The sequence below is a fragment of the Phyllobates terribilis genome, unplaced genomic scaffold (genome assembly GCF_046119375.1).
Source record: "Phyllobates terribilis strain yellow unplaced genomic scaffold, ASM4611937v1 Scaffold_1__5_contigs__length_1240528914, whole genome shotgun sequence".
Taxonomy (NCBI): Eukaryota; Metazoa; Chordata; class Amphibia; order Anura; family Dendrobatidae; genus Phyllobates; species Phyllobates terribilis.
In genome coordinates this window covers 235897031-236041209 of record NW_027362761.1, presented here as the reverse complement: position 1 = coordinate 236041209, position 144179 = coordinate 235897031, and the positions used below count along the sequence as shown (strand labels likewise).

Here is a 144179-nt window from a genome sequence, read left to right as displayed (position 1 = left end):
TCTCATCCTGGATTGTATGGGTTTTCTTCTCTTCCTCCACCTGCATTAGTGTCTTTCACTTGCAATAACAACTCTTCCATATTTTCTGATGAAAAATAGTACTTTTTGTCCTCTTCACTTCCCTGATCTGCACTCAGGTCACCTTCTTCAAGCTCTTCCATAGAAATATTCTCCTCTGAGTCTGAAGTATCCCTGACTGGATACTTCCTCTTTTTGGCAGGGGGAGGATCCTCAGCCCTCGCTTGCTGGAAGGACTGTGAGAAGGAAGCTAGTGAGGACTGTATTTCCTTCCGGACCATTCCCCTAACTTCTTCCATAAGGGACTGCTGTTCCTCTTTCACAATATTCTCCATACATCTCTGGCACAGGGGTTTCTTATGGTCTGAGGTAAGCTTTTTTCTACAAATGGCACATTTGCGTATTGTAGTACTTTCACCCACTTTCGGTGCAGGATCCTTGTCTCCCTAAAATTAAAAGGGGAGATGTATTTAAACTTTTCGGATCCTGCTCAAGAAAGTGGGGAATAACCTATCCTGGGAGTACTTACTGGGGCTGGGTTCACTCCAGGCTCTGCAGATGCAGGCTTTGAGACAACACCTTCCATAGATAGACATTTTCTGTCCTACCTTATCGGTGTCTTCTCATCTGGGCCTTTTATAGAAGGAACCGAGATCCAGCGCCGACTCCCACCAATCGGGTGGAAGTTTTCCTCCATTTTAGGGAAAAAAACGCAGTTTTCAAATTTCCCGCCGGGGCCCCATGCGTTCCACTGTGGAACGCAAACCGGAAGTGATGTCGCCAGCCTAACACCGCGTACTTCCGGTGCATCCTGTATGCGTGCCGGACGCTGCCATGGAGGACGGAGGATCAAGCTACAGGCTGGGGAGCTACAGGAGGCCCCCAGCCCACCACCCACTCAGCTTTACCCGAAGGCGCAGGAGAGTGAGGAGGTCCCGCTTCGAAGGGAACGGGAGCTAACAGGGGAGGAAGGCCAGAGGCGCTCGATCCCTGCAGCCCGGCTCAAGTATGTTAATAGGACACTGCTCGCTGGCCACAGCTACCCTAGGAACCTCTTCATCCCATAGGGACAGGAAAACACTGGGGATAGTATAGGGGAGGGGCTATTTAACCTCTTGTGTTTCCTGTCCCTACTTAGGATGGGGAGGCCACCTCCAGGTGGTGCTGTCGTGGAGGGGATTGGAGAAAAATTAACTTTTTGATGATATTCTAATTGTGTGAGATGCACCTGTATCTCATTCAGCTACATTGTTTAATCCATGGTACTTTAAGGTCATCACACTCACTTTAACAGTTTATGATCCATGTTGATCTGCTAGTCTGTTTTTGTTTCTGCAGTTTTATTGGCCCCTGCTGTCTTAACCTAGCTGATTGCTAACGAGTTAAATCTGTGTTAAGCACATACTTCCCTATACTGTATATTGAGACATAGCTAAGGAGCATTTATGCATATTTTATCGAAGTACCATATTTTTTCAAAGTGCCTCGGCAGTTAGATATGGCAGTTGGACAGAGCAGGAGACAGGTAAGACATGTAAGACGAAATAATGCATGCCCGGAAGAGAGGTAAAGGAAGTTCTACCACCTGTAGTGCTGGCAGAATGCTGATGAACAGTAAGACTCAAAAACAGTGGATGACAGGTTGCAGAGCATGAGTATTGGGACAGATTCTGGACATTAAAGCATTTTTAATTTATTGTAGGGGATGATGGCAACAATACAAGCTTTTACTTCGATTTTAAGTGAGTTTACAGGCATGCTTAAAGGGCAGCATGGTGGCTCAGTGGTTAGCACTGCAGCGCTGAGGTCCTGGGTGTTAATCCCACCAGGACAACATCTGCAAGGAGTTTGCATGTTCTCCCTGTATTTGAGAGGTTTTCCTCCCACACAACAACACAGACTTATAGGGAATTTAGATTGTGAGCCCCAATGTGGACAGTGATGATGTCTGTAAAGTGCTGTAGAAATTAATGGCGCTATATAAGTGAGTGAAGGATGACGCAGACATTCCCTGGTGCCTGCAGATCATGGTATCAGAGATTACATAATATAGATTGTGTCATATATGTAAATAGTTATAAAGATGCATCCAGTACAGTAGAGAGGATCCAAAAGTTGCCCTAGTCATATATTTTCCCTAAAACCATTGGAAGCGTTTGAAATTGTTTAATTGTTGAACCCATTGCTCACCCCATGTTCACACTTCTCCAACTATTGCCATGCCGGCGCCTCGGAATTACATAATGACACTTCTGGCTTCTTTCTAATCCAGGATCATCTCCGATCAGTATCCAGGACAAGCAGAGATTACCCCACACAAGTCTAAAAGAAGCAATTTTTTTTCTGGGCAGCGTCTCTCTTGGTGAAAAATGTCATCAGATTTATTTTTTTCCCCAATTACACACTTTGCTTAACATTAGCACATAACATAGTTCTAGAAGGTTGACTATCCTATATCAGGAAACCTACAGGAAAATATTACTGGAAAACAACTAATAATGTAACAATTCACCAAAACTTTTATATTGAAATGATAATTTGTTATTTTTTTATTCTGTTCCAAGGATGTCCATCATTACAATTCACAAACGTGTCTTTTTCTTCAACACTATCAGCATAAGGTTGGGCACATGCCAAGGCAACGTGTTCAGTGCATGTGACAGCTCTCTGCAGCATTGCCAGCCTTGCCATAACGGAAGCATCTAGCTGCACAATGTGGCTAGAAGAATCCTGTAATGCCCATACAGGTGGCCTACACCGGTGGCTTCTCTTCTGTCCATCCATCCTGGTTTGTGGTCAGTGATCAGATCTGCCAGGCAGACTCCAGGATTAGCCACTCCTTGCCTCATCTTTCAAAGACCTGACTGATGGGAATAGGCTACAGAAATGTGTTCTTCAGAAAGCCCTAGAGATCACTGATGACCCTGGCTGGTCATCACAACATGAAGATGGATCTTCTTACAGTTCTCCATTGTATTTCCATGATCTGCAGGTATATTTAACTCTCTCCATTCCTGACATGTCATTTTAATATTAGCATTTAACTACACAGTGACTAATACATTCCCTTCTGCAGCCACCATCCATTGCTAATAACATCACACTGGCATTTTCTAAGGCAGGTGCCGATCTCAATATATGCCAGTCTTACTATGCCAATGATATTACAGAACAGGTGTCAGCTACGCTGGGAAGACATGCTGCTGAAGATAACGGAAAAGTCAATTCTGTTCTTGGCTCCCTGGTCAGACAGGTAATGATAGAGATCCTCCACATAGTCCATCACCAGGAGCTGCTGGTAAACCTCCTATCTCCCAGGTTCTTGGCTCCCTGGTCAGACAGGTAATAATAGAGATCCTCCACATAGACCATCAGCAGGAGCTGCTGGTAACCCCTTCTCTCCCAGGTTCTTGGCTCCCTGGTCAGACAGGTAATGATATAGATCCTCCACATAGTCCATCACCAGGAGCTGCTGGTAACCCCTTCTCTCCCAGGTTCTTGGCTCCCTGGTCAGACAGGTAATGATAGAGATCCTCCACATAATCCATCACCAGGAGCTGCTGGTAACCTCCTATCTCCCAGGTTCTTGGCTCCCTGGTCAGACAGGTAATGATAGAGATCCTCCACATAGTCCATCACCAGGAGCTGCTGGTAACCCCTTTTCTCCCAGGTTCTTGGCTCTCTGGTCAGACAGGTAATGATAGTCTATGTGGAGGATCTCTATCACCAGGAGCTGCTGGTAATCCCTTCTCTCCCAGGTTCTTGGTCCCTGGCCAGACAGGTAATGATAGGGATCCTCCACATAGACTATCACTAGCAGCTACTGGTAACCTTATATCTCCCAGGGATGCAGACAATGTTGGCAGAAACTTCTCCAGTATTTTCAGACATCGGATCTGCTCTGAAATCCTGTTTAGCAGTATACAGCCCATCATTTCAGAATGACACCCCAGCGCCATGCTCTCATCATACTGATAAAGTGCCACCTACCTGTATTTCCCCTGGCTCTGACACCTGTCTGCAGTCCCTGTCTTCTGCCTGGGTCCTCTGTGTGGCAGATGCTCAGCTCCATCTGCTCGGTCCCTGCCCAATCCCTTTAAATATCTCCCAGTAGACACACACCATGGGCTGGGGAGACCCTCCCTCTCCTGACGGTAGATATGCAGATTAGGCAGTGACATCACGGGATTCCCTCTCCAGATCACGTGGTGCTGCTTCCCGCGCTCTTCAGTCAGTGAGGTGGCTGAGGGTGCAGCTGGTGTGGGGGCTGAGGGAGGTAGGCACGGTGAATGCCCATTCCACAATAAGTGCAGGATTGCACACTGGCTGTGAATAATGCAATAACCCACTTACACTTAACAAAATGCTGAAATGTCGCTAAGTATTTAACCCCTTCATGGTGTCATTTTTGCATTATTTTAGGGTTTGATGGATATCTCAGTTTTTAGAGAGTTTTTCTAATTTGCACCTGGAGTTTTTTTAGATCACCGATTCACAAAACAGACAAATTAGTGTGTACAAATAAACATGAAAGTTGTCCACTACTTTTTCATTGATGCCCTATACGTAGGATAGGATATCAATGTTTGATTGGCCGGGGTCCCGCACGTGGCACCCCCGCCGATCAGCTGCAATCAGTGCTGGCGGCCAGAAGTCCTGACCTGCGGTGCTTGGCCATCTAGCTGTAGTGGCCGCCGCAGTGTACCGCACATCCGCCTCCTATTCAGTTCAATGGGTGGTGGATGTGTAGTACCCCGCGGCGGCTACTACAGCTAGACGGCCAAGGTAAGAACTTCTGGCCGCCAGCACTGATAGCAGCTGATCGGCGGGGGTGCCACGTGCGGGACCCCGCCGATCAAACATTGATATCCTATCCTACGTATAGGGCATCAATGAAAAAGTAGTGGACAACTCCTTTAAATCCTAAAAATGATGTACCACGCTTTGGAAGAGTAAAAATATATTATTTTACTAGAACTATATAAAAAAAAATATTACATCACATTCAGATATATGTATGCCAGGAAAATACAAAGAATCTATAGGCAGAGAAATTTTTTACATATTGATAGATCGGGCAATTCTGAACGTGACAATACCAAATATGTGTATATTTGATTTTTTTGTTGTTTTATTTTTAATGGGGTGAATGGGGGGTAATTTGAACTTTTATATTTTTAATTTTTTTTTAAATTTTTTAAAAACATTTTTTTTTAAATTTTTACCTGCTTCAATAGTCTTTATGGGAGAATAGAAGCTGCAATTGTCCAATCGATCGCTTGTGCTACACACAGCAGGGCTTCAGCCATCGGCGGCGCTCATAGCATCCCGGCAATGACATCCACGGGGGCCTCCAGGTTGTCATGCCAATCCATTGGCGACCCTCGGTCATGTGACATAGGCGCCAATGGGCGGGACTAGTGACGCGCTTCAGAGATTGACAGCGGCATTTAAAATGTTAACAGCTGCAGGTGGATAGCGATTCCACCTGCGGATGTTAAGGGCACATGACAGCTGATCAGATCAGCTGTCATGTGCCCGGCAACATGCGGATTTATCGCCGGAGCCCCCATGGAGTGGAGGGATACCACCTTGGATGTACTCATAAGTCCAAGGTGGTAAAGGGGTTAAAAAATGTATATTTCCTTAACAGAAATGGACATGCAAGTGGTTCTAATTCAACCCCTCCCCCCCCCCCCAAAAAAAAAAAAATCCTGCGCAGATCATGCACCAAAAAACACCCCAAAACGCAGCATCTGGATGAGATAAAGTTAAAGGGGTTTTCCCACAAACGAAAGTTGATTTTATTCAATAGATCTTGGAATAATAATAATTTCCACAATTGGATGTGTTTAAATAAAATGTTCCTGTGCTGAGATAATCTTATAAATGTGCCCCTGCTGTGTACTGTGTAATGGCTGTGTCTGACCGTACAGGAACATGGTCTGATCATACCACATCTCCTGGGCAGGGGAGGAAGCAAAAGAGTATACAGACATTACAGAAGAGGATCACAGCTGATTCTTTTTGTCAGGTAAAACTTTTCCCTCCCTGTTTTTTAAACAATGTTTTAATTCAAAGAATGAATCCGCTGCGATCCCCTGCTGAAATGTCTGTATACTCTTTTGCTTCCTCCCTGCCCAGGAGCTGTGATATGATCAGTGTTCCGTACATGGTAAGACACAGCCATTGCACAGTACACAGCAGGGACACATTTATAAGATTATCTCAGCACAGGAACATTTTATTTAAACACATCCAATTGTCGAAATTATTATTATTCCAAGATCTATTCATTAAAATGAACCTTTGTTCTTGGGAAAACCCCTTTAAAACCCATCCTTTCAGCTGGTACTGTAAAAAATCCATGGTCTCCTCAGTCCTTTCACTTATCCAATACATCATCTAAGGCAGGGGTCTCAAACTCAGCTGGGCATATGGGCCACACACGGAAAAACATTTAATTTGGGGGGGCCGCATTATTTGCATGACAAAGTGACATTTTTAGTGATACCATTTTATTTTCTATACACCTTTTGAACTGGTTCCCCATATTGCAGACATGGTCTCCCCTCCAGGTCCCCCATATTGCAGACATGGTCTCCCATCCAGGTCCCCCATATTGCAAACATGGTCTCCCATCCAGGTCCCCCATATTGCAGACATGGTCTCCCATCCAGGTCCCCCATATTGCAGACATGGTCCCCCATCCAGGTCCCCCATATTGCAGACATGGTCCCCCCTCCAGGTCCCCCATATTGCAGACATGGTCTCCCCTGCTGGTCCCCCATATTGCAGACATGGTCTCCCCTGCTGGTCCCCCATATTGCAGACATGGTCTCCCCTCCAGGTCCCCCATATTGCGGAAATGGTCTCCCCTCCAGGTCCCCCATATTGCAGACATGGTCTCCCCTCCAGGTCCCCCAGATTGCAGACATGGTCTCCCATCCAGGTTCCCCATATTGCAGACATGGTCTCCCATCCAGGTCCCCCATATTGCAGACATGGTCTCCCATCCACGTCCCCCATATTGCAGACATTGTCCCCCATCCAGGTCCCCCATATTGCAGACATGGTCCCCCATATTGCAGACATGGTTCCTCATCCAGGTCCCCCATATTGCAGACAAGGTCCCCCATCCAGGTCCCCCATATTGCTGACATGGTGTCCCCTATATTGCAGACATGGTCTCCCCTGCAGGTCCCCCATATTGCAGACATGGTCTCCCCTGCAGGTCACCCATATTGCAGACATGGTCTCCCCTCCAGGTCCCCTATATTGCAGACATGGTCTCCCCTCCAGGTCCCCCATATTGCAGACATGGTCTCCCCTCCAGGTCCCCCATATTGCAGACATTGTCCCCTATCCAGGTCCCCCATATTGCAGACATGGTCCCCATATTGCAGACATGGTCCCCCATCCAGGTCCCCCATATTGCAGACATGGTCCACCATCCAGGTCCCCCATATTGCAGACATGGTCCCCCATCCAGGTCCCCCATATTGCAGACATGGTGTCCCCTCCAGGTCCCCCATATTGCAGACATGGTCTCCCCTCCAGGTCCCCCATATTGCAGACATGGTCTCCCCTGCAGGTCCCCCATATTGCAGACATGGTCTCCCCTCCTGGTCCCCCATATTGCAGACATGGTCTCCCCTGCAGGTCCCCCATATTGCAGACATGGTCTCCCCTCCAGGTCCCCCATATTGCAGACATGGTCTCCCATCCAGGTCCCCCATATTGCAGACATGGTCTCCCATCCAGGTCCCCCATATTGCAGACATGGTTTCCCATCCAGGTCCCCCATATTGCAGACATGGTCCCCCATCCAGGTCCCCCATATTGCAGACATGGTCCCCCATATTGCAGACGTGCTCTCCCCTGCAGGTCCCCCATATTGCAGACATGGTCTCCCATCCAGGTCCCCCATATTGCAGACATGGTCTCCCATCCAGGTCCACCATATTGCAGACATGGTCTCCCATCCAGGTCCCCCATATTGCAGACATTGTCCCCCATCCAGGTCCCCCATATTACAGACATAGTCCCAATATTGCAGACATGGTCCCCCATCCAGGTCCCCCATATTGCAGACATGGTCCCCCATCCAGGTCCCCCATATTGCAGACATGGTCCCCCATCCAGGTCCCCCATATTGCAGACATGGTCTCCCATCCAGGTCCCCCATATTGCAGACATGGTCTCCCCTCCAGGTCCCCCATATTGCAGACATGGTCTCCCCTGCAGGTCCCCCATATTGCAGACATGGTCTCCCCCGCAGGTCCCCCATATTGCAGACATGGTCTCCCCCGCAGGTCCCCCATATTGCAGACATGGTCTCCCCTCCAGGTCCCCCATATTGCAGACATGGTCTCCCCTCCAGGTCCCCCATATTGCAGACATGGTCTCCCCTCCAGGTCCCCCATATTGCAGACATGGTCTCCCATCCAGGTCCCCCATATTGCAAACATGGTCTCCCATCCAGGTCCCCCATATTGCAGACATGGTCTCCCATCCAGGTCCCCCATATTGCAGACATGGTCCCCCATCCAGGTCCCCCATATTGCAGACATGGTCCCCCCTCCAGGTCCCCCATATTGCAGACATGGTCTCCCCTGCTGGTCCCCCATATTGCAGACATGGTCTCCCCTGCTGGTCCCCCATATTGCAGACATGGTCTCCCCTCCAGGTCCCCCATATTGCGGAAATGGTCTCCCCTCCAGGTCCCCCATATTGCAGACATGGTCTCCCTTCCAGGTCCCCCATATTGCAGACATGGTCTCCCATCCAGGTTCCCCATATTGCAGACATGGTCTCCCATCCAGGTCCCCCATATTGCAGACATTGTCCCCCATCCAGGTCCCCCATATTGCAGACATGGTCCCCCATATTGCAGACATGGTTCCTCATCCAGGTCCCCCATATTGCAGACAAGGTCCCCCATCCAGGTCCCCCATATTGCAGACATGGTGTCCCCTCCAGGTCCCCCATATTGCAGACATGGTCTCCCCTGCAGGTCCCCCATATTGCAGACATGGTCTCCCCTGCAGGTCACCCATATTGCAGACATGGTCTCCCCTCCAGGTCCCCTATATTGCAGACATGGTCTCCCCTCCAGGTCCCCCATATTGCAGACATGGTCTCCCCTCCAGGTCCCCCATATTGCAGACATTGTCCCCTATCTAGGTCCCCCATATTGCAGACATGGTCCCCATATTGCAGACATGGTCCCCCATCCAGGTCCCCCATATTGCAGACATGGTCCACCATCCAGGTCCCCCATATTGCAGACATGGTCCCCCATCCAGGTCCCCCATATTGCAGACATGGTGTCCCCTCCAGGTCCCCCATATTGCAGACATGGTCTCCCCTCCAGGTCCCCCATATTGCAGACATGGTCTCCCCTGCAGGTCCCCCATATTGCAGACATGGTCTCCCCTGCAGGTCACCCATATTGCAGACATGGTCTCCCCTCCAGGTCCCCTATATTGCAGACATGGTCTCCCCTCCAGGTCCCCCATATTGCAGACATTGTCCCCTATCCAGGTCCCCCATATTGCAGACATGGTCCCCATATTGCAGACATGGTCCCCCATCCAGGTCCCCCATATTGCAGACATGGTCCACCATCCAGGTCCCCCATATTGCAGACATGGTCCCCCATCCAGGTCCCCCATATTGCAGACATGGTGTCCCCTCCAGGTCCCCCATATTGCAGACATGGTCTCCCCTCCAGGTCCCCCATATTGCAGACATGGTCTCCCCTCCAGGTCCCCCATATTGCAGACATGGTCTCCCCTCCTGGTCCCCCATATTGCAGACATGGTCTCCCCTGCAGGTCCCCCATATTGCAGACATGGTCTCCCCTCCAGGTCCCCCATATTGCAGACATGGTCTCCCATCCAGGTCCCCCATATTGCAGACATGGTCTCCCATCCAGGTCCCCCATATTGCAGACATGGTTTCCCATCCAGGTCCCCCATATTGCAGACATGGTCCCCCATCCAGGTCCCCCATATTGCAGACATGATCCCCCATATTGCAGACGTGCTCTCCCCTGCAGGTCCCCCATATTGCAGACATGGTCTCCCATCCAGGTCCCCCATATTGCAGACATGGTCTCCCACCCAGGTCCACCATATTGCAGACATGGTCTCCCATCCAGGTCCCCCATATTGCAGACATTGTCCCCCATCCAGGTCCCCCATATTACAGACATAGTCCCAATATTGCAGACATGGTCCCCCATCCAGGTCCCCCATATTGCAGACATGGTCCCCCATCCAGGTCCCCCATATTGCAGACATGGTCCCCCATCCAGGTCCCCCATATTGCAGACATGGTCTCCCATCCAGGTCCTCCATATTGCAGACATGGTCCCCCATCCAAGTCCCCAATATTGCAGACATGGTCCCCCATCCTGGTCCTTATTCTTGCAGACATGTTCCCCATCCTGGTCCCCCCCCCATACTGCGCACAAGGTCCCCATCCCCCCCCATACTGCGCACAGGGTCCCCGTCCCCCCCATACTGCGCACAGGGTCCCCGTCCCCCCCCATACTGCGCACCGGGTCCCCGTCCCCCCCCATACTGCGCACCGGGTCCCTGTCCCCCCCCATACTGTGCACCGGGTCCCCGTCCCCCCCCATACTGCGCACAGGGTCCCCCCCAATTCTGCGCACAGGGTCCCCGTCCCCCCCCAATACTGCGCACAGGGTCCCCCCCAATACTGCGCAAAGGGTCTCCCCCCCCAATACTGCGCACAGGGTCCCCCCCCCAATACTGCGCACAGGGTCCCCCCCCAATACTGCGCACAGGGTCCCCCGTCCCCCCCCATACTGCGCTCAGGGTACCCTCCCCATACTGCGCTCAGTGTCCCCATCCCCTCCATACTGTGCTCAGGGTCCCCGCCCCCCCCCCCCCCTTGTGGTGTATTTCACATGACAGAGAAGAAAAAAAAATAAAAAAAAATATATATTCTCACCTGTCCTCCGTTCCCTCGGCGTCCTTTCTGCAACTGTGGCCCGCAGGCACATAGACCCCGTAACGATCGCGGCTCTCTCCAGCAGCTGCCGACATCAGTGCTGTAGTGCAGTGTATTGGCGTGCAGAGACCGGCTCTCTGCACAGCAATACCAGTGCCAGCCGCCGGCCTATCAGAGGCCAGAGGCTGACATCTGCGTCCCAGCGCAGCGGGGTATGACGTCACTGCCATGCGCAGATGTCAGCTGCTGGCCTCTGATAGGCCGGCGGCTGACACTGGTATTGCTGCGCAGAGAGCCGGTCTCTGCGCAGCAATACACTGCATTACAGCGCTGATGTCAGGCGGCTGCTGGAGAGAGCCGCGATCATTACGGGGTCTGTGCCTGCGGGCCCCAAGAAGCAGCCGGAGGGGCCGCATGCGGCCCGCGTGTTTGAGGCCCCTGATCTAATGTGCGACCAGTGGTACCAGTGCAATCATTGATTCATGTACGTGTTTTATTCATGTTTTTCACAGATAGAACACGTACCCATTATAGTTTATGGGGCTGTTCACATGTCCATGTTTTTCTCACTGACTGTGTCCGCGAAAAAGTCACAGAGACATGTCGGATTACGATCCAAGTCACAGATCAAAAGCACTGATAGGCTAAGTTCACACGGCCGCAGAATTTATCAGATCAATAATGTCTGCAAATTGCAGATGTCCATATGCCCATCCGCACAGCGGACAGCTGCATAAGGTCTGTGTGAAAAGTAACTTGTGTGTACTAGCACGTACAGTTGAAACCAAAAGTTTACATGCACTATACAAAAAGACACATATGCATATTTTTCTCAATATCTGGCATGAAATCAGAATAAACCTTTCCCGTTTTAGGTCAATTAGGATTACCATAATTTTTAATATTTGCCAAATGCCAGAATAATGAGAGACAGAGAATATTTTAAGGCATTTTTATTACTTACTGCAAAGTCAAAAGTTTACATACACTAAGATTACTATGCCTTTAAACAATTCTGGACTGCCCATATGATGATGTCATGTGTTTGGAAGCTTCTGATAGGTTTTTGGCAACATCTGAGTTAATTAGAGACACACCTGTGGATGTATTTTAATACATACATGAAACACACTGCTTCTTTGTGTAGCATCAAGGGAAAGTTTAAAGAAATCAGCCAAGATATCAGGAAGAGAATTGTGGACTTGCACAAGTCTGGCTCATCCTTGGGTACAATTTCAAGATACCTGAAGGTACCACATGTCCTGTGATCTGATAAAACTAAAATTTAACTTTTTTGGGCATAATGACCACCATTACGTTTGAAAGAAAAAGGGAGAAGCTTGGAAGCCTAAGAACACCATCCCAACTGTGAAACATGGAGGTGGCAGCATCATGTTGTGGGGTTGTTTTGCTGCAGGACACAAAATAGATGGCATCATGACAAAAGAAAATTATGTGGCAATACTGAAGCAACATCTCAAGACATCAGCCAGGAAGTTAAAGCTTGGGCGGAAATGAGTCTTCCAAATGGACAATGACTTGAAGCATACTGCCAAAATGATAAAGTGGCTTAAGGATAACAAAGTCAATGTTTTGGAGTGGCCATCACAAAGCCCTGATCTCAATCCTATTGAAAATTTATGGGCAAAGCTGATAAGGCAGGTGCGAGCAAGGCGACCTACATACCTGGATCAGTTACACCAGTTTTGTCAGGAGGAATGGGCCCAAATTCCGACCAACTATTGTGAGAACCTTGTGGAAGGATATCCCAAACATTTGACCCAAGTCATTCAGTTTAAGGGCAATGGTACCAAATACTAATGAAATGTATGTAAACTTTTGACTTTGCAGTAAGTAATAAAAATGCCTTAAACATTCTCTCTCTCTCTCATTATTCTGGCATTTGGCAAATATTGAAAATTATGGGAATCCTAATTGACCAAAAACGGGAAAGGTTTATTCTGATTTCATGTCAGATATTGAGAAAAACATGCATATGTGTCTTTTTATATAGTGTATATAAACTAATGGTTTCAACTGTAAGCTGACATTGATTGGACTGCTGTTCATGTGAGGTTTACCTTATACTTGGATAGCAGACCTAAAATACATTTTTGTGAAAGTCACGGAGAGCACACTGATGCTATTCATGTGCAATCCTTGTGCAGTCAATTTTTAAAACTGTAATGGGCAATTGCAATTTATTGATTTTTCTTTGCATATGAGGAAATCACTGATAAAGCTCTGTGGGTAGGTGCACACAATGTTTTTTGCAGGCGGATTCCGTCTGAAAAAGCGCTACAAAACAAGCCAAAAAGTATGCAGATATGCACAACAATGTAAAAACGACATTGCTGTGCATATGTGCCATCTTTTGTCACTTCTTTAACCGCTTCAGGCTTCCAAAGCTGTGAAGTGTTTAACCCCTTTAAAGGCAAAGACGTATTAATACGTATCTGCGCCCTGGGCTTTAAGAGCCTGATACGTATTAGTACGTCTTTGCTATCGCACCCGCACACAGGCTGTGCGGGTGCGATCGCCGCCGGGTGTCAGCTGATTGTCACAGCTGACACCCGGTGCTATGTGCAGGGAGCGCTCCCGCACAGCTCCCAGCACATTAACGAAGTCGATCGCAGCATTGCGGTGGCAAGGGGAGGTGATCGCAATACTCACCTCCTCTTCCGGCCTCCAGCGCTGTCTGCCGCGGCTTCCCGAATGTTGCCATGACGACCCGATGTTGTCATCACAACATCCGGATCACCAGACAGCAGAAAGATATTTTGGTCATGCGCAGTGCATGACCAAACTAGCTTCTCCCTGTGCAGCGCTGACAGCCTGCATAGCACAGGAATGGTGCTCCATTCCTGAGCTATGCAGGCGATCAGAATAAAAAAAGTGAAAAACCGAAGCAAAAAATAATGCTTTATCATCATACCGCCAAACAAAAAATGGAATAACACGCGATCAAAAAGACAAATATAAATAAAAATGGTGCCGCTGAAAACGTCATCTCGTCCCACAAAAAAACAAACCACCATGCAGCTCCATCAGCCGAAAAATAAAAAAGTTATAGCTTTCAGAATAAAGTGATGCAAAAAAATATTTTTTTCTGTAAAATTGCTTTTATTATGTAAAAGCGCCAAAACATAGTAAAACGATATAAATGTGGTACCCCTGTAAACGTACTGACCCGAAGAATAAAGCTGCCTTATCAATTTTACCACCCGAGGAACAGAATAAAAAAATTTAAAGAAAAACAATTCCTGAATTGTTGTTTTTTTTGTTAATTCTGCCTCCCAAAAATCGGAATAGAAAGCGATCAAAAAATGTCACGTGCCTGAAAATGACACCAATAAAAACGTCAACTCATCCCGCAAAAAAAAAGCCATCACATAACTCTGTCGGCCAAAATATGGAAAAATTATAGCTCTCAAAATATGGCGATTCAAAAACTAGATTTTACAAAAAAATGCATCTTTTAGTGTGTGACAGCTGTCAATCATAAAAACCCGATATGATTCTGGTATCTCTGTAGTCGCACCAACCCGAAGAAGAAAGTCGTCTAATCACTTATACCGCACGAGGAACGGCGTAAAAAATAAACTCTCGGGTTAGGGTTAGGGTTGTAATAGGGTTGGGCTAGGGTTGTGCTAGGGTTAGGGTTGGGGTTAGGGTTGGGGTTGGGGTTAGGGTTGGGGTTGGGCTAGGGTTGAGGTTAGGGTTGAGGTTAGGGTTGTGATTTTTTTCAAAAGTAAAAAAAAAAAAAAAAAAAAAGATGACGATATAGCAACTAGTGTTGAGCGCAAGTGTTCGCTACTTGAGTTTGCATCGGGTGCTCGGGTATGTATTGAGTATCGCGGGTGATCAAGTCTCCGCCCCATATGCTTCGCGGCCAAAAAAAACTCGCGGGGATTGCCTGCCATGCACGAGAGATCCCCGCATGTTTTTTTTTGGGTGTCTAATAACCGTGAAACATGCGGGCGGGGACTCGAGCATGTCACTTGAGCACCTGTGATACATGGTGCATACCCGAGCACCCGATGCAAACTTAAGTAAGCGAGCACTTGCGCTCAAGACTAATGTCAACTTATTCAATATGATGACCTAATGTTATCAAATTCTGTGTCATACCTCTGGGTTCAAAATGTTCACTATACCCCTTGATAAAATCCTTGACGGGTGTAGTTTCCAAAATAAGGTCACTTGTGGGAGGTTTCCACTATTTAGGCACATCAGGGGCTCTCCAAACGCGACATGGCGTCCGCTCTCGATTCCAGCCAATTTTGCGTTCAAAAAGTCACACAGTGCTCCTTCCCTTCTGAACTCTGCCGTGCGCCCAATCACTATTTTCCCCACATATGGGGTATTGGCGTACTCAGGAGAAATTGCACAAAAGTTTTTAGGGTCCATTTTCTCCTCTTACCCTTGTTAAAATAAAAAAATTGGGGCTAAAACATCATTTTTGTGGAAAAAGTTAGATTTTTTTATTTTCAGAGCTCCATGTTATAAACTTCTGTAAAGGATTTGGGGGTTCAGGGTCCTCACCACACATCTAGATAAGTTCCCTGAGGGGTCTAGTTTCCAAAATGGTGTCACTTGTGGGGGGGGGGGGTCCACTGTTTAGGCACATCAGGGGCTCTCAAAACGCAACATGGCGTCCGCTAATTATTCAAGCAAATTTTACAATCAAAAAGTCAAATGGCGCTCCTTCCCTTTCGAACCCTGCCGTGCGCCCAAACAATGGTTTTCCCCCACATATGGGGTATCTGCTTACTCTGGAGAAATTGCACAACAAACTGCATGGTGCAATTTCTCCTGTTACCCTTATGAAAATGCAAAATTGGGGGCTGAAAAACATTTTTGTGGGAAAAATGTGAAAATTTTATTTTTACGACTCAATGTTATAAACTTCTGTGAAGCACCTGGGGGTTCAAGGTGCTCATCACACATCTAGATAAGTTCCCTGAGGGGTCTAGTTTCCAAAATGGTGTCAATTGTGGGGAGTTTCCACTGTTTAGGCACATCAGGGTTTGGGCACACATGGGCTCTCCAAACACAACATGGCGTCCGCTAATTATTCAAGCAAATTTTACATTCAAAATGTCAAATGGCGCTCCTTCCCTTCCGAGCCCTGCCGTGCGCCCTAACAGTGTTTTCTCCCCACATATGGGGTATCTGAGTGCTCAGGAGAAATTGCACAACAAATTTTGGGGTCCATTTTTTATGGTTACCGGTGCGGAAATAAAAAAAATTGGGTCTAAAGTAACAATTTTGTGAAAAAAGTTAAATGGTCATTTTTTTCTTCCACATTCCAAAAATTCCTGTGAAGCACCTGATGGGTTAATAAAGTTTTTGAATGTGGTTTTGAGCATCTTGAGGAATGCAGTTTTTAGAATGGTGTCACTTTTGGGTATTTTCTGTCAAAGTGACTTCAAATGTGATGTGGTCCCTAAAAAAATTGTTTTGTAAATTTCGTTGGAAAAATGAGAAATTGCTGGTCAACTTTTAACCCTTATAACTCCCTAATAAAAAAAAATGTTGGTTCCAAAATTGTGCTGATGTAAAGTAGACATGTGGGAAATGCTATTTATTAACTTTTTGTGTGACATATCTCTCTGATTTAAGGGCATAAAAATTAAAATTTTGAAAATTGCAAAATTTTCACCAAATTTCAATTTTCTCACAAATAAACGCAAGTGATATCGGAGAAATTTTACCACAATCATGAAGTACAATATGTCACGAAAAAACAATCTCAGAATCAGGGGGATCCGTTGAAGCGTTCCAGAGTAATTACCTCAAAGTGACAGTGGTCAGAATTGTAAAAATTGGCCTGGTCATTAACATGCAAACCACCTTGGGTTGTAAAGGGGTTAAAAGAAGTAACTTGACCATTCTTCAGGTGGCTTCTACTTGGAAATTGCTCACTATTAAAGGGAATCTTCCACCAGGTTTTTGCTATTCTGAGAGCAGCATAATGCACAGAGATCCTAATTCGACCAATGCGTCACTAACTGGGCTACTTGCTGCAGTTTTGATAAAATAATTTTTAAATCTGCTGCAGATATTCCAGTTCTTTGAATGCTGAGATCTGTATAACCCCAACTACGCCACTGATTGTCAGCTTTCTGTGTACACTGTGCATAGGCAGAAAGATGTCAATCAGTTTTGGGGGTGCTGGTTATACAGAGCTCATGAATATGGAGGACTAGGGCAGCAGGTTTACTAGTCCTCTAGTGATAAAATCTGTGTTTCATCAGCAGGAGATAATCAAAACAACAGAAAGTAGCCCAGTAAGTTTCACATTTCTGGAATCAGGATCTCTGTCTCTACATTATGCTTCTCTCAGATTAGTACAAATAATCCCGCAAACATAATGCTGGCTGACACATCGACACGTAAGTCTAATATTTACCGCCACTGGAAACCACTCCAAGAAACATGGGAGAAACAAAAGAAAGCCAGAGTTTTAAGGTTTATAAAGGTTGATAAAGCCAATACGCTCCACGCGAAACGCGCGTTGGGAAGCAGTACTACTCCTTTCTACCAGCTCTTGGTTCTGTCTGGGGTAAGCCACTTAGCAATGCCTCTCCAGGTCTTTTTATCAACGTTTTTTGAGTTAATTTCTAGTTCGGCATACTTTGCATGATTACTGCTGAATTATCACTTCACCACTTGATTTAGGAGGTAATTTTAGCCATTTACTGTACTTAATTCCTGGGCTTGCTCTTTATTTTTTTTTAACCAATTTTCACTACTTTCTATATTTGATCGGCTCCCTGGCTTGATTGCGCACTTGCTGCCATCTGACTTTCTGTCCCCTTGCAAGTTTGTTGTTTATATTCTGTATTTATTGCATTTATTGATGATTTAGTATGTATTTAATAAAGCTATATTATTTTAGGTATAAACCTTAAAACTCCGACTTTCTTTTGTTTCTCCCATGCTCTCAGATTAGGTAGCAAAAACTTGGTGATAGATTCCCTTTAAAAGAATAAAAAAAATGTAAACTCCGGTGCCAATGCCACCGCAAAAGATGTAAGGAAGACGTAAAAAAAGCTTCAAGAAAAACACCACCAGCGTTTTCCTAAAGCATCTTTCGCAGGAAAAACTCAGCGGGTATGGTAGTATCTAAAAGACGTCGTATGCACATACCCTAATGGTAAACCTGACTCACTGACCAAACACAAACACTGATGAAGCTCTGAACCTAAACACTGATGAAAACTGCTCCATTTTTTGCATATGAGAAAAATCACTGACATCTGAATGAGGCCTAATGCAGTGTGTGTCATATATTCAACTCCCTAGTGCAAGTTCTGCCATGGGTGCACCGACAATGGGTCTGTCTATTTCTTCTTGCACTCACCTTACACTCAGGTTGCAAAAGGATCATAATGATGATGATAACTGGTGGCCACTAAATATAAGAATGTGAAACATATAATGATGGTAACTCTGATCACATGTAAATTCAGAAGGTTTGGATTTCCTTTGACTGTCGTGTTGTGGCTGACTCAACTTGCAGTAGCAGCATAACCACAATCATAATCATCAGATGCAATGTAACATCCTGACGTTACAATAACATGTCACACAACCAGAAATCAGTGTAGTTCTTGTGGAAATCACAATACACATCAAAATACCCTCCGCTTATGGACTATAAGGCCTAACACCTCTGCTCTATAGCAGCCTAATGACTAAACATTATGAGAGAAAGGCTATAAGTCTTTTTCTGCAGTTTTGCGTGTTTCTCTGTCTCAAGCGTCTTTCCTCCCCTCTTCATAGACTTATATTGGCAGCAATTGTATTTTTATCCTTTAGTGAGCTGAATACCTGTCTTCCTTAAAGCGCACCTGTCAGCGGGATTGTGCTCAGTGAACTACATACACTGTCAGGTGGGCGACATTACACTGATTAAAATGATACCTTGGTTGATGAAATCCGTCCTGTGGTTCTTGTGTAATCTTTACTTTCAGTTTGGAGATAATGATATGCTCGTGCTCTGGGACTGCCTGTGGGGGGCGCTCTATCTGGTGCTCTGCTTACATATTCATCTTTATGCTCTTATGACAACTCACTGATCCTTCACTGACCTGCCTCCTATTTTACCTAGCCCCGCACTACTAGATGCATTATGTAAAATAGGAGGCAAGGCACCAGTTTGTAAAGGAACTGAAAAGTTGCTCAATAATAAACGGCATTTTGGGCAAATTACATGTACAAGCAATAATAGTGGCTATACTGCACTCCAAACAGGGTTTAGGTGCTCGAGCAAGGGTTCCACTCCGTACAATAGAAAATATAACAAGATACTCGGCACTCCAAAGTATGTATTTTATTTACGCAATCCAAAAAAAAGTCAGTGACGTTTCGTCCCTTAGACATGGGCCTTCATCAAACTGTGTGTGACATAAAAAAATACAGTATAAACCAAAAACATAGTAAACAATCATAATCAGAGTTTGATTGCATAAATAAAATACATATCACATACTTTGGAGTGTCAACAGATACAAGCAGTTGGAAAAACTGTCAAAGATACCTTACTTAAAACAGCACAGACTCCCACCGTACACGCATGGTGCTTCAGTGCAGAGCTCGCTGTCAGTCACAGTGTCAGGTCGTGCTTACAATGGCCGCTCACAGTATAGTAAGCGGAGACTGAAACCTCACCAGCAAGCCTGCATGACTAAAGGCAGTGGCTCCTGGGAGGAATATAGTTTATTTTCTCCTGGGTGCTGCACTTTCAGTACCACAGCTGGGCACCTTTATAGCGCTATAACCTGTAGTCTACTATTGTTATTAACCCTATATCTGCAGGTTAAAGGGAGTCAGTTATCCCAAAATGCATTTTAAATGGGCTATAGAGTGTTGTGGGGGACTTAGCCCCTATAACAACCATAGTAGCACTGTATCTGTTAATGGTAGAGTGCCTGAGAAAATAACTTTTAATTCATATGCAAATGAGAGGGCTAGGGTGCACCCTTGGCATGGTCAAGAGTTTGGTGCACTGTTATCCCTCCTCATTTACATGTTGGGGCCCTTCCTCTACTTCTGATTGATAGTGCTTGCTTCCCAGAACGAGCACTGTCTGAAATGACACTTCCATTAGAGATGACACATGGTGTAGGAGGGCCATGCTACAGAAGTTATTGTGGCTCATGAGCTGTGTACCGTATATATTGGTCTAGAAATAAACAACTAACCCCGAATGTAATCTTTGGGGTCGCTTCATTTAGACTGGCGTGGTCTCCGTCAGTATTAATGAAGGCTCTCTGGAGCATGATGCGCCAAATTCATGAAGATATGCACACCATTTAATGCATTTGGCGCATGTTCTCAGTGGTGTGCACCTCCATATGCCTCGCCAAAAGTGTTACTCTAGGCAGAGACTGGAATTGCAATTTTTTTTTGTAAGAAATGCCTTGCTTATTTTGCTAAATTTTACAAGTGAGTGTAGCCAGGCCCTATTCCAGCTTCTCCCGAGCTACACCCATTTTGGTGGAACTGCATTAAAACTGATGTGAAAACGTCAAAAGTCACACATGATTACGCTGCGTGTCCACAAAATTAATGGACATGCTGCGGATTTTTGAGCGCAGCATGGGCATTGACATTGCGGCTCGTCATTGGGGACCATGGGGGACGTATTACCAACCGTTTACGCTGCGTAAATTCCGCAGCATAAACGCTTGGAAAATGCTTCGTGGGCACGCAGCCTTAGTGTTGTCTTCCATAAGATGCTGATGTGCAGTAAGGTCTCATCCTCCTCCGCCAAAGAATTAAAAGCAGTCACTAAATCGCTTTCAGGGTCAAAGTGGAGCCTGTCTTATCTCTATAACAGCGATATCAGACTGGCACCAACTGACTTTTTTTTCCTATACTTAAATACAAATTCTGCGATCCTATTGGTTGAGGTTTGCGGCACCTGCCATGATGATTTATTCTCCAGTAAATTTAAAGGGAAAGTACGCTGAAATAGTGTCAGGTTGAATTTAAATCTGAGGTTCAATTAAAAACCTAAAGTCATCTTCATATTTTTAATCCTTCTTTCTATTGTCATTGGTTTGTGTCATGTTTTTGTATGTCAGTTCTTTGGCTAATGTTCAATGAGCATCTAGATAACACTTTCTTTATGCCAAATTTACCTAATTTGTCCCAGATTCTCAAAGTTAATATGTGGAAGAATGAAATGTGGCATGTATTCGTTCAGAAGACCTAGTCTGAAGTTTGGGGTTAGATTTGAGGTTTTAATATTCCCATCACCTTTATTTTGTACAAAACATATTTTGTTTAGGCATATTTGTTTTATGAAATACTTGTAGCTCCGCTACACACCTCAAGATTTAAAATTGGAAAACCAAGAAGGAAAAGTCATGGAATTATGTAAATCACAGGATGGATAGACATATTAATGATATGCAAATGATGAATATATGGAAACAAAATTTTCAAACTATCTTGATTCATTATCGAGTATGCGCTCTACATACAGAAAACCCTACAATTACATACCTCGACATGTTATCAATGAGGTTAAAAGAGGTGTAGAGGAGGGATGAGCTACATAGCCACTAGTGTGTAAAATGAACAAGTCCTACCTGGACTGAGAAGAGTTGCGATCCGGGTTGAGAAGTATCTTCTTTTACAGGCAGCACACGCTGAATTAACAGCAGCATCAGGAACAGCAGGTGGAGGATGAGAATCACCGATCCACGTAGTGCTGGAGCTATGGGTATGAGCGGCAGGTAAGTGGCGGGTGGATGCAGCGTGCAGGAGAATTCAGGAGATGCTGTCACATCCAAAACACCGGAGCCTCCGACAGTCAAGCACGTGCAGCAGATAAAGGAGAAAGCCTGAAGGTGCCGTATAGTAGAGATGATCGATGAATGAATCCATGAGGTGCCTGGTTGGTGTTCCGGCTTTATTTTTAAAAACTTTTTTTTTTTTTTTTTACACTTTTTGCTTGCTTCAATAGTCTCCATAGGAAACTAGAAGCAGCAGCTGTCCGATCGCCTCTGCTACCATAGAGGCGATGAGCAGATCGCCTCTATGTAGTAGAAATGCTCATGTGCTATGAGCGCCAACCACTAGGTGGTGCTATGAGCGCCGACCACTAGGTGGTGCTCATAGCAATCTTTACCTGACAACCATAGGGATCTGCTGCAGATCCCGGGTTGTCATGCCCACACATCGGTGACCTGCGATCACGTGACGGGGGTCACCGATGGGTGGGGCCTAGGACGCACTTCCCGGAAATGCTGCTGTCAGAGATTGACAGCGGCATTTAACTGGTTAACAGAGCCCACGCTGAACAGGGGGTGCCGACGTGGTGCGTACTATTACATACCACGTCGGAAAGGGGTTAAGATTTAAAAAGAGAAAACACAGTAGTTTGACAATAAATAGCTTCACCCAACCAATAACCATGAGTGGAGAAAGTTTTTTTGTTATCATTCATATTCTCTGAAACGGCCAAGAAAGCAAAAATTCTGCCGAGGTATGTAAACTTTTGAGCACAACTGTATATAATAGCTAGATAGCTAGATAGATAGATAGATAGATAGAACAGCACACTGCATATATTTGAGATGTTGGGTGCAAGGCCTCCCAACCAAAAATATCCAATTTTGCAAAGCATATAAAAAGAAAAAAGCAGCCAGCACTCGAATATTTACCAAAAATATAAAGTACTTTAATTAGTCCATGTAGTTTGGTGACCTTTTGGTTCAAATGAACCTTTCTCTTTAATTTTGGATAAATAGATTTATTTTGCCATGTTGGACGAATAAACATCATAATTTTTTGGAATTGGTGCTGCTATTCCCTTTTTTATATGTAGAGAGATATCCTGTCTATATATATAATCATCTTATCTCGTCTGTCTGTCTGTCTTTCTGTCTGTCCAGGAAATCCCGCATCGCTGATTGGTCCGGCCGCTGTCTGTCCAGGAAATCCTGCGTCGCTCATTGGTCCGGCCGCGGCCAATCAGCGATGCGGGATTTTCAGAAAAAGATGGCGGCCGTTAGCGGCTCATCTGTCAGACGGAGGTCAGCGGCAATGCAGCAGGGAGATGACCGGTGCTAGCCGCTCATCTCCCTGCTCCTGGCAGTACAAGTACCCCGACAGGCGGCGCCGCTCACCTCCATGCGGCTAATGTCGGGAGATCACCGGCTTGGCCCGCTGATCTCCGGAGGGCAAGTGTGAACGGAGGACCGGGGAGCGGCGCCGCCGGTCGGGATGCTTCTGCTGCGAGCAGCCGCTCATCTCCCGGCTTCTCGCAGCGGAAGTAGCCGCACAGGCAGCGCCGCTCCCCGGTCCTCACTAATACGACGCTGATTGGTCGCGGTGGCCGGTCGCGACCAATCAGCGATATGGGCGGAAAATTTAAACGCTGCTCTGCTGATTACCAATCACCATTATTGGCGCCAAATTTAAACCACGCTCTGCTGATTGGTCGCGGTGGCCAGCCGCGACCAATCAGCGAGATTGGCGCCAAATTTCAACAACGCTCTGCTGATTGGTCGCAGCCGGCGACCTCGACCAATCAGCGATTTTGGCGCCAAATTTAAACACCGCTCTGCTGATTGGTCGCAGCCGGCGACCTCGACCAATCAGCGAGATTGGTGCCAAATTTAAACACCGCTCTGCTGATTAGTCGCGGCTGGCCGGCAGGCACGACCAGTCAGCAGAGCGTTGTTTAAATTTGGCACCAATCTCGCTGATTGGTCGAGGTCGCCGGCTGCGACCAATCAGCGAGATTGGTGCCAAATTTAAACAACGCTCTGCTGATTGGTCGCGCCTGCCGGCCAGCCGCGAACAATCAGCGAGATTGGCGCCAAATTTCAACAACGCTCTGCTGATTGGTCGAGGCCACCGGCGCCAAATTTAAACACGCTCTCCAGTCCTCACTAACACGGTTCGCTGATTGGTCGCGGCCGCCGCCCGCGACCAATCAACGATATTGCCGCCAAATTTAAACACCGCTTTGCTGATTGCGCCCGGTAGGCCGCATACATATTCTAGAATACCCGACGCGTTAGAATCGGGCCACCATCTAGTAGATATATAATTTCACAAGCTCCCTACATATAATAAACTTGCACCCTTTAGTGCCTTTCATGTGGCTCTAAAGCAGAGGTCTCAAACACGCGGCCCCTGAGGCTGCTTTATGCGGCCCGCAGGCACAGACCCCTTGACGATCCCGACCTGGTCCAGGAGGAGCCGCCGACAGCAGCGCTGCATTGACGCGCAGAGAACGGCTCTCTACACAGCATTTCCAATGCCAGCTGCCGGCCAATCAGAAGCCAGCAACTGATATCTGCGTCCCAGCGCAGCGGCGTATGACGTCACTGCCATGCACAGATGTCAGCTGCTGGCCTCTGATTGGCCGACGGCTGGCAATGGAAATGCTGTGCAGACAGCAAGTCTCTGCGCGGCAATGCAGCGCTGCTGTCGGCGGTTCCTCCTGGACCTGGTCTGGATCATCAAGGGGTCTGTGCCTGCGGGCCGCATGTGCACAAAGGACGCCGAGGTAACGGAGGACAGGTGAGCGGAATCTTTTTTTTTTTTTTTTTCTTTTTTGTGTGTGAAGAACGGCACAGGGGACAATTCTACAAGATGGGGACCACCAGGATGGGGCATTACTACCGGATGGGGCACATTACTGCAAGATGAGGACCACCAGGATGGGGCACATTACTGCAAGATGGGGACCACCGGGATGGGGCACATTACTGCAAGATGGGGACCACCAGGATGGAGCACATTACTGCAAGATGGGGACCACCAGGATGGGGCATATTACTGCAAGATGGGGACCACCAGGATGGGGCTCATTACTAGATGTTTGCCAGAATTATTATTTGGTGCCAATTGTAAAACAATATTACTGTATGTGGCCAATTGGAGGAAACACAATTGTAAAAATAAAAAAAATAAAAAAATTAAATATAAAGCATGAAAAAATAATTTTGCCACTAAAAATGCTGTTTTATATATAAACTAAAGTAAAGACAAAAAAGTGCATGTTTATTATCGCCACATCCGTAACGACCCAAGCTATAAAAAAATAAAGTAAACACAGCAAAAATGTTCAGACTGTGTATAAAAAAAAAAAATGGTATCACTAAAAATGTCACTTTGACCTGCAAAGAATGCGGCCCCCCAAATTCAATTTTTTTCCATGTGAGGCCCATATACCCAACCGAGTTTGAGACCCCTGCTCTAAAGGGTGTTTAGCCTTGTTTAACCTAATAAATAAATTCGTTAAAAAACGAAGTGGGGTCCCCCCTATTTTTGGTAACCAGCAAAGGTAAAGCAGACAGCTGATATTATCAGACTGGGAAGGTCCCTGGTTATTGGGCCCTTCCCAGCCTAAAAATACCAGCCCTCGGCTACCTCAGAAGTGGCACATCACATGAGATGTGCCGATTCTGGCGCTTTGCCTTCACTATTACCGATTGCCCTGGTGCGTTAGTGACGCGCCCCCTGGGCCTGTGTGGTGCAGGGAATACCCGGAGCCGGATCGCTGGGGGTTGTAGTCTCCGTGGCGCTGACCCAGTCCGTGCCCAGGGTGGTCAATTCAGTGGCAGTCTTATTAGTGAGATAATAGTCCGACTACTCCACCCGTGGATTGCGGTCAGTGGGGACCGCCGCTGCAAGGCAGACCGCTGAGGCCAGTGTTGTGTGTGCAGCTAAGAACGGGATGACTCCCCACGGGAGGAGTATAGCCTCAGGGCAGTTAGTGTGGATGATGGGAGTGATGGTGCACGAGCGCAGGAGGAATAACTCAGAGTCCGTGCAGTGCAGTTCAGGGTCTTTACTGATGTTATAAAGCAGACCCTCCCGGGAGTACTGGCTAGCAGTAGAGGCCTGGTCAGTCTGAGAGCTAGCAGGATCTCCCCTGGCCAGGTGGAGTTGTAGGCCTCCCCGTCTATCTGTACTCTTTCCTGGCTACCTTGCTGTGTGCGGGTAGAAGTAGCCCACGTCCCTGAGTATACCGTGTGGTGCTCACCCGTACGGCTGGTGACTTGGGGCCTTCTGTTAGCTTCCTCTTCACGATGGCGGTGCTGGTCCCTTGCTTGTGACCGTGCCTCCGGGCTTCTCTGGCCAGAGGACATGGAATCCCCTGCCGGTTGGATTCTGCTGCTGGACCTGGATGTCCCCACAGCCTCGGACTCCGTGTCCGGTCTTAATGTCTTCAGCCAGGGCAAGCTATCTAGCTTCCAGCCCCTGGCACTCGCTCCTGCTCCTACAGAGCTCCTTGCTGACACTTTCCCTGTGTCTGGAACTGTCTCCAGGCTCTGACTCCCTAATCCCGCCCCAGACCCAGTTTATAAGGGCAGATTCCTCCCCTCCCAGGTCTGGGTGGGCAGTGTTGCATGCTTAGGGCTCCTGACCAGAGAAACCTCCAACTTGCTCTCAGACGTAATATTTCTATTACTGTGGTAACCAGACCCCTTGGGTGCTACATTCCCCCCTAGTAAAATTTAGTACTCCGGGACTAAACATATTTTTAAAGAAACATAAATGCAGGGTATAACAATAACAAGACAACATGAAAAAGTACATTTTGTGGTCACGGCGTTTCCGTAACCGGGTGTCCATATCACCCAAGGTGAAGTTTTAAGCAAGGTAGGGGACCTGTCCAAAGAAAACCCCTTGCGTTGGCCTTGGGCGTGGCTGCAAGGCTGAAGCTAGCTACTTTGGGCCGCAAGGAGGCCACGCCAGACAGATTTTCTCTTCCGCGGCCGTCTTCGCAAGAGGCACAATGTGCAACTATCTACAAGATGGTTCCGGTTATCCAGCGTCCATAACCTGTTAGTCCACAGAAATCTGCAGGGTAATTGAGAAACATAATTAATAACAGGCAACAACAAAAACCGTAAACATTTTCAAGAAACAGGTAAATTTACAGTGCATTACTTTATATTCTCCAGCGAGCGGGCATCTGACTTCTAGTGACTCTAGTGGACCTACGGAGCTCACTAACTGGTCCTGCACTACAGGGTGTAGGAGGTGTTATGGGTAAGCTGGGCAGCTGTCTGCGTACTCTTTGGCTCACTAGGGGCACAGCAGGCTCACCACTAGCAGAGGGTTGATCCTCCTGCGCTGCTGGTGTGGGCTCTTCTGCCTCCTGGGCCGGCTGCTCTTCCAGCTTTACCTGGTCTTCTGTAGGCACTTGAGGGGCTGGCTGGAGAAAGGTGAGGACGGGCACCACGATAGCGTTGTTTACTTGTGTCCAGGACTGGGAAAAGTCTCCGAGTACGGTGCTGATCATTTCCTCCTTTTCCTCTACGGGTTGAGGGTTTTCCTGATCTTCATCCGTGCTTTGCAACTTCTCGGGGCACTTTTCAGGTGGTCTCTGGAGACAGTGGCTGTGGTCTCTCCTCCATCCTTGCTGATGACGTACACCTTTGGATTATTGAGGCTTGAGGGCAGTATGGTGTACGGGTCCTTTTCCCACTGGTCGTCCAACTTATGGAGCCGCCTTTTTCTTTTCAAGACCTGCTCTCCAGGTACCAGGGGAACAGCGGGAGCATGTTGGTTATAAGTCCTCTCCTGCCTTTCTCTTGATTGACAGAGACTTCGCTCGACGCTCTCCTGTACTTTCCGGTACTGCTGCTGCCGTTCTGTATCCCAGTCTGCCTCTGGCGAGGTGTCCTCGGGTGTCAGGACTCCCATATCCAGGTCAACAGGCAGCTTACCAGGTCTTGCTTGCATTAGGTAAGCCGGGGTACAGTTGGTGGAACCTACCGGGGTGTGGTTATACAGGTCCACCAAATCGGGCAGTTTCTCAGGCCACAGACTGCGTTCTTCCAGGGGCAATGTTTTTAGCAGATCTATCACCACCTGGTTCATCTTCTCGCAGAGTCCATTGGTTTGGGGGTGATAGGGCGTTGTTCTTATCTTCTTGCAGCCATACAGGTTGCAGAACTCCTGGAAGACCTCCGCTTCGAAGGCTGGTCCTTGGTCCGTCAGCACTTGGTCCGGGTACCCGTGTGGGCGGCAGAAGTGCAGCTGGAAGGCTCTGGCTGCTGTCTGAGCCGTCAAGTCTTTGACAGGGACCACCACCAGGAACCGGGAGTAGTGATCCACAATGGTTAGGGCGTAGACATACCCGCTTCTGCTTGGAGCCAGTTTAACATGGTCCAGAGCGACCAGTTCCAGCGGCTGCCTGGTGAGGATGGGCTGCAGGGGAGTCCTCTGGCTGGCACGGTCCCTCCTTCTTAGATTGCACGGGCCACAGTCTCTACACCATCTCTCAATGGCTCCTCTCATGCCTATCCAGTAGAACCGTTCACGCAGCAGGAACTCCAGCTTCTTCCATCCGAAGTGCCCTGCCCCATTGTGGTAGGCCTCCAGCACCATAGCTGCGTCCCATCTCGGTACCACAACCTGCCAGATCAGTTCATGTGTCCGGGAATTGACCATTCTGCGACACAACTTCTCCTTGTAGAGAAACAGTCTGTTTTTTTCTGTCCACAGTTGCTTGGTCTCTTCCGAAGCGTCTGGGTCCAGGCGGGCGTCAGCCTGGGTCAGCATCTCCTTCACCAGACGGACTGCGGAGTCACTGTCTTGCGTCTCCGCCCAGTTGTAGTGGGGTAAGGGGTTGAACGTAGCGGATCGCTGGCCCCTCACACGGTGGGAATACTGGGTAATCCCATGACGGTGGAACGCAGGGAGTTCGACCTCTTCCAGTTCTTCTGGATCTTCCCCTCCGTCCGGTAGGTTTGGCATCCTGGACAGGGCGTCCGCGTTGGTATTGGAGCGTCCTGCCCGGTATTTGATCGTGAACTCATAATTGGACAGGCGGGCCATCCATCTCTGCTCCAGGGCACCCAGTCTTGCAGTGTCCAGGTGTGTCAACGGGTTGTTGTCCGTGTACACGGTGAACCTGGAAGAGGCAAGGTAATGCTTAAAACGTTCGGTTACCGCCCACACCACTGCCAGGAACTCTAGCTTGAACGAGCTGTAATTCTCAGGGTTTCTTTCCGTGGGTCGCAGTTTTCGGCTGGCGTAAGCAATTACCCGTTCTCTCCCCTGCTGGATCTGGGACAGTACGGCTCCTAGCCCGATGTTGCTTGCGTCCGTGTGGAGGATAAAGGGCTGGCTGTAATCAGGGTACGCCAGGATTTCATCCCCTGTGAGGGCCATCTTCAGCTGGCGGAATGACTCCTCTTCCAGCTTTTCCCATCTGAAGGGTGGCTTCTGGTTTTTGGCCTTCCTGGACTGGCCTATCAGGAGGTCCTGCATAGGAGCTGCCTTCTTGGTAAAACCGGGAATGAATCTTCGGTAGTAGCCTACCAACCCGAGGAACTGCCGCACTTCCTTTTTATGCTGGATGGTCTTGGCCAGTTCTTAATCACGGTGATCTTGTCAGGGTCGGGGGCCACTCCGTCAGCACTCACCACGTGTCCCAGGTACTGTACCTTTGGCTTTAGTAGATGACACTTTGAGGGTTTTACCTTTAGGCCATAGTTTGCCAGGGCTTCAAACACTTCTGCCAGGTGTTCCAGATGGTCCTCATAGGTCTTGGAATAGACGATGACATCGTCCAGGTATAATAGGACCGTCTCGAAGTTCCGGTGTCCCAGACAGCATTCCATCAACCGTTGGAAGGTTCCTGGTGCGTTGCAGAGACCGAACGGCATACAGTTAAATTCGCTGAGTCCCATCGGGGTGGTGAATGCGGTCTTCTCCCGGTCCGCCTCTGCTACAGGAACCTGCCAGTACCCGCTAGTGAGATCCAAAGTAGAGAAGAAGTTAGCAGATTTTAATGCAGCTAAGGACTCTTTTATCCTTGGTAGCGGGTACGCATCTTTGTGTGTGATACGGTTGACCTTCCTGTAGTCTACACACATTCTCATGGTGTTGTCTTTCTTTTTCACTAGGACTAGTGGAGCTGCCCAGGGGCTACAGCTGTCCCTAATTACCCCAGCCTCCTTCATGTCTTTTAGCATCCCCTTGACGTGTTGATAGTGTGCAGGGGGTACGGGTCGGTATCTCTCCTTTATGGGAGGATGGTCTCCCGTGGGGATGTGATGTTCTACCCCCTTTACTCGCCCGAAGTCCAGCGGGTGTTTACTACACACTCTCTCATACTCTTGAACCACCCGATAGACTCCCTGTTTTTGGTGTGAGGGAGTGGAGTCAGTACCCAAATGCAGTTGCTGACACCAGTCCTCCATTGGTTTCTTAGAGCCGTTACCTTCCTCTGGTTGAGATGGAGGCAAGGGTTCCACGGCCTGTACAGAGTTCTGGTTGACGGTGAACAATTTGGCTAGCGTGGCATACCGGGGCAGGTATACTTCTCTCTCCCCGATATTTATGATGCGGACGGGCACCCTGCCATGGCGTACATCGACCACCCCCCGTGCTGTCAAAATGGTGGGCCTACTGTCTGAGTAGACGGGTTCTACCATTGCTTGGTAGTCTCTACCTCTTAGACCAATAGCTGCCCGGCATCAAATCATCATCTCACTTTTCGGGGGCATGGCAATAGGGAACGGGTCACACATTCTCACGCTACCAATCTCACCACCAGATAGTTCCACCTGTTGCCGTTTCATCAGTGCCCGGATCTCTTTTTGGAGGACACGCTGCTGGCTGGAACTGGCGTTCTTGGCAACCTGTTGCAAAATAAGAATCACCTCTGCAAGACAGTTTTCGATTACGTTAGTACCTAGGGTTATTTTTGGGTGACTCTCGCCAATGTCCACAATGATCAGTCCTTGTGCCGGCAGTTCAACCTTACCGACCTTGATGGTCACATCTTTAAATCCTATCTGTGGCACGGGCTGACCATTGCTGGCGATAATGCTCAGGTCGTCATCTGGGTAGCGGGTTATGTCCGAGTCATTCCAGTACCGCTTCAAAAGCACGTACGGGATGGTAGTCACCTGTGACCCAGTGTCTAGTGGGGCACTCATAGGAATGCCATCCAGTACCACAGGCAAGACCAGACGTCCCCCTACGTATTTATCACGCCAGTTCGATGGGCCTGATGATCTTATGCCTGGGGGTTGGCCCTCTACCCCAGGTTGTGCCCGTTTAAATGACAGTGCCTTGCCATATGTCCGGGTTGATTGCAGCGGCGGCAGATGGGTTGTCCGTCCTGTTGTATCGGTCGCTGGGTCTTCCTCTGGCCGGTGGGGTCCTCCTCAGTCGGCGCCACGGGACGTCCTCCGGTCCGGATGCAAGCTGGATCTTTTCTGGAGAAGAGACCTGTAAAGACTGCACAGTTCTGGTTAGCGCGGCAACGCTCTTAGTCAGCTCTTGGACCTGATGGTGCAGGTCTGTAGCCGGGTTATTGTTCAAAGCCTGCGCATCAGCTCCCACAGACCCTGCAGACAAGGGCGCCGCGTCCTGGTGATAAGTGATAGCAGGGCGCCTGTGGGTCACAGCACCACCTGGTGCCGGTTCTCGGAGCACCCGGATGCTCTATCCTTGAACTGTGCAAAGTGCAGGTCAGGGTCCTGTAAGGCCATTGCCCGAAACTGAGTTCTGTGGGCATTGCACAGTAGACCCTCAATAAATTGTTCGGTCAACAGCTTGTCTTCATTCCCCACGCTGTCAGGGTCTGCCTGCTTAATGGCTCTCAGGGCCTCTTGTAGGTTTAGAGCATAGTCTCTTAAACTTTCATGTGCCCGTTGTTTGCACCCGTAAAATCTGAGCTTTATTTCGGCTGAGGTTCGGGTATCAAATGTGTCTTTCAGCCAGGCTAGTATTTCTCTGACAGTCTTCTTCCTAGGTGGCCAGGAATTTACCTCCCTTTGGGCTGCCCCGATTAACTGGGCCACCAGGATGCTCACTTTTTGCTCTTCCGTGAGGGGGTATACCTGGAAGAGGCTATCCAGTCTTTCCCTAAAGTCACTTAGGGTATGTGACTCCCCTGAGTACTGGGGTAGCCAGGTTGCCCCCGAGATATAGGGCATGGTGAATGGCATGACCGCAGCAGCGGTTGCGCTGGCGGCCGGTGTGGCGGTGGAGCTCCCCTCGGTATCCGACATCCTCCTTCCCCCCTAGTTGACCGTGGCCTACCTTGCGATGCTCTTCTTCCGTAGGCCGCGCCTCCGCAGTCGATCGTCGGGGTTGAGGACCTTGCCTCCTGTGACGTCAGCGTCGCTCCCTCTCCCTTCCAGGACCTAGCGCAGCGTCAGCGCGTGGGGCGGAGCTTCGGATCTCGCGCGCTTTCGGCGTCAACGCCCCTCTTCTTCCCGCGCGGCGTCCCGAAGATGGCGCCCGATGGCGGGAAGCGGCTGCGGATGGCGGGAAGACGGCAGAAGATGGCGGGAAACGACCCAAGATGGCGTCCGATGGCGGGAAACGACTCCGGACGGCGGGAAACTTCTCTCAGGTAAGTGAAAAAGTCTTTTTTTCAGGCAGGGCAAGTTGGTTTGAATCCTGCCGACTACGCCAAAGTTGACGCGCCCCCTGGGCCTGTGTGGTGCAGGGAATACCCGGAGCCGGATCGCTGGGGGTTGTAGTCTCCATGGCGCTGACCCGGACCGTGCCCAGGGTGGTCAATTCAGTGGCAGTCTTATTAGTGAGATAATAGTCCGACTACGCCACCCGTGGATTGCGGTCAGTGGAGACCGCCGCTGCAAGGCAGACCGCTGAGGCCGGTGTTGTGTGTGCAGCTAAGAATGGGAGGAGTATAGCCTCAGGGCAGTTAGTGTGGATGATGGGAGTGATGGTGCACGAGCGCAGCAGGAATAACTCAGAGTCCGTGCAGTGCAGTTCAGGGTCTTTACTGATGTTATAAAGCAGACCCTCCCGGGAGTACTGGCTAGCAGTAGAGGCCTGGTCAGTCTGAGAGCTAGCAGGATCTCCCCTGGCCAGGTGGAGTTGTAGGCCTCCCCGTCTATCTGTACTCTTTCCTGGCTACCTTGCTGTGTGCGGGTAGAAGTAGCCCACGTCCCTGAGCATACCGTGTGGTGCTCACCCGTACGGCTGGTGACTTGGGGCCTTCTGTTAGCCTCCGCTTCACGATGGCGGTGCTGGTCCCTTGCTTGTGACCGTGCCTCCGGGCTTCTCTCGCCAGAGGACATGGAATCCCCTGCCGGTTGGATTCTGCTGCTGGACCTGGATGTCCCCACAGCCTCGGACTCGTGTCCGGTCTTAATGTCTTCAGCCAGGGCAAGCTATCTAGCTTCCAGCCCCTGGCCCTCGCTCCTGCTCCTACAGAGTTCCTTGCTGACACTTTCCCTGTGTCTGGAACTGTCTCCAGGCTCTGACTCCCTAATCCCGCCCCAGACCCAGTTTATAAGGACAGATTCCTCCCCTCCCAGGTCTGGGCGGGCAGTGTTGCATGCTTAGGGCTCCTGACCAGAGAAACCTCCCACTTGCTCTCAGACGTAATATTTCTATTACTGTGGTAACCAGACCCCTGGGGTGCCACATTAGCAATTGGGGTAATGGGGCTTCGAGTTGATGTCAGCTGTGATTTGTCAAAAATCACAGCTGCCATGAAGCTCTTGGGGTTAGTAATGGAGAGGTGTCTATCAGACACCCCCATTAGTAACCCAGTGATAGAAACAAAGAAAAAAAACACACACAAAAATACTTTAAAAAAAAACAAAAAACAAACACTCCCCCACGCTTTTGCTGGTTCACCAATTTATAAAAAAAAACAACTCACACAGGTCCACCATAGTTCAGGGAATGCGACGTAGTCCACAAATGGAAACCTGAAAAACATAAAAAGAGAAAAAAAAAAGAGACACTGTCCCTCCTCCTGGCTGTGAATTTTTGTGGTTCATATTCCCTTTAAATATCGTTGAAGTTTCTTGCTTTGTGCACTGGGGCATATTCATGCTGTGACAGAAAAGGGCTTTCCCAAAACTGTTCTCTCAAAGATAAAATAACATCCTGATAAAAGCTAGGACCGAAGAATTCTCAGCAGATCATTGCCGAGACCATCACAATACTTTCCCTCAGCTTTCCTTCTTCCCTTGGTGCATCCCAATGTCATCTCTTCTCCCGGTAAGTGATGCCTGTATATGATGTAGATTTTTTTTTTATTAGAGTAAGAGACCTTTTTTCACTGCTCTATACTCCAGTTATCGGGCTCATGTGACCATGCAGACATTTTTTCAGAGATGGACAGAGTTTAGTATGGGCACTTGGGCTATGTAGCCACAAATGTAAGTAGTCGTGTTGTACCATATGTTCCTTCTCAAGCTGATCGAGCATCTTTGAATGTTCAGGGAGTCCCCACCTTGCAAGTTACAGGACTGAACATCTGTGCCAGATTAAAAAAAAAAAAAGAAGTTTTTTTTTAAAGGATTATTCCTATTCAGTATATTTATAGCATAGCCACATGATATGTCATAGATGTCAGATATTGACAGGTCTTGATGACAAAACCCAGTCACTTGTCATTGGGAGTGGAGTGGTGACACTGTATGCTTCCTCTATTACCGTTTGATTGGGAATTCGAAAAATTGGCAGTTTTGAAGAACCCGCTAGCTTAGACCCATAACCCCACCCACACACACAAAAGGCTATGCCACACAGCCTCGACAATCCTGTCAGCAACACTTGGAATACTAGCTTAGCAATTTAACAAGCGAGGCTTCTTCAGTTTGACATACATTTTCTTGTTCTTAACACCTTTCTGACATGTGCCGTACAATGTACGTGTCTCTCCCTTCAGTGTGGGCTCCAGCGATGAGCCCGCACCTTTCGAGGGGCATGACAACTGATCTGATCAGCTGTCATATGCCCCTAACAGCTGCGGGTGGAATCACGATCCACCCGCGGCTGTTAACATGTTAAATGCAGTTGTCAATCTCTGATTGCGGCATTTAACATGGCCGCCGTGGAAGGACATAATAAGTCCTGCCCATCTGTGCCCGTATCACATAAGCGCGGGCCTCTGATATGGGTTGGCATGACAACCCGGGGTCTGCAAGAGACCACTGCAATTGTCATTGCCAGGATGCTATAAGCGCCGCCCAGCAGACAGCGCTCATAGCAAGTGAGCAATTCTGCTACACACAGGCGATCAGAACATCGCAGCTTCTAGTCTCCCGTGGAGACTATTGAAGCATGTAAAAAGTAAAAAAAAATGTATTTAAAATATATAATTTTTTTAAAAAAATAAATAAAAAATTTAAATCACCCTCTTTCGCCCCATTCAAAATAAAACAATAAAAAAAAAATCAAAAAGATACATTTTTGTTATCGCCATTTTCAGAATCGCCCGATCTACCAATATACAAGAAGAATTAATCTGATCGGTAAATGTCGTAATGAGAAAGAAATCAAAATGCCAGAATTACGTTTTTTCGGTCGCCGCAACATTGCAATAACAGGCAATCAAAACATCGTATCTACCTCAAAATGGTATCAATAAAAACATCAGCTTGGAGCACAAAAAATAAGCCATCACTTGGCCCCAGATCTTGAAAAATGGAGATGCTATGGGTTTTGGAAAATGGCTTTTTAAAAAAAAAAATTCACCACATACAGTGGGAAAAAAAAGTATTTAGTCAGCCACCAATTGTGCAAGTTCTCCCACTTAAAAAGATGAGAGAGGCCTGTAATTGACATCATAGGTAGACCTCAACTATGAGAGACAAAATTAGAAAACAAATCCTGAAAATCACATTGTCTGATTTGGAAAGAATTTTTTTTTTCAAATTTTGGTGGAAAATAAGTATTTGGTCAATTACAAAAGTTCATCTAAGTACTTTGTTATACAACCCCTGGCAAAAATTATGGAATCACCGGGCTCGGAGGATGTTCATTCAGTTGTTTAATGTTGTTGAAAAAAAGCAGATCACAGAAATGGCACAAAACTAAAGTCATTTCAAATGGCAACTTTAGGGCTTTAAGAAACACAAAGAAATCAAGATTAAAAATGTGGTACTCAGTAAGTGTAATTTTTTTTCAGACCAAGCAGAGGGCAAAAATTATGGAATCACTCAATTCTGACGAAAAAATTATGGAATCATGAAAAACAAACACAAAAAAGAACACTCCAATACATTACTAGTATTTTGTTGCACCACCTCTGGCTTCAATAACAGCTTGCAGTCCCTGAGGCATGGACTTAATGAGTGACAAACAGTACTCTTCATCAATCTGGCTCCAACTTTCTCTGATTGCTGTTGCCAGATCAGTTTTGCAGGTTGGAGCCTTGTCATGGACCATTTTCTTCAACTTCCACCAAAGATTTTCAATGGGATTGAGATCCGGACTATTTGCAGGCCATGACATTGACCTTATGTGTCTTCTTTCAAGGAATGTTTTCACAGTTTTTGCTCTATGGCAGGATGCATTATCATCTTGAAAAATGAGGTCATCATCCCCAAACATCCTTTCAATTGATGGGATAAGAAAACTGTCCAAAATATCAATGTAAACTTGGGCATTTATTGAAGATGTAATGACAGCCATCTCTCCCCAGTGCCTTTACCTGACATGCAGCCCCATATCATCAATGACTGTGGAAATTTGCATGTTCTCTTCATGCAGTCATCTTTATAAATCTCATTGGAACGGCACCAAGCAAAAAGTTCCAGCATCATCACCTTGCCCAATGCAGATTCGCGATTCATCACTGAATATGACTTTCATTCAGTCATCCACAGTCCATGATTGCTTTTCCTTAGCCCATTGTAACCTTGTTTTTTCTGTTTAGGTGTTAATGATGGCTTATGTTTAGCTTTTCTGTATGTAAATCCCATTTCCTTTAGGCGGTTTCTTACAGTTCGGTCATAGACATTGACTCCAGTTTCCTCCCATTCGTTCCTCATTTGTTTTGTTGTGCATTTCCTGTTTTGGAGACATATTGCTTTAAGTTTCCGGTCTTGACTCTTTGATGTCTTCCTTGATCTACCAGTATGTTTGCCTTTAACAACCTTCCCATGTTGTTTGTATTTGGTCCAGATTTTAGACACAGCTGATTGAACAACCAACATCTTTTGTAACATTGCGTGATGATTTACCTTCTTTTAAGAGTTTGATAATCCTCTTCTTTGTTTCAATTTACATCTCTCCTGTTGGAGCCATGATTCATGTCAGTCCACTTGGTGCAACAGCTCTCCAAGGTGTGATCACTCCTTTTTAGATGCAGACTAACAAGCAGATCTAATTTGATGCAGGTGTTAGTTTTGGAAATAAAAATTTACAGGGTGATTCCATAATTTTTGTCATGCTGAAAGACCCAGCCACGTTTCATTTTCAATGCCATTGCTGATGGAAGGAGGTTTGCAATCAAAATCTGATGATACATGGCCCCATTCATTCTTTCATGTACACGGATCAGTCGTCCTGGTCCCTTGGCAGAGAAACCGCCCCAAAGCATGATGTTGCCACCCCCATGCTTCACAGTAGGTATGGTGTTCTTTGGATGCAACTCAGCATTCTTTCTCCTCCAAACATGACGAGTTGTGTTTCTACCAAACAACTTTGGTTTCATCTGATCGGATGACATTCTCCCAATACTCTTCTGGATCATCCAAATGATCTCTGGCAAACTTCAGACGGGCACGGACATGTAATGGCTTAAGCAGGGGGACACATCCGGCACTGCAGGATCTGAGTCCCTGGCGGCGTAGTGTTACTGATGGTAGCCTATGTAACGCTGGTCCCAGCTCTCTGCAGGTCATTCACTAGGTCCCCCTGTGTGTTTCTGGGATATTTGCTCACCGTTCTTGAGATCATTTTGACCCCACGGGGTGAGATCTTGTGTGGAGCCCCAGATCGAGGGAGATTATCAGTGGTCTCGTATGTCTTCCATTTTCTAATTATTGCTTCCACAGTTGATTTCTTCACACCAAGCTGCTTGCCTATTGCAAATTCAGTCTTCCCAGCCTGGTGCAGGGATGCAATTTTATTTCTGGTGTCCTTCAACAGCTCTTTTGTCTTTACCATAGTGGAGTTTGGAGTGTGACGGTTTCAGGTTGCGGACAAGTGTCTTTTATACTGATAAGTTCAAACAGGTGCCAGTACTACAGGTAATGAGTGGAGGACAGAGGAGCCTCTTAAAATAAGTTACAGGTCTGTGAGAGCCAAAAATCTTGCTCATTTGTAATTGACCAAATACTTATTTTCCACCAAAATTTGAAACAAATTTCTTTCCAAATCATACAATGTGATTTTCGGGATTTCTCATTTTGTCTCTCAGGCTAAGTGCCCACGTTGCGGAACTGAAGCATATTTTTTACGCTTCTCCCTGGCGGGAAAATCGCATGCGGATTTTAAATGCGGTTTTCCCGCCAGGTAGAAGCGTTTGTGAGGCGTCTTTGCATGCATTTCCGCATGCAGGTTATCAAGCACTTCTCCAAGTGATTTAAGCATCACTTGGAAAAGTGCTTGACAACTTGTTCACACTATATAAATCCATGCAACCGGCATGGATTTATATAGTGTGACCAAGTAATAGTTAAAAAAAAAAGAATCAGAATGGTAAAAAATAAAAAAATAAAGTTTATACTCACTTTCCGATGCATTCTCTGCCCCGTCCGGAGTCTTGAGCGGCTCACGCTGTTGTGTGCAGGACCTGCGGTGACGTCATTGAGTCATGTGATGGGTCACATGACTCAATGACGTGGCAGGTCCTTCACACAACAGCGTGACGGCGGGAAAACACCGGGAAGACATCAGAAGATTAGTATAAACTTTATTTTTTCTTTTTTTTACAGGTTCTTTGGTACCCAGGTCTGGATGAGAGTCTCCTCTCATCCAGACTTGGGTACCATCCGCACATTGATTCCGCTGCGCTTCCGCAAAATTAATGAACATGCTGCAGATTTTTGACCGCAGCATATACGCTGCGGAAAAATCCGCAGCATGGGCATTGACATTGCGGAATGCCATTGGGGACCATGGGGTGCGGATTACCATGCGTTTTACAAGCGTTTACGCTGCGGAAATTCTGCAGCATATACGCTTGTAATACGCAACGTGGGTACGCAGCCTCATAGTTGGGGTCTACCTATGATGTCAATTACAGGCCTCATCTTTTTAAGTGGGAGAACCTGCACAATTAGTGGCTGACTAAATACTTTTTTTCCCCACTGTAAAAAAGAACCTATACATGTTTGGTATTTACGAACCCACAATTGTGGAATTCCACTTTTTTTTACAATTTCACCGCACTTGGAATTTATTTCCAGTTTTCCAGTACACTACATGGTAAAACCAATGGTGTCGTTCAAAAGTACAACTTGTCACACGAAAAATAAGCCCTCACACAGCCAGATTGATGGAAAAATAAAAAAATTATGTCTCTGGGAAGAAGGGGATCAAAAAACGAAAGCACGGAAAATGGCCCAGGGGTGAAGGGGTTAAAGAGAATCGCAAAAAAATAAAACCTACTACATTTACCTATTACACCTATAGGTTTATATTCTCAAGCCATGGGGATAGAAATTAGATTATATGACTAATTGTCCAAAAATAGTAGATGATTATCATGGTAGCTGCACCTTTGACCACTAACTTACATGAGTCATTGAAATATGAGCTGTTCTTTTGTTTAGGAAATGGTACATTTACAAGTCTCATTCAGTGTTAACCTTAGTGTTCATTCACACGTCCATGATTCATGTACACGTTATAGCCATATTTTTCACAGAACAACCACCAGTTATAATCTATGGTGCTGTTCACCTGTCCGTGTCTTTTTGCATACCCAGCGTCTGCAAAAGAAAAATCATGACGACATATCTTTTTTTGATCCGAGTCATAGATTAAATTCACCCATACAAGTTTGAGTCTGTGAAAATCACTGAAAGCGCACATTGATATCCATTGTGCTGTCAGTTATTAAAATTGTGATTGGGAGGAGAAACTTTGCAATTTTTTTATTTGCATACAAGAAAAATCACTGATGAAAACACTTGGTAAAAACAGATACATTGACCCAACACCTGGATCCAAAACACTGATGAAAATCATCTGAATCTCAGTTCCAATGAAAAGAGGCATCTATTGGATGTGTGAAATCATGTCAGACATTTGTATGAATAACATGTGAAATTAAGAATAACCTCATGGGTTATATAGACTGTGGGCATCAGTACCTTACACTCATTTACTAAAGAACTGTATTTTATTTTTACTCACTTATAGAGCGCCATTAATGTCACAGCACTTTACATACATCATCATCATCATCACTGTCCCCATTGGGGCTCACAATCTACATTCCCTATCAGTAGGTCTTTGGAGTGTGGGAGGAAACCCACGCAAACATGGGGAGAACATACAAACTCCTTGCAGATGTTGTCCTTGGTGGGATTTGAACCCAGGACCCTATCCAACAACTAAAAGGAAAAAGAATGAAATTAGACAATTCGCAAAAACAAAAATGCCATGCTCCAATAGGCATGAAATCACAGCCAGGGAACCAAGCAGTGTGCAGGGGTAAAGGCTGGAAGGATGAGGATTCAACAATAGGAAATTGTGGAGCGACTTGTTTCCTGAACGGATGCCGTTTAATAACTTGTTTGACAGGCGATCCACATTTCCTATGCGCACAGAACGATGCGTAAAAGATCATTTGGTGCACAAAGACTGCAATGGTTCTCTGTAGCATTCGTGCTGTTTACACGGGGCAATGTGCAGCCAAGAATGATGATTTTTAAGCCACCTTAAACATTTTTCACCTAATGAATGAGCATTTTGCTTGTGTGTCGGGTGATTGGCAGCGTGTTTACAATGCATGATTATCAGAAAAATAATGATCACTCAATAATGAACACTCATTCAAAATAAACAGCCACTGTAAATCCAACTTTAGGCTATGTTCACACATTGCGTTTTTTTATGCAAATATAAAGCCGCTTTATACAGTACCAGCAAAAACCATGACATTTCAGAAATCTCATGCACACGCTTGTTTTTTTCTTCTTGACCGAATTGGAAAAATGCAGCATTTTTAAAATCTGCAGCATGTCAATTCTTTCTGATACTTTTGCAGCGTTTTTTCACCCATCGAAAGCAATGAGTAAGTAAAAAACGCTGCTATCAGTTTTTGCAGCATTTTTGGTGAAAAAAAAGCAGGTACAGCACATGTGAAACCCATTTATTTTTGTGATTTTCCCAAGTTTAAACCATAATGTCTTGGCGTATGCACATGAGCATGAATCTTAGTATTAGTACAGTTTAATTAAATTAATATGTGATAAATTAAACAAAACATGACCATCTCAATGGCCGACCAATGTGTGAAGGTCAAAAATGTCCTGCCAGTGTGTTAGGTAAACCATGCCTGACCAATTCAACTCCCCCCCCCGCTGTTTTTACATTTGCAATTGTGTATTTTTTCATGAACTTTTTCTTCAGAATAGTTACCATTTTTCAGACAAACTATTTCCACTAAATAATTTGATCAAATTGACTTTTTTCCCCAAAAATGTTCTATGGTTTCACATAAGTCTTGCATTGGTGGCCTAACACCAGCAATACAACGCAGCAAGAGAAAAAGCAAAAAAGCCTGCAAAACTTACTCTTCAGCTTTTTTACTGCCAAAAGATCAGGTCTTGGCTTCAGAAAATAAAGCAGCAAAAAAAGCAACGTGTGAACATAGCCAATGCCTCGGGCACATGGCAGATCTAAGAGGAGACTTTTGTGTAGTCCCCACCAGCTTCATGGACTTCATGTGCTGCAGTAAGCCACAGACATTCCATACTAGAAGCAAGACGTTAATAAAAAAATACATCCATAACAGATCCATTGAACTATTTTTTTTCCTTGTTTTGTATGGAATCTGACAAACTCTGTATAAAATCAGAGGCACATAGGCCTACAGTAAATTAGAGTGGATCAAGAACCAGATTTCACAATACAACTCCATAAATATACTCCATAACATTGAAATTGCAACACCAACAAGGAAAAGTCGCAAGATTGATAGAGGTTTTCACAATATGCAAATGGTGAAAAAAATTGAAATATTTTCAAAATATCTTGATTTATTCAGTATAGAGTATGAGAGCCATGTGCAGAAATACTTACACGCCTTGGCTGCCATCAGGGAGGTTATTAATGGTAGTCTGAGGAATGTTCTGCCACGCTGATGCACCAAGGACGTCCCAGATGTGCTTGATGTTACGCCAGGCTGCATGTTCCTCTCGTATCTGTCAGCAGCCTGAGTGACCTAAATGTGCTACCATGGTCTGCAGCGTCTCCACACTTGTCTCCCATCTAGCACATCTGGAAAGTCATTGGTCAGCTATTGCAAAGGGAGCTGCCAGCAGTGGATCTTGAGGATTTTTAGGACCATGTACATTCAGGCTGCGTGCCCACTATGCGTTTTTCAAGCGTTTTTGCCGCGGAATTTCCGCAGCAAAAACGCTTAATAAACGCTTGGTAATACGTGCCCCATGGTCCCCAATGATAATCCACATGTGCTGTGCACATGCTGCGGAAATTTCAGCGGCGGATTATCATTGCGGGAAAATACGCAGCATGTCCATTAATTTTGCGGACATGCAGCGTAATTGCCGCCATTGACTTGCATTGAAACGCTTAATATCCGCATGACTACATGTGCACACGCGGATATTAAGCGATTCAATGTGCAGATGGTGTGGACCCTCATACTTTATACTGAATAAATCAACGTTTTGAAAATTTTGTTTCCCTTTTTTTAGCCATTTGCATATAATTACCAAGTCTATCAATCCTGTGATTTCCATATTTCCACGTCATTTCCTAATTGGCGTTGCAATTTCAACATTAAGGAGTGTAGACCTCTTAGACCTGATTGCATGAATTCTCAAGGTTAGTCACAAGCCTCATATAATGTAGGCAGTTTGTATTGTAAAAAAATCTGAAGACAGGTCCGCATTTAGCGCCAAGCAGTAGAGACTAATGGAAAGCACATGATAAATGTATCACTGTACCCAGCTATAAAACTGGTATAAAAGCTTTGCCAGTTTAAGCTAAAAAGAGCTCCATATACCCTGTATAGACAGATTTAGATGACTGGTTCCATGGCAATGATACACGTGTCATGATTGTTGCACACTGCTTTGAATTACAATAATGCATGTGGAGTTAGTCTACTGGGTCACAGGACATCATGAATGAATTATCAATTCACACGTTTGTTTTTTCCACCATTTATCCCCAGCCTGAGAGCAAACCTTAGCAGTGAAGACATTTCTAATGATCCTTTTAATAAATCGGTTGCAGACACCACATAGTAGGAGCTCCCACACAGAACAGCAATTGTACCCGCGACCTTACCGATAAGTAGGGCTCAGAAGCTTTATTTCACAAAGAGCAAATTCCCAACAAATCCTTTAGAACTTTCAAGATTTATTATTATACAATCACAGAAAATAAATAATTTTAGCACAGCGTACAAACCCACACCGATCATTAACCCGTTCTCTGACAAAATAAACCTCATCCAAAACAGTGTGTCTCGTCATCACCAAGCGTGGCGTTGCATAGCTGCAGCAGAAATACCATCAGGCCAGGTTGACACGGTCATTTTTTTTTGTGATTGAATCTACAAATTGCAGAGTAAAAAGTCTTTATCTCTGCGCTGTATAATGAATTTGGGGTTAAAAACTGCAGCAAAAAGCCCTGTGTGAACCTGGCCATAATGTGTTACTCAGGTAAAATGTAGTACAAATCAGTTGTGGACCCCCTAAACATCCAGGGCACCGAATAAAAAGGATTCAGTGATTCAGTTATACTTTTCAATAATAAAATAAGAGATTCAAATTATTTTCACACAAAAGATTTTGGGAGAGAAATATTCACCTTTTTTGTAGAAAAGTCGACATAACATAGAAAACATTTTTCCCACTGATTGTCAAAACAGCAAAGACCTAGAAATGACTGACGAAGTGAAGATAGTCATTACAAATCTTATAGCACATCTTCAGTTTAGTGGCTAATCCTGAAAGGGAGCCAGCCCTCGACTACAGCACCAATCAGCATATGGCACTTACGAGTGGTGGAGGATTTCATTGCCCCAAAGATGAGAAAAGAATATTGTGCTTGACGTGCTCCATTAGTGGCCCCCCTGAAATTGTGCTTTACAACAAAGCTGGTTACCCCAATAACATACACTCATGCAAAATATCTCATTTGCCTACAATGTCTTTGAAAGCAGCACATATTACCTTTTTGCTCTACTTATTCCCTCTATTTCTAAATCTATCTATCTATCTATCTATCTATCTATCTATCTATCTATCTATCTATCTATCTATCTATCTATCTATCTTTCCTTCTGGTACTGTGCCACATCAGACAAAATGTGCAGCATTGACACGATTTCCATTTTAAACATAATGTGTTCTGGCATTTATTGCCTCAGTGACTTCACTAGTAAAACAAAAAAATAAAAAATATATATTAGGAAAACTTTCCTAAAAAAACCATTCCTTACCCAGTTTGTAGGAACTTTTTAAAGCCAGCATAAAAAGTGGTCTGGCGCTTTTACTGCTCAGTTGCCTGTCTAAAGCAGCTCTATATTAATGACAAAGCATCAGCATAAAGCAGAATTGCATAAAAAAAAAAAAATACTCATGAGTCATCAAAATTTATGTTAGATGCCATCAGGGTGTCAGAAATATAAGAAATGTTGCTATAGCTGATCAATGAACAGAGCAGGAAAGCTAGAGGCAGGTCTTCTAGTAAGCAAATTACTTTTATAGAGAAATTATACAAAAACCCCAATTTATTTTTCTTTTTAATAGGTATTTTCCTAGTACATGTCTCTTAATATCAGGTGGCTATGATAGCTGTCAGCCAAGACCTCCTGACCCCCACCATACACGCTCAGCGGACATTCATCTAATGTGTATGGCCACCTTTATTTTTCAGTTCTCTCAACATAAACATGATGGCTCACTTTACATGGTCTTAATTCCATGTTTAAACCATCTCTGTAGCGCCACCCATGTAGCAACTGTGTACAGCAACGTCAGACATATAGATGTTAGAGCTTGGAACATAACTTATTATTATAACTAGCCAAACAAGACAGCAATCAATAGACAGCATGTTTCAGGGCCTTTGCCCTCATCTGTACAGAACAGGATACTGGTTAACTAGATGAGACAGGCTTACAGCATAACTATCTATAGGTGGCACTAGGGTTTTTCTTTTTGCGATAACCCCTGAAACTCTTCTCTTTACAGGCAGGTAGCTGTTGACCACTCTGAGCTGGCAATAATCGTCACCAGGCAGATGGTTAGGTTTTCTTCCATTCTGCTGTTTACAGGGCATCTCTGCAGACGTAATGCTAACTGACAGCCAGCTCCATGCTGCCAATCAGCATGACGTCTGCAGTGACGACCCGTCAGCATAGCAGACCGGAAGAGGAAGAGCTGCTCTGTTAACAAGAAGTGCAAATGAAAGAGACTAATTGCAGGCTGAGATCGTCCCCAGGCAGGTGGATAGCAACTACCTGCTTGTTAATTCTTAGTCCCCATACAAATAAAATGCCTGTATTACCCCTTTAATTTGCATACTTTCCCCTACCTTGGGACTCCATGCAAGACTGTCTCCTCAGTGAGAACCAGTACCCCCTACACAAGCATAAATATGGCTATCTAAATCAATCTCTGCGTCATCACTTATATATACGAATCAAATACAGAGCTAGGTTTCATTTAGTTTTCCTCACATTGTCTTTTATGGGGAACATAGTATCAGTAAGAGTGGATAGAACATGCTTCATACTGAAATTCTAACAGATAAAACATGTCGCTTGAACAGTCGCATTGTCTAACATTGAGGCCCCTTACAGAATGCAGTCATGGCCACCTCCGAGTACTGGAGAACCCCTGTGGTTCATCATTATAGGAGGTAGAGCACTATATAGCCACCTGCTGGGTTTATCTTCAGAGGTCAAGGTTCTGTGCCTGTACTAAGAGTGCAGATCTAAGCTTAAGGCCATGTTCACACATTCAGTATTTGGTCAGTATCTGTAAGTCAAAACCAGGAGAAGAACAATCAGAGGTAAAGTATAATAGAAACACGTCACCACTTCTGTATGTATCACCCGCTCCTGGTTTTGGCTTACACATACTGAACGTGGCCTGACTCTATTCAGGATCTACCAATATGGATGTACAGTAGAACAAACTTTTCTAAATAAGGTAAAAACATGTATGTGCCAAGGAATACTTCGGGGCTTTGTATAATCTATCCTTTTCTAAATACATGATTTATATTCATGGCGTGATGATGAATTAAGCAAAAAAAAAAAACCTAATTATTTCTTGTAGCTCATGGGATGTACAGTGCTGGCCAAAAGTATTGGCACCCCTGCAATTCTGTCAGATAATACTCAGTTTCTTCCTGAAAATGATTGCAGTCACAAATTCTTTGGTATTACTCTCTTCATTTAATTTGCTTGCAAGGAAAAAACACAAAAGAGAATGAAGCAAAAATCAAATCATTGATCATTTCACACAAAACTCCAAAAAAGGGCCAGACAAAAGTATTGGCACCCTCAGCCTAATACTTGGTTGCACAACCTTTAGCCAAAATAACTGCGAACAAACGCTTCCGGTAACCATCAATGAGTTTCTTACAATGCTCTGCTGGAATTGTAGACCATTCTTCTTTGGCAAACTGCTCCAGGTCCCTGATATTTGAAGGGTGCCTTCTCCAAACTGCCATTTTGAGATCTCTCCACAGGTGTTCTATGGGATTCAGGTCTGGACTCATTGCTGGCCGCCTTAGAAGTCTCCAGTGCTTTCTCTCAAACCATTTTATAGTGCTTTTGGAAGTGTGTTTTGGGTCATTGTCCTGCTGGAAGACCCATGACCTCTGAGGGAGACCCAGCTTTCTCATACTGGGCCCTACATTATGCTGCAAAATTTGTTGGTAGTCTTCAGACTTCATAATGCCATGCACACGGTCAAGCAGTCCAGTGCCAGAGGCAGCAAAGCAACCCCAAAACATCAGGGAACCTCCGCCATGTTTGACTGTAGGGACCGTGTTCTTTTCTTTGAATGCCTCTTTTTTTTCCTGTACACTCTATGTTAATGCTTTTTCGCTAAAAGCTCTACTTTTGTCTCATCTGACCAGAGAACATTCTTCCAAAATGTTTTAGGCTTTCTCAGGTAAGTTTTGGCAAACTCCAGCCAGGCATTTTTATGTCTCGGGGTAAGAAGTGGGGTCTTCCTGGGTATCCTACCATACAGTCCCTTTTCATTCAGATGCCGATGGATAGTACGGGTTGACACTGATGTATCCTCAGACTGCAGGGCAGCTTGAACTTGTTTGGATGTTAGTCAAGGTTCTTCATCCACCATCCGCACAATCTTGCGTTGAAATCTCTCGTCTATTTTTCTTTTCCGTCCACATCTAGGGAGGTTAGCCACAGTGTCATGGGCTTTAAACTTCTTGATGACACTGCGCACGGAAGACTCAGGAACATTCAGGTCTTTGGAGATGGACTTGTAGCCTTGAGATTGCTCATGCTTCCTCACAATTTGGTTTCTCAAGTCCTCAGACAGTTCTTTAGTCTTCTTTCTTTTCTCCATGCTCAATGTGGTACACACAAGGACACAGGACAGAGGTTGAGTCAACTTTAATTCATGTTAACTGGCTGCAAGTGTGATTTAGTTATTGCCAACACCTGTTAGGTGCCACAGGTAAGTTACAGGTGCTGTTAATTACACGAATTAGAGAAGCATCACATGATTTTTCAAACGGTGCCAATACTTTTGTCCACCCCCTTTTTTAGGTTTGGTGTGGAATTATATCCAATTTGGCTTTAGGACAATTCTTTTTGTGTTTTTTTCATTGAAGACAAATTAAATGAAGATAATAACACCAAAGAATTTGTGATTGCAATCATTTTCAGGAAGAAACTGAGTATTATCTGACAGAATTGCAGGGGTGCCAATACTTTTGGCCAGCACTATCTAGCCTGCTAAATCCCTAAAAATGATTGATAATACTTGTGTGCATTACCTAAAGTCTAATACCATGTCCAGAGCACCAATATAGCCTTGGATACATCATAGACAAGTCCAGTCACCACGGTCTACCGTGATCTGCTTCGCCATGGACTGTAGTCACAAACTACTTCTATTCATAGGAGGAAGAGAGGGTTAGGTGACCCCTAGACAGAGCAGGAGCGTATATCAGTAAGGGAAATGTACGGGTTTGTACACATAAGCACACCCTATGGCCTTGTTCATAAAAGTGTCACTAAATCACATTTCCTTCCATTGGACATTTTGCTTTTGGAAATGGACCTTAAATTTACAAGTGTGATGGAACCTTGATAAAGTATTGAACATCAATTTACAGTTCGCTGTAACGGGGAGGAATACCTTTGCTAATACTTCAGTTGCAAATCAGTATTTTTCTCTAAAGCACGTTTCCCCATCTGTTCCATTAAGGCTTTCAGTATGTCAATCTCTCGATGGCTCTCTTTATTGCTGCTTCTATCTCCACATATCAGAATGGAGAAGCTCCATGGCAACAAAGGTAATCACGCTTCAGTAACAGATTTTACTTAAAGGGGTTGTCTTGTCTAGAATTTTTCAAAATTGCACTAAGAACAAAAAATTATATAAAATAGAATAATATACTTTACCCACCAGCTCAAACCCCGGCTGTTTCAGCGATACCACCTGTCCTGCAGTGAAGCTGTCACATCCATCATTCACATGAGTGCTGCCTGTGACAGTCAGTGATTGACGGCAGCAGTAACGTCAATGACGGACTTCACATCATTGCTATAGGACATGAGGGGACCAAAGACCAACAGGCCGGGGAGTTTGCTTAAAGAGAAAATGCTTGACCACACAACCTTCTGATGAAAGTCAGCCTACTTTCCAACAAGAATTCTGTTGAAAACTGATGAATTGCGGCCGTAGTCTTACACCAGCCTCGTACAATGATGTGATAAATCTAAAGAAGTTGTCCACTACTTTGACAACTCCTTGTCACACCCCATGCTTGGCACCTATAAAATACAAAAACTAATGCTCACCTCCCGTGCCGGCACCGTTCCAGTGGTGGTCCCGGGGCTCCCGTATTGTTGTTGTTGTGACACATGAGCCCCGCGCCCAATCAGCGCTGGCATCACTGTCCCAGCCTTTGTACGAATTGAACATGAAGAGGAAGTCAGATCAGCCGCAGCCCAGATATCCTCTTCATGTTCACTTTGACAGAAGGCGGGGAGAGTGACGCCAGCGCTGAGTGGGTGCCGGGCTCACGTGACACAGCAACCGCACTGGAGCCCTGAGACTGCAAGGGCCGACACCACTGAAACGGCACCAGACGTGAGTATAAGCTTTTTTATTTTATCGGGGCCAAACATTTAGCTCAAGAAGGGGTTGTCCTAGTAGTGGACAACCCCTTTAAGGGAAGCGCCTGTTGATTGAAACAAATTGTGAATACTGCTCTGGGCTATAATACAAGCTGGTACTAAAGGAACAGCGCAGGATATGGAAATGTACAAACTTACTAATCTGCATAGAGAGATTATAGCCATATATAAACTGTAAATTGGTGTTCAAATGTGGACATATAGATTAAAGCTGTGGTATGCTTCCACAAAACTAAAGGACAATGAGCAAAAGCGGAGCTATCCTTGCCTATGGGTTATACTGAATGCCATCATCACAGCACTGAGTGCACACAGATGGAAGACTCACGTCAATGCAGTCTCTGCACAATGCTGATGTATAGATGATGGAATTCAACAACCCCTCTGTCATCACACTGCTCTTCACTAAGTTTCAAGCACTGATCAGCAGCACTATGTGCAAATATTTAATGAGAAGATAGGGAAGAAGCTATGCTAACATAAAATTAACCCCACATCTCCTGCTGCCACATCATAACCTTCTGCAAGAGGCAACAGCAACATTTCATCTTCTTCTTCAGCTCCTTCCAGTCCCACAGCATCCTCCCCAAAACCCTCGCCTCTCCTTCCATTTAAAAGATCTTCACCCCCAAGGGGATGCAAAACTCTTTCTCGCACCACCTGCATCATGCCCATCATGAGTCCACTCCTATCCTCCACTGGGAAGGACGGCGGGGCAGCTGAAGGCTCAGTCAAGGAAAAAGAATAATTCAGGGACTCTAAAGGAGTCTTCAGAGGGAGTAAAGGAGCAGAGGTATGATCGCTGCCTTCTGATGTTGGCTGCAGTGGACCGGTGCTTGGATTCTGTGATGGTTCAGTTTGCGTCCCCTGTGTTCGGGGAGGAAGAAGACCCCATCTACGAAGTCTTCGGAGAAGGCGCCTAACAGGTCGTGGGGGGCGGCGCCTTGGAGGCAGTTCATTTAGGCCTCCAGCTGGAAGAGGTGGTGTCTGATGAAGGAACTGTAGTAGACTGCGAAGGTTTCCCATAAACGAGCCCTATGAAGAGAACAGAATAAAACATTACATATTACTCCATGTTTAATGCTGAAAGTCTTACAAGAGAATGACAAAACATGTACAGTACAGACCAAAAGTTTGGACACCTTCTCATTTAAAGATTTTTCTGTATTTTCATGACCATGAAAATTGTACATTCACACTGAAGGCATCAAAACTATGAATTAACACATGTGGAATTATATACTTAACAAAAAAGTGTGAAACAACTGAAAATATGTCTTATATTCTAGGTTCTTCAAAGTAGCCACCTTTTGCTTTGATGACTGCTTTGCACATTCTTGGCATTCTCTTGATGAGCTTCAAGAGGTAGTCACCGGAAATGGTCTTCCAACAATCTTGAAGGAGTTCCCAGAGATGCTTAGCACTTGTTGGCCCTTTTGCCATCACTCTGTGGTCCAGCTCACCCCAAACCATCTCGATTGGGTTCAGGTCTGGTGACTGGAGGCCAGGTCATCTGGTGTAGCACCCCATCACTCTCCTTCTTGGTCAAATAGCCCTTACACAGCCTGGAGGTGTGTTTGGGATCATTGTCCTGTTGAAAAATAAATGATGGTCCAACTAAGCACAAACCGGATGGCATAGCATGCCGCTGCAAGATGCTGTGGTAGCCATGCTGGTTCAGTATGCCTTCAATTTTGAATAAATCCCCAACAGTGTCACCAGCAAAGCACCCCCACACCATCACACCTCCTCCTCCATGCTTCACGGTGGGAACCAGGCATGTAGAGTCCATCCGTTCACCTTTTCTGCGTCGCACAAAGACACGGTGGTTGGAACCAAAGATCTCAAATTTGGACTCATCAGACCAAAGCACAGATTTCCACTGGTCTAATGTCCATTCCTTGTGTTCTTTAGCCCAAACAAGTCTCTTCTGCTTGTTGCCTGTCCTTAGCAGTGGTTTCCTAGCAGCTATCTTTTACCAAGAAATCCCACTTATTAAACCTGACAGGGCACACCTGTGGAGTGAAAACCATTTCCGGTGACTACCTCTTGAAGCTCATCAAGAGAATGCCAAGAGTGTGCAAAGCAGTCATCAAAGCAAAAGGTGGCTACTTTGAAGAACCTAGAATATAAGACATATTTTCAGTTGTTTCACACTTTTTTGTTAAGTATATAATTCCACATGTGTTAATTCATAGTTTTGATGCCTTCAGTGTGAATGTACAATTTTCAAAGTCATGAAAATACAGAAAAATCTTTAAATGAGAAGGTGTGTCCAAACTTTTGGTCTGTACTGTATATTTAAAAATGGAAGTCTTAAAAGGGAGTGTGGCAGATAGATTACTGGGCATAAACCATCTTCCATCCGCATGTACAAGATTTAAGCACAAACCATAAAGACTTATCACAAGAAAAATACTAAAGATTATCAAAAATGTTTTTTTTAGAAATTCAAGCATATTTAAAATGGTACCAATGGCTAAAAGAACCACCCCCAACTTATAGATCTGGTAAATGAACGTGAAGAACATTTCCAGCGACCACTAGATGGAGCAGAGAGATGATTCACAGGGAGACAGAAAATGTTCCGGGAAACACAGCTTCTCTCTTCCATTACAGGTATAATTGCCAGTTATTAAAATGATTGGTAGTGTCAGTGTGGGACACTCCGTGAGAATGACTGTGTGCGTGCTCTTCTTTCTTTTTATCCTCCTCTCTGTGTGTGTTTCTATTCTGAACCACTCTCGTAGGTGTTCATATTTATGCATCTTTCTACATCCATCAAGCAAGCAATCGCTCTGTCCCCCGTCCTCCTGATATTTCCTGTCACTTTCACCCCATAACTCTACATTTAAATAGTAGTTTTTACAAGTCTCAGGTCCGTTTTTAATCCCTGGCTGGTATAGCAAACCCTTTCCTTATAAACGGCAACTACACATTCTTCATGGTGGAATATACATAAAAGGAAATACAGATACAGTTGAAGGCTGCCATATTTTGGTTTTATTTTGGGTGGCAGGGGGAGGGGGTACTGGAGGCTTTCACAAGATGACTATATTGTACTCAGGTTTTCACATTCTGGCCTCAAGATATATGACGGGAAATACAGGAACCCTGCATTGCTTACTTGTAAGTGGGGCTACATACACAATTAATAGCTATTAATCATTAACTGGATATACAGCACTGATGTCACTGGTTCCAACTAATGGAAGTGTGTTCCCTTCCAGAATACGGCTCTTGTAGAGCCTCTGCGGCCTGTCACAGGGTTTCTACTGCAGCTTATTACCCCAGTGTCATACATTTTACTTATGAAACTTCAGGAGCTACATTTGCTCAGATGACTGGAAAAAAACAAACAGATTTTTAACCCCTTAGGTGACCAAATGTTTTGAGCCCCAATAATAAGCGATTTTTTTTTTTTTTTTTTAAACAGAATTCACTGTGTGGATTAATAATATGACAATTCTATAGATCAGATCATTATGCATACGATACAAAAGACTTGGGGGCCGTATTGGGGGTCACTGGTATTTTTTTTGGAAATGTCAAGTGTATTTTGTACATTGAGTTGTTTGGTTATTATTCTCACTTTAACAGATAAACAATTGACAAGGGAAAATGTACATTTCTCATTTAGTAGCATAATTCTGCACACAGATATTCTCCTAAGAAAGACAAAACCTCACTTTTACTTACTTAAATATTCAAGTTAATTAACTTTTTGGATTGATCTGCAGCACTAATGTTCAAAGATAAAATTAATCAAAAATACAAAATTGCCTAATAATTGTGTACACAGTGTAATGACTACCATAAAAAGATGCATTGGTGGCCACTACATAGTTTTTTTTTTATCTGATGAGACAACCCTCTTTACAATGGAGCTGATCTGGTACGGCAATTAACTGATCACTAATGGGTCTGGCTCCTAGTAAACAGCCGACTCTGCAACCGGCCAGGCATTTCCCCGAGTTAGCCACTCAGACCCTGCAGTGAAAATCCCTTTTAACTTTTTGCCAACACCCATTTGGCAAGTTATAGGGTTTGAACAGTCATTCTGTGCTGATAAAAGTACCACTGCTCGCTGCATCATGGCGGGGCTAATCATTTAAGTGCACCTTCCCACATGCTCATTCTCCCTCAATCTCCACCCCCCTCTTCTTTGATGGACAGCTCTGGCTTCATAAAACCAGAGAAGGGTGGAGATAGATGGAAAACATGCAAGTGGGAAGATTATGCACAGAGAGCCTGTACTTGGTTTGAACTGTCAGAGTCCCTTTAAACTTTAAATGGACTGTCAGCACAGAATGACTGTTCAAACCAAGTACAGGCTCTTGGTGCTTCACGGTGGGGCCAATCATTTACATACACCTTCCAACCTACTTGTATTCCATACATTTCCATCCTTCTCTGGCTTTATGAATCCAGAGCCGTCAAAAAAGAGGGGAGTGGGAGATAGAGGGAAACCAAGCAGGTGGGAAGGTGTATATAAATGATTGGCCCCACCATGAAGCACCGAGCGGTGGGACTTAGTTTGACCAGTCATTCTGTGCTGACAGAGCCCCTTTAACAACAAGTAGGGAACACATGGAATCCTTTATGGCTGCAGGATCAGCCTACAGTGTTTGCTGTCTTTTACCAAGACAACATATAGCGCTAGGTTCATACTAGCATTTGGAGTTCCAGTTTTCTGTTCCATTATAGGGACAAAAAACAAAACAAAATGCAAAACAATCTGTGACATGACAGACACAAATAACGCCAGAATCTGACGAAGTCTGTTTTTTCAGCAATTGTAATGGAAAAAAATACTGTAGGATGCAGTGCTTTTAGTGAAAATGAAAGGCTTGTAATGGAGCCTCCTAAAGGAAACTCAGAAGCAACTGCGTACCTAGTCTAAGTCTGCCTAAGAGCAACTCTGGAAATTTTTAATCAAGACTCACAAAATTTAATTTTCGATGCGTTGGGACAATGACAATGGAATAGGAGACTTGCTGCACAGCCTAATAAGTTTCTAGCACAGAGCTGTCACTTTCCATTTAAGCCTATGGGAGATAAAGATAGCGCTGAGTGAATGTTCTCAGCTATTTTTACATCTTCTATTCATCTCAATGGAGGTTGCCCCTTCATGTCTAGCCACTAATGAAACAGCAAAGCTGGAGAACAAGGCCTCCGAGTGGTCAGACTAGGACCAGTAATGTCACAGTAGACGGTAAGATCACAAGAACGATGGTCTGAAAAGCAGGCGTTTGACAGAAAAAAAGTCACTTTTTGAGGCTTAAACTCTGCAGCCAGATGTTACTTTAAAGTGTGTAAAACAAACTACACAGCGTTTTGAGCACTGGCATTTTTCGGCCAGTGGCTTTTCCTTTAAAAACACTTGAAATTCAGTTTTTTTTAATAAGCATAAAAAAAACACTGAAAAATAAGTTTACGGAGGTGGCCATAAAAGTTATTTTTGAAGCTTCAGCATCAAAAGTTCTACTTTCCAGGGCCTGGGACTACTGATTCTGGTGGTGGCCTATATTACTTCAATAGACAGACAGTGTAAAATGCATAGATGGGAAAGTGTAGTGTAAAAGCAGCACTTAGACTGAGAAATGCTGAACCTATTTAGTGCAATATAGGGGTCAGTAGTAAGCACCCTCCTTGGTAGCTGGTTATGTCTTCCAAAGATGCAGCTACAGAATTTGACACTTACAGTAGTCAGGGTTTTGTAAGGGAAGACTTGTGGGAAGAATCAGGGTATAAGCTCAGAATTTAAAAGCAATATAAACTGTTTATCTTATTAATAACGGTTATAGTTTCTTAGATGAATTGCAGAGTTATATTTTTAGACAAAAAGATTCCCCCAAAAAACATTATAGGGGTTATTCCACAAAAAAATTATTGAGAGGACAGGTGATAAAAGTAGACTTGCTAGAAGCTCCACCGTTCTCTTTAACAATGGCCCAAGCCTCTGGATATTTCTTACTGTACAACTGCAGTAGGGAGGAGACTGAATGGAGTGGTTGGACACGTGTCCTGACGCGTATTTCAATGTCTATGGGGCTGACAGCCAAGCACAGCACCCAGATTTTTTTCATCGGCCTTACAAACACTGAATGGATGGGCAGGACGCATAAAGGACCATTGCTCCATTCAAGCTCCTCCTCACCAAAGTCAAGCAGTGAGGAAAAATGGGAAGCTCAGACCCCATTCACTTTATGGCTGGGAGGCCAGAGTTGGGGCCCTTAGCGATCACATACTTATTACCTATCCTTGTATAAATATGTTTTGTGAGATATTATCCTTGGAGTGTGGGAGGAAACCGGGGAAATCCAAGCAAGGGGAGATCATACAAACTCCTTGCAGATGTTGTCCATGGTGGGATTTGAATCCAGGACCCCAGTGCTGCAAAACCACTGAGCCACCGTGCCAACAAAAACAAGATTTATATGATGTCGAGACTAGAAAGCTAGGTAACAACTCCTACAGCTGCCACAAAAGCATTTCTGGGCTTCACAGTAAAGGGTTGCTCAGAAACCCAATCCATTTATACACTGTATGATTACAGTGAACAGGTGATCCCAGGAATGCTCATTTCATGACAATCTTGCAGTCTGAACAGGTTATTGATCACTGGACGAACAATCAAGACACTCGTTCGTTGGGTGAAATGACCCTGTGGTCTGCAAAACGGATCATTGTTCTCGGCAGCATATAGTCCTGTGTGAACAGGACCTAAGGTGCTGATAACAATGGCAGCCTATGCACAATGAGTGATCTATTACTGATTGAGCATCTGAAGCTGGATCGGCCTGTGTAAACAAGCTATTAAACGACCATGTTGACGGTCAACGTTCATTTAATGTTGTGCATCACACGGCGTCAATGAATCCTACCTTTTCCAGGTACTTTTCATTTAGGGAAAATGTTTATTGAAGGGGATTACTCCCCCCTGAGTTCTTCCTACACCCAAATAATCAATAAAATCAGAAACCTTCTAGTAACGACATGGTTAACGTCACCCTGCAGTCTCACACAATCCAGGAACATCTGATGGAAGTGCTGAAAACGGCAGCGCTGTATGCCTTTCTGCAATAATGGTCTTATTAGCACAGGGTATATGGCATGTACACTCACATCGTTAGGACTCTCAGTGGGAAAGTCATCAACAGGTGGAATAGCTCCTTGAGCTATCAACTGCCCATAGGATGGTGGTGCTTGCTGCTGGATCAATTCTGCATCAATCCGGGATAAAGGTGCAAAGACGCTGCAAAAAATATAAAATTAGAGTTGCTACGTAGTCTTTATTTTATCAGTATTCATAATATCCTTCCATTAGTATGGATACTCACCTATACTCGCGTGCACGGGAAGTATACAGTCGGCACGTACATCCTAAAGCTACAACAAGCAACGTAGCGCAGATTAAGCTTCCTATAACAGCCGCAGCAATTACTTTACGGGGAAGTGTGTAGCCACAGTTCTTCTCGTCACTTCCATCTCGACAATCAGCTTGGCCATCACATACCCATGCTTCATACACACAGCGCTCCAAATCACAATGGAAGCCACCAGGCTGACATCCTCGACAGTTTCTTTCATCTGTACCATCTTGGCAGGAAGTTTGGTAATTACACCTCTCATTGATCGGGTAACAGCCATGATTTGAAGCACATGGAAAGTGGCCCTCAGGACAGTTTGTACAGTTAACCTCATCTCTGCCATTGGCACAGTCCCAGGTTCCATCACAACGCTGTGAGTCTGAAAAACAGCCACCACCTACCTCTACTCCATCTTCAAATAAAAGACCTGGACTGGAGCCACATGGTTGGTCCCAAGGAAGGCAGTAGCCTCGTACACGGTAAGTGGCATTAAACCCTCGGGGTCGAAATGATGGAAACCATCCATTGTGCATGTTAAAGCTAGGAAAGTGAAGTCGAGATGGTGGTGATCCCATTTGATCAGTAAAGCGCGGGCCAGGGTCGTGGTTCTCAGTGCCGGGAAATCTATAGTCAGAGCCATATGTTACAGAAGAATCAATATTCTTATAATGGGGTATATTTGTGTTGTATTGATATACAATAGTTACTCTGCCCCCAACAGACTCCACTGTGACAGATTTGCCATTGCTTTGGTGGTACAAGGCCCGGAGAAGGTGTGGAAAATCCCCAACACCATTTTCATAAACTACAAGAGCATCTAGCTCTGAAAGCTGGAGTGCAGAAAACTGCAAAGCAAGTCCACGGCTATCTTCAGAGTCAATCAACCAACGGCAATGAAACGGCAGAGGAGAAGGTGGAGAACCTGGATATCCAGGAGGAGAGAAGACGCCATAGAAATCTTTTAGTGTAAAGTTGCAATATGATGAACATGAAATTTCATCCAATTTATCCTCACAGTCAAAAGAACCATCACAAACTGAAAACAGGGGAATACAGCCAGAGCTACAACGGAAGAAACCGGATAGGCAGGGTGAGGAGTCTGTAAGAGGAGAAAGAAGTAAAACAGGTTATAATTAGCACAAAACAAATTAATCCTACACAACTACCTTACGTTTTCAACTTTTAAGTAGGTGAAAATGTTCAGGCAGGCTCGTAATTTTCATACACAAAACCCAAACAGGTAGTATCAGCTGGTAGTTTATGATGGTGGCCATCACATATGCATACCTCTGTCGAATAACAAATGCATAAATGTCTTTCTATGGCTGGGCTCCCACCATGTTCTTTGTCGGGGTCTTCTGTCTGCATAGCTAGAAAACTATTTGGATGTTCCCCTGATGAGTCTAAAATATGAAACTTTGGATTCCATTTCACCTTCTTTCTGAAGGATTGTCTTTTCTGCTGGTCACAATAGCATATTAGACTAGGTGTCTACAATATACTGCCATGCTTGTATTCAAGCCAATGTATGGAGCCTGTGCCTGGAAGCCGGTAGAATCACCTGGTAAGGCATGCCAGTATTACAGTATTTTGCGGACTATAAGACGCACCCCAAATTGGAGAGGAAAATAGGATTTTTTTTTTGGTAAAATAAAATGTTGGTGTGATTTATAGTCTAATTTTACAGTAGCTTACAGGGGGGTGGGGTAGCTGCAAAGCAGCTACCCCAATGGGGTCACAGGAGGCAGGGTTGCTGCTGCAGTGGGCCCGCAGTGGCAGGAGTGGGGCGATTCTGCGGGACCTGTGCTGGGAGGAGGGGTTGTCCAGGCGGTGCGAGGCTGCAGACCCTGGGCTTTCCTAAAATGTCGGGGGTGAGCGAAGTCCCCTTCCCTTTGATTTTCCTGAGGCGAGCTTTGGGAAAATGGCCATCGGAGGCGGTACATGCGCAGGTTGACATCTTGGGAGCCTCCAGCAGCCATTTTCCCAAAGCCCACCGCAGGGAAATCAATGGGAAGGGGACTAAGCTCACTGCCGACATTTTAGGAAAGCCCAGGGCCCGCAGCCTCGCACCGCCGGGACAACCCCTCCTCCCATCCTGGGACCGCAGCATCGCCCCACTCCTGCTGCCGGCCTCCTGTGACCCCGCTCCACCGCAGACGCCATCCCGGTAAGTCACATTCGGATTATAAGATGCACCACCATTTTCCTCTCAAATTTAGGGTGGAGTGAGAGTCTTATAATTTGAAAAATACGGTACGTCTTAACAGGCTTTACAAAAGAGGCCTTTATTTGGCCTTACACATCCCTAAAATTACATAAATCCCGCATTCTTGTCACAAGGCTTGAATGATCTTAGGAGTATGGTTGAACATTAAAACGGTCCTCACGAGTCACGATCATGGTCTACTATTACACCATAATGCATTAAATTATTAAATAATTGGTATAGAGGCAGCATGTTAAAAGATTATTTCACAATGTTAGGAATATTCTTATTTTATAGCACAACAGCACTTTATATTTGAGGCCAATTTGCTATATTTATTTGCATGTTACTCAAGCTACTTTGGCCTTAAACGGACCGTGTCAGAACAGAATGACTGCTCAAACCAAGTACAGGCACTCTGTGCTTCACAGTGGGGCCAATCATTGATATACACCTTTCTACGTGCTTGGTTTCCATCCATCTACGCCCTTCTCTGCTCTATGAAACCAGGGCTGTCAATCAAAGAAGAGAGACGGTAGAGATTGAGGGAAAACAAGCAGGTGTGAAAGGCAGGGCTGTGGAGTCGGTAAGCCAAACCTTTGACTCCTCAATTTCCATGACACCAACTACAACTCCAACTCCCTCATACATGGCTCATGTTTAAGTGATAAATTTACTGCAGCACAGATTCATCTCAGCTAAAAGTCTAGACCCTTAGATCAGGAATAGGACAGACATTTATAGGACATTTCATAACTTTCCCAAATTCTTATGAAAAAATATTCACCATAAACTGCATTGAACTACCGTACCCAATTTATTATATATTTTAGGAGTCGGTCCATTTTATATCGACTCCACAGCCCTGTGTGAAGGTGTATTTAAATGATTGGCCCCCACCATGAAGCAACAAGCGACGGGACTTACTTTGAACAGTGGTCCTTTAAAGGGAGAATAACTGTTCAAACCAAGTACAGGCGCTTGATGCACCTTTGGTGTGACCAAACATATACAAGGGACTCTATTAGGACAGGATGACTGTTCAAACCAATTACAGGCACTTGGTGCATCATGGAGGGGCCAGTCATTTATATACACCTTCCCACCATCTCCTCCCTTCTCTTCTTTGATTGACTGTTCTGGCTTCATAGTGCAGAGAAAGGTGGAAATAGATGGAAACCAAGCATGTGGGAAGATGTACTTAAATTATTGGCTCTGCCATGATGCACTGAATAAGGTTGCTGCACCATGCTCAAACAGTCATTTTGTGCTGACAGCCCCTTTAAGTGCACCTTTCCACCTGTTTGTTTTCCCTTCAACCTCCACAAAACCTTCTTTGATTGACTGCTGTGGCTTTTAGAGTCAGAATGGCATAGATACAAGTGCTTCTCACTAAATTATATTATCATCAAAAAGTTAATTTATTTCAGTTCTTCAATACAAAAAGTGAAACTCATTATATAGAGTCATTACAAACAGAGTGATCTATTTCAAGTGTTTATTTCTGTTAATGTTGATGATTATGGCTTACAGCCAATGAAAACACATAAGTCATTATCTCAGTAAATTAGAATACTTTATAACAACAGCTTGAAAAATGTTTTTAAAATCCGAAATATTGGCCTACTGAAATGTATGTTCAGTAAATGCACTCAATACTTGGTCGGGGCTCCTTTCGCATCAATTACTGCATCAATGCGGCGTGGCATGGAGGTAATCAGCCTGTGGCACTGCTGAGGTGTTATGGAGCCCAGGTGGCTTTGATAGCAGCCTTCAGCTCGTCTGCATTGTTGGGTCTGGTGTCTCATCTTCCTCTTGACAGGTCAGGCGAGTTTGCTGGGCAATCAAGCACAGTGATACTGTTGTTTTTAAACCAGGTGTTGGTACTTTTGGCAGTGTGGACAGGTGCCAAGTCCTGCTGGAGAATGACATTTCCATCTCCAAAAAGCTTGTCGGCAGAGGGAAGCATGAAACGCTCTAAAATTTCCTTGTAGACGTCTGCGCTGACTTTGGTCTTGATAAAACACAGTGGACCTACACCAGCAGATGACATGGCTCCCAAAACCATCACTGATTGTGGAAACTTCACACTAGACCTCAAGCAGCTTAGATTGTGGCTTCTCCACTCTTCCTCCAGGCTCTGGGACCTTGATTTCCAAATGAAAATTGTAACTCTAGGACCTTGTGGAGTGTGTCAATGACTGCCTTCTGGACATCTGTCAAGTCAGCAGTCTTCCCCATGATTGTGGAGCCTACTGAAACAGACTAAGGGACCTTTTTAAATGCTTAGGAAGCCTTTGCAGGTGTTTTTTGTTAATTATTTTAATTTACTGAGATAATGACTTTTGTGTTTTCATTGGCTGTAAGCCATAATCATCAACATTAACAGAAATAAACACTTGAAATAGATCAGTTTGTAATGACTCTATATAATATACTTTCTGTATTGAAGAACTGAAATAAATTAACTTTTTGATGATATTCTAATTTAGTGAGATGCGCCTGTAAATGGAAAACAAGTATGAAAGAAGGTGCACATAAATGTTTGGCCATTGCAAGAGTGCACCGAATGCTGGTATTTGGTTTGAACAGTCATTTTGTGTTGACAGAATCCCATTAAAAAGTTGTATGTTAAAAGAAATCTGCCAGTATGATCAATCCTCCTAACCGTCTATATGAGCATGTAGGTCTCTGGACTTTTAATAAAATGACACCTTGATATCTGTGATCAGACATCTTATTCCAGAGAAATCCACATTTTTCTTACATGCAAATGAGCGGTTAAGATCTATGGGTGGACACTGATCTCCCTGAGTATCTGCATCCAGAGCTTATTTCAAACAAAAGGGGGCTTTACCGGTGTGAGACATGTAATTACTGACTGTCTGCTCTCTTGACGTACATGTCACATACTGGTAATGCCACCTATCATTTAAAATAAACTCTGGAAGCAGATTCTTAGGGAGATCTGTGTCCGGTCCAAAGATCTGAACAGCTCATTTACATGTTAAAAAAAAGTGTATTTATCTGGAATATTTGGATAATTGTATATGTCAATGTATGATTTTATTCAATTTTCTATGACCTATAATATGCCCATAGAGACTGTTTAGGAGTGTTGATTCTACTGACAGAGAATCTGTCCGTCATATCAAGCTGCCCAAACCATGGGCAGTATTAGGCCATGGTCCCACTATCAGTATTTGGTCAGTATTCGTTCAGTATTATTTCTCAGGAGTGGGAGCCAAAACCAGGCGAGCAACAATCAGAGAAAAGCTATAATAGAAACAAGTCACCAATTCTGCATTTATCACCCACTCCTGGTTTTGGCTCCCACTCCTGAGAAAAAATACTGACTGAATACTGACCAAATACTGATAGTGGGGCCGTGGCCTTAATCAGAGTCTAGCTGCAGAATTGCAGCTAGGTATATTTTGCTCTGAGCCTTCAGAGAAAACATACAGTAGTTTAAATATCCAGCAGGGGTCTATAGAGAGAACGAAGTAGTCCAGCCCTGCCTAGCTTCTTCCCCGCACCGCTCTAGTTGATTGACAGGTCTCTCTCACATATGTATATCAGAGGGAACCTATCAATCAACTACAGTAGTGCAGGGAAAAACTGTTTCCTCTGAAACACCAGTTTTAAAAAAAAACAAAAAAAAAAAACACGTGCAGCCAGGCTCCGATTCATGCTGCCTGTGGTTTGGGCAGCATGAATCAACTGACAGGTTCTTTTTAAAAATTTTAATTAAATAAATTAAAAACACAACCTTTATTTCAAACAAAATTTGATCCCACGTTAAGATGTCGCTTATCAGGTCTGAGCCTTACCATAAATGGAATCCCCTTCTATGAATACTAGGTGCCCTAGAAGAGAAGCCAAAAAAAGAAGACGTTGAATGCAAAGCAAGAAGGTCACATTTTAAAAACTATTTTGCACATTAAGTCCATATGGGACATACAGTGGATAGAAAAGTCTACACACCCTTAAAATGTGTTAAAACACCAGGTTTTTGTCACGTACAAACATAATACCAAAAATAATCATTTCGGACCTTTTTCCCCCTTTAAAGAAGCACTCCCATCAAAGTTTTTATCTTTTTAATATTTTTTTTTAAACAATGTGTTTATTGAATTTTGCAAAAAAATCAGAACATACAATCTATAGGTCCAACAGATGCCCAAAACTGTGCCCCAACCTCTGGGCTTACAAAATGAACAGTATAAAAATACATATACATAAAAGAAAAAAGAATGGATTAATTACATTAATTTCTCCATATATTAGATGGTTGTGAGAAATAATTTATATCCGTAAGTGCTGTGAATGTCGCATGGCTCATATTTACACTATTGCAAGATCGGAGGTGCAAGGTAGGGAGAGGGGCCCAGAATCGTCCCGCGCGTCACCCAAACTCAGAACGGCACACAAAATATCCCACTTCCTCAACGTTCCCCATGTATAGACAATGGGCTGTTTAACCAAGGTTCCCATATTTTATCAGTTTTCTTCTTTGCCTTGAGTGTGTGTGCCAGAGCCCTTTCATATTGACAGTTCGTGTTCAGTCTGGTCACCATCTCCCCCACCGTAGGGATGCCCACTCCTTTCCATTTAGCCGCGATAGCTGATCTAACTGCGATCAGAATATGTGACAAAATTCCTCTAATTTCCCAGGGGACATCCATTAATCCTATATGAAGTATTCCCATACTAGGTGTTATCTCTAGGTGAGTCCCCAGTACATCCCATATCAAACTATCCAATGCCCCCCATAGTGATTGAAGTTTTGGACAAAACCACCACGTGTGGCCCAACGAGCCTTCCCCATTGCATCCTCTCCAACATAAAGATGATGATTCAGACCCGAAGTGTACCATCTGTGCCGGGTAGTAGTACCATCTCATGTACGTCTTTTTAAGCTACTCTAGGTGGTTTAAACACGACGAAACTCGCTGGACCTCATCCAAACCATCCCACCAGTCCTGAGGGTCCGTCGAAATTCTTAGATCCCGTTCCCAACGAGTCATATTCGTCAATTAATCGTCCAGATCTGGGTTGTTTAGAGCCCTATAAAGTATAGAAACCCCCTTAGAACCGGTCTTAGAGTGGAGAAAGTAACCCATAGCTCTTTTATCCTTAGGTAGAATAAAAAAAGGGGGATGTCTGTGTAGAGTGGAGTAAATGCCTTATTTGCAAATACTGGTAAAACAAGGGCCGCAGGTCCGGGAATCTCATAACTAGTTTATCAAAAGGAATTATTACATTGTCCTCCAACAGGTCTGCTAGCGATTGAACTCCAGCTGTCACCCAACGTTGAAGGTTAATATATGGAATATGATATTCTAGAGCTCGTAAAGAGATCTCAGTCCTGGGGAGTAACAGCAGTTTGGATGCCAAATTCCTCCAACAGTGCATAGTAGCCTCTGATGTTGGTAACTCGGCGACCATAGTGCTTCGCTTAACTACTTCTGTCTCCAATATCAATCTGGTAGAATAGTTTCGGGCAAGTAAGGACTCTATTTGCAACCATTTGTGGCCGCTGTCCATGTTCCACCAGTCCCTGATTCCTGTCAAGACCGCCGCTCTATAGTAGGCTATGAGATTGGGCATGCCCATCCCTCCCATGTCATATGGATAATACAGAAGTCTACTAGACACCCTCGGTCTCCTATTGTCCCAAAGGTAATTATTAGCCAGTCTTTGAAGGGTATTTATAATTTTAGAAGGGATTTTAATTGGGATACACCTAAAATAGTATAAAATTTTTGGAAGGACCTTCATTTTAAAAATATTTATCCTGGCTATCCACGATGCAACAACGTTTTGTAATACCGCCAGCTCCTCTCGCACCGTATTTATCAGTCTAGTAAAATTTACTTCCACCAATTGTTTTGAAAGGGTTAAGGTGATACCCAAATACGTCATTCCTTCCTGCGCCCTGTAGCATCGGCGTCTCTGCCTCCTGCCAGTCAGACGCCGTCCCTCTCACCTCACCGCTCCCCGCGTGGCGTCCTCCAGCGCTCCTCTTCCTGCAGCGGCCGGCGCGCGCTCCTTTCCGGGCACTGTGCTTAGGGCGCGCGCGCGCTCCCCCTCTCTTAAAGGGGCCGCGCGCGCTGTCCTAAGGAGTCCCCGGCCAATTACCGGAGGACCTCCCATATATAAGGCACCTCCTCCAAAATGGAGGTGCCCGAGCAAAAGTTGTTGCACAAGTATACTTACCTCTGCTTCAGCCCTCAGGTCCCGTTGCCAGCCTGACTTCCTGTCCTGTCTGCCAGCTTGTCTACTCTCCAGCCCGACAGTCTGTCTCCGGTTATCCGCCAGTCTGTCTATGGGCAAGTCCACCTGCTTACCAGGAAGCACCTGCCAGTTACCTGCCTGCTACCTGCCGTGCTTGCTAACCCGCTCACCTGGGAGCGCTCGCCTGTTACCTGCTAGCCTACCTGGAGGCTCTGCCGTCACTTGCTGTGACCACCTGCCTGCTAGCCTAGAGACTTCAGCCTGCTTGGCCGTCACTTGCCGTGACCACCTGATAGCCTACCTGGAGGCTCCTGCTGTCACTTGCTGTGACCACCTGCCTGGTAACCCTAGAGACTACTACCTGCTCTGCTGTCACGTACCGTGACCACCCGTCTGCTTACCCAGAGACTTCTGCCTGCTTGCTGTGTCCATCCGTCATACCGGTCAGTCCCAGCCATCTGACCCGTGGGAGCCACCTGCTCTCTTACAAGGTCGTCCCCAGAGTAGCACCTGGTCCCTCTGCCCGGATCCTCCCTGGTCACGGAGTCATTAGCCGCCGTCCGACCAGGGTCGGTTCGGGTTGATACTTAGTTACGCCCCTCTGGGTCCCTCCTTGCACCGCGGCACAGAGGTTCCACCACCCGGACCTGTAACACGCCCACTGAAAAGGGTATGCCCCTTCCAGTCTTTGCCTAAGTGACAACGGAACAAGAATCGGCAGGACAACCGTCTTAACTGCATTCAGTTTATAATACGAGATGTTTGTAAACGTTTTGAGATCGGACATAATGGCAGAGAAGGACCTGTCCAGATCAGTGCACGGGATAACCACATCGTCTGCATATAGACCGATTTTGTGTGAGGACCCCCCCACCGAGATTCCCGAAATCTCTGAGTTATTTCTAATCTTTTCAGCCAAGGGCTCCATACATAAAGCAAATATGACTGGAGATAAGGGGCAGCCCTGCCGTGTCCCGTTTGTTATGGGGAAGAATTCAGAGAGGAAACCAGACGTCAAAACCTTAGCGGAAGGAGTGGAGTACAATGCGTTAATCGCAGACAGAATAGGTCCTTTTAGTCCAAATTTAAGCAACACACTTTTAAGGTATCCCCAGTGCACCCTATCAAACGCTTTCTCAGCATCTAGCGACAGGAGTGCACTGGGGAGGCCGCTCAACTCTGCCACTTTAATCAGATCCAACATCCTCCTCGTACCATCTTTAGCTTCCCTACCAGCTACAAAACCAACTTGATCCGAGGATATCAGGGAAGGAACGACATGATTTAGTCTAACAGCCAAGAGCTTGGTAAAGATCTTTACATCACTACTCAAAAGTGCTATTGGTCTAAAATTACCTGGAGAATCCGGGGTCTTTCCAGGCTTAAGGCCCCGTCACACATAACGAGATCGCTAGCGAGATCGTTAGTGCGTCACGGTTTTGGGATCGCTGGAGAGTCGTTTAGTGATTGCTGGGGAGCTGTCAAACATGCAGAACTTACCAACGATTTCGGCTGCCCCAGCGATCTAACTAACGATCTCGGCGGTCGTTGGGACACTTTCACACAGCAGCTATTTCAACGATCCACACCTTGACAGGGACTGTACTATGTCACAAAGGCGTGCATAAAATCACTTTTCCGCGCCCCCTCATCTCCGATTGGTGGACGCTACTGCGTTCTGATTGGACGGCCTTGGTTTACTGCGTCTGCGTCTCCGGTCAGACGGGAACACTGGTGTGTGCATTGTTCCTGTACAGATGTATGGATGTCCATATATTTATATGAATATATACAGTATATAGAGATGTAAATGGCCATTTATGTGTATGCATATTTGTATGTTTGCGAGTATGTATGTGTATATATAGTTATCTGTATACGTATGTGTATATGAGTGTGTGTGTATTTATTTATGTACTTAAAAATATGTATGAGTACATGGATGAATCTGTTTACATACGAGTACACAAATGTATATGCATGTATGTATGTATGTATCTGTATACATATATATATATATATATATATATATATATATATATATATATAGACTGCTTACTGTGGTGACTAATGCTACTACTGAAAGAATGAGAAACAAAGCTTTTGCATAGTAGAACACAGTTTCTTAGACACATCAGTACAGAAATGTCAGTAGTGTAGAAACATGAATAGTTGCCCACTATAGGTTCTGATGCTGCCAAGGAACGGCACCAGGACCGTTAAAATACTGTATAATACTGCAAAAGCATATATATACAGATAGAAGCCAAGCCCTCCCTCCCTGAATAGCAATGATAGCAGATAATTGGTAGATGTCCTATAAATGAATTAAAAATGGAAACTCATTTGAGACCCCAAACAATACCCACCTCACTAGAGATGTCTGATTTCTTCAAAGTGGAGTCACAGCCGGAAAACGCTGGTGGGATCTGAAAACAAGGACGCAGTAGTGACCACCAATCGGGGACGAGGGTCGCGGAAAAGTCCAATTTATGCACGCCTACGTGTCTCAGTTCTGAATCGCTAAAGAGATCGTTGATAAGGTGTCAAATACAGCGATGCACACTGCCCAGCGGGAGAACAACGACCCAGGAATGGTCCAGGAAGCTTTGTAACGATCAGCGATCTCACAGCAGGGGCCTGATCGTTGCTACCTGTCAGACATAATGAGATCACTAGCGAGATCGCTATTGCGTCACGAAAACCGTGACGCATCAACGATCTCGCTAGCGATCTCGTTATGTGTGACGGGGCCTTTAGGCAATGTGACGATCGTAGCCTCCAAATTAGGTACTGCTACCTTTCCAGAGTCTCTCCAGGTATTGCATAACCTGATAAGGTATGGGGTAAGATTTTTTTGGAAAGCACGATAGTACTCGTTAGCTATGCCATCTGGGCCAGGGGTCTTATGACATTTGGATGAATCAATAACATCTATCAGTTCTACTTCTGTGAAGGGGGCATTCAATAATTGGAACTGTTCCCGGGAAACCTTCGGGAGCTTCAAATCACTCAAATATTGATCAATATCTGACTGTTGTGGCTGTGGGGTATCAACATCATCTTTTAAAGTTATATAAAGATTTATAGTATGCAGCAAAGACTGCAGCTGTGTCCTTCGGACTTCTGGCTATCAACCCTTTCGAGTCCCGTAGATGATCTATTCTGGATTTAGCAGCCCTTTTCTTGACCCGCCTGGCCAAAACGGCTCCCGGCCTATCTCCCATGGCGTAGTGACTAAGTTGGAACTTGCGGAGGTTATATTCATATACTGCCAGCAGATCAGAGCGCAGTTTAAATCTGAGCTGATATATGGCCTCAGTGGTAGCCGGGGAGGGGGAAGTTTTATTTAATATTTCTAGCTTTTTCAACTCAGTCAGGAGGTCAGTCCTGTGTTGCTCCCTCTTTCTTTTCAATTGTGACGCTTGATGTAAGAAGACTCCCCCGTATCACCGCTTTGTGCGTTGTCCATAAAGTCTCATCGGAAACTGTGCCATTGTCGTTTAATTAAAAATAAGATGTCAATTCTGCTGTTGCTGAGATGTGTTTAGTCGCCAGTGTGGTGTTGGGTTGAATTGGTGCGCAAGATGTACACGTAGGTAGATCGGTGCGTGGTCAGACCACGTAATCATTCCAACCTCCGCAGATATACATCTATTGAGAGCTCTATTGTCTACTAGGAATAAGTCAATCCTACTATATGACCCATGTCGGAGAGAATGAAAAGTATAGTCCCTTTCACGGGCGTGAGAGTATCTCCAAAAATCGTGCAGACCAAATTCAAGGACCAACTTGTCCAATTCTCTCCGAGGGCGACCCGATCTAGAGGAGCAATCTAAAGTACCATCCATTGGCATGTTAAAATCCCCGCATACAATAACCTCCCCTTGTTTAAGTGTTGAAATGGTAGAGAGGACTTTTCGCACAAATGGGAGCTGGGCAGAATTTGGGGCGTATAGTGCTGAAATCGTATGAGGGGTCCCATTCAATGTACACACCAACACCAAGTATCTACCCATGGGGTCTGTACACATCTGAATGTTCTGGAAGGCCACCGAATTTTTTTTATCATAATACAGATGCCTGCTGTCTTAGTCTGGGCATTTGCAAAGAATATATGGGGGAATTGTGCCTGATGCAATCTATGATTATCAGCTGCCAATAAATGCGTCTCTTGCAGACACACAATGTCTGCCTTCGATTTCCTCACCTCCCTCCACAACATAGAGCGCTTGGCAGGTGAATTTAACCCTTTCACATTCAACGAGAGAAATTGTATACTCAATTACACATAAAGGAGGAAATTGTTATGAGCCACATACAAAAATCCAATTTTTCTCTCCCCCCACCCCACCCACACCTCTCACACCCTCCACACCACCCCTCATGAGCCATTCACTGAAAAAAGCACATAAGTCCTTAGAACGATCAGCAGTTACGTCAATAGAGGAAATATACCTCAAGTTAAATTGGAAAAAAAAAAAAAAAAAGATAAAAAAACAGTAAAAAAAAAAGAAAAAACACAGCGGAAAAAAAAGGCAGCAGAAAAAAACAGAGAAAACTTCAGTCAAAAAAGTAAATTCTTCAGACATAAGTCTGACCACGGGGTCCCGTGAGATTTTCAAATCTCGCCGTCACTCAGCAAGATTTCTCACAGTCCAGAGGATCACCAACCAGACGGCTTCCGCCGAACAACAGAGAACCGTCAGTCAATAAGCCAAAAGGCACTCAGAGTTCAGAAAAGAACAAAGGGTAAAAAAAAGGTCAGCAATCCTCAAACAGCTCCATCTCAGACAGGATAGCGTCATTGCCTCTCTTTCAGGTCGATACCCATTCCTGCGCAATTTTCTTGCCTTTAGCAGGTTGTCTAGGAGCATAGGCAATCTTCCAGGATGCCAATTTCTCTTCCGCTTGTTTAGGGGTAAAACACGCTACCACGCCACTGTCACAGAGTATTAGTAGTTTTACTGGGTTGAATCCCCATCTATACCGTATGCCGGCCTCTCTCAATGCCCTGCACACATGGGCAAATTCTCTTCTCTTTGCCAGGGTAGCCGCAGAAAGGTCTGGGAAGACCTGCAGATTTTGAAATTCCTCAGGCAGCCTGGGGGTTTTCCTTAGTTGGTATAGGAACATGTCCTTCGTAGTGAAGAAATGAATACGTGCCAAGGTATCTCTAGGCAGGGTAGGGTCTACGTGTCTGGGCTTCGGTGTTCTATGAATCCTGTCCACCAGTAATTCATTAGGGGCAACCTCAGGTAATACAGCCACCAAGAAGCGTAGCATGAACTCAGAGATCCTTATCTGGCACTTCTTCAGGGATTCCCCTAAGCCTCACATAGTTACGTCTGGATCTATCTTCTAAGTCATAAACTTTATCAGTGACCCGAGACATCTCTTCCCTCAGTGCCTCATTTTCATCTACCAAGGCATTGATCGTTCTGGCATACTCTTCCATCTTGTTTTCAATGTGGGAAGTGCGATCCCCAATGGAAGTAATCTCTCCTTTCATCTCCTGCAACATTGCCTGCATATCTTCCCTCATGGAGGAGCGAATCGCAGCCAGAAATTCTTGCATATCTGCCCTTGTCATTGGTGCTGTGGGCTCATTATCCCTGCTGCTGTGTTTCACATTCTCTGCTTCCCCTCCCCCTGAGCTTCTGGAGGAGTGTGAAGAAGTTACAGGGGAAGCAGGTGCCATCTTACTCACTGTTCTTGTTGTTTGTCCCCTCTGGAAGAAAGCCTCCAATCTCGCCGGGGATCCTCTTTTTTGGGACCTTCCCCTGGTCATCATGGGCACTGGGTGTTCTGCCGCCACCGGGTGTTAGGTAATAGGCTGTAGGACAATGCTGTGGGCAGCTTTGTGCTGGTTTTAATCCTGGCTGGCTGGAGCTATTCAGTTAAGCTGCTGCCACCTTGTCTTGCAGGCCACACCCCCTTATCTTTTTAATATATTGCAATCATCATATTATATAGGACTGTGTACCTCCAATTGCTCATTTTGCCTTTCTACCCAGTTAGTTTTTCTCTTTTCTCTGCTCTATGTAAAAACAGAAAGTATCTTGTACTTGCAGAACTCATTCCCCTATTCCAACTCCTTACCCAGCTGCGTCGCTACTCCCCCCTGCCAGGGAGACTTTTGCAGTGACTGATGAGTCATATAGGCAAAATTGACCTCATGTTGCTATATAAAGCTTAGAAGGATTCAGCTAGTCAGTTTTTAATCATGTGATGTCAGACATAAAGGGAAACAGAAGAATTAGCTGGGTAGAAGGGCAAAATGAGCAATTGTAAAAACATAGTGCTATAAAATATGATATGCAATATATTAAGATAAAAACTTTGATGGGAGTGCTTTTTTAATGTCACCCATAATCTGTAAAACTCAATTGAAAAAAAATATATAATAAGTTTGAGGCGGAAAATATAATAAAATAATTTGGTTGCATGAGTGTAAAGAGTAAGACCCTCTTATAATTGGGGATATGGTTGTGTTCAGAATTAGAAAATCACATTTTAACAGTAGTCAGTACACCGTGACATTTACATAATTTAAAATGATTCCGCTTAACTCCATATAAAGTTTAGCTGATCTAGTAGGATTTCCCTGACATTTTCTTAGTTACTTTCTACAAAAGTCATTGTCCGTAAACAACTTGCAACACAGCAAAAGGGATCTCATTGTTGAAAGTTGTCACGAGATGAGTACAAAATGTTTTTTTCAAAATTCCAAAGCATTATCTATACAATGGAACATTGTGAATATGGTCATCAAAACACCAAGGTTACTTACCGGTAGCCGGTTTTTCCTGAGCCCATGACAGCACACCTTGAGAGAGAGGATCCGCCCCACCAAGGACAGGAAACCGTCTGAAATAAAAGGGCGGTACCTCTCCCTCACTTCAGTTGTTTACAGAGCATTGAGAGGACCTCCCTAAACAGGTTAGGCACATAACCAACACCACAATATACATATACACACCACCCCAAACAGTGCACACCAGGGTGTGAGAAACATAGAAAAAATAAGGGGGGGAAACTACGGGTGCTGTCATGGGCTCAGGAAAAACCGGCTACCGGTAAGTAACCTTGGTGTTTTCCCCTCCCCCATGACAGCACACCTTGAGAGAATTTTGGAGAATTTATGAGCACCCTAGGGAGGGACCACCGCCTGAAGTACCCTTCTCCCAAAGGTGAGATCAGAAGAGGATAGATCCAACCGATAGTGCTTAAAGAAGGTGGATGGTGTAGACCAAGTAGCAGCCCTACATATCTGCTCGATCGAGACGTCTGCTCTCTCTGCCCAGGAGGTTGCAACGGCTCTGGTGGAATGAGCCCTCACATTGTCCGGGGCTGGAACCCCTGTGGACGTATAGGCTAAGCAAATGGCCTCCCTGAGCCACCTAGAGATGGTACCCTTGGACACCCCGTGACCTTTCCTACACCCTTGAAAGGCCAGGAACAGAGAACCGTCTTTCCTCCACAGACTAATCATGTGAATGTACTGTAGCAGGGACCTCCTAACATCGAGGCTATGGAACCTGACTTCCCCTGGGTTCTTGGGATTGCTGCAGAACGAGGGTAGCACAATCTCCTGACTACGGTGAAATCTAGATACCACCTTGGGAAGGTATGCTGGATCTGGCCGCAAGGTGACCCTATCCTCAAAGATTTGTGTGTAAGGAGGATTAACCGAAAGGGCCTGCAGATCACCCACCCTACGGGCTGACGTTAAGGCCACTAGGAGGATGGTCTTAAGGGTGAGAATTTTTGGAGAAACCTTGTGTAGAGGTTCAAATGGTTCACTAGTAAGAGCGTTCAAGACTAAGTTCAGGTCCCAAGGATCTAACCGGTCCTGCTCTGGCACAGGACTTGATAAACCTCGAGATCCACCTATTCCCAGCCAGATTACAATTGTAGAGTGCTCCCAAAGCTGAAACTTGAACCTTAAGGGTCCCTGTAGCTAGACCCAGGTCCCGCCCCTTTTGCAGAAATTCCAGGATCCCTCTGATCGGAGGTTTGCTCGATAGCGGGATATCTATAAACTCTAGGAATTTACCCCAAACCCTGCTATAAATCTTAGTTGTAATTAGTTTCTACTTTATTGGGGAGCAGAAAACCAAGCCTGGTGAAAACCCCTTGCTACTCAATAGCGACCTCTCAAATTCCATGCCGAAAGATGGAACCCCCTGGCCTGGGCATGGAATACTGGTCCCTGCATGAGAAGGTCCGGCCTCTCTGGTAGAATCCAGGGATCTGACACCGACATTAGCCGAAGCAGAGAGAACCAAGGCCTCTTGGGCCAAAAAGGGGCTATCAAAATCACCCTGGCGCCTTCCTCCCGGATCTTCCTCACCACTACTGGAATCATCACTAATGGCGGAAAGGCATAGGCCTTCCTGAACCCCCAAGGAATCTGGAGGGCATCTACGGCATGGGGATTTTCTGCCGGATTTAGGGAGCAAAATCTCTGCACCTTTCTGTTTGCCCTTGTGGCGAACAGGTCTATGTCTGGCTGCCCCCATAACTGGACAATCTGATGGAAGACCTCCGGGTTCAACCCCCACTCCCCCTGTCTTAGGGTATGGCGGCTTAGAAAATCTGCTTTCACGTTTTCTATCCCCTTTATGTGAAGGGCGCTGAGGGATAGGAGGTTTCGCTCTGCTAGACCAAGGATCCTGTCTGCCACCACCATCAGAGGGCGTGACCTTGTCCCTCCTTGGTGATTCATAGGCTACTGCTGTCCGGTTGTCGGACCTGACCTGGACATGGTGATTTTGGATGTGAGGGAGGAAGCCCCTGAGGGATCTTTCTACGGCCCAAAGCTCCTTTAAGTTTGAGGATGCTCCCCCCTCGTGGTAAGCCCAGTGACCCTGTATTGCGAGTTCTGCCAGATGAACCCCCCATCCGGAACTGCTTGCGTCAGTCGTAATTACCCGATCTACTGGTCTGGACCATTGAACGCCTGCGGTTAGATTTCCCCTGACTGTCCACCACAAAAGGGAATCTACTACTTGTGGGGAGAGATAGAGCCTGCCTTCTAAATGCCCATTGCAGGACCTCTGTGCTGACAGGACCTCCCACTGAAGCCGCCTCATATGCCCCTGGGCCCACATTACTGCTGGGAGACAGGCCGTCATAGAACCCAGGAGGGACATTGCCTCTCTGAGACATCTCTGGAGCTTGAATGGCCTTCAAGACTAATGCAATCAACCTGCAGATTTTGTCCTCTGGGAGGAAGCAGGTTTGGCGACGAGAGTCTAGGATTAGACCCAGAAAGGTCTGAGTCCTGGAGGGGGTTAGTCTTGATTTTTGGAAATTTACTAACCACCCCAGCTGATGCAACACTTCCGTGACCACTAGGAGCTGACTGGAGCAGTGGGCTTCTGTTTTCCCTATTATCAAGAAGTCGTCTAAATATGGCACGATCACTACATTCTTGATCCGTAGGAAGGCTGTCACTTCTGCTATTAGTTTCGTAAATATTCTCGGGGCAATGGAGAGGCCAAAGGGTAGGGCAGCAAACTGAAAATGCCTCAGCTTCCCCTGAATAAACAGGGCTACTCTCAGATACTTCTGATACTCCGGATGGATTGGGACGTGATAATATGCGTCCTTCAAGTCTATTACAGCCATAAAGCAGTTGCGATGTAAGAGCTTCACTGCCGAGCTTACTGACTCCATCTTGAAAGTCTGGTTTTCTACTACTTGGTTCAGACTCCTGAGGTTGATGATGGTCCTTAAGGACCCGTTTGTTTTTTTTATCATGAATAGTGGGGAATAGAACCCCCTCCCTCTCTGTGTTGCTGGTACTTCGAGAAGGACCTGCTTTCCTACTAACTCTAACACTTCTGTTTCCAGGGCTAATTGTTCTTCCTGGACCTTTCGTAGGGGGGTAACCACAAAGGTCCGCCAGGGGGTCTGGCTGAACCGGATCTTCAGGCCCCCACTGATAATTTTCAGAATCCAGGGGTTTGCTGTTATCGCATCCCAAGCTGGAAGAAAGTGGGAAAGCCTTCCACCCACTTCCAGCCTGGCGTCATTGGGAGGATCTCTTCGAACTCGAGGATGGTCCTCCAAACATGTAGCCCGATTCTTTTTTGGACTTGGCTTCCCATTTCTTTTTGTCTCCCGTAGGACGACCCCGGTTAAATTTTCTCCTCCGAAAACTAAATCTTCTTGGTTCCCCCGAAAATCCCGGGAACCCTTTGTTTTATCGCCTGCTTTTTCCAACAGGTCTTCTAACTTTTGGCCAAACAGGAGTCTACCATCACATGGGAGGGAGCACAGTTTCTGTTTCGAAGGTAGGTCGCCTGGGCAACCTTTGAGCCACAAGGCCCGCCTGGCTGCGTTGGATAGTCCCGCTGCCCTAGCTGACAGTCTGACCGAGTCAGCTGAAGAGTCGGCCAGGAAGGCCGATGCTGTTTGTATTAGAGGTAGCTCTGCAAGTATTGCCTGTCTGGAGACCTTTTTATCTTTAAGCTGGTCTTCCAGCTGTTGGAGCCACACCATCAAGGACCTCGCCACACAGGTGCTAGCCACCGCTGGTTTTAGGCCACCTGCCGCCGCCTCCCACGTGTGGCGCTGGAAGGAGTCAGCTCTTTTATCCAGGGCATCTTTTAGGACGCCAGAGTCCTCCAAGGGCAGGGAAGATCTTTTCGATGACCTTGCCACAGTTCCGTCCACCTTGGGGATCTTATCCCAAGGTTCCGCATCCTTCTCTTCGAAGGGGTACCTTCTTTTGGAGAAGGAGGGTAAAGCCCCTGATCTCTCAGGTCTCCTCCACTCCCGGTCAATGAGGCCCTGAATCTTACTGTTAACCGGAAATGAGCGTCTCTTCTCTCCCAAGCCCGCAAACATGATGTCCTCCCGGGATTTAGATGCTCTCTTCCTCCAGACCCATGGTTGATCTTACTGCCCTAACCAGTCTGTCTGTATTCTCAATGGGGAAGCAGGGTCTACCGCCCCCCGATGAGGAAGAGGACGATGAATCCCACTGCTCCTCGGACTGGGAGGAATCAGAGACGGGGGAAACCTCTCTACGGGGCCTTTTCTTCCCTCTAAGGAACCCTTTCAGGGACCCCTGAACTTCTGCATGTACTATGGACTTTAAATCTGCAGCAAAATCCCGGGAATTCTCAGCTATGGTTTTGGTCACACAGCCCTGGCAAAGTGGTTTCTGCCACTCTACTGAGAGAGACGCTTGGCAAAGGGCACACACTATGCTTTTGCTTGGCACTACTCTTCTTAGGCTCCTAAAAAAAGGAAGCACATAAGAGACTTCCCGTTATTAACCAGTGACATTCACGAAGCTCACTCACCCTCGGAGGTCACAAACGGGTACCGGATTCGGAGGCTGTCGCGGAACCGATGATTCCATTCTGGATGGTCCCGAGGCACTCGAAGCCTTACTCCTGCGGCTGCCACTACGATTACTCGAGCGGCTGTGCATCCCTCTGCTTTTTCTGTTGCTGAGGTGGGGGGGTAAGCTGCTGCTGCTCCTGGCTATCTGGATCAGCCATGTCTCAGAAGCGCACCACGCTTCCAGGATAGCTCCCCCCCCTTAAATATAGGGCCATCCAGCCTCCTCCGGTCTGTGGGCCCTCCCCCTTCCTCAGGCCGGCGCTCCGTTGAAAAAAAAAAAAAAAACGGCCTGGGACGCTCCGATGGGCGCCGCCATCTTGGATCGGCGCCGCCTCCTGACGTCACCCAGTGCGCCGCTCCCAGCGTGCCCTGCGCCGTGACGTCAGGCGCGTCACACCCGGAAGCGTTCCACACTGCAGGGGGAGGACGGCGCCGCGGTCTCCGGGAGGACAGAGCCTGCCTCACCGCGTGCGCCCCGCTCGGCGCAGAGACCCCAGGGGAAGCTGCGGACGGCGCTTCTGGGATACTGAACCCGGTGCACAGGCCAGTGCCCGCTCTTCCACACCGGGACAGCCCCAGGTAAGTCTTCTTTCTTCCAGACAGGTTCCCCATCAAGGACAGGAAACCAACTGAAGCGAGGGAGAGGTACCGCCCTTTTATTTCAGACGGTTTCCTGTCCTTGGTGGGGCGGATCCTCTCTCTCAAGGTGTGCTGTCATGGGGGAGGGGAAAAAATGGCTTAAAATTGGCACAACAGTGACATTAACTAGAACTGGACGTCCCTCAAAAATTGATGTAAAAATAAGAAGAAAATTGATCCAGGGGGCTGCCAATAGGCCTACAGCAACATTTAACAAGCTGCAGGAATTTCTGGCAAGTACTGGTTGTGTACTGCAAGTGACATCAATTTCCCATATTCTTCATGTGTTTGGCCTGTGGGGTAGGATGACAAGACAGAAGCCTTACGAAGAAAAACACCCATGCTTGTTAAAAGCATGTGGGAAAACGTGTTATGGTCTCATGACATCATGGTTGATCTTTTTTGCCAAAAGGTGTTTGGTGCAAAATCAACACTGCACATCAAGCGAACACCATACCCACAGTGAAGCATGGTGAAGGCAGCATTATGCTTTGGGGCTGTTTTTCGGCAGCTGGAACTGGGGCTTTAGCCAAGGTGGAGAGAATTATGACCAATTTGAAAAATCTGTCAATTCTGAAACAAAACCTTGAGGCCTCTGCTAAAAAGCTGAAGATGAATTTCACCTTTCAGTGCGACAATGATCGTAAGCATACCTCAAAAAAAAAAAAAAAAAAATTGCTTCGCCAGAAGATGGTCACAGTTTTGGAATAGCCCAGAACTGAATCTAATTGAAAATCTGTGTGTTGACTTTAAGATGGCTGTACACAAGCCCTCATAATCTGACAGCTGTAAAGCACAACTGCAAGGAAGAGTAGGCAAAGACTGCAAATTATTAGATGTGCCATGATGATAAATTTGATCTGGGTAGGAGTTTATGACAGCGTTCAGTCTTAGGGTACGTGCCCAAAATCCAAAGCAGCAGCAGTTTGGACGCAGCTCACCTGCGCTGCGTCCAAACCGCTGCGTTGTACAGTACAAGCCCAGTGGGTGGGATTTATAGAAATCGCATGCCCACTGTGCTTCTATTTGCTGCAGCATCCCAATTTCTTTTGCAGAGACACTAGTCTCCGCAACAGAAATTTGCACAATAGAATGGATAGGATGCGTTAAATCCACATGGTTCAGTGAACACATGTGGATTTAACTGCGTGATTAGAACGCAGCGCTTTGGACGTAGCGAATACACGTCCAAAGAGCTGCTACTTCCTGATCGTGGGAACGTAGCCTAAAGGGTACTTCAATAAAGTATTAATTTAAAGGGTGTGTATATTTATGCATCCCCATTATTTTAGTTCTTTATTTTTCCATCCGGAAAGATTGCAGTTTATTATTCAATTAAATTGTACAGATTGTAGGTGACATTAGAGGTACAAAAAGTTCTGAAATGATTCTTCTTGGTATGATTTTTTTTTTTTTTACATAACAAAAACCTAGAATTTTAACAGGGTGTGTAGACTTTGTATCCACTGTACTGTAAACTGGAAAGATCTGCATATTCCTTTGTGGAAATGCTGCAGATTTCACTGTTCACATTGCAAAGGGTTAAATCCGCTATGAAAACGTGCAGCATAAATTAACATACTGTAAATGTCAAAATCGCAGCACTAGTTAATCTATACAGCAGATTTTCTCTGCATCATGTGGATGAGATTTTCTAAAATTTAGACTGAAAGAGTATGTGCAAACGTTAAACATTTGGTGCAGAAATTTCTGCATTCATTGGCAGGCAAAATGTGCTTTTTTTGCATGCATTTTTGGTGCAGATTTTCCCCCACTCTGAGGCTGTGTGCCCACGTAGCGTTTTTCAAGCGTATATGCTGCGGAATTTCCGCAGCGTAAACGCTTGAAAAACGCATGTATATCCGCACCCCATGGTCCCCAATGGCATTCCGCAATGTCAATGCCCATGCTGCGGATTTTTCCGCAGCGTTTATGCTGCGTTCAAAAATCCGCAGCATGTCATTTAATTTTGCGTTTCCGCAAGCAGAATTGCCTTGTCCAATGCATAAAAAACGCAAGGCAATTCCGCATGTGGAAAACGCGTGATAAACGCGCGATAAACGCGTGCGGAATTCCGCATGCGTTTTTCCGGGAGAGGACTTGCAGAAATGAAGCAGAAATTTTCTGCTTCATAAATGCAACGTGGGCACATAGCCTAAAAGAATTGACATGCTGCAGATTTATGTCTGCAAGTCACAAATAAGCGACCTGTGCATGAGACTTCAGGATTCTCATTCACTTTGCTGGCGTCAGAAAACCCTTTAGGCTTTGACAAATCTGCACTGAAAAAAAAAAAACGCAGCAAAAAAGCAACATCTGCACACAGCCAAAATCTGTTTTATATGCTCCATATAAATATATCCTAAAATTAAGTTTACACACAGCAGATTCATTGCAGAAATTTCTGAACTGAAAATCAATCCTTTCCACACATCTGAATAGGTTTGTGTTACCTGCTTATGGATTTTCGCAACCCTATTCAGATGCATGGATCAGTACCTGACATTTCTGCCACAAATCTGTTACATGAATATACATTAAGGCTCCTGTTAACATTGTCATTTTCCACTTTTCATCTTGAGTTCTGGTATATTTGACAGCTCTCAAACCGTGAAGTCTATAGCTGTATTATTTTTTCAAAAGCATTAGAACCCTAATGGAAACCCAACAGACGTCAGTTTTTCACAAACATGTTATGTTATATTCATGTTTTTCATGGATAGAATACATCCATAATATTTTAAAGGACTGTTCACATGTCCGTGTATTTTTACAATACATGTGTAGGTGAGAGATAAAATCAAAACGCTTAGACATCTTAGAAGAAAAATAATCAGTAGCACGGATCAAAATTACCCATTCAAGTCCCTGGGTCAGTCAACGATCGCTCACAGCAAACATTGCCATCTAGGAGCAATGGGTAGAAGCTTTGAAATTTGTCTACATTTTTCCCCTACAAAATCAGAAAACCTAAATAACACAAACTGATGAAAATCTGATCCAAAATGGACTATTGCCAAAAGCATGGTGCTACAAAAGGAGCCCAGCCTGCGTGATACAAGTACACTATAATTGTATTACCCTGCAGAATCATGCGGACAGGTCATTTTCATCAGGACAGTGAATGAAACCCACTTAGAAAAAACGCTAAAAGCAAAAAAACAATGTTGGAATTGTATTGTTTTTCACCAATTCACAGACCTTGGATTTTATTTTTTTACCGCTGTTCAGTACATTGCATGGTAAAGTTAATGTTGCCATTCAAAACTACAACTTGCCCCACAAAATATCAAGGTAAAAGCAATTCAATAAAGTTACAAGCAGGTAATGTGAAGAATCCGCTGGTTACATGAACATCTTCACGGTCCTTACTCCCCTGGACATGCATGGCCAACAATTAGGCGAAGTTCACACAAACATTTCATCCAGAAAACATTTTTTCTCATTTGTCATCCATATGCAAGCTGTGTGGCATCCTTAGGCTATGTTCCCACACGTTGTGTTTTTCAGCATATTTTGCTGCAGATTTGTATGCAACTTTTCAGCTGTGTTGGGCAGTACCAGCAAAGTCTATGATAAACCATAAATTCTCTGTTCACACATCTTGTTTTTTTGCTGTGTATTTTGTGCCTTGGTTGGGTTTTTGGAAAATATAACACTGAAAGAAGTGATATGCTCTTTCACCCATAGGAAGTAATGAGTGGTGAAAAAATAAATAAATAAATAAAAAAAAAGGTACATTTTTTTCACAGTTTTTGATGTCAAAATAGAATGGGGTTGTACAGGGTGGGCCATTTATATGGATACACCTAAATTAAATGGGAATGGTTGGTGATATCAACTTCCTGTTTGTGGCACATTAGTATATGGGAGGGGGAAAACTTTTCCAGATGAGTGGTGACCATGGCGGCCATTTTGGATCCAACTTTATTTTTTTTAATGGGAAGAGGGTCATGTGACACATCAAACTTAGTGAGAATTTCATAAGAAAAACAATGGTGCGCTTGGTTTTAACGTAACTTTATTCTTTCATGAGTTTTTTACAAGTTTATGACCACTTATAAAATGTGTTCAAAGTGCTGCCCATTGTGTTGGATTGTCAATGCAACCCTCTTCTCCCACTCTTGACACACTGATAGCAACACCGCAGAAGAAATGCTAGCACAGGCTTCCAGTATCCGTTGTTTCAGATGCTGCACATCTTGTATCTTCACAGCACATGATCTCTTGTGCATGTAATAATAGCTCTGTGATTCTTCACGTATTATAGTAGACGTTGGCACTCTAGCATAGAATTGGCCTCGTTTAATAAATCTGCACATTGCACTTTACTAGTTTTTACGTTCTTATACATACAGTTGAAACAGCAGCAAAAAGGGGGGGGTTTAGAAAAATAGGTCACCACTCAAAGCAAATAAAGTAGTGAGAGAGGTTAAAACGTAACCTTTAATGAATAAGTAGGTATAAAACATCACTAGGACCTAAAAACACTATATAAAAAGACACATCTGCATGTTTTTCTCAATATCTGACATGAAATCAGAATAAACCTTTCCTGTTTTAGGTCAATTAGGATTACCATAATTTGAAATATTTGCCAAATGCTAGAATAATATGAGAGAGAGAGAACGTTTTAAGGCATTTTTATTACTTACTGCAAAGTCAAATGTTTACATACACTAAGATTACTATGCCTTTAACAATTCTGGACTGCCCATATGATGATGTCATGTGTTTGGAAGCTTCTGATGGCTTTTTTGGCAACATCTGAGTTAGAGACACACCTGTGGATGTATTTTAATGCACACCTGAAACACACTGCTTCTTTGGCTATGTGCCCACGTAGCGTTTTCCAAGCGGATATGCTGCGGAATTTCCGCAGCATAAACGCTTGGGAAACGCTTGGTAATCCGCCCCCCATGGTCCTCAATGACAAGCCGCACTGTCAATGCCCATGTTGCGGATTTTTCCGCAGCGTTTATGCTGCGCTCAAAAATCCGCAGCATGTCCATTAATTTTGCGGAAGCGCGGCGTAATCGCCGCCATTGACTTGCATTGAGACGCATAAAATCCGTGTCAGTACATTTGTACTCACGGATTATATGCGTTTCAATGTGCGGATGGTACCCAAGTCTGAAGGAGAGAAGACTCTCATCCAGACCTGGGTACCATAGAAACTGTAAAAAAAAAAGTTTAAAATAAAAAATAAAGTTTATACTCACCTTCCGATGTCTTCCCGGTGTTTTGTCTGCTCCCCCCGGTGTCTTGCAATGTACGCGTAGATGTGAAGGACCTGCCATGACGTCACTGAGTCATGTGACCCATCACATGGCTCAATGACGTCACCGCAGGTCCTTCACACCGCCGCAAGCAGTGCAAGACACCGGACGGAGCAGACAAAACACCGGGAAGACATCGGAAGGTGAGTATAAACTTTATTTTTTTTATTTTTCACCATTCTTATTCTTTATTTTAAATAACTTGGTCACACTATATAAATCCATGCCGGTTGCATGGATTTATATAGTGTGAACAAGTTGTCAAGCACTTTTCAAAGTGATGCTAAAATCGCTTGGAAAAGCGCTTGATAACCCGCATGCAGAAATGCATGCAAAGACGCTTGAGGCTGTGTGCCCACGTAGCATTTTTCAAGCGTATATGCTGCGGAATTTCCGCAGCGTAAACGCTTGAAAAACGCATGTATATCCGCACCCCATGGTCCCCAATGGGATTCCGCAAGTTCTATGCACATGCTGCGGATTTTTCTGCAGCGTTTATGCCGCGTTCAAAAATCCGCAGCATGTCATTCAATTTTGCGTTTCCGCAAGCGGAATTGCCTTTGTCCAATGCATAAAAAACGCAAGGCAATTCCGCATGTGGAAAACGCGTGATAAACTCGTGCGGAATTCCGCATGCGTTTTTCCGGGAGAGGACTTGCATTTATGCAGCAGAAATTTTCTGCTTCATAAATGCAACGTGGGCACATAGCCTTACAAACGCTTTTACCTGGCGGGAAAACCGCATGTAAAATCCGCATGCGTTTTTACTGCCAGGGAGAAGCGGAAAAAATATGCAGCATTTCCGCAACGTGGGCACTTAGCCTTTGTGTAGCATCATGGGAAAGTCTAAAGAAATCAGCCAAGATATCAGGAAGAGAATTGTGGACTTGCACAAGTCTGGCTCATCCTTGGGTACAATTTCAAGATACCTGAAGGTGCCTCGTTCATCTGTACAAACAATTTATACGCAAGTACAAACAATATGGGAATGTCCAGCCATCAAACTGCTCAGGAAGGAGACGGGTTCTGTGTCCCAGACATGAACGTGCTTTGGTCCGACATGTGCACATCAACACAAAAGCAAGAGACCTTGTGAAGATGATGGCGGAAGCTGGTAAGATTGTGTCAATATCCACAGTGAAACGAGTACTGTATCAACATGGGCTGAAAGGCCACTCTGCCAGGAAGAAGCCATTACTCCAAAAGAAACATAAAGCCAGATTAATGTTTGCAAATGCACACAGACCTTAATTTTTGGAGACATGTTCTGTGGTCTGGTTAAACTAAAATTGAACTTTTTGGGCATAATGACCATCATTACATTTGGAGGAAAAAGGGAGAAGCTTGGAAGCCTAAGAACACCATCCCAACTGTGAAACACGGGGGTGGCAGCATCATGTTGTGGGGTTGTTTTGCTGCAGGAGGGACTGGTGCACTTCACAAAATAGATGGCATCATGAGAAAAGAAGCTTATGTGGCAATACTCAAGCAACGTCTCAAGACATCAGCCAGGAAGTTAAAGCTTGGGCGGAAATGGGTCTTCTAAAGGGACAATGACCCGAAGCATACTGCCAAAATGGTAACAAAGTGGCTTAAAGGGGTATTCCCATCTCTAAGATCCTATCCCAATATGTAGTAGGTATAATAACATTAGCAAATACCTACAATTAGAAATGTAGTATAGGTTTTTTTGATTCACAATGTCTCTTTCCTCATGTACAGGCATTACAAGACCTTAGATATCCATGGTTACGTCCACTGATAAAGTGACAGTTAGCTAACTGCTAGTGGTCGTAACCATGGATACCTAAGGTCCTGCGATGCCTGCACATGAGGAAAGAGACGAAGCGAATCAGAAAATCTATACTACATTTCTAATTGTAAGTATTTGCTAATATTATTATTACACCTACTACATATTGGGATAGGATCTTGAAGATATCCCTTTAAGGATAACAAAGTCAATGTTTTGGAGTGGCCATCACAAAGCCCTGATCTCAATCCTATTGAAAATTTATGGACAAAACCGAAAAGGCAGGTGCGAGCAAGGCGACCTACATACCTGGATCAGTTACACCAGTTTTGTCAGGAGGACTGGGCCCAAATTCCAACCAACTATTGTGAGAAGCTTGTGGAAGGATATGGAAGGAAATGTTTGACCCAAGTCAGTTTAAGGGCAATGGTACCAAATACTAATGAAATGTATATAAACTTTTGACTTTGCAGTAAGTAATAAAAATGCCTTAAAACATTCTCTCTCTCATTATTCTGGCATTTGGCAAATATTAAAAATGATGGTAATCCTAACTGACCTAAAACGGGAAAGGTTTATTCTGATTTCATGTCAGATATTGAGAAAAACATGCAGATGTGTCTTTACATATCGTGTATGTAAACTCCTGGTTTCAACTATAGGTATAGACTGTTTCTCTTGCTTGGTTCACCCAATATGGTCTCTTGTCTGTAGTAGTAGGGATTATATATGTATACATACATAAACACAGACACACACGTGTGACCTTTAAAAGACCATAAAAGCCAGGAGAGGATGGAAACAGAAGACATTTTTCACTTTTATCTGTATGAATTTCTTTTGTCTGGCTCAAAAACAGCATGTATGGAGGTGGAATAATAAAATTAGCAACAAAACTATTTTGTTGTAGGAGCGTCTTGACACACTATGGTTACATAATTGTCATGTGAAACACCCTGGCATGCAAGTGATTTCCACAACAAACATATTTCACCTTCAGCACTGGAACGTCGACATATTGCGCAACTCCTTGCTGACAATCTGCAGAGTATCGCAGTAGCAGCGAAGTAGATGAGTGCATCGGTGCGGAGACGGCTGTCAGTCAGTGCCAGAGCGCGATTACAGCCGAGACTCACTGAGCTGAGCCGCTATGGCTGACAGGAGGAATAAAGCTTGTTTCCTCCCGGCAGCGGGGCTCTCAATGCACCAGTCATACGGCTTTAGAACGCTATTAACCTGCAGATTAACAGTGTTTAGGGACATGACAGGTTCCCTTTAAAATTTTAATGCAGAAAACTGACATGGAGTGTGGATGTTAAATTCCGACGTGTGTGGAATTCATCATGGCAATGTGCGTCAAATCCACACCAAAATCTGCATGTAACAAATCTGCTATAAGTGAACATCCCCTAAAATTAATACATGCTGCAGATTTTGTTACAAGAATGTCTGCAACAAAAAAACAAACCACAAAAAAGAAACCAACATGGATTTCTGCAAGTCCCATTCACATTTATGGGGCTGTCACAAAATCTGCTGAGTGTGAATCCAACCTAAAGGTATGTGCACATGACATCAGGCAGGCAGACCCGCTGAGTTTTAAGACACTTAGGGTATGTTCACACTGGGCGTTTTTTATGCAAATTTTCAGCAGAGTTTTTCAGTACCAGCAAAGTCAGATTTCAGAAATCTCATGCACACAATGTTTTTTTTTTTCCTGACTGATTGGTCAAAGTGCTGCGTTTTTGCAGAATAGAGCATGTTACTTCTTTCAGCGTTTTTCACCCATTGAAAGCATGGGTAGTGTGAACATACCCTTAAAAGGGACTGTCAAGACAAAATGGCTGTTCAAACCAAGTACAGGCGCTCGGTACATCACGGTGGCCAATCATTTACATACACCTTCATACCTGCTTGGTTTCCATCCATCTCCGCCCTTCTCTGCTCTATGAAGCCAGAGCTGTCAATCAAAGAAGAAGAGGGTGGAGATTGAGGGAACACAAGCAGGTGGGAAGGTGTATATAAAGGATTGGCCTCCGCCATGAAGTACTGAGTCGCGGGACTTAATTTGAACCGTCATTCTGTGCTGACAGTCCATTTAAGGTGCCGACTTTATATTTGGTTGTTATTTGAGTGATTTTTCAATATTTTTAAAGAATTTTATTAATTGCCATTTTCTGGACTTTCTTTTAAATTCCATTCAACAATGAAGAAACAGCTGTTTTTCAAGCAAAAATGCTGGCAAAAAGCTGAAAAACATGCCTGGGTATCTTCTGTGTGTTTTTTGAGCCTTCCCATTGACTTCTATTATAAAATATAGAGTGTCTTCAGAGAGGAAAACAGTTTTCTCACTTCTGTTAACCAAATGAAAACATCTGAAAAAGCGCTAACTAACTGATCAAAAGAATGAACACATGCATCACCATGTAAAAACGACTTCCTGCTCATATGTTCTGTTATCTATATCTATACATTTATCTATTTCTCACCGGCAGCAAAGACACAGCAAAAGCAGGTGCAGGTGTCTATTTGACGTTGTATGCACGTACCCCTCAAGCAGGCTTTGGAGATGGCTTTCCTGATCTCCTAGGGCAGGATCTGATCCCATGCTTTGGTCCAAAAATTTCGGCTCATGCATAAAAACCGCAAGCCTTTGTTCATTGTAAGTGTTGTGAAACCTTTCAAAAATGTACTGTAATTCGCATCAAGCAACATTTCTGCAGCAAAGTCCGGCTGCAGACAGCCATATTTCACGGTCCATGCCTGGACTCTTGCCGTGGGTCTCTTGATCCAATATATGAGGTTGTAAGTTCAAGTCAAGAAACTCGCAGTTAAGCCGGGGTCACATTAGCGTATAGCATTAGATGCGATATGCTAATGACACTTGGCTCATACTCTGCCGCGAGCGTGAGCCGAGTGTCAGTGCTCTGATCCTCTCGCATAGCACAGGTGCGGAGGAGACAGAGTAATTTCTCCATTGCTGGCATCCCTACTAATTGCACTGCACTCGGATCACACCCGAGTGCAGTGCAATGTTTCACACTCACCCATAGACTTGTATGGGTAAGTGCAATCTGATTCTCGGATGTAATCACAGCATGCTGCAATTGTTCTCTCGAATCGGCATAGGAAAATAGTCGCAGACGTGAGCTGGCCCATAGAATAACACTGGTCCGAGTGCTATGAGATTTTTATCGCACAGCACTCAGCCGTATTATACACTCGTCTGACTCCGGTCTTGGTCCAGGCATTGCAGTCCGAATATGGGATAGTGAAATATGTCCATCTGAACCGGTCAAAAAAGCTCAACCCAGCCCCAATGTACATTTATCGCTGATTTTGCCTCCCAAGACCTCATCCAGACAGATTGTCATCAGTGTTTTGGATCAGAGTTTCAGCAGTTTGGTCAGGGTGTCTGTTTTTACCATCAGAACTTCAGCAGTTTTTCTCATGTGCAAAATAAACTGATGGATGTTTTCTCAGCTTCTCTATGCAGTGAATGAAAAACTGATAACACTGAGATGCAACTGGATGTAATAGTGCAACTAGATATATGATGCGAATACACAGGCCTATAGACTTGAAAGGAAGAGTTTGACCAGTGACTCAGATCAAAATCACACTTGTCTCTTTTTATTTTGATCCAGACACGGAAATGTGAACAGCCCCATAGACAATAACGGATATGTGTTTTATCCATGAGAAATAAGAATGCAACACGTACATGAAAAAGATGTCTTAAAGGGGCATAAAACAGAGTATGCAGCAAATGAAATGGCTCTGTACCTAGCCTCTGTTCACACCTGTGTTGTGGCTTCCTGCTATAATAGAAGCTATACTTCTGAGATGGATCCATCAAGCAATGGAGACCACGGATGCCAGACATAACCCTTTTTAAAGCAGCGGGGTCTGTCAGGTTCTACAGAGGTGACCATTGTTATGATGTGAAAACCGAACACTGCAACTTTGGCTGCAACACAGGTCAAGTAGCCAAAGATCACTGTATGGCGCTGCTACATCACAGCACGAGTGAGCGAGCAGGGCCACAGTGCCTCGGAAGGTACCACAGGAGGGGCAAGCAAGCCACAAAAAGAAAGCAAACCCCAAAACCTGATTCCAACCTGCTTTTCCAGATACCTCGTGTGTCACAGTGAAAACACCATTCGCTGGCACGGTGCGCCCAACTCCCCCCCACCATTCGCTGGCACGGTGCGCCCAACTCCCCCCCCCACCATTCGCCGGCACGGTACGTACGCCCCCCCCCATTCGCCGGCACGGTACGTACGCCCCCCCCCCATTCGCCGGCACGGTACATCCACGTCCCCCCCCCATTCACCGGCAGGGTACGTCCCCCGTCCCCCCATTCACCGGCACGGTACGTCCCCGTCCCCCCCCCATTCACCGGCACGGTACGCCCCCCCCCCCATTCACCGGCACGGTACGTCCCCGCCCCCCCCATTCACCGGCACGGTACGTCCCCGCCCCCCCCCATTCACCGGCACGGTACGTCCCCGCCCCCCCCCATTCACCGGCACGGTACGTCCCCGCCCCCCCCCATTCACCGGCACGGTACGTCCCCGTCCCCCCCCCATTCACCGGCACGGTACGTCCCCGTCCCCCCCCCATTCACCGGCACGTCCCCGTCCCCCCCCCATTCACCGGTACGTCCCCGTCCCCCCCCCATTCACCGGCACGGTACGTCCCTGTCCCCCCCCCCCATTCACCGGCACGGTACGTCCCCCCCCCCATTCACCGGCACGGTACGTCCCCGTCCCCCCCCCCCATTCACCGGCACGGTACGTCCCCGTCCCCCCCCCATTCACCGGCACGGTACGTCCCCGTCCCCCCCCCCATTCACCGGCACGGTACGTCCCCGTCCCGTCCCCCATTCACCGGCACGGTACGTCCCCGTCCCCCCCCATTCACCGGCACGGTACGTCCACCCCCCATTCACCGCCACGGTACGTCCCCCCCCATTCACCGGCACGGTACGTCCCCCCCCCATTCACCGGCACGGTACGTCCCCGTCCCCCCCCATTCACCGGCACGGTACGTCCCCGTCCCCCCCCATTCACCGGCACGGTACGTCCCCGTCCCCCCCCCATTCACCGGCACGGTACGTCCCCGTCCCCCCCCATTCACCGGCACGGTACGTCCCCCCCCCCATTCACCGGCACGGTACGTCCCCCCCCATTCACCGGCACGGTACGTCCCCCCCCCATTCACCGGCACAGTACGTCCCCCCCCCATTCACCGGCACGGTACGTCCCCGTCCCCCATTCACCGGCACGGTACGTCCCCGTCCCCCCCCCATTCACCGGCACGGTACGTCCCCCCCCCCCCCATTCACCGGCACGGTACGTCCCCGTCCCCCCCCCCATTCACCGGCACGGTACGTCCCCCCCCCCATTCACCGGCACGGTACGTCCCCCCCCCCATTCACCGGCACGGTACGTCCCCCCCCCCATTCACCGGCACGGTACGTCCCCGTCCCCCCCCCATTCACCGGCACGGTACGTCCCCGTCCCCCCCCATTCACCGGCACGGTACGTCCCCGTCCCCCCCCCCATTCACCGGCACGGTACGTCCCCGTCCCCCCCCCATTCACCGGCACGGTACGTCCCCGTCCCCCCCCCATTCACCGGCACGGTACGTCCCCCCCCCCATTCACCGGCACGGTACGTCCCCGTCCCCCCCCCATTCACCGGCACGGTACGCCCCCCCCCCCCATTAACCGGCACGGTACGTCCCCCCCCCCCCCCCATTCACCGGCACGGTACGTCCCCCCCCCATTCACCGGCACGGTACGTCCCCGTCCCGTCCCCCATTCACCGGCACGGTACGTCCCCGTCCCGTCCCCCATTCACCGGCACGGTACGTCCCCGTCCCGTCCCCCATTCACCGGCACGGTACGTCCCCGTCCCGTCCCCCATTCACCGGCACGGTACGTCCCCGTCCCGTCCCCCATTCACCGGCACGGTACGTCCCCGTCCCGTCCCCCATTCACCGGCACGGTACGTCCCCGTCCCGTCCCCCATTCACCGGCACGGTACGTCCCCGTCCCGTCCCCCATTCACCGGCACGGTACGTCCCCCCCCCCCCCCATTCACCGGCACGGTACGTCCCCGTCCCCCCCCCATTCACCGGCACGGTACGTCCCCATCCCCCCCCCATTCACCGGCACGGTACGTCCCCGTCCCCCCCCATTCACCGGCACGGTACGTCCCCGTCCCCCCCCCATTCACCGGCACGGTACATCCCCGTCCCCCCCCCATTCACCGGCAAGGTACGTCCCCGTCCCCCCCTATTCACCGGCACGGTACGTCCCCGTCCCCCCCATTCACCGGCACGGTACGTCCCCGTCCCCCCCCATTCACCGGCACGGTACGTCCCCGTCCCCCCCCCATTCACCGGCACGGTACGTCCCCGTCCCCCCCCATTCACCGGCACGGTACGTCCCCGTCCCCCCCCATTCACCGGCACGGTACGTCCCCGTCCCCCCCCCATTCACCGGCACGGTACGTCCCCGTCCCCCCCCATTCACCGGCACGGTACGTCCCCGTCCCCCCCCCATTCACCGGCACGGTACGTCCCCGTCCCCCCCCCCCATTCACCGGCACGGTACGTCCCCGCCCCCCCCCATTCACCGGCACGGTACGTCCCCGTCCCCCCCCTATTCACCGGCACGGTACGTCCCCGTCCCCCCCCTATTCACCGGCACGGTACGTCCCCGTCCCCCCCCTATTCACCGGCACGGTACGCCCCCGTCCCCCCCCATTCACCGGCACGGTACGTCCCCGTCCCCCCCCATTCACCGGCACGGTACGTCCCCGTCCCCCCCCCATTCACCGGCACGGTACGTCCCCCCCCCATTCACCGGCACGGTACGTCCCCGTCCCCCCCCCATTCACCGGCACGGTACGTCCCCCCCCCATTCACCGGCACGGTACGTCCGCCCCCCATTCACCGGCACGGTACCTCCCCCCCCATTCACCGGCACGGTACGTCCCCCCCCCCCCCATTCACCGGCACGGTACGTCCCCGTCCCCCCCCCATTCACCGGCACGGTACGTCCCCGTCCCCCCCCTATTCACCGGCACGGTACGCCCCCGTCCCCCCCCATTCACCGGCACGGTACGTCCCCGTCCCCCCCCCCATTCACCGGCACGGTAAGTCCCCGTCCCCCCCCCCATTCACCGGCACGGTACGTCCCCGCCCCCCCCCATTCACCGGCACGGTACGTCCCCGTCCCCCCCCTATTCACCGGCACGGTACGTCCCCGTCCCCCCCCTATTCACCGGCACGGTACGTCCCCGTCCCCCCCCTATTCACCGGCACGGTACGCCCCCGTCCCCCCCCCATTCACCGGCACGGTACGTCCCCGTCCCCCCCCATTCACCGGCACGGTACGTCCCCGTCCCCCCCCCATTCACCGGCACGGTACGTCCCCCCCCCCATTCACCGGCACGGTACGTCCCCCCCCCCATTCACCGGCACGGTACGTCCCCCCCCCCATTCACCGGCACGGTACGTCCCCCCCCCATTCACCGGCACGGTACGTCCCCCCCCCATTCACCGGCACGGTACGTCCCCCCCCATTCACCGGCACGGTACGTCCCCCCCCCCCATTCACCGGCACGGTACGTCCCCGTCCCCCCCCCCATTCACCGGCACGGTACGTCCCCGTCCCCCCCCTATTCACCGGCACGGTACGCCCCCGTCCCCCCCCATTCACCGGCACGGTACGTCCCCGTCCCCCCCCCATTCACCGGCACGGTAAGTCCCCGTCCCCCCCCCCATTCACCGGCACGGTACGTCCCCGTCCCCCCCCCATTCACCGGCACGGTACGTCCCCCCCCCCATTCACCGGCACGGTACGTCCCCCCCCCCATTCACCGGCACGGTACGTCCCCGTCCCCCCCCCCCAATCACCGGCACGGTACGTCCCCGTCCCCCCCCCCCATTCACTGGCACGGTGCTGCGATGTCACATCGCCATACAGTAATCTGTGGCCTCACACCGGCATTACCATGTGCGCACACGGCCTTACACACAAGCCAGTACTGAGCCCATATTGAAGCACATCAGGAGACATTTATCAAGTACAAGAACAAAGCAGCAGTTACCCACAGCAACCAATCAGCTACCAGCTCTCATTTTTTCAGACACTCTTGGAAGATGAAAGCAACGACCTGATTGGTGCGATTTAGCAATACAAGAAAAAGGGGGAGGAGTTACAGAAATGTGTGGTCTGGACAGTATATATGCGCTACTAGGGCGGGAAGCTGGGACTTGTAGTCCACAACGGCCACAGTCAGCCTGCAGTCACCAACGTGAGTGAGGGTTTATCGTCACTAGGACAAGTGACCACACAACACAGAGCAGTACAGAGTGGGGGAGGTGAGCTCTTACCATATAGAAGCAATGTGACGAGGAGAGACATGCTGCTTGTCGGCGGAGGGTCACTTCCTTACAGTCTGCACTGTCTAACCATTTAACAGACTTGTTTCCCAACTTTCCCAGTATTCCTGCGCTGCCTCCTGCGCTCTATACTCCCTCAGTCTCTTCCTGTTTCTTATTTTTCTCTCCACTTCCTCCTTGCAAAACATGTCTCTTCCGTCTCTCTGGCTCCCCCTGGCGGCGCTGCTGCTCCTCACACGTTCCAGCTGACTAGTCCACATTTCTCTTCTAGTTTCATCAACTGCTCTCCGCTGTCCAGTCCCCACCCAAAGGCTGGTGTGTCAGCAGCATCCTCTAATTGTTCTCCTGGTGTAATGGAAGGCAAGGATATATATACACTGCTCAAAAAAATAAAGGGAACACTCAAATGACACATCCTAGATCTGAATGAATGAAATATTCTCATTGAATACTTTGTTCTGTACAAAGTTGAATGTGCTGACAACAAAATCACACAAAAATCATCAATGGAAATCAAATTTATTAACCAATGGAGGCCTGGATTTGGAGTCACCCCCAAAATTAAAGTGGAAAAACACACTACAGGCTGATCCAACTTTGATGTAATGTCCGTAAAACAAGTCAAGATGAGGCTCAGTATTGTGTGTGGCCTCCACATGCCTGTATGACCTCCCTACAATGCCTGGGCATGCTCCTGATGAGGTTGCGGATGGTTTCCTGTGGGATCTCCTCCCAGACCTGGACTAAAGCATCCGCCAACTCCTGGACAGTCTATGGTGTGATGTTGGTGAATGGAGCGAGACATGATGTCCCAGATGTGCTCAATCAGATTCAGGTCTAGGGAACGGGCGGGCCAGTCCATAGCTTCAATGCCTTCATCTTGCAGGAACTGCTGACACACTCCAGCCACATGAGGTCTGGCATTGTCCTGCATTAGGAGGAACCGAGGGCCAACCGCACCAGCATATGGTCTCACAAGGGGTCTGAGGATCTCATCTCGGTACCTAATGGCAGTCAGGCTACCTCTGGCGAGCACATGGAGGGCTGTGCGGCCCTCCAAAGAAATGCCACCCCACACCATTACTGACCCACTGCCAAACCGGTCATGCTGAAGGATATTGCAGGCAGATTTCTCTACATGGCGTCTCCAGACTCTGTCATGTCTGTCACATGTGCTCAGTGTGAACCTGCTTTCATCTGTGAAGAGCACAGGGCACCAGTGGCGACTTTGCCAATCCTAGTGTTCTGTGGCAAATGCCAAGCGTCCTGCACGTTGTTGGGCTGTGAGCACAACCCCCATCTGTGGACGTCGGGCCCTCATACCACCCTCATGGAGTCTGTTTCTAACCATTTGTGCAGACACCTGCACATTTGTGGCCTGCTGGAGGTCATTTTGCAGGGCTCTGGCAGTGCTCCTCCTGTTGCTCCTTGCACAAAAGAGCAGGTAACGGTCCTGCTGCTGGTTGTTGCCCTCCTCTGGCTCCCTCCACATCTCCTGGTATCTGCTCCATGCTCTGGACACTGTGCTGACAGACACAGCTGACCTTCTTGCCACAGCTCGCACTGATGTGCCATCCTAGATGAACTGTGCTACCTGAGCAACTTCTGTGGGTTGTACTGTAGACACCGCCTCATGCTACTGTACATCTAGGGGTGAGAGCAATGGCAAAATGAAAAAGTGACCAAAACAGCAGCTAAAAAGGATGAGAACAGAGAAATGGTCTGTGGTCACCACCTGCAAAACCACTCCTTTGTAGGGGGTATCTTGCTAATTGCCTATAATTTCTACCAGCTGTCTATTCCATTTGCACAACAGCAGGAGAAATTGATTTACAATCAGTGTTGCTTCATAACTGGACAGGTTGATTTCACAGAAGTGTTATTGACCTGGAGTTACATTGTGTTGTTTAAGTGTTCCTTTTATTTTTTTGAGCAGTGTATAATCAGTTCGCCGTCCGGCATATGATCGGTGCAATATCAGGGCCTGAGAGGTAAGGGGGCCCATAACCAGCTCCAAAGCGGATGGAAATTTGCATTCTAATGAATTATTGGACTGGAAAGGGCTAATATACTGTTCTTGCATTGGGACCCTCTTCTTTCTGTGTCCAACAGTGGCTCACTATATATACACTGCTCAAAAAAATAAAGGGAACACTAAAATACCACATCCTAGATATCACTGAATGAAATATTCCAGTTGCAAATCTTTATTCATTACTTAGTGGAATGTGTTGTGAACAATAAAACATAAAAATTATCAATGTAAGTCAAAATTAATATCCCATGGGGTGGATTTGGAATGATGCTCAAAATCAAAGTGGAAAATCAAATTACAGGCTGATCCAACTTTAGTGGAAATGCCTCAAGACAAGGAAATGAGGCTCAGTATTGTGTGTGGCCTCCACGTGCCTGTATGACATCCCTACAACGCCTGGGCATGCTCCTGATGAGCTTGCGGATGGCCTCCTGTGGGATCTCCTCCCAGACCTGGACTAAAGCATCCGCCAACTCCTGGACAGTCTGTGGTGCAACGTGACGTTGGTGGATGGAGCGAGACATGAGGTCCTTCATCTTGCAGGAACTGCTGACACACTCCAGCCACATGAGGTCTGATATTGTCCTGCATTAGGAGGAACCCCGGGCCAACTGCACCAGCATATGGTCTCACAAGGGGTCTGAGGATCTCATCTCAGTACCTAATGGCAGTCAGGCTAAATCTGGAGAGCACATGGAGGGCTGTGCGGCCCTCCAAAGAAATGCCACCCCACACCATTACTGACCCACTGCCAAACCGGTCATGCTGAAGGATGTTGCAGGCAGCAGATCGCTCTCCACAGCGTCCTCAGACTCTGTTACGTTTGTCACATGTGCTCAGTGTGAAGCTGCTTTCATCTGTGAAGAGCACAGGGCGCCAGTGGCGACTTTGCTAATCCTGGTGTTCTGTGGCAAATGCCAAGCGTCCTGCACTGTGTTGGGCTGTGAGCACAACCCCCATCTGTGGACGTCGGGCCCTCATACCACCCTCATGGAGTCAGTTTCTAACCGTTTGTGCAGACACATGCACATTTGTGGCCTGCTGGAGGTCATTTTGCAGGGCTCTGGCAGTCCTCCTCCTGTTCCTCCTTGCACAAAGGTGGAGGTAGCGGCCCTGCTGCTGGGTTGTTGCCCTCCTACGGCCCCCTCCACATCTCCTGGTGTACTGGCCCGTCTCCTGGTAGCGCCTCCAGCCTCTGGACACTTCGCTGACAGACACAGCAAACCTTCTCGCCACAGCTCGCATTGATGTGCCATCCTGGATGAGCTGCATTACCTAAGCAACTTCTGTGGGTTGTAGAGTCCGTCTCATGCTACCACAAGTGTGAAAGCACAACCAACATTCAAAAGTGACCAAAACATCAGCCAGAAAGCAATGGTACTGAGATGTGGTCTGTGGTCTCTACCTGCAAAACCACTCCTTTATTGAGGGTGTCTTGATAACTGCCAATAATTTCCATCTATTGTCTATTCCATTTGCACAACAGCATGTGAAATTGATTGTCAGTGTAGCTTCCTAAGTGGACAGTTTGATTTCACAGTAGTTTGATTCACTTGGAGTTATATTCTGTTGTTTAAGTGTTCCCTTTATTTTTTTGAGCAGTGTATATACACACTACCTTTCAAAAGTTTGCGGTCACCCAGACAATTTTGTGTTTTCCATGAAAACTCATACTTTTATTTATCAAATGAGTTGCAACATGACTAGAAAATATAGTCCAGACATTGACAAGGTTAGAAATAATGATTTTTATTTGAAAGAATAATTTTCTCCTTCAAACTTTGCTTTCATCAAAGAATGCTCCCTTTGCAGCAATTCCAGCATTGCAGACCTTTGGCATTCTAGCTGTTAATTTGCTGAGGTAATCTTGAGAAATTTCACCCCATGCTTCCTGAAGAACCTCTCACAAGTTGGATTGGCTTGATGGGCGCTTTTTGCGTACCATACGGTCAAGCTGCTCCCACAACAGCTCAATGGGGTTGAGATCTGGTGACTGCGCTGGCCACTCCATTACAGATAGAATACCAGCTGCCTGCTTCTTCCCTAAATAGTTTATGCATAATTTGGACCTTGCTTTGGGTCATTGTCCTGTTGTACGATGAAATTGGCTCCAATCAAGCACTGTCCACAGGGTATGGCATGGCGTTGCAAAATGGAGTGATAGCCTTCCTTATTCAAAATCCAATTTACTTTGTACAAATTTCCCACTTTACCAGCACCAAAGCAACCCCAGACCATCACATTACCTCCACCATGCTTGACAGATGGCGCCAGTCACTCTTCCAGCATCTTTTCAGTTGTTCTGCGTCTCACAAATGTTCTTCTGTGTGCTCCAAACACCTCAAACTGAGATTCGTCTGTCCATAAAACTTTTTTCCTATCTTCCTCTGTCCAATGTCTGTGTTCTTTTGCCCATATTAATCTTTTCCTTTTATTAGCCAGTCTCAGATATGGCTTTTTCTTTGCCACTTTGCCCTGAAGGCCTGCATCCCGGAGTCGCCTCTTCACTGTAGACGTTGACATTGCGTGTACTGTTTAATGAAGCTGTCAGTTGAGGAGCTGTGAGGCGTCGATTTCTCAAACTAGAGACTCTAATGTACTTGTCTTGTTGCTAAGTTGTGCAGTGGGGCCTCCCACTTCTGTTTCTACTCTGGTTAGAGCCTGTTTGTGCTCTCCTCTGAAGGGAGTAGTACACACCGTTGTAGGAAATCTTCAGTTTCTTGGCAATTCTTCGCATGGAATAGCCTTTATTTCTAAGAACAAGAATAGACTGTCGAGTTTCATATGAAAGTTCTCTTTTTTCTGGCCATTTTGAGAGTTTCATAGAACAAACAAATGTAATGCTCCAGATTCTCAACTAGCTCAAAGGAAAGTCAATTTTATAGTTTCTCAAATCAACCAAACCGTTTTCAGCTGGGCTAACATACTTGTACAAGGGTTTTCTACGGTTTTCTAAACATTCATTAGTCTTCTTACACAGGTAGCAAACACAATGTACCATTAAAACACTGGAGTGGTGGTTGTTGGAAATGGGCCTCTATACACCTATGTAGATATTGCAATAAAAATAAGACGTTTTCAGCTAGAATAGTCATTTACCACATTAACAATGTATAGAGTATATTTCTGATTTATTTAATGTTAGCTTCATTGAAAAAAAATGTGCTTTTCTTTCAAAAATAATGAAATTTCTAAAGGATCCCAAACTTTTGAAAGGTAGTGTATATCTATATGTATACACATATAAGTTATGACTGGTTGGTGGGTATCTGATTGCTGAAATGCCCACTCTTCAGCCATGTTCAGACTGAGTGTTTTGGAGACTGATAAAAATATACAGCACAAAATTAATATCACCTGATTGGCATCAATATGAATTCACTCCAATTATGATGTGTTGTTGCATCAAGAAGAGAAATAGTTAAGATATAACTTTTAATTAGTAAAAGAGGGATAAGCCCAGATACAAATAATATTAAAACCTCATATGTCAGTGGGAAGACAAACCAAAAGAAGTACATCATCTGTAACTATAGGCAACAAGTCAAAATAAATGTATAGTGCCCAATAATAGCCATGCTCTTGTAGTAAAGGTTAGATCTCATCCAAACATCACAATACTATGTCCTGGTTCAGGGAGCGTCACAGGTGACATAGCAGGGTTAGTAAGGTACTCAAGCTGACAAATCTCCCTTTTATCTATATACTGTATCTAATTAGAAGGCTGACAAAACCATTGAGTTTGTTCTAAGGGTGCAGTCAGACTGGCCGGTGGCTCTCCCAACCCGAGCGTGACAGCTTCATGTATTTCTATGCAGCTGTCAGACCTGGGTCGAGAGAGCCGCCGGTCAGCTGACTGCGTGTTAACAGAAACCACTTCAGGAAACGCTTCCTTAGGCCTCATTCACACATCCGTGTTGCACATACGTGTTTTATCCATTTTTTCACGGATTCAACATGTGCCCATCGCAGCCTCTGGTGCTTATTCACATGTCCATGTTTTTTCATGGACCGTGTGTCCATGGAATACATGAAGACATGTCCATTTTTTCCAGTATCATGGATGACAAGGGCCAATACAAGTCTGAGTCCATGAAAAACACATACAGCACACGTATTACACGCACGCCTCTATGTTCAGATAGGGCGAGACAGGTTTCATGAATTCTTTGGAATCCTGGAGGAACCGTTACTCAGGGCGACCATAGGCTGCAGCTTCTCTCAGGCACACAATAGATTCAATTGCTGACCAGACACATCTGACAAGAGTCTTTTTCAACAGTTTAACAGTGGAATTTAATCTGAAGCACGGCCAGTGTAATTCAGGGATATTACAGCAACAATCTTCATTACAGTACAGTGTGAGTTTCTTGAGCAACCGGCTCCAGTAACAATACAGTAGTTTCTTCACAAGGCACAGTATTACAGTCTCTTCAGTAGCATAATTCAGCATAGATTAGATCTCTTAGCAGCACACTTCTATGCATACACAACCACAGGCTTTTCCTTCACAAGGACACAATAGTACACAGCATTCATTATCCTGCATGGAGTTGGAGGGGGGAGGGTTTGATGAGGGAGATGATTCATGTGTGACACAATTCCTTCCAGTCCTTATCTTCCTGCCCAATAATACTCTGCACTGTTAGTTCAGGGGGTTTATCTGACCTGTGTTTAGTTTCGCTCCTGATCTGAATCCTGTTCAATTGCCTTCTGTCAGATCCAGATAACACACCACCTTTCTCTTCGGCTTCAGCCAGACTACAATAACAAGTTCCCCACAATCCCCCTGGGGCTCTGCTAAAACACTCCCTGTCTCCTGTGACTGTGCTAACACCTCTAGTTCCTGGATACTTCTGAAGCACAACACTTCCTGTCTCCTGTGCTTGTGTTATTTGTAACAGTTGCTGGATGCTTTGGAAGCAACAGCACTACTTCTGCATGTCACACATGGATGGCATCGGTATACAGTCTGTATGCTGTCCTATTTACCATTGCAAATGATAGGAGAAACTTTGTAATTTATTTATCCATCCGTGAACACTGATCACACTGATGGTAAAACTGGACACACAGACCAAACCACTGGCGAACACAGACAGAAAAGGGTCCCTGTGCAAGAACAATATATGGGCCCTTTGCAGCCCAAGAGCTCCTAAAAATGCAAAATTGTACTTGCTTTGTAGATAGAAATGGCCACACAAGTTGCCCCAATGGTATGTCCCCCCTGGACCAAGCACTGATGATAAAACCAGACACTTGGACCATGCACTGATGGTAAAACTGGACACACGGACCATGCACTGATGGTAAAACCAGACACACGGACCATGGACTGATGGTAAAACCGGACACACGGACCATGCACTGATGACACACTGATGGTAAAAACGCCCACACGAACCACATACTGATAGTAAAAACGGACACACGGACAACACACTGATAGTGAAAATGGACACACAGATGACACATTTATGGTAAAAACAGACTCATGGACCACACATTGATGACACACTGATGGTAAAAACGGACACACTGATGATGCACTGATCCAAAACATTGATGACTCCGGTACCATTTTTTTCACGTACGTGTTTAAATAAGGATGTGTGAATGAGGCCTTAGGCTATGTACACTCTACATCATTTTCAGGTGGATACTGACCGAAATCTGTTTGAAAAAGCGCAGCAAAAGTGCCCCATAAAATGAGCATAATGTACAGCAATGTCAAAAAGACATTGCTGTGCACATGTTCTGTCTTATGGCACTTCTTTTATCTGATTCAGGGTTTGGAAACCCTGGAGTGGTTCAAACGAAATTACGTTCTCATTCTTTGGATGCCGCTCGCACTGTATACTGAGTGCATAGAGTTAAAGCCGCTGGTGTCTGAACCGCTGAATGAACAACGCCATCAGGTAATGTCTTGAAGTGGCTTTGCCATGGAAAATTTAGTGCCTATACCAGCATCTAAATAATGCTGTGTGCACATACTCTTTTGTTTTGTTTTTTTAGGATTTTTTATTTTCTGAAGAGGTTTTAGAATAAGTTTTGAAGATGTTTTTGTTTCCTAAAGCCATGTTTAACTTGATGTTTAGACCAATGGAGTAATCCACCTCAAAGCAATGTTATGCATTTATTTTTTTTCAAGACACTAACTCTCATGTATACATGGTGCCTTGGATTCCCATCACTTATGCTAAGTATCATCATGCTGCTCCAATGTCCTTAGTTACAGATGTCCATTTGTTATTATAAATATACTAGAGTTGCAGCTGCAGTCATGTCTGGTAGCCTAAGGCTATGACCCATCAGAGGGCTACCAGACATGGCTGCAGAGAGTTGTAGCTGCAGCACAAGTATGTATTAGGGAGGGGATGTGGACCCTGCAGATGTGATGAGACTGGTGACTAGGCCCAATGACGATGAGACTGGAAAAGGTAAAGGATAGGGAAGCTTCATTCCCTTATTGACATGAGTGCTGAATCAGAACCGGGGTCCATCATAGAACATGCAAGGGTTCTTTTCATTGCGTCATTTGAGAGCATAGGTCCCGAGTTCTGTGGCAGTGTCTATAGTTCCTGTCCTGTATGAGTATGGAATCCCCCATGTAAAGAGGCCAAAGATGCAGTGACCCCAGTCACACCAATTATTCCCCTGCATCAGGGGAACTAATTGGACTTATGGATATAAGGTCCAGATAGAAATTCAGTGTGCTTATCTATGGAGAGAAAACGTAATAAAGTCTTGTGCTCAGAGGCGTAGCTAAGGTTTTGGTTCAGGGGGGGGAGGGCGAAACTTCTGGGTCGGCCCCTAACCAGGTAACCCTGATTACAAATATGGTGGCGCACCCAGATAGTGGATGTAGGAGAACCTCAGCAGATGACTGTGCTGTTACTGAAAATAATCTCTATACAAAGACCAGCACTGATATTACCGCTATATGGTGACCATCTATTGATAGATGCCAGTCCTGCAGAACATATAAGAGATCACGGCACAGTTTTATATGGTGACTTACAGCTGATGGTCTTTGTGATTAAATTGTTCATTTTTCCCGTCTTTTCCTTCTGGTCCAGACCGAAACAACGGCTTTTCCAGCCAGGACTCAGAGTCTCAGGTCTGCAGAGATCACAACAAAGACACATTTGACTCCTTACATTTCAGGCACGTCCACATTTATTCCCAACCTGCTCAAACGCCTCATCCTGCTGATACCCCAATACTGAGCCGCTGCTGCTGTATGTGTCCCTATTACTGCACCTAGTGTGTGGTACTGTGTGCCCTCTAGATGGTAAAACAAACCTCTAGAATATATTAATGCCCCGTACAAGTGCTCTAGAAAACAGAGCCCACATTGTGCCCCCTAGAAAGTAATAGTGCTGTCTGTGTGCCCCTTTGACAGTCATAATAACCTGAGTTCCCCTATAACAATAAGTGCCCACTTAACATTTAATAATGTCCTGAATCTCCCCCCATATACAGCTCCCCTCTACATAGTATGTGTTATGGATCTGGATGGTGGAACCTCTGTGCTGCAGTGCAAGGAGGGACCCAGAGGGGCGTAACTAGGTATCAACTCGGAGCGACCTAGGTCGTACGGCGGCTGAATCGACTCCGTGACCAGGGAGGCTCCGAGCAGAGGGACCAGGTGCTACTCTGGAGACGACCTTGTAAGGGAGCAGGTGACTCCCACGGTACAGATGGCAGGGACTGACCAGTATTGCAGATGGGCACAGCAGGCAGGCTGACGAATGATCCGGGTGGATGGACTGGCAGACACAGCAGGCTACAGGCGGGAGCCTCTAGGTAGACTGTCAGGTGGTCACGGCAGGTGACAGGCGGGAGCCTCTAGGTAGGCTGTCAGGTGGTCACGGCAAGTGACGGGCAGGAGCCTCCAGGTAGGCTGTCAGGTGGTCACGGCAAGTGACGGGCAGGAGCCTCCAGGTAGGCTGACAGGTGGTCACGGCAAGTGACAGGCAGGAGCCTCTAGGTAGGCTGTCAGGTGGTCACGGCAAGTGACAGGCAGGAGCCTCCAGGTAGGCTGACAGGTGGTCACGGAAAGTGACGGACAGGAGCCTCCAGGTAGGCTGACAGGTGGTCACGGCAAGTGACAGGCAGGAGCCTCTAGGTAGGCTGTCAGGTGGTCACGGCAAGTGACAGCAGAAGCCTCCAGGTAGGCACGGCAGGTAGCAAGCAGGTGCTTCCAGGTAAGCAGGCGGGCAAAGCCCATAGACAGACTAGCGGACTGAACGGGAGACAGACTGTCTTGCTGGAGAGTAGTCAGGCTGGCGAACTAGACTGATAGGCTGGTGGGCAGGACTAGTAGTCAGGCTAGCAGCGGGACCTGAGGGCTGAAGCAGAGGTAAGTACACTGTGCATCAACTATTGCTCGGGCACCTCAATTTTGGAGGAGGTGCCTTATATATGGGAGGACCTCCGGCAATTGGCCGGGGACTCCTTAGGGCGGCGCGCACTGCCCCTTTAAGAGGGAGGGAGTGCGCGCTCCCTAAGCACAGTGCCCGGGAAGCTGCGCACGTCGGCAGCAGCAGGAAGAGGAGCGCTGGAGAATGCCGGGCGGGGAGCGCGGCGATGAGAGGGATGGCGTCTCTGTCTGGCAGAGGACAGAGACGCCGATGCTACAGTACCCCCCTCTTTACGCCCCCTCTTTTTTAGGCTAGAAAGAAATTTATTAAGGAGAAGCGGGGCATGAATGTTCTCCCTGGGTTCCCAAGTTCTCTCCTCAGGGCCAAACCCCTTCCAATCCACCAGAAAAAAGGTTTTTCCTCTTACCCTCTTGGTGGCCAGAATGTTCTCCACCTCAAAAACGTCCTCAGTGGAAACCCGAGCAGGGGGAGTACCTGGATTGTTGGAAAAAGAATTAAACACAACTGGTTTGAGGAGAGATAAGTGGAAGGAATTGGGAATCCGCAAGGTGGCCGGGAGTTTTAACTTGAAGGCCAATGGGTTGATTTGTTTGAGGACTTCAAATGGACCGATGAACCGAGGACCCAACTTATAGGAGGGTATTTTGAGCCGAACATGTTTGGAGGAGAGCCAAACTTTGTCTCCTGGACGGAATTGAGGCGGATCCAGACGTCTCTTGTCGGCATGTCTCTTCATCCGCTCGGAGGACTGAAGAAGTGCGGACCTAGTATTTTCCCAAATGGTAGAAAATTCGCTGACCAGAGACTCCGCGGCAGGGTTGTCCACAGAAGCGGAGACGGGAAACGGAATCCGGGGATGTTGACCGTAGAATACAAAGAACGGGGACTTGGAAGTCGATTCGCTCTCATGGTTGTTGTAGGAGAACTCGGCCCATGGTAGGAGCTCCACCCAATCGGTATGGTGAGCGTTAACAAAGTGCAGGAGGTAGCTGGTAAGGATCTGGTTGATACGCTCCACTTGGCCATTGGACTGTGGATGGTAAGCGGAGGAGAAATCCAGGGTGACATCCAGCAGCTTACACGTAGCTCTCCAGAAGCGTGAGGTGAACTCAACTCCTCGATCTGACACAATGTGGAGGGGTAGGCCATGGAGACGGAAGATGTGAAGGATGAAGTCCTTAGCCAGCTCCGATGCAGACGGGAGACCAGGCAGGGGGATGAAGTGGGCCATTTTAGAAAAGCGGTCGGCGACCACCCAAATGACTGTACAACCGGCAGAAACAGGGAGATCTGTAATAAAGTCCATAGCAATGTGCTGTCACGAGGCAGCAGGTAGGGGAAGGGGCAACAGGTGACCGGCTGGAAGATGTCTGGGAACTTTGTTGCGGGCACAGGATGAACAGGCCGAGACGAAGTCTACCACATCCTTGCGCAGGGTAGGCCACCAGTAATGCCGGGTAATGAGCAGGAAGGTCTTCTTCTGACCGGCATGGCCGTCTAGTTTAGATGAATGGCCCCAGTGAAGAATCTTCTCCCGATCTGGAACCGCTACAAACGTCTTACCGGGTGGAAGACGAGTCAGAGCCAAGGAGGCCATACTCATCACTTTGGAGGGGTCGATGATGTGCATAGGCTCCTCCTCAGAATCGGAGGACAGGAAGGATCGGGACAAGGCGTCAGCTTTAACATTCTTGTCCGCCGGGCGGTAATGTAGGATAAAGTCGAAGCGAGCGAAGAACAAAGACCACCGAGCCTGACGCGGATTGAGTCTTTGGGCATTCTGGAAATATGCTACGTTTTTGTGATCAGTATAGATGATCACCGGGTATAGAGCCCCTTCAAGCAGGTAATGCCACTCCTCCAGTGCCAATTTGATGGCTAGCAGTTCTCGGTCTCCTATGGAGTAGTTGCACTCAGACGAGGAGAAGAGTTTTGAGAAGAAGCCGCAGGTTACCATTCTCCCGGATGAAGATTTTTGGGTGAGCACCGCTCCGGCTCCGGAGGAGGAAGCATCAACCTCCAGGAAGAACTGTTTGTCGCAGTCTGGACGGTGCTGCACTGGGGCGGAGGAGAAGGCTTGCTTTAAGGAAAGGAAGGCCTCCTCAGCTTCGGGCGGCCATTCCTTGGGATTTGCTCCCTTACGGGTGAGCGCAGAGATGGGAGCAGTCCGGGAAGAGAAGTGCGGGATGAAGAGACGGTAGTAGTTTGCGAAGCCCAGGAATCGCTGAATCGCCTTCAACCCCTCCGGACGGGACCACTTTAAGACTTCTCGGAGTCCATTCGTAGACCTGTCTGGGAGATAATATAGCCCAGGAACGGAAGGGAGGTCTGCTCGAAGAGGCACTTCTCAAATTTGGCATAGAAGTGATTCTGCCTGAGCCTAAGCAGGACCTGACGAATATCCCTCCGGTGTGTGGGAAGGTCCGGAGAAAAGACCAAGATGTCATCCAGGTACACCACTACGCAGGAATATAGAAGGTCACGGAAGATGTCATTGACTAATTCTTAGAAGACGGCGGGAGCATTGCAGAGACCGGAGGGCATCACACGGTATTCATAGTGACCGTCCCGGTATTGAATGCCGTCTTCCACTCGTCTCCTTAATGGATCCGGACCAGGTTATACGCCCCACGTAGATCCAGCTTGGAAAAGATCCTAGCGCCCTTAAGGCGGTCATACAATTCGGAGATGAGCGTATTTGTTTTTGACCGTGATTTGGTTGAGTCCTCTATAGTCAATACAGGGGCGTAGTGAACCATCCTTCTTCTTGACGAAGAAGAATCCGGCTCCAGCCGGGGAGGTAGATTTCCGGATGAATCCCCTAGCCAAATTAATGTACTCAGACATGGCCCGAGTAGATTAGCCGGGGTGGGTGGAGGACGAACCGGGCAGACCGGGACCAGGCAGGTCTTATGGCAATCCTGCCCCCAACGAAGAACTTCACCGGGTTGCCAATTCAGCACGGGTTCATGTCTCTGGAGCCAGGGTAGACCTAGCAATAGGGAGTGAGAGAGTCCGGAAAGCACATGGAAAGAGATCCTCTCAGAGTGCAGCATTCCCACCTGCAGGGTTATAGGTTCTGTGACGATCAGGATGGTCACCGGAAGGAGTCTTCCATCCACGGAGGCGACTGCCAATGGTTCAACCAGGGGTTTGGTGGGAATCTGATATTTCTCTACCAGGGACTGGGAGATGAGGTTCCCAGCAGCTCCGGAATCCAGATGTGCAATTTCAAAGTAGCGGTTCTCTCCCTAAGAGATAGAGACAGACAAAGTCAGGGATAGAGAGGATTTACTTTTGCCTAGGACGACCTCTCCGAGCGGTCCTAGACACTGGAGTTTCCCGGCTTCACCGGTCAGGAGCAGATGAAGTGCTCCTTACTGGCACAGTAGAAACAGCTCCCCTCGGTTCGGTGAGTTTCTAGGCGAGACTTGACCATCTTGGTCTGGTCAATCTGCATAGGTTCGGGCGAGCGTGCCCGGGGAATTGCTGGTTGAGAAACCGGTTTCTGAAAAACAGGAGCAAGACGAGGAAATCTTCTCTCCCGGGCTACCTCCTTGGTACGTTCTTGGAAACGGATGTCAATTCGGGTAGCTACTGACACCAGGTCATCCAGTGTGGTAGGAATGTCCCGACCGGCAAACTCGTCCTTAATCCGACCGGAAAGACCCTCCCAGAAGACGGACACCAGAGCCTCGTTGTCCCAGGCAAGCTCAGAAGCGAGGGTATGGAACCGTATGGCATATTGGCCCACGGTGAGACTCCCTTGGCGGAGACGTAGCAGAGAGGATGCAGAAGAGGATTTTTGTCCTGGTTCATCGAAGACTCTCCGGAAAGCAGCGAGGAAAGACGATAGATCGGACACCAGGGGATCCCCTCTCTCCCACAGGGGATTTAGCCATGCCAGTGCTTCTCCGGTGAGGTGAGACATGATGAACGCCACCTTGGCCCGGTCGAAGTTGACGCGTCCCCTGGGCCGTGGGGTACCTGGAGCCGGGCCTGTAGATGCTGGGGGTTGTAGTCACCGTGGCGGTGACCCGGTCCGTGACCCAGGTGGTCAATCTAAGGGTAGTTTATGTATATCTGTTATGTATAGTCCGACTACGCCACCTGTGGAATGCGGTTATTGGGAACCACTGCTGCGGAGCAGTCCGCTGAAGCTGGTGGTATGTGCAGCAAGGTGATGTAACTCCCCACAGGAAGAGTGGAGCTTCACGGCAGCGTGTATGGATGATGGTGGTGGTAGTGCAAGGTATCAGTAATGACAACACGGAGTCTTTGCAGTGCAGTCCCAGGGTCTTTACTGTTGGCAATTATATGGGCCCCAACGGGAGTACCGGCTAGTGATGAGGGCCTGATCAGTCTGGGAACAATCCTAGAGTCCTCCTGGCCAGGTGAAGTTGTAGGCCTGCCGTTCTGACTATACTCTTTGGCTATCCTGCTTATAGCTGTGTTGTAGCCCACATCCCTGAGTGTAACGTGCTGCGCTCACCCATATGGCTGGTGACTCGGACCTTGTGTATTCCTCGCTCCTCTGTGGCGGTACGGGTCCTTTTGTGCGGCTGAGCCTCCGGGCTTCTGTTGGGCCAGGAGACCTGCAATCTCCTGCCCTGCGGTATCTGCTGCTGGGTATGCAATCCCCACAGCCTCGGACTCTGGCGTCCGGTCCTCTGTGGATACTATCCAGGACGAGCTAACTCCAGCTCCAGTCCCTGGCTCTTTACTCCTTCGTGTCCTACTTGACTCCACACACTGGACTCACTAACCCCACCTCCAGATCCAGTTATAAAGGGCAGGATCCTCCCCTTTCTGGTCTGGGGCAGGAGGTGTTGCATGTAAAGTGTTCCTGACTAGGAAACTCCTGTTTTGCTCCCAGATATGGTATTACTACCACTGTGGCAACCAGACCCTCTGGGGTATCACATTCCCCCCTAGTAAATTTCAGTACTCCGGGACTGAGCATATTTTGCAAAAATATAACAGATAACAATAAACAATAGCAATAACAATACATGAACATATTTACAGGCATTACAGTCCTTATAGGTCACGGTATCATCCCTAACCAGGTGTCCATTTCACCCAACAAGGTGCAGTTGTAGAATGGGGGACCTGTCCAAAACAAACCCCAAAGTTGGCCTTGGGCATGGCTGCAAGGCTTAGGCAGTCCCGTTGGACCACAAGTGGGGCCACGCCAGACAGGTTTTTGTTCCGTGGTCTGTTGCAAAGGGGGCACTTTATAGGTGCAACTATTTACAGGGTAAGTTTTTGGTTACTCACCCTAACCTTAACCTGAAAGTCTTTGAACCCTGTCGGTTAACTGGAAAGACATAATTAGTACACACATATAAAACATTTCAACATTTGCAATACTACAGTTATAGGTTACATCTAAATCCTCCAGCGAGCAGGGATTTGACCTCTGGTGCTTCTGGTAGATCTACTTAACACACTGTCTATCCGTGTTCTACCTTGGTCCCCTGTATTTATCCCTGGTGTGGTGGGTTCAATGTTCACCACACTACAGGTGTTTGGAGGTGTCTCTGGTAGGTTGGGCAGCTCCCTATAGATCCTTTGGCTTACCGTGGGTACGACAGGTTCGCTACTAGCAGAGGGTAGATTCTCCTGGTCTGCTGATGAGGAATCTTCTGTCTCTGGGGCCAATGGTTCTTCCAACTCTACTGGGACTACTACAGCTCCCTGAGGGGCTGGTTGGAGAAATGTAAGGACTGGCACAACAATGGCATTATTCACTTGCGTCCATGACCGGGGAAATTCTCCGAGTACTGTGCTGACCATTTCTTCCACTTCCTCTGCGGGTTGAGGGATATCTTGGCCTTCTTCAGCATGCTGTAGCTGCTCGGGACATTTGTTCAGGTGGTCTCTGGAAACTGTTGCTGTCGTTTCTCCTCCATCCTTACTTATGAGGTACACCTTGGTGTTATCATGCCTTGATGGTAGAATGGTGTACGGCTCTTTTTCCCACTGGTCATCCAATTTATGGAGCCGCCTTTTTCTCTTTAGGACTTGCTCTCCAGGTGACAAGGGGGCAGTAGGTGCATATTGATTGTAAGTCTTCTCTTGCCTTTCTCTTGCTGGGGACAGACTTCTTTCAACACTTTCCTGTACCTTACGGTATTGCTGTTGCAGCTCAGTATCCCAATCCGCATCTGGTGAGGCGTCCTCTGGTGTCAGAACTCCCATATCCAGATCGATGGGCAGCTTACCAGGTCTTGCTCTCATCAGGTAAGCAGGTGTGCAGTTGGTGGAATTCACTGGGATGTGATTGTAGAGATCCACCAGGTCCGGCAACTTTTCTGGCCACAGGCTTCGTTCCTCCAGGGGCAACGTCTTCAGTAGGTCTATCACCACCTGATTCATCTTTTCACACATCCCATTGGTCTGGGGATGATAAGGCGTTGTACGGATCTTCTTGCAGCCGTACAGGTTGCAGAATTCCTGGAATACTTCTGCTTCGAAGGCCGGACCTTGGTCAGTTAGCACACGTTCTGGGTAACCATGTGGGCGGCAGAAGTGCTGTTGGAAAGCTCTGGCTGCTGTCTGAGCCGTTTGGTCCTTGACTGGCACTACTACCAGGAACCGGGAGTAGTGGTCTACGATGGTGAGAGCGTAGACATAGCCTGACCTGCTCGGGGATAGCTTCACATGGTCAAGGGCTACCAGATCGAATGGCTGCTTGGTGATGATGGGCTGCTGGGGAGCCCTCTGGCTGTCACGGTCTTTTCTTCACAGGTTGCATGGTCCGCATTCTCGACACCACCTCTCGACTGCTTTCCTCATGCCAACCCAATAGAACCGTTCTCGTAGCAGGACTTCCAGCTTCTTCCATCCAAAATGTCCCGCTCCATCGTGGTACGCTTCCAGGACCATAGACGCATCTCGCCTCGGGACTACCACCTGCCAGACCAGCTCATGTGTCCGAGAGTTGACAGTTCTTCGACACAGCTTCCCTTCATAGATGAACAGCTTGCTCTTTTCTTTCCACAGCTGTTTTGTCTCTTCTGGAGCATCTGAATCAGGGTATGAGTCAGCTTGTGTCAGCAACTCTTTGACTAGGCGAACAGCCGGGTCACTGTCTTGTGTTTATGCCCATCCATGGTGGGGCAATGGATTGAACGTGGCTTCTCTGTTGGCAGAGCACCTGTTCTTCACACAATGGGAGCACTCCTTTATCCCATGGTGGTGGAACGCTGGGATTTCTATCTCTTCCAGCTCCTCTGGGTCTTCTCCCCCATCTGGCAAGTTAGGCATTCTGGACAGCGCAACTGCGTTTGCATTCTTGTGCCGAGCCCAGTACTTGCTGGTGAATTCGTAATTAGGCAGTCGGGCCATCCATCTTTGTTCCAGGGCACCAAGTTTTGCAGTGTCCAGGTGTGTCAGCGGGTTATTATCCGTGTACACAGTGAATTTGGACGAGGCGAGATAATGTTTGAAGCGCTCAGTCACAGCCCAGACGATGGCAAGGAACTCCAACTTGAAGGAGCTGTAGTTTTCTGGGTTTCTTTCTGTGGGCCAGAGATTCCTGCTGGCGTAGGCTATCACCCTTTCTCTGCCTTGCTGGATCTGGGACAACACCGCTCCTAGTCCCACGTTGCTCGCGTCCGTGTGAAGGATGAAGGGTTGGCCATAATCAGGGTAGGCCAGGACCTCGTCTCCTGTTAGGGTCATCTTCAACCTGGTGAAGGACTCATCTTCCAGCTTGTCCCATTTGAATGGTGGTTTTTGGTTCTTGGCCTTCCTGGACTGGCCTATCAGGAGGTCCTGCATGGGTGCCGCCATCTTGGTGAAGCCTGGTATAAACCTTCGGTAGTAGCCTACCAACCCGAGGAACCGCCGCACTTCTTTGATGGTGGAACGTCTCGGCCCGTCCTTGATTACGGTGATCTTGTCGGGGTCTGGTGCTACACCGTCAGCGCTCACCACATGTCCTAAGTACTGTACTTTGGGCTTCAGCAGGTGGCACTTAGACGGCTTCACCTTCAGGCCAAAGCCAGCCAGGGCTTCAAACACTTCCGCCAGGTGCTTCAGATGATCCTCATATGTCTTGGAGTATACTATGACGTCATCCAGGTACAGCAGGACTGTCTCGAAATTCTTATGCCCTAGACAGCACTCCATCAACCGCTGGAAGGTTCCTGGGGCGTTGCAGAGCCCGAATGGCATGCAGTTGAACTCGCTGAGGCCCATCGGGGTGGTGAATGCGGTCTTTTCCTTATCCGCCTCTGCTACAGGAACCTGCCAATACCCACTAGTAAGATCCAAAGTAGAGAAATAATTAGCAGATTTTAACGCAGCCAGTGACTCCTCTATCCTGGGTAGCGGGTATGCATCTTTATGTGTTATGCGGTTAATTTGCCTGTAGTCTACACACATTCTCATTGTGCCATCCTTTTTCTTTACAAGAACTAATGGAGCTGCCCAGGGGCTACAACTGTCTCTTATTACCCCAGCCTCCTTCATCTCTCGCAACATCACTTTGGCATTTTGGTAGTGTGCTGGCGGTACAGGCTGGTACCTTTCTTTAATGGGTGGATGGTCTCCCGTGGGGATATGGTGTTGAACCCCCTTTACCTGCCCGAAGTCGAGTGGGTGTTTACTGAAGACTCTTTCATACTCTTGGACCACCCGGTATACTCCTTGTTTTTGGTGTTGAGGGGTGGAGTCAGTGCCCACATGCAGCTTCTGACACCAGTCCTCCATCTGTCTCTCGGAACCATTACCCTCCGCCTGGTTGACTGGAGGTAAGGGTTCCACTGTTTTTATAGCATTTTGATTGACGGTAAATAGCTTGGCTAGGATGGCATACCGGGGCAAATGGACTTCTTTTTCCCCAATTTTCAGGATGCGGACTGGCACTCTCCCATGGCGGATGTAGCATACCTGGCGGCGTTCTTGCATGGTGTTCCATCTCTCATCATGCAAGATCGCAAAGTTCATCTCCCGCCCAGCTTCCTGGTCTGGCTTCTTTCCTTGTGCTCTGCTCTGCTCCACTTTGGCTGCATAGGGCGACGCCCGCTGAACTTCCTGTTTCTTGTACCTGCTGCGGACACGCCCCTGTTGCACCTTCAGCCTATTGCTGTCCATCTTTGGGTATTTATACCACCTTCTTCCTCAAGATGGCGCCTGAGCATTGTTTCTTGTCAGTTGGCTTTTTGTCTCTGACATGCCAGGTCCTATCCTGTTTTCCTGCCTGTTTTCCAGTTCTGTGTCTGAACTGTGGTCTGTTCTTGTGAACACGCCTCTTGCCTGTTCTTTCGCCTTCTAGGGGCCGTATTCCTAGATCTGCCTGTCTGTGCCTTGCGGTATCTGTTCCCGTCTGAACAGAGTCCTGTTTGTGTCTCTGCCTTGCGGTATCTGTTCCCGTCTGAACAGAGTCCTGTTTGTGTCCCTGCCTTGCGGTATCTGTTCCCGTCTGAACAGAGTCCTGTTTGTGTCCCTGCCTTGCGGTATCTGTTCCCGTCTGAACAGAGTCCTGTTTGTGTTCCTGCCTTGCGGTATCTGTTCCCGTCTGAACAGAGTCCTGTTTGTGTTCCTGCCTTGCTGTCTCTGTTCCCGTTCCTCTGTTCCCTGTTGTCTGTGCCTCGTTTCTACTTTAACCTTGTCTCCCTTTTCCCTCTATGTCTGTTTTCTGCGTCTTTCTGCAGAGTCTGAACCCGCTCCTAAATTCCTTCTCGTCGTCTCTGTACCTCTGTTGTGAATTTAGTGTACGCTCGCTACTTCTATGTAAGTACTGTGCGTGCTTCTGGTTCTGCCTTTCCTTCTCCGTCTGTTCTTTGTGAACAGAGTCCTATCTCCTTGCCTTGTTTACCGCTCTGCGGTGTCCGCTCTGCTCCTGCCTAGCTTGCCGCTCTTGCGGTTTCTGCTCTGCTCCTGCCTTGTTTACCGCTCTGCGGTGTCCGCTCTGCTCCTGCTTAGCTTGCCGCTCTTGCGGTTTCTGCTCTGCTCCTGCCTTGTTTACAGCTCTGCGGTGTCCGCTCTGCTCCTGCTTAGCTTGCCGCTCTTGCGGTTTCTGCTCTGCTCCTGCCTTGTTTACCGCTCTGCGGTGTCCGCTCTGCTCCTGCTTAGCTTGCCGCTCTTGCGGTTTCTACTCTGCTCCTGCCTTGTTTACCGCTCTGCGGTGTCCGCTCTGCTCCTGCTTAGCTTACCGCTCTTGCGGTTTCTGCTCTGCTCCTGCCTTGTTTACCGCTCTGCGGTGTCCGCTCTGCTCCTGCTTAGCTTGCCGCTCTTGCGGTTTTCACTCTGCTCTTGCCTTGCTTGCCTCTCCTGCGGTTTCTGCTCTGCTCTTATCTTGCTTACTGCTTCTGCGGTTTCCGCCCTGCCCTACTTCTGCCCGCTGCTCCGGCAGTCCTGTCCTGCCCTGCTTGTGCTCGCTGCTCCTGCAGCCCCGTCCTGCTCTGTTCTTGCCCACCGCTTCGGGCGTTCCCTCTCTGCTGTGGTTGTCTACCGCATCTGCGGTTCTGTGACCTAGTCTGTACTGGGTCTTAACCTCTCTGTGCTCCAGCCCGTCCTTTCGGCCAGTACCTCCCTGCCTGCATACTCGCCTGTATCCACCCATCTGCATACCTGCCGTGTTTGCTTACATCCACCAGTCTGTGCCAGCCTAACCTGCCTGTTCCAGTAATCCTAGTGTAGGTCAACCCCCGTGTCCGGAGTTTGACCTGGAGTAGCACCTGGTCCCTCTGCCCGGTTTCTCCCTGGTGCACTGGCGTCGTATGCCGTCGTGCCACCTTGGTCGGATCGGCCAGATACTTAGTCACGCCCCTCCAGGCACTCTCCGGTCCATGGTCCAGTGGAACCACAACACCCGCACACGCCAGTCAGTCCGGGCGTGTGCATAACAGCGGACATCAACCACCCCCCTGGCTGTCAAAATGGTGGGCCTACTGTCAGAGTAGACGGGCTCTACCAGGGCCTGGTAATCTCTACCCCGGAGACCGATTGCTGCCCGGCACCATATCAGCATTTCACTTCTTGGGGGCATGGCAATAGGGAATGGGTCACTCATCCTGACACTGCCAATTTCACCTCCAGACAGTTCTACCTGTTGTCTTTTCATCAGGGCTCTGATCTCTCTTTGTAGAACCCGCTGCTGGCTGGAACTGGCGGTCTCCGCAACCTGCTGTAACAAGACAATTATTTCTGCAAGACAATTTTCAATGACATTAGTGCCTAAGGTTATCATGGGATGACTTTCTCGGTGATCAATGTCGACAATAATCAGTCCTTGTGCTGGCAGTTCGACTTTGCCAACCTTTATGGTCACTTCTTTGTACCCCACCTGAGGTACGGGTTGACCATTACTAGCATAAATACTCAAATGTTTGTCTGGACGGCGGGTGATGTCTGAATCAGTCCAGTACCGTTTGAAAAGAATGTAGGGGATGGTGGTCACCTGGGACCCAGTGTCCAGCAACGCGCTCATTGGAAAGCCGTCCAGCACGATAGGTAGGACTGGTCGTCCTCCCACATATTTGTCTCGCCAGCTTGATGGGCCTGGTGGTCTTACGCCTGGGGGTTGGCCCTCTGTCCCAGGTTTTGCTCGTTTAAATGACAGTACCTTGCATAATGTCCTGGCTGGTTGCAGCGGCAGCAGATGGGTTGTCCGTTCTGGTCGTAGCGGTCGCTGTTCCTCCCTCTGGATGGTGGAATCCTCTTCTGTCGGCGCCATGGGACGTCCTCCGGACTGGAAGTCAGCTGGATCTTTCCTTTGAGATACACCTACAAGGACTGCACAGTTTTGGTTAGCGCAGCTACACTTTTAGTTAACTCTTGGACCTGATGGTGCAGGTCTGTAGACGTGGCATTGTCCAGAGTCTGTGCATCAGCTCCTACAGGCTCCGGGGAAAAGGGTGCCACCTCCTGGTGGTAGGTGATAGCTGGGCGCCGGTGAGCTGTAGCGCCACCTGGTGCTGGTTCCCATAGCACCCGGATGGCCCTGTCCTTAAATTGAGCAAAGTCCAAGTCAGGGTTTTGCAGAGCCATTATGCGCAGCTGGGTTCGGTGGGCGCTGGGCAGTAAACCCTCAATAAATTGCTCAGTTAACAGTCTGTTTTCATCACGCACACTGTCAGGGTCTACCTGTTTGATGGCCCTCAGCGCCTCCTGCAGGTTTAAAGCATAGTCCCGTACACTGTCCTGTGCCCGTTGTTTGCACCCATAAAACTTCATCTTTATCTCTGCCGTAGTACGGGTGTCAAAAGTGTCCTTTAGGCGGGCCAGTATCTCTTTTACAGTCCCTTTTTCTCTGGCTGACCAGGATTTTACTTCTCTCTGGGCTGCACCAATCAACTGGCCTACGAGGATGCTCACTTTCTGCTCCTCGGACAGAGGGTACACTTTAAATAAACTGCTTAGTCTCTCCTTGAAGTCACTCAGGGTGTGCGACTCTCCTGAGTACTGGGGCAACCACGACGCCCCCGGTATATATGGCATGGAGAATGGCATTACCGCGGCAGCGGCCGCGCCGGTGGTTGAAGTTCCCTCCATATCGGGCGTCTTCCTCCCCCCTAGTGAACTGTGGCCTACCTTCCTTCTCTTTTCTTCTGTAGCCCGCAGTTCCGCCGGCGATGGTCTCCATTGAGGACCTGGCGTCGCACGCGTCTGACGTCAGCGTTCGCTGTGGCTCCTTCCAGAACCTGGCGCTGCGTCCGTACGTGGGGCGGGGATTTGGACTTCGCGCGTTTCTAGCGATCACACCCCTCTTCTACCCACGCGGCGACTCGAAAATGGCGGACAACGGCGACAAATGGCGGGAAATCTTCACCACGGTATGTGACACAGTCTGTGAAGGCGTGCAGTACCCAGTGGTAGCGGGCACGAAATCCTGCCGAATACGCCAAAGTTGACGCGTCCCCTGGGCCGTGGGTTACCCGGAGCAGGGCCTGTAGATGCTGGGGGTTGTAGTCACCGTGGCGGTGACCCGGTCCGTGACCCAGGTGGTCAATCTAAGGGTAGTTTATGTATATCTGTATAGTCCGACTACGCCACCTGTGGAATGCGGTTATTGGGAACCGCCGCTGCGGAGCAGTCCGCTGAAGCTGGTTGTATGTGCAGCAAGGTGATGTAACTCCTGTAAGGGAATGCTTGTCATCATCCTGGGGGATACTCGCTTCGCTGCATCAATTTAAAAACACACCAGCCATATTTTCCAGTATTTCTCAACTCAGCAGTTTATTAACTCCATAAACTGCTGATCACTCAGTCCATCTTAGTGGCTCACCGGCATATTACACATATAATATCCAGGAGCCCTGCAACTAGCAGACAGGCCCTCTTGGCTTTCAGTTACATCCCTCAACAAAGGCACTTATATTAATGTCCACCTCAATGTCCATATAACGCAGTGTTTTACCTGCTTCAGTCCGCCACCACTGTGGCTCTAAGGCTTGACCACACGTGGTCTCCAGCCCTCCTCCCGTCCAAGGCCACTGGCATCTCTCACACTCTCAGATCCAGGCTCTGCCCTCCAGGACGCTTGTCTGGCACTCCGAGGCTTACTGGCATCCCTTACACTCTCATACAAGGATCCAGGCTTCACCTCCCAGGAGTCCACCAGGCCTCACCAGGCCTCACACGAGCGGTGTTCCCCCACACACAGGGAACAGCCTCGTGCCTCTCACACGGTGTCCACACGGGAACACCTAACACAGGAACTCCCAACACAGGAACACACCTGTCACAAATCACCCAGGGTTTATATATCCTGTAGCACACACACACACACACACACACACACACACAGACAGGACCTTGCTGATGTCACAGTCATGTGATCAGACAGACATTCTGTGCGCACAGGACCTGAGCTATGTCACAGTCAGGTGACCAGTCACCTGAGGGGGAAGAAAATAGCATAAACAGACATACTAGATCACTATAGCAATGCCGCTGCACCACATATTCCCCCCCTCTGTTCAAACTTGTGGGGTTGAACACACAATATACAAACAGTCTATAACGCACAGTTCACACAGAGACCGTGAACTTGATAGTTGCGCTGCTCAGCCCCTGGAACATTAGTCAATGACATTAGCCCATTCCTCAGGGACCTACTATCTGCCATTGTCACCGACTTCGTCAAGTCACATTTCCGGGTCGTAAACTTGTCAGACTTCCCCCGCTCCCAGCGGCTCCCCCGCTCCCAGCGGTCAGTCGTAACCTTGTCAGGTCTCCCCCGCTCCCAGCGGTCAGTCGAAACCCTACCAGGTCTCCCCCGCTCCCAGCGGTCAATACAACAGTGTGACTCCACATGGTTCCGTCCTCTATTGGGTCGATTGTATGGGCCACTCAACCCTGAGTCACTGGAGGTCTCACTACCTCCAAACCCACGCCCACTCCCAGGACATCTTGAAAGGTCCCTAACCTCAGCTGTTCTGATATTTAGGGGGCCCTTTCTCCGTCTGGTCTCACACTTTCTAGACGGCTGCCATCTTCTGCTGCTCAGTTGATGCTGTCTACCCACTCGCAGTCTAGCGAGATTCAACTTTTCCACCTCTCGCAGGTAGGTCACTCGGTACTCCACCAGCATGCTCATATCTGCAAGACTTTCTTCCGTTCCTACAGCGTAGAACGATACCATGCCGTCTTCATTCGGTATCCAGTCCTGATGATCACGTGGACTGCTTACTTTCACCACACCAGACTTCTTCACCATCATCTGCATGGCTCGGCCATTTCTCCCAATGAGCTCTCTCACCAGAACATGAGGCACCCGGATGACCTCTTCACGCAGACTGTGAGCCTTCCTCATCAGCTCCAGTTGTCTAGCGGCTTGCTCCGTCTTCAACCGGAGAAACCGCTTCGTGCGAATACATCGCCAATGTATGACACTTAGGATCGCCACCCTCTTCACTGTGACTTCGGTCGTGGACAGGACCACCAGCTGTCTAGCCTCTGAGGTCAAGTACACCTTACAGGCTCCCACGGCCTTCTTAAACTCTGCATGCACGGACTCACTGGTGCATTCTTCCCTCAAGTCCTCGGGTACATCTACGAGGCACTTGTACCGAGACGTTTCGGTCTCACCAGTGGTTTCCAGACGATCAAGCAGCTCAGGTTTCAGGGACAACTGACTTCCAGCATCTTCACCCTGTATGCTTCCCCTGAGCTGACCCACAGCCACAACTTCACCAATTTTCATCCTGACCACTTCCATTTCACTTTTATCTTCCGTTACCCTACTCTTAGCTCTCCTCAGTTCCACCTTCTCATGGTCTGAGGGAGTGAGTGCAACTTGTTTGCCTTTTCCCTTCTCCAAGGAGACCTCGTTCACTGCGTGACACTTTGCTAGGCGACCTTTGAGCTCTAAAACTTCTTCTTCTAGCTCAGCTACTCGCCTCTCAGCAGCCCATCTCTGAAGCTCTACCTGCTTCAACTGCTCCCTTAACAGTAGGGTTCTCTCAGACATCTTAGTCTCCAATGCACCCACTCGGCTCTCAACAGCCAGTCTCTCAAGCTTTTCTTGCTTCCACTGGGCTTGTAGCAACTCCTTGAGCTCCTTGATCTCGGCTCCTACATCCACCGAATCATCCGAGCTCACATCATTCGAGGAGGTATCTGCTTCATACCTCCCATCACCAGCGACCCACTCCTGGCCCTGGTCTGTGGCTTCTCCGATGGACTCCTCCATCTTTTCCCGCTCAGCTTCCATCTTGCTGAGCCTTTCCTTAAGGTACTTCTCCGCTTTCTGGAGAGTATCACAGGACATCTGTAGCTCCTTCACCTGAGCTTCCAGACCTAGGGTCTTTCCCCGGAGATCATCATTCTCCTCACGGGTGTCTTGCAGAGTGGTCTCAACCACTTGGCGCACTTGCTCTGCATCCGCCTTATCCTCCTCTAGTTTTTCTTTCACCTTGAGGAGATCCTCATAATCTCTCTTAATCTGTTGCAGTTCCCTACTGCGTTCACCACACTCCTTCTTGGAGTCACACAGCTCCAGGTTGAGCTGTTTGCGCAGTCGTTCTAGGATTTGTTCACGTCCAGAAACACCATCCTGCCGCGCCTCCTTCTCAAGCTTCAATTGCAAAACCTCTTCCTTGATTTTGCGGCGGTCTTCCTTAATTGCGTGGAACATCTCCTTCCACTGGACAACTTCCTCGTTGCTTCCCTTTAGATCTCGCTGTAAGTTCTTCACAACCTGGTATACCCTCTGCCGTTCAGACTCCAGGCTCCGCTGGTCTGAGGACACGTTCTCCAGGTCCGTCACCTCCTCTTCTGCCTCTGAAGGAGGATCCACCCTTGTAACAACAGCACACAGCATTACATCTCCTTTATTTTAATTTTCAGCCAAGACTACCGGAGCAACCTTTTTATGGCCCTTGCGCCGTCGACGCGAGGTTGACTTTCTCACCTCATCTATCCCCTCCTGACTGACCTCTCCTTCTACTTCCGTAGTGTCACCATCAGCTATGGGGCCTGTGTCACTCCCTATGGTGTTGTGGACTAACAGGTCACCTCCCACTTTGACGTCACCCCCTTCCACTGGAGCTACCCCGTTATCAACGGTCAAATTGTCAATTTTAGGAGGTACCAACCCACCACCAGTAACAATTTCCAGTTTTCTACACTCCACACTCTTGTGAAAATCCGGCCCTTTTTTAGACTCCGCCCCCTTTTGAACAACCACACCGGCAGGGTAATTTTTACAAGAAAAATTAACAGTAGTCTTAGGACTCAGTTCACCACAGCTCTTGCCACCTCCCCGGGCACTCTGGGACAACACTGGCGCCCTCGGAGAGTTCATAGAATGGTCCACTGCCGCCATTCTATACGGTGCCCACAGCTCCTGCGGTTCCTGCACCATTTCCTGTAAGAGTTTCTCAAATACCTGATCCGGTCCCAACTGGTCCCTCAATCGCTCAACAGCTCCAAACACATCTGCTGCTTTGCTCACAGCCATCACGGTACACTGTTCATACTTGAAATTCACCGCTCTCCCCCAAAAAAATTTTGTGGCCCCGCCGAGCCACCGCAAAACAGGATTTGAGTGCGACGTCAATCTTCGCAACCCCGCCGAGTTGCAGCAAACAACCGGATTTGAGTGCGACGACAATCTTCGCAATCCCACCGAGTTGCAGCAAACAACCGGATTTGAGTGCGACGACAATCTTCGCAACCCCGCCGAGTTGCAGCAAATAACCGTATTTGAGCGCGACGACAATGTTCGCAACCCCGCCGAGTTGCAGCAAGATGCTTTATCCACACTCGTCGTCCTGTGCCGTTGCTCCTAGCAACCAGACTGCAGTTGCCCCTAGCAACCAGACTGCAGTTGCCTCTAGCAACCAGACTGTAGTTGCCCCTAGCAACCAGACTGCAGCTGCCCGCACTCTCGAACCACATGTAAGGGAATACTTGTCATCATCCTGGGGGATACTCGCTTCGCTGCGTCAATTTAAAAACACACCAGCCATATTTTCCGGTATTTCTCAAATCAGCAGTTTATTAACTCCATAAACTGCTGATCACTCAGTCCATCTTAGTGGCTCACCGGCATATTACACATATAATATCCAGGAGCCCTGCAACTAGCAGACAGGCCCTCTTGGCTTTCAGTTACATCCCTCAGCAAAGGCACTTATATTAATGTCCACCTCAATGTCCATATAACGCAGTGTTTTACTTTTGAGGGGTTGTAGCTGCTTCAGTCCGCCACCACTGTGGCTCTAAGGCTTGACCACACGTGGTCTCCAGCCCTCCTCCCGTCCAAGGCCACTGGCATCTCTCACACTCTCAGATCCAGGCTCTGCCCTCCAGGACGCTTGTCTGGCACTCCGAGGCTTACTGGCATCCCTTACACTCTCATACAAGGATCCAGGCTTCACCTCCCAGGAGTCCACCAGGCCTCACCCGGCCTCACACGAGCGGTGTTCCCCCACACACAGGGAACAGCCTTGTGCCTCTCACACGGTGTCCACACGGGAACTCCCAACACAGGAACACCCAACACAGGAACACACCTGTCACAAATCACCCAGGGTTTATATATCCTGTAGCACACACACACACACACACACACACACACAGACAGAACCTTGCTGATGTCACAGTCATGTGATCAGACAGACATTCTGTGCGCACAGGACCTGAGCTATGTCACAGTCATGTGACCAGTCACCTGAGGGGGAAGAAAATAGCATAAACAGACATACTAGATCACTATAGCAATGCCGCTGCACCACACTCCCCACAGGAAGAGTGGAGCTTCAGGGCAGCGTGTATGGATGATGGTGGTCGTAGTGCAAGGTATCAGTAATGACAACACGGAGTCTTTGCAGTGCAGTCCCAGGGTCTTTACTGTTGGCAATTATATGGGCCCCAACGGGAGTACCGGCTAGTGATGAGGGCCTGATCAGTCTGGGAACAATCATAGAGTCCTCCTGGCCAGGTGAAGTTGTAGGCCTGCCGTTCTGACTATACTCTTTGGCTATCCTGCTTATAGCTGTGTTGTAGCCCACGTCCCTGAGTGTAATGTGCTGCGCTCACCCGTATGGCTGGCGACTCGGACCTTGTGTATTCCTCGCTCCTCTGTGGCGGTACGGGTCCTTTTGTGCGGCTGAGCCTCCGGGCTTCTGTTGGGCCAGGAGACCTGCAATCTCCTGCCCTGCGGTATCTGCTGCTGGGTATGCAATCCCCACAGCCTCGGACTCCGGCGTCCAGTCCTCTGTGGATACTATCCAGGACGAGCTAACTCCAGCTCCAGTCCCTGGCTCTTTACTCCTTCGTGTCCTACTTGACTCCACACACTGTACTCTAGACAATGACTCCCTAACCCCGCCTCCAGATCCAGTTATAAAGGGCAGGATCCTCCCCTTTCTGGTCTGGGGCAGGAGGTGTTACATGTAAAGTGTTCCTGACTAGGAAACTCCTGTTTTGCTCCCAGACATGGTATTATTACCACTGTGGCAACCAGACCCTCTGGGGTGACACAGAGGCAAAACTGATGTGCCAAAAGTTCAAAGTTCCGCGTGCACTGGTTCAGAAAGCCCCGACATGAGACGGGGTCACCTCCAAAACGAGGAGGTGCAGAAAGCTGGGGACCTGGGTTGGATGCCGTGGTATTGGTGGGCAGCGCGCTGCCAGAGCGGGAGTCGCATGACTCGGGGCGATCACAAGTGGGACAGACAGCGTGTCCAGGCGGGAGTTGACATTCCACAGGAAGTTCAGGATGGTTTCCTGTTGGGATCTCTGACGGGAAACCTCCTGATACAGGTCAGAGAGCGAAGAAGCTTGGGGGCCACCGGGTTCCATGGCCGAGCAAACTGTTACGGATCCGGATGGTGGAACCTCTGTGCTGCGGTGCAAGGAGGGACCCAGAGGGGCGTAACTAGGTATCAACTCGGAGCGACCTAGGTCGTACGGCGGCTCAATCGACTCCGTGACCAGGGAGGCTCCGAGCAGGGGGACCAGGTGCTACTCTGGGGACGACCTTGTAAGGGAGCCGGTAACTCCCACGGTACAGATGGCAGGGACTGACCGGTATTGCAGATGGGCACAGCAGGCAGGCTGACGAGTGATCTGGGTGGATGGACTGGCAGACACGGCAGGCGACAGGCGGGAGCCTCTAGGTAGGCTGTCAGGTGGTCACAGCAGGTGACAAGCGGGAGCCTCTAGGTAGGCTGTCAGGTGGTCACGGCAAGTGACGGGCAGGAGCCTCCAGGCAGGCTGACAGGTGGTCACGGCAAGTGACGGGCAGGAGCCTCCAGGTAGGCTGACAGGTGGTCCCGGCAAGTGACAGGCAGGAGCCTCTACACTGTGTTCCAAATTATTATGCAAATAATTTTTTCTCAGATTTTCCCAAATTACCTATATGAATTGCAGTCATTGTAATTTTCCAGTCAAATAACTATTAGAGTACAATTGAAAGGTTTTTGTACAAACTGCCTATGTTAACAGTATATTTTTTAAAAAATAAAACACTCAAACTGCACTCAAAATGCATGTTCCAATTTATTATGCACAGCAGAGTTTTCATCCTTTTCATTTTAATAAAGAACAAAAAATGGCCATTTTTGAAATTATAAGCATTAGCAGGTTATTACAAACTGAAATCAAACAGTTTTCAACTCAAAACTTTATTCTAGGTGATGTTACATTTGCACATAGGACCCCTTGTTCGAAAGGAGCTTCTGAACTCTCTCGTCCATTGAATTTGTCAGGTTTTGGATGGTTTCTGCTTCAATTGTTTTGCATGAGCACAGAATACCCTCCCAGAGCTGTTGCTTAGATGTGAACTGCCTCCCGCCATCATAGACACTCGTTTTGATGATGGTCCAGAGGTTCTCAATGGGGTTCAGGTCAAGGGAGCATGGGGGCCACACCATAAGTTTGTCCCCTTTTATGCCCATAGCAGCCAGAGATGCAGATGTGTTATGTGCAGCATGAGACGGTGCATTATCATGCATGAAAATGATCTTGCACGGTTCTTCTTCTTGAACCATGGCAGGAAGTGCTGTTTGAGAAACTCAACATACATTATGGAGTTCATCTTTACCCCTTCAGGGATCCTAAAGGGGCTGACAATCTCTCTCCCCATGATTCCAGCCCAAAACATTACTCCACTTCCTCCTTGTTGGCGCCGTAGCCGTGTTTGCATGGGGTGTCCATCAACCAGCCATCCTCCACTCCATCCATCTGGACCATCGAGCGTTGCACGGCACTCATCGGTGAACAAAACAGTTTTGAAGTCAGTCTTCATGTATTGTTCGGCCCACTGGAGCCGTTTCTGCTTGTGTGCAGTGGATAGAGGAGGTCGACAGGATGGCTTACGCACAGCTGCAAACCTCTGAAGGACCCTGCATCTTGTTGTTCGGGGGACGTTGGAGGCACCATTATGCTTCAAAAACTTGTCTGCTGCTATGACAAGACATTTTTGCCGCTGCTCTTTTACCCTGACGTAATTCCTGTAGGAAAGAGTCCTCAATTTTCCCTTATCAGCACGCACACGTGTGTACTGTGAATCAGCTACATACTTCTTGATTGTGTGATGATCACGATGAAGTGTCTTGGCAATGTTGATTGTAGTCATGCCTTGACCTAAACACTCCACAATTTGTTGCTTCTCAGCAGCCGACACATCCTTTTTCTTTCCCATTTTGGCAGAAAATGTAGGCTGCTTAATAATGTGGGACAGCCTTCTTAAGTAGTTTTGCCTTTCATTGGACACACCTGCCAAACTATCTAGCACAGGTCTCTGCAATTGCTTACAGTGATATAAAGAGCCCTGACACACATCACCATCAATGAGTTTAACTGACAAACAAAAAAATTCTTACCTTATCACTCCTAAACACTTTTTGCATAATAATTTGGAACACAGTGTAGGTAGGCTGACAGGTGGTCACGGCAAGTGACAGGCAGGAGCCTCTAGGTAGGCTGTCAGGTGGTCACGGCAAGTGACAGCAGGAGCCTCCAGGTAGGCACGGCAGGTAGCAAGCAGGTAAGCAGGCGGGCAAAGCCCATAGACAGACTAGCGGACTGAACGGAAGACAGACTGTCGGGCTGGAGAGTAGTCAGGCTGGCGGACTAGACTGATAGTCAGGCTGGCGGGCAGGACTAGTAGTCAGGCTAGCAGCGGGACCTGAGGGCTGAAGCAGAGGTAAGTACACTGTGCATCAACTATTGCTTGGGCACCTCCATTTTGGAGGAGGTGCCTTATATATGGGAAGACCTCCGGCAATTGGCCGGGGACTCCTTAGGGCGGCGCGCAGTCCCTTTAAGAGGGAGGGAGCGTGCGTGCGCCCAAAACACAGTGCCCGGGAAGCTGCGCGCGTCGGCAGCAGCAGGAAGAGGAGCGCTGGAGAACGCCGGGTGGGGAGCGCGGCGGTGAGAGGGACAGCGTCTCTGCCTGGCAGAGGGCAGAGACGCCGATGCTACAGTATGATGCTCTCTTATGCACAGTATAATTGCCCCTCACTGTATAGTACCCCCACACAGTATACTGACCCCTTAGTAGCCTCCAAACTGATGGCTCCCACACTGTATGATGGCCCCCACACTATACAAAGACCACACATTATCTCCCACACTGTATGATGGCCCCCACACTGTGCAAAGACCCCACATTATCTCCCACACTGTATGACCCTAAGGCTGTGTGCCCACGATGCGTTTTTAATGCGTTTCCGCAGCGTTTTTGCAGCTGCGGAAACGCATTAAAAGCGCATGGTAGAAGGGCAGCAATGTTCCCCAATGATAATCCGCATGTGCTGTGCACATGCTGCGGAAATTTCCGCTGCGGATTATCATTGCGGAAAAAAACGCAGCACTACCAATTATTTTGCGGAAGCGCTGCGTTTTCGCCGCCATTGACTTACATTACAACGCGCCAATTCCGCAAGACTGCATCTGTACTTGCGTAATTGGCGCGTTCTAATGTGCGGATAGTACCCGGGTGTAGAGGAGAGGAGAGTCTCATCCACACCCAGGTACCATAAAAAAAAGAATAAAATAAAAAATAAAGATTATATTCACCTTCCGACGGCCCCCGGACTCCTTCTCTTCGCTTGCTGACAGATCGCGCAGGACTGAAGGACCTGCGCTGACGTCACAGTCATGTGACGGCAGGTTTTTTCAGTACCGCAATCTGACGGCAGCCAGCACAGGAGCGCTGCAAGCCTCGGAAGGTAAGTATTAGTTTATTTTTTTATTTTTAACCACTCTCTCAGGTCACACTATATAAATCCATGCCGTTTGCATGGATTTATATAGTGTGACCTAGTTGTCACAAGCACTTTCCAAGTGATGCTAATCGCTTGGAAAGCACTTGTAAATCCGCATGCGGAAATGTCAGTGAATAACGCTTCATTTACGCATGTCCCTGGCAGGAAAACGCATGTACAATCCGCATGTACAATCCGCATGCGTTTTTTTCTGCCAGGGAGATGCAGAAACGCTCAGGAAAAAATCCTGAGCATTTCTGCATCGTGGGCACATAGCCTAACTGTAATCCCCACACTGTATAAATAGCCTACATATAGTATAATGCACCAGATAGTCCTTCATATAGTATAATGCTCCCCCCATAGGCAGAGTCTGTAGTATAATGCCCCCCATAGGCAGAGTCTGCAGTATAATGCTCCCCTCTATAGGCAGAGTCTGTAGTATAATACAGTCATGGCCAAAAGTATTGAGAATGAGACAAATAGTAATTTTTCCAAAGTTTACTGCTTCATTTTTTGTAATGGCAATTTGCATATACTCCTGAATGTCAAAGAGTGATCAGCTTAACAGCAATTACTGTACTTGCAAAGTCAATATTTGCCCAGAAAATGAACTTTAACCCTCAAAACACATTTCAACATCATTGCAGTCCTGCCTTAAAAGGAGCAGCTAACATCGTTTTAGTGATTGATCCATTAACACAGGTGTGGGTGTTGATGAGGACAGGGCTGGCGATCAATCAGTCATGATTAAGTAAGAATGACATCACTGGACACTTTAAAAGGAGGCTGGTTCTTGGTATCATTGTTTCTCTTCAGTTAACCATGGTTATCTCTAAAGAAACACGTGCAGCCATCATTGCACTGCACAAAAATGGCCTAACAGGGAAGAGTATCGCAGCTACAAAGATTGCACCTCAGTCAACAATCTATCGCATCATCAAGAACTTCAAGGATAGAGCTTCCATTGTTGTCAAAAAGGCTCCAGGGCGCCCAAGAAAGACCAGCAAGCGCCAGGACCGTATCTTAAAACTGTTTCAGCTGCGGGATCAGACTACCAGCAGTGCTGAGCTTGCTCAGGAATGGCAGCAGGCTGGTGTGAGTGCTTCTGCACGCACTGTGAGGCGGAGACTCTTTGAGCAAGGGCTGGTTTCAAGGAGGGCAGCAAAGAAGCCACTTCTCTCCAGAAAAAACATCAGGGACCGACTGATATTCTGCAAAAGGTACAGGGAGTGGACTGCTGAGGACTGGGGCAAAGTCATTTTCTCTGATGAATCCCCTTTTCGATTGTTTAGGACATCTGGAAAACAGCTTATTCGGAGAAGAAGAGGTGAGCGCTACCACCAGTCTTGTCTCATGCCAACTGTAAAGCATCCTGAAACCATTCATGTGTGGGGTTGCTTCTCAGCCAAGGGAATCGGCTCACTCACAGTCTTGCCTAAAAACACAGCCATGAATAAAGAATGGTACCAGAATGTCCTCCAAGAGCAACTTCTCCCAACCGTCCAAGAGCAGTTTGGCGCCCAACAATGCCTTTTCCAGCATGATGGAGCACCTTGCCATAAAGCAAAGGTGATAACTAAATGGCTCATGGAACAAAACATAGAGATTTTGGGTCCATGGACTGGAAACTCCCCAGATCTTAATCCCATTGAGAACTTGTGGTCAATCATCAAGAGATGGGTGGACAAACAAAAACCAACAAATTATGGCAAAATGCAAGCATTGATTATGCAAGAATAGACTGCTATCAGTCAGGATTTGGTCCAAAAGTTGATTGAGAGCATGCCAGGGAGAATTACAGAGGTCTTGAAGAAGAAGGGGCAACACTGCAAATATTGACATGCTGCATTAACTCATTGTAACTGTCAATATAACCTATTGGTACTCATAATATGATTGCAATTATATTTCTGTATGTGATATAAACATCAGACAAGCACTAATAAAAACCAGAGGCCATCAGATCATGTGAAAATATAATTTTGGTGTCATTCTCAAAACTTTTGGCCATGACTGTACACCCCCCCCCATAGGCAGAGTCTGTAGTATAATGCACACCCCCATAGGCAGAGTCTGCAGTATAATGCTCCCCTCTATAGGCAGAGTCTGTAGTGTAATACACCCCCCCCATAGGCAGAGTCTGTAGTATAATGCACCCCCCCATAGGCAGAGTCTGAGGCATAATGCTCCCCCCCCCATAGGCAGAGTCTGTAGTATAATGCTCCGACCCCATAGGCAGAGTCTGTAGTATAATGCTCCGACCCCATAGGCAGAGTCTGTAGTATAATGCTCACTCCATAGGCAGAGTCTGTAGTATAATGCTCCCCCTCCATAGGCAGAGTCTGTAGTATAATGCTCCCCCCCATAGGTAGAGTCTGTAGTATAATGCTCCGACCCCATAGGCAGAGTCTGTAGTATAAATGCTCTGACCCCATAGGCAGAGTCTGTAGTATAATGCTCCCCCCATAGGCAGAGTCTGTAGTATAATGCTCCCCCCCCATAGGCAGAGTCTGTAGTATAATGCCCCCCCCCCATAGGCAGAGTCTGTAGTATAATGCTCCCCCATAGGCAGAGTCTGTAGTATAATGCTCCCCCCCATAGGCAGAGTCTGTAGTATAATGCCCCCCCCATAGGCAGAGTCTGTAGTATAATGCTCCCCCCCATAGGCAGAGTCTGTAGTATAATGCTTCCCCCATAGGCAGAGTCTGTAGTATAATGCCCTCCCATAGGCAGAGTCTGTAGTATAATGCTCCCCCCCATTTCCAGAGTCTGTAGCATAATTCTTCCCTTCCCCCCACCAGCAAAAAATGAATAAACACAATACTCACCTCTCCTCCTCGTTCCCCCGCTGCGCAGTGTTGATGTCAGTCGCAGTAAGGACTGATGGGAGAGGGAGCGTCACGCTCCCTCTCTCATCACTTAACTTGCGGTGAAGGGCGGGCGGGGCCCCCCTCCTGCTCAAGGCGGGTGCCCCCCCTCTTGCTCAAGGACCTCATAGCGGCCCCAGGCAGTGCAGGGACATAGAGTCTCCCTGCTCAGCCCCAGAATGCGCACACCGATACAGTTACACTGGCGTAGCTCCGGGTGGGCCCCCTCAGAGTGCGCTCACAGCAGTTAAGCAATAACAACCACAGGGGTCTCCTGCAGACCCCGGGTTGTCATAGCAACCCATCAGTGGCCCGCGATCATGTGACGGCACGCTGATGGGTGAGATTACTAATGTGCTTCCGGCGCGACCATGTTAAATGCCGCTGTTTGACCGCGAGAGAAGCACTTTATTTTAACTTTTGTGTCCCCCCTATTTCCTCGTAGATTGTAATACGCTTGCGAGCAGGGCCCTCACTCCTCTTGGTCGTTGTTGAATTATGTGCTTTATAATGCCTTGTCTTGTTTGTACATGTCTTCTCTAAATTTAAAGTGCTGTGGAATATGTTGGTGCTATTGAAATAAAAATTATTAGTATTGCTTACTATGGAGGCTCCAGGAAAAATATACTTTTGAATCATGTTAGCCAGTTGATAGAAAAATATTAAAATTTGAAAGTCCTTAGTGGTTGATACCTTTTTCCGATTTTGCCTGATGAAGAGACCTGAGTAGTCTGGAAAGCTGCTATTTGTTACCATCTTTTTAGTTAGCCATTAAAAGGTATAAACCACAGAGGATTTTAATATTTTTATATGGAGACGCCATTTATTTTTTTTTGTTTCCTGTTATTGCCACCACATACCACAGGATGTCAGTGCAGAATATGATTTTGCCTGGAAGTTGTTCGCTGAGGCTCAAAGTGGAGGAACAAAACACTGTACAGTATATGCTTTGTGTAACTCTCTCTTATGCGCTCATAAAACCGCTTGAATTGCTTTTGCTTTATTTCTTGCTTTTTATCTTATAATGAGGTTTGACTCCAGAAATATATATACAGTATATATATACAAGTAAATATATGTGCTCACGTATACATACAGTATGTGTTCACATAGACTGCAGTGAAAATTCTCCACGTTGCAAATTTTTTAGTCCAACACTTATGATATGGATGACATGTGTGACATGCAGAAGTAGTGCTGTTGCTTCAAAAGCATCCAGCAACTATTAGAAGTAACACAAGCACAGGAGACCTGAAGTGTTGTGCTCCAGAAGCATCCAGCAACTAGAGGGGTTAACACAGTCACAGGAGACAGGGAGTGTTTTAGCAGAGCCCCAGGGGGATTGTGGGGAAGTTATTTACTGTCTGGCTAGAGCTGAAGAGAAAGTTGGTATATGATCTGCATCTCACAGAAGGCAAGGGAACAGAATTCAGGTCAGGAGGGAAACTAAACACACATCAGATAGACTCCCTGAGCTAACAGTGTGGAGTATTATCAGGCAGGAAGATAAGGACTGGAAGGAATCGTGTCATAGGGATCATATCCCTCATGAAACCCTCCCCCCCTCCATCTCCATGCAGGATAAAGAATGCTGTGTACTATTGAGTCCTTGTGAAGGAAAATCCTGTGGTTGTGGATGCATTAAAACTTAAAACTGTGCTGTACTGTGCTACTGGATAGACTGTGTACTACTGTGCTGCGAAGGAGATTGTATTGTTATTACTGGAGCCTGTTGCTCAAAGAGACACTTAAATTGCACTGGCCGTGCCTCATTAAATGTTACTGTTCTACCTTTTCTGAGGACTCTTGTCAAATGTGTATTGTCAGCAATTGAATCTATCCTGTGCCTGAGAGAAACTGCAGCCTGTGGTCGCCCTGAGTAACGGTTTCCCCAGGATTCCAACAAATTCATGTAACCGGTCTCCCCCCTATCTGAACTTAGGCGGCATACGTGTAACACATTCCTGATGGATAACCTAAACTACTTCATATGCTCACACTCCGATTTGTCATCTTTGGTCCTACAATTACTTTAGTCCTGTATACAGGGGTACTACAGTCTGTTGTAACTTGGGAATAACAACAATCATTCCAGTGCTCCATGACATAATATAACTTGGATGCTCTTCTTATGCACTGACAGAATTGTTAAGGCTGTAGCCAATCAGCAGCTGCAGATTGGCCGCAGCGGGCATTTGACATTGTTTGTCACAGGGACTGGGAGCGGAGGAGTGACGCTGGTCTGTGAGGTAAGTATACTCTTTTATATCATGCAGCACACTGTGGTCATTAATAAGGGGTTGCATATTAGTAGGAAATCCCTTTAGAGTATGGAAAAATTCTCTTAATACAGCATGAGTGCAATCAGGGGCGGACACTGACAGCTTGGGGCCCCTGTGCAAGAAATGTGAATGGGCCCCCCTCCTCTTATTGCGACAAAGCTACAGATATCATATATATATATATATATACATATATATATAGCCACACACATATATATATATCTTACATAGTCTCCTTTATTATGTATATTGCCGTCCCTTATTACACAGTGCCCTCTCTTGTTATGCACAGCACTGCCCCTTACATATCAGATAACATAGCACTCTGTTTTTTTATTACATACCGTCTTCTCTTGTTAGATATATAATGCAATGACGGCTTATGGAGCATGGTACAGCTTCTTTTCTGATGGAGGAGCTGATGGATTGGTCTTCTGGTTACCGGCTGCTCCATCAGCAGTCATTTTATATCTAACAAAAGACAACTATGTAATAAAGAGAGGGCGCTGTGAATACCAAAAATAACAATAATACACTATGTAAAGGACAGCACTGTACATAACATGAGAGGAAGCTATATAATAAGAGACGGCACCATATATAACTAGAGAGGATGGTACGTAATAAGGGAGGATGTTATACATAATAAAAGAGGAAACTATGTAACCAAGGATGGCGCTATACATAATAAGTGAGTACACTATGTACTAAGGGACTGTGCTATACATCATAAGACTACATTCCTGTATCCGTGTGCAGTGTCAGTGTGCTTCCCGCTTTTACAGACGCATTGAGCATGTCCTATTCTGATCCTCAAAATCAGAACAGGACATTCTCTGACCCCCGCGGATCTCATTCTCAGATCCGTGACTTTCACGGATGTGTGAATGAATCTATAAAACTCTACAAGTCCTTGTGCTATCCAATAAAAAAATCTGGCATCACATAGGCTGCATTCTCACATTCGTGTGATATGTCTAAGGGATTTTACAGATAACATTATTAGTCCATGAAGTCTCATGCACACATTGCTTATTTTTTCCTTGCAGATTTGCGCAGATTAACATCTGCATAAAGTCAATTCTTGCAGCGTATTTCACCCATACTAATGATTGAGGCAAAATACGCAACAAAAGCATGTCAAAAATGTGGCATCACCCTCACCATTGCTCTACCACACCACCACTATCACCGTCATCATTGCTCTCCCACAACACCTCCATCACCCTCATCATTGCTCTCCCACACCAACCCCATCACCCTCATCATTGCCCTCTCCCACACCACCCCCCATCACCCCCTCATCATTGGTCTCCCATACCACACCACCGTGTCCTCTCCCCAGTGTATTGGAAAAAAAAAACACTCACCTCTTTGCCCGTTCCCCTGCAGCATCGTCACTGGAAAATTTCTCTCCGATACAGGCTCGCGCTGCTTGCGCACATCTGCATCAGACTGAAAGCGCCAGGCAGGAAACAGAGGATGGATCCCTGCAGCTCTGCTCTGCTGCCATTTTCTCCTGTAGATCGCCCGCCGTGTATGATGAGGGAAATCTGTCCATGGGCCCCCTGGACCCTTATTCTCCAAGAAACAGGCCACATTGCCCTCAGTATTAGCCACCGTGCAAGGGCCCCCCTGCACCGCCGGGCCCCGGTGCAGTTGCACCGGCTGCACCGGCGGTATGTCCGCCCATTAGTGCAATTACAGGCCAATATGTGAGATATGGGTAGCACGGTGGCTCAGTGGTTAGCATTGCAGCATTGGGGTCCTGGGTTCAAATCCCACCAAGGACAACACCTGCTAGGAGTTTGGATGTTCTCCCCGTGTTTGTGTGGGTTCCCTCCGGGTTCTCCGGTTTCCTCCCACACTCCAGAGACCTACTGATAGGGAATCTAGATTGTGAGCCCCAATGGGGGCAGCGATAATAATGTCTGTAAAGTGCTGTGGAATGTGATGGCGCTATATAAGCAATGCATAATAATAATAATAGATATCATTAAAGAGTGTAAATAGTTTTCCAGGCTTACTATATTGATGACCTCTCCTTAGTGTAGGTACTGTAGCTCACAAATGAAGTGGAGTGCAGTGAATGGAGATTCGTTGTTCAGCTCTATTCACTGGTTATATTCAACCGCCACCAAAGCTGAAAACAACTGATTGGTGGGGGTGCCTGATGTCAAACTCCCATTGCTCCCGTGCTCTCTATGAGAGAGCCGCTACCAGACACCTCTGGCAGTGACTTATCTTCAGGGAGAACAAAAGGAGCAGCCAATGAAATGCACTCGATACTGGCGATTTTAGTCTAATGTGTATGGGGGCCATTACATTTAGTTGCCTGACTCTTTTTCAATAAAGCTTTAGTTGCCAAAGGGAGTGTTCTTGTGATCAGACTACTAAGATGTAATGTGAATGGTTCACTATTCACTTGGAAGGTTACATTCCTGTATCTGTCAGGCTGGTGGTACTATGACCAAATTCATAAGTAAAATACTTTAGGAGGCCTACCATTGATTTATAGCCCCCTGAATCACAGGTGCTTCTGTATATGATAGCAGATAAAGATGGGTAGAGATAAAACCACATGCAAATGCTGTTAAGAGGTGAATGTTTGGAGTGTTTGTCATCTGCTGGCCTCGGTCTGACTGTATTTATAGCATTATACACATTTACAACCATACATAGACACAAAGCTCCAGATGCAGCTAAGGAAAGCTTATCAAAACCGAATATAACATCAATATTTCCAATTGTTATAATAAAAAATATAATCATAACTTATGTTTATATTATTTACATTAAATACAAATGTCCATTTTCTAGCAAACACAACACGTCCAAGTTTTAAAGGGAACCTGTCAACTGATTGGTGCCCAAACTGCTGACTGCATGAATAAGAACCTGGCTGCATAATTGCAGCCAAGTGTATCCGAGAAAATATACTTTAAATATCTGGCCGGGGACCAAGCCAAGATGAGACTAGTCCAGCGCTGTCCTGGCCGGCTTTTCCCAGTGCTGCTACAGGTGAATGACAGGTCTCTCGCTATGGGAAAGACCAGTCAATCAGCCATAGCATCACTGGGAGACGCTGGTTCTGATTTGGGCAGCATGAATCAGGTGATAGGTTCCCTGTAACAGATTAGTTATTAGTAATGGGCATAAATAAAACATGGCTAATTGATGACAGTTGTGAAGATGCATATACCTATATATCTTCACTGTACAGTGGTGGCCAAAAGTATTGGCACCCCTGCAATTCTGTCAGATAATACTCAGTTTCTTCCTGAAAATGATTGCAATCACAAATTCTTTGGTATTATTATCTTCATTTAATTTGTCTTCAATGAAAAAACACAAAAAGAATTGTCCTAAAGCCAAATTGGATATAATTCCACACCAAACCTAAAAAAGGGGGTGGACAAAAGTATTGGCACTGTTTGAAAAATCATGTGATGCTTCTCTAATTCGTGTAATTAACAGCACCTGTAACTTACCTGTGGCACCTAACAGGTGTTGGCAATAACTAAATCACACTTGCAGCCAGTTAACATGGATTAAAGTTGACTCAACCTCTGTCCTGTGTCCTTGTGTGTACCACATTGAGCATGCAGAAAAGAAAGAAGACTAAAGAACTGTCTGAGGACTTGAGAAACCAAATTGTGAGGAAGCATGAGCAATCTCAAGGCTACAAGTCCATCTCCAAAGACCTGAATGTTCCTGTGTCTTCCGTGCGCAGTGTCATCAAGAAGTTTAAAGCCCATGGCACTGTGGCTAACCTCCCTAGATGTGGACGGAAAAGAAAAATTGACGAGAGATTTCAACGTAAGATTGTGCAGATGGTGGATAAAGAACCTCGACTAACATCCAAACAAGTTCAAGCTGCCCTGCAGTCCGAGGGTACAACAGTGTCAACCCGTACTATCCGTTGGCATCTGAATGAAAAGGGACTGTATGGTAGGATACCCAGGAAGACCCCACTTCTTACCCCGAGACATAAAAAAGCCAGGCTGGAGTTTGCCAAAACTTACCTGAGAAAGCCTAAAACATTTTTGAAGAATGTTCTCTGGTCAGATGAGACAAAAGTAGAGCTTTTTGGGAAAAAGCATCAACATAGAGTGTACAGGAAAAAAAAAGAGGCATTCAAAGAAAAGAACACGGTCCCTACAGTCAAACATGGCGGAGGTTCCCTGATGTTTTGGGGTTGCTTTTCTGCCTCTGGCACTGGACTGCTTGACCGTGTGCATGGCATTATGAAGTCTGAAGACTACCAACAAATTTTGCAGCATAATGTAGGGCCCAGTGTGAGAAAGCTGGGTCTCCCTCAGAGGTCATGGGTCTTCCAGCAGGACAATGACCCAAAACACACTTCCAAAAGCACTATAAAATGGTTTGAGAGAAAGCACTGGAGACTTCTAAGGTGGCCAGCAATGAGTCCAGACCTGAATCCCATAGAACACCTGTGGAGAGATCTCAAAATGGCAGTTTGGAGAAGGCACCCTTCAAATATCAGGGACCTGGAGCAGTTTGCCAAAGAAGAATGGTCTACAATTCCAGCAGAGCATTGTAAGAAACTCATTGATTGTTACCGGAAGCGGTTGTTCGCAGTTATTTTGGCTAAAGGTTGTGCAACCAAGTATTAGGCTGAGGGTGCCAATACTTTTGTCTGGCCCATTTTTGGAGTTTTGTGTGAAATGATCAATGATTTGATTTTTGCTTCATTCTCTTTTGTGTTTTTTCCTTGCAAGCAAATTAAATGAAGATAATAATACCAAAGAATTTGTGATTGCAATCATTTTCAGGAAGAAACTGAGTATTATCTGACAGAATTGCAGGGGTGCCAATACTTTTGGCCACCACTGTATATCTCACAATGAATGTATTGCCCTACTACTATACACACTCTATAAAATCAATCCTCTTAATTTTTTTTTTAATCCTTGGGTATTATATTGAGGATATGGTTTATGTTCGTAAAAATTCAAGGTCATCCTTGATTTTTGGTCCAGTTGTCGAGGAAAAAAATGTAAGAGTAGGTTGGCAACCCTGGGGAAGAAGACCCATTTTCAATCCTCTTACAAATACACCAAGATTGTACCTATGAATCTGATGGCCAAATGCTTTACTGACTCCAAAAATAGCTGATTATTGACTATTTTTCTAGGGTATGTTCACTTGTGCTCTTTATTGCACGTAATCTCTATTATTTCAATCAAGATTTAAAGCTATGCACATTGTATTGTAGTTCAGTTGAGATTTTATCTGCTGTCACTAGTTAAGCTCCTTTAGATAACAGACTGTTGTTAACAGATCTCACTATTTTCAGATCAATCTGTCACCAGTCAAATGTCTGTTCAGTTTGTCAGTCTCCCTTGGGCATTTGTTCTTAGGGAAAAAAGATAATCAGCCAGGTTGGATTTTTTCCAGGATAATTTAGTTGTTTTCTCCCACATTAAGCAGAACTGGGGGTGTATGGCAGTGCTCTCTATTAGAACAAAGGTGTGAACTGAAGCTGATGGGCCCCCTATCCACCCTCTAACAAACATGTAGAACTGCATGAAATGTCTTCTCAAGGTGTAGGATCTGTACACCTTCTAAAAGTAAAATGCTTTGTATAGTAAGGAAACACCTATTGTTTAAATCAGGTTGTTGAGTTACATGTATTTTTTTTTAAAGATTGGCAATGTCTTTTGTTTCATATTATGATTTATATAAAAAAGCAACCAATCCTACAATTTTCACACTAGCTATTGGAGCTTTTTTAGACTCATTTCCTCTTTTGTTTTGTTTTTAGGAAGAGTTTGCAGCAAGGATTACCATGGCAGGTAACAAGTGGCTATATAGATGAGAACATAGGATCCACCAATCACAATAGGTGATTTCACACCTGACCCTGCTCACTCTCTCTTCACAGACTCAATAGACACTTCAATACAAAAATTTGGGTCGGGATCCAACCATTGTGGCTATGTACATGTGTTGTTTCCTGAAACAATAGAAAGTAAAAGTCTAAAAAAGCTCCAGTGGCCAGTATAAACATTGTAAGATTTCTTTTTTTAATATCTAATACAGTTTGTGACACATAAAATAAAATTAAAAACCACACATTTAACACAAAAACCTGATTTGAACAATAAGGTGATTTTCAGATCACACATTCCCTCTTAAAGTGACTGCATATTTCTGATGTATAGTCACCAAACTTGGTTCCTCCTGTTTGCCTCTAGCTGCCTTCTCTGCTCAGATCAACCTACTACTTCTCCTGATTCCCATAAGGCAGCTACGTTGGCATATAGAGTAGGACAGCACAAGAAACTCAGGGCTACATGGTTTAGACTTATCACTGTACTCCACATTCCACTGTGGTGATGTTATGCACTTTGCAGAGGGACCCAGCAAGACTGCCACCAAACCAGCAAAGGCGCAGCCACAGACGCACTTGGCACAAGCTGCCCAGCTAGGCAAGCTCTCGAGGGCCAGGAATACTCTTCACCCAGCTCCCAGTAAATGGAAGGAGGACTTTGGCAGAGCTCTTTCCAGGCCCACTGTCGCCGGACAGCTGGCGTCTGGTGATGCAGCTGGTGCCTAGTCAAGAACGAGGTGAGTACCTGTGCAAGAACCCCAGGAAGTGAAACCAGAAGAGAAAATGAGACAACCCCTGAAAAGATAGCAACACTAATGCTAGCACCACTCACCACCACAGCACATAGGAACTGTAATAAACAGCAAAGCACTGAGCAGGGAACAGGATTAAATAGCCCGCCTAATGATCAGGTGTTGAATACCACCCAATCATCCCCAGACAGTCACTCCCTGCTGGCTTGCACAGCAGAATGAACATAATTCCACAACTGCTTAGTGCCAGATAAAGCAGCGTCTTGCATTGCCTAGCAATCGAGGAAATCAGTGAGAGACACGGCGTCCCGTGTCCTCACACATTCTACAACACCAAAATGTGATGCTACATAAGATTTGGACAGTCTCTGTGCAAGCGTAGTAGCTCTGCCTCTAGGGTCAGGACAATGGCGGCACCTGCGACCGGAGTAGCATAGCACTGGACCTGCTCTATTCCCAGGTGGGAGCACGAAACCATGATTCCTAACAGCAGCCCTCTCCTTAGGAGAGACCTCCAGGCTCTCACCACCCACCTTGTCCGGAAACCTCTTATGGAACTCAGGGATGAAACGATTGGCATGTATATTGCCTCTCGAGACCCAGGACCTCTCCTCAGGACCGTACCCCTTCCAATGAATCAAATACTGAATGGAATTCCGAACTCTACAAGAGTCACAATACTTTCTGTGAGGAGCTGCCCACTTACTAAAGACTATGAGACTTTTCCATCACGGAGCTACGTTTCCGTCAATATTATTATTGTGTTTTATTAGAAACTAGCTGTACCCGGCCACGCGTTGCTGTAACTCAGTCTGGTTAAATGGAAAAGAAAGAAAAGAGAAAGCGCACGTTTGTAAAATATTTAATTTCACAATGCTTGTGGGTATACAATATGTTTTGTTGTTGCATTGTCTGTGTAGATATAGAGATTGGTTTGTCGACTCTACAACACGCAACATATAATTGTCCATGTGAGATGCAATCCGTGTCTAGATTTAAATCGCACAATTCTAAAGATATACATATACTTACATTTTTATTTATATAGCTATGTATATCAGATGGGGCAATGCTGGCGCTGTTGATAGTTGTGCCCATCAGGCAGGCATGGTGGTAGCCTGTACCCTGTGACCCCTGCAGGCCTGTATTCTGCGCAGGTCACTAAAGAGGTTGGTACTTGCTGTCAGGTGTCACAATGGAGCCGGTCATGTCAGGGATTGCTAGTTATGCAATTCCCTAGTACAGAGGGAATGTGACAGGAGGGGGTGCAGAGATGAAAGCAGGCAGTGGCAGAGGAGGAGGGGGTGATCCGCTTGACATGTCCCGGGCCAGATCACAGCGCCGCTCCTGCCAGTGGTGCACTGGGATTTGCACTCGCTCACTATCCGCCCACTGCTGCGAGACTCGGGCCCAGCTCAGCGCCCAGAGCGGAGTCCTCGGCCTGCGCCTCTCTGTGCAGCCTCTATCTCTCCTTCCCTCCCTCCCCCGCTTGTTGTTGCACAGTCGGAAATAAGACTCACCTGCTGGAGAAGAAAAAGCCGCGGCAGCTGCGGTGATGGAGAGCAGAGGCGGCCGCCACTCAGGCGGTGGTGGTGTTGAGCAGCAGCGTCTTTCGGCCTCGAACAGATGGTCTCGTCATTCCCCTTCCCCCCCAACCACTCACAGGGGACACAAAAGGAGCAGAGCACAGGCAGCAGCTGGGGCGAATGAAGGAGAGAGAGAAGGGTTTATGAATGAGATGTCACTAAGGGGGGGGACAATGCCGGGCGGCTGGGGAGAGTCAGCCTGGAACTGAGCTCGTAACACCCCCCTCTCGCTGTTGCTTTTACGTCCAACAGCTGGTATATAATAACATAGTAGGTATATAAAAACATGCATGTATTCGAAAGCAACGTTGTGTCAAAATTTCAAAGCAATCGGTGAAGAACTTTCGGAGATTTAAGATTTTGAACAAACGAACATTTACAGTACATTTTTATTTATATAGATTTGCTTGCTGTGTTTTATTAATGTTCTGCTTGCTCATCAGTTTATGTACACTAATTTTACTTGTAAAGTGTTCTGCTTCAAGAATCAATGTTTCCATTCAGTGAAAGTAAGCAGAAGACGTGCTGGCTGGAACTTACGTATACATAAGGCCTGACAAGAGATTGCCAAAGGTAAAAGTAAATTCTGTTAATCTCGTAAATATCTCAGGGGCCTTAAACCATTGTTCAAACAGCGACTAGGCACATTGTGTGAGTGTTGAATGTAGATCCACAGGGAGTCTCACAAGCAGACCCAAGTGATGGGGAGTGTGACATGCAGAAGTAGTGCTGCTGCAGAGTGTGACATGCAGAAGTAGTGCTGTTGCTTTAAAAGCATTCAACTATTAGAAGTAACACAAGCACATGAGACAGGAAGTGTTGTGCTCCAGAAGCATGCAGCAACTAGAGGGGTTAACGCAGTCACAGGAGAAGGGGAGTGTTTTAGCAGAGCCCCAGGGGGATTGTGGGGAAGTTGTTTACTGTCTGGCTGGAGCCGAAGAGAAAGGTGGTATGTGTGATCGGTATCTCACAGAAGTGCCCATGCAAGTGAAAAGGATTCAAGTCAGGAGTGAAGCTAAGCACAGGTCAGGTAGAGTTCCTGAACTAGCAGTGCAGAGTATTGTCAGGCAGAAAGATAAGGACTGGAAGAAATGGTGTCACAGAGATCATCTCCCTCAGCAAACCTTCCCCTCTCCTCCATCTCACTGTGCTGTAAAGAATGCTGTGTTCATTAATGTGCCTTTGTATTAGAACTGTGCTGTCCTGTACTATTGGGAAGACTGTGAACTGCTGTGCTGCTAAGGAAACTGTACTGTTTGTCAGTGGAGCCTGTTGCTCATAAGACTTAACTTGCACTAGTCATGCGGCTTCTTATTAAATGCTACTGTTCTACCATTTATGAGGACTCTTGTCAAGTGTGTCTGGTTAGCAAGTGAAAGAACCTACATGTCTGTGCCTGAGGGTCAATACCCCTGTGTGCCTGAGAGAAGCTGCAGAATATGGTCTATAGTCGCCCTGAGTAACAATTCCCCCAGGATTCCAAAGAATTAATGTAACCTGTCTCGCCCCTATCTGAACCTAGCGGCGTGCGTGTAACAGTTGGACTTGAGAAAAATACCTCCACTAATACACACTTAGTTTTGGGGGGGAGGGTGAGAGCAGTTCTGCCCATTCAGAGGGCTGATCCCAGTGAAGGAGAAAAGAAGCCACATGTTTAGTGGGAGTTGGTGGAATGATGTCGAAGGGAGAGGATCTAATCTGAGGACAGACTGGGCTGGATAAATATGCTACTGGATACCTGTGCTTCTATAGGTTTATCTGTCATATGGAGGATTGTGGACTGAGACAATTGTATTTTGGACATTTACCTGGAATTGCTGTATTACCATGAATGAAAGGAATAAAATATTGTTGCATCGTTAACCTCCCTAGGTGATTATTAAAAACCCACAAACACAGATGTTCACAAGTGGTGGCAAGCGGTGGGATCACCTATCTCTGGACAACATACCAGGGAAAGTTACTGAGAGGTGACTTGGCAGAAGAGATGGCAGACTCCATATATAAGAGGCTCAAGAAGGAGTAGCTGAGAGCCCTTTACTCTGAGAGAGGACTAGAGTGGTTTCCGGAGGACAATCGGGTGACCCTAATGCAACGCTTGGAAGATTGGGACTGTGAACAACCACATGAGGAGGTCAGTTCAGAACTGGATGAGGTACAACAGCCCAGGGATGTCAGCTACCCCCACCCGCCCCAATGCAGAGGACAGTAGATAGCAGGAGTTAGGGGCCCGCATCTTTAAGGTACTGGGATATACTACAGTTCAATGAGGACACCTTGGATATTGATGAATATCTCCGGTTATTTGAGAACCTCTGCCTGCTGCATGAGGTGTCAGTCAGTGACTGGCCCAGATTTTTGAGCGTTGGCCTGACCGGAAAAGCAAGATAAGCTTTTGATAACTTGTCTTCTGGGGATCAGAGATGTTACTATACTATTCGCAGCGCATTATTAGAGAAGAATGCCGTCACGCCTGAAACCTACTGGAGGAAGTTTCGGGAGACTGACAAGCCCGCTGCATATGTTTCACCCCAGGCCTGGATGCCACAAATAATAAAGACCCTGGACTGTTTGAAGCGGACTCTGAACTCTTACTATTGCGGCCTGCAATATCACCCCCAGCATCCACCTACACTGCCCTGAGGCTACACTCTTCCCATGGGGAGTTATCCTACCCCTGTGCTGCACACCAACACCAGCCTCAGCGGTCTGCCTCGCTGCGGCGGTTATCCCTGACCGCAATCCACGGGTGGCGTAGTCGGACATTTAAAGCACTGATTGATAGATTGCCACAATTTGGTCTGACCACCCTGAGCCACGGGATCGGGTTGCCACTACTACCCCCAGCATCGTACAGAAGCCCGGTTCCGGGTACCCCACGGCCCAGGGGGCGAGTCAGCTTTGGCGTAGTCGGCAGGATTGTGACCAACCCGCCACAAACGGGTATTGCGTGCCTGAAAAAGACTTTATACATACCTGAGTGAAGTTTCCCGCCATTCGGGACCATTTCCCGCCATCCGGAGCCGTTTCCTGCCATCGGGCGCCATCTTCGGGACGCCGCGCTGGAAGAAGAGGGGCGTGGACGTCAAAAACACGCGAGACCTGAAGCCCCGCCCTACGCTGAGATGCTGCGCAAGGTCCTGGAAGGAAATCCAGCGGACGCCGACGTCATCACCCCGCGACGCAAGGTCCTCACCCAGAGCAGAGGATCGCCGGAAGGTAGGCCACGGTTAACTAGGGGGGAGGAAGATGTCGGACGCAGAGGGACCCTCTACCACCAGCGTAGCCGCTGCAGCTGTGATGCCGTTTTCCATGCCCTATATCCCCGGAGCGGCCTGGCTGCCACAGTATGCCGGTGAGTCGCATACCTTGGGCGACTTTAAAGAAAGGCTGTATAGCCTGTTCAAAGTTTATCCCCTGACAGAAGAACAGAAAGTAAGCATACTGATAGGGCAGTTAACTGGTGCGGCCCAGCGGGAGGTAAAGTCTTGGACAGCGGAGGAGAAAAGGACTGTAAGGGGGGTTCTGACCCGTCTACGGGACACCTTTGATACCCGAACCTCAGCAGAAATCAAAATGCGGTTCTATGGATGTAAGCAGCGAGCCCAAGGTAGTATCAGAGACTATGCCTTAAACTTGCAAGAAGCCCTGAGAGCAATTAAGCAAGCTGACCCTGGCAGCGTGCAGGATACAGATAAACTATTGACTGACCAGTTCATAGAAGGTCTGCTGTCCAGCGCCCACAGAACCCAGCTGCACCTCATGGCCCTACAGAACCCCGATTTGACTTTTGCACAGTTCAAAGATAGGGCCATCCGGGTGCTCCGAGAACCCGCACCAGGTGGCGCTGTAGCTTCCCGGCGCCCTGCGATTACTTACCACCAGGGGGCGGCGCCCTACCCCGCAGACCTTGTGGGGGCCGATGCGCAGGCCCTAAACCCATCCCCGCCTGCAAACCTGCATCATCAGGTCCAAGAACTAACAAAGAGTGTTGCTGCATTGACCAGGACCGTACAGTCATTACAGATGGACCCGTCAGGACCAATCAAGCTGGCTTCAAGTCCGGAGGATGTCCCGTGGCGTCGACAGAGGAGGATCCCGTCGTTCAGAGGGAGGCCCGCCGACCGTTACACTGAGGATGGACAGCCGATTTGCCGCCGTTGCAGCCAGCCAGGACACATAGCTTGGTACTGTACTTTAAACGGGTCCGACCTGGGGCAGAGGGCCAACCCCCAGGCATAAGGTCACCAGGCCCGTCTAATTGGCGTGATAAGTACGTAGGGGGACGCCCGGTTTTACCCGTAGTGCTGGACGGTATCCCCATGAGTGCACTGCTGGACACCGGGTCCCAAGTGACTACCATCCCCTATGTACTTTTCAAGCAGTACTGGAGTGACATTGATATAACCCGTTATCCAGACGATGACTTGAGCATCATCGCCAGCAATGGTCAACCCGTGCCGCAGGTGTGGTTCAGAGAGATGACCATCAAGATTGGTAAGGTTGAACTGCCGGCACAGGGAGTGATTATTGTGAACATTGACCGTCGAGAAAGTCACTCTAAAATAACCTTGGGTACTAACGTGATTGAAAATTGTCTTTCAGAAGTAATTGTAATTTTGCCGCAGGTGGCGATGAATGCGAGTTCCAGCCAACAGAGAGTCCTCCAGAAAGACATAAGAGCTCTGATGAGACGGCAACAGGTAGAACTGTCTGGTGGTGAGATCGGTAGTGTGAGGATGAGCGACCCGTTCCCCATTGCAATGCCTCCCAAAAGTGAAATGATGATCTGGTGTCGGACTGCAATCGGGTTAAGAGGAAGAGACTACCAAGCCATGGTAGAACCCGTGTACTCAGACAGCAGGCCCACCATTTTGACAGCCCGGGGGGTGGTTGATGTCTGCCATGGAAGGGTACCCGTCCGGATCTTAAACATTGGGGAAAGGGAAGTACACTTGCCCCGGTACGCTACATTAGCCAAATTGTTTGCTGTCGAACACAATGCTCTCAGGGTCGTGGAACCCTTGCCTCCATCTCCCCCGGTGGAGGATAATGGCTCCCAGAAACACAAGGAGGACTGGTGCCAGAAACTCCATGTGGGTGCTGACTCCACTCCCCTGCACAAAAAACAAGGAGTCTACCGGGTGGTTCAGGAGTACGAGAGAATA

General features: G+C 47.1%; 2 protein-coding genes across 2 annotated transcripts in view; both read right to left on the bottom strand.

Annotated features, from left to right (window-relative positions):
- Nucleotides 1-4193, bottom strand: part of REM2 (RRAD and GEM like GTPase 2) — a 17440-nt gene extending 13247 nt beyond the window's left edge. The window contains exon 1 of the mRNA XM_073671088.1: nucleotides 4009-4193. Within this exon, the coding sequence (XP_073527189.1) occupies nucleotides 4009-4090 (82 nt within the window). The 5' untranslated portion in view covers nucleotides 4091-4193. The remainder of the gene's footprint in view (nucleotides 1-4008) is intronic.
- Nucleotides 4194-39815: 35622 nt separating this feature from the next.
- Nucleotides 39816-92765, bottom strand: LRP10 (LDL receptor related protein 10). The gene is made up of 5 exons (XM_073671087.1): nucleotides 92558-92765; nucleotides 62704-62739; nucleotides 56638-57766; nucleotides 56423-56552; nucleotides 39816-50329 (listed from the first exon to the last, which is right to left on the bottom strand). Exons 1-5 carry the CDS (start codon nucleotides 92586-92588, stop codon nucleotides 49769-49771), a joined length of 1887 nt encoding a protein of 628 aa, XP_073527188.1. The 5' UTR covers nucleotides 92589-92765; the 3' UTR covers nucleotides 39816-49768.
- Nucleotides 92766-144179: the final 51414 nt, after the last annotated feature.

Coding starts and splice junctions, on each gene's coding strand:
- LRP10 (XM_073671087.1), bottom strand. CDS start 92,588: ATGTCTCTCCTCGTCACATTGCTTCTATATG. Junction 57,767..62,703: donor AGAAGGGGATTCCATTTATG/GTAAGGCTCAGA, acceptor CTCCTCTTACAG/ACTCCTCACCCTGCCTATCC. Junction 50,330..56,422: donor CCACTGAGAGTCCTAACGAT/GTGAGTGTACAT, acceptor TTCTCTTCATAG/GGCTCGTTTATGGGAAACCT.